The 144,179-nt window shown below is 32.9% G+C and overlaps 5 protein-coding genes across 7 annotated transcripts; 2 read left to right on the top strand and 3 right to left on the bottom strand.

Annotated features, from left to right (window-relative positions):
* Nucleotides 1–29,461: 29,461 nt before the first annotated feature.
* Nucleotides 29,462–30,004, bottom strand: LOC139492755 (achaete-scute homolog 5-like). Its single transcript, XM_071280907.1, has one exon. The coding sequence runs from the start codon at nt 30,002–30,004 to the stop codon at nt 29,462–29,464; it is 543 nt and encodes a 180-aa protein (XP_071137008.1).
* An 18,803-nt stretch (nt 30,005–48,807) lies between these two features.
* LOC139491117 (probable ATP-dependent RNA helicase DDX10) lies at nt 48,808–96,254 on the bottom strand. Of its 2 annotated transcripts, none has more exons than XM_071278490.1 (19): nt 96,079–96,254; nt 76,169–76,392; nt 74,093–74,153; nt 66,925–67,055; nt 66,555–66,713; nt 65,169–65,289; nt 64,736–64,850; nt 63,848–63,944; nt 62,478–62,582; nt 60,045–60,207; nt 59,397–59,481; nt 58,359–58,460; nt 57,042–57,129; nt 55,764–55,852; nt 54,480–54,972; nt 52,913–53,071; nt 51,229–51,300; nt 49,828–49,964; nt 48,808–48,994 (listed from the first exon to the last, which is right to left on the bottom strand). In XM_071278490.1, the coding sequence occupies exons 2-19, from the start codon at nt 76,340–76,342 to the stop codon at nt 48,817–48,819; spliced, it is 2,529 nt and encodes an 842-aa protein (XP_071134591.1). In that variant the 5' UTR covers nt 76,343–76,392; nt 96,079–96,254; the 3' UTR covers nt 48,808–48,816. The 2 variants fall into 2 exon arrangements, with proteins under 2 accessions (XP_071134591.1, XP_071134590.1); XM_071278489.1 differs by lacking the exon at nt 96,079–96,254 and adding an exon at nt 95,622–95,806.
* On the top strand, nt 80,704–92,293 carry LOC139491121 (N-acylethanolamine-hydrolyzing acid amidase-like). The gene is made up of 10 exons (XM_071278495.1): nt 80,704–80,922; nt 83,475–83,575; nt 83,954–84,023; nt 85,229–85,355; nt 86,786–86,876; nt 87,691–87,770; nt 88,088–88,260; nt 89,878–89,940; nt 91,307–91,402; nt 91,804–92,293. Exons 1-10 carry the CDS (start codon nt 80,732–80,734, stop codon nt 91,874–91,876), a joined length of 1,065 nt encoding a protein of 354 aa, XP_071134596.1. The 5' UTR covers nt 80,704–80,731; the 3' UTR covers nt 91,877–92,293.
* On the top strand, nt 95,255–115,492 carry LOC139491120 (quinone oxidoreductase PIG3-like). Of its 2 annotated transcripts, none has more exons than XM_071278494.1 (7): nt 95,255–95,593; nt 110,272–110,427; nt 110,904–111,171; nt 112,681–112,893; nt 113,317–113,421; nt 114,013–114,104; nt 114,949–115,492. In XM_071278494.1, exons 1-7 carry the CDS (start codon nt 95,540–95,542, stop codon nt 115,141–115,143), a joined length of 1,083 nt encoding a protein of 360 aa, XP_071134595.1. In that variant the 5' UTR covers nt 95,255–95,539; the 3' UTR covers nt 115,144–115,492. The 2 variants fall into 2 exon arrangements, with proteins under 2 accessions (XP_071134595.1, XP_071134594.1); XM_071278493.1 differs by lacking the exon at nt 95,255–95,593 and adding an exon at nt 109,466–109,561.
* Nucleotides 115,493–118,464: 2,972 nt separating this feature from the next.
* On the bottom strand, nt 118,465–140,136 carry LOC139491090 (balbiani ring protein 3-like). Its single transcript, XM_071278401.1, has 5 exons — nt 139,920–140,136; nt 136,296–136,347; nt 125,646–129,582; nt 121,463–122,063; nt 118,465–121,294 (listed from the first exon to the last, which is right to left on the bottom strand). Exons 1-5 carry the CDS (start codon nt 139,938–139,940, stop codon nt 119,210–119,212), a joined length of 6,696 nt encoding a protein of 2,231 aa, XP_071134502.1. The 5' UTR covers nt 139,941–140,136; the 3' UTR covers nt 118,465–119,209.
* Nucleotides 140,137–144,179: the final 4,043 nt, after the last annotated feature.

The raw sequence follows: 144,179 nt of genomic DNA, 5'->3' as shown, positions 1-144,179 counted from the left end.
ATTGTTCTAATTGTTCAATTGACTTTCTAGCTCTTCTTCTTCCCTACTGCGTTCTTTCTTTTTAAAAGATGAATAAGATATTGTTTTTCCTCGTATCATCAGTTTTAATGTTTCCCAAAACAGTTGGTCTGAAATGGAAAATTCTATTTCTTCCCTATTTTCAGAATCAACTATTTTATATTGATCAATACAATCAGCAATACAAGTTTTAGTATTAGCAATAAATTCTTTGTCGTATAATAAAGCATTGTTAAATTTCCACGTCCCTTTGCCTTTTTCATTTGTATTAAATTGAATGGACAGAGATACAGGTGAGTGATCAGACCTATATGCAACACCAATATCACACGAGGTTATCAGTGGTTGAAAATCAGATGAGACAAGGAAGTAGTCCAGTCTTGCCTGCTTCTTGTTAGGTCCTCTCCAGGAAAACCTCTTTTTCTCTGGGTATAATTCCCTATAAACATCAACCAAATCTATTTCTGACATCATTTCATTAACCTTTTTTTGGGCTTTAGGATTATTTTTGTGCAAATAGTTTAAAGTATCCATATCATAATTTTGTGGTAAATTCCAATCACCCCCCACTATTACTGAAGTATTACCAAAATTTTCAATATCTCTTTGGAGTATTTCATAAAAAACTGGTTTGTCCTCGTTGGGTCCATATACTACTGCTATTGTCATTCTATGATTGAAAATTTTTATATCTAGAATTGCATAGTTCCCGTCTTGATCCACTTTCTGTCCAAAGATTTCAAAAGAAAAAGTGCTTCTAAATAAGATAGCCACGCCCCTACTGCTCGTGGTATGCGACCCAAATATTATTTTATACCCCCATTCTGCTTGCCAATACTTTTCAAGTTCTTTTTTACAGTGAGTATCTACCAAGAAAACCATATCATAGTTTTCTCTACATTTACTAAATATATCTCTTCTTTTAATTTTATCAGAAGACAGGCCTCTACAATTTATGCAACCAATTTTCAAACTACCCATATTTTATATCACTTACAATTGTAACGGATGAATGATCTAAAATTATACAGTCAATAAACATATTCAGAGCAATACAAAAAAATGAAGTACAAATAAATAGAGAGAAATGAAAGTGACATAAAAATGCTTTTTTCCAACCATTTAAACAATAACTACCAAAAAGCTCCCGTTTCATGGTATTGCAGCAAATACAATTTCAATCAAATAAATTAAGTAACTAAGATACAGTGGGTTTCCTTCTTCCCCAGCCATTTATGTAAACAAAATATAGTGTTGTCTAAATCTTTTTTATTATTATTATTATTTTTTTTTTTTTTGGCTGTTTTCTTCATGCCTCTAAAAGAACAGTTTTTTAACCTTAAATATGGTGTAAAATCTATTTCCCAGTTAATTTTAATACATGTAGTGTTTGATTAAGGTTCGGAAGTTTGAATGAAGTATTTGTTATTTTTGACAGGGGTGCCCCCTTTTTTTGTGGAAAGCAGATAACTATTTGTTTGTAACTTGTCTCTCAGGTAGACATGTTTTTTTTAAAGATACTAGGGTTTTATAAATACTCTTTAGTGACATGTTACTTATATGTAGAGCTCTTTGAAATAGAGAAAAAGTGCAACATGTGGTGATATGTATCTTGACATGTGGATTTTATGATCTACCGCCGGTGACCACGCTTAAAACTTATAAAACTATTTTCACCAATAGGACAAGTTCAAACATGTTACGTAACTGGATTAACTTTTGCCTAATTACTCTCAAAAGGCACATATTGTGTATTTATTTAGTTTAGAGTAGGCAATATTACTGTAATGAATCTATTAGTGTTTATGTCTGATTAGCTTGCACGAGTCAAAACATCCGGTTTTGTTTGCGCATGTCTACCTGGGATACCTAATATGCAAATTAGCCATGTGCAGATTGACCGGGACACTCAATTAACAACATAGAAAAAAAAACCCGAATTTAGAGAGAGTTTCAAAATACACAATGGCAAAAAAAACACCAAAAAACAAAGTTATAACATACAATAATACTAAAAAGATATACTATGAGTGTTCAAATGAGTTTTTGTTACAATTCTTGGTTTAATTCAGTTAAAAGTTGTCATTGGTTTTTTTTTCACGAGTAGGTAAGCTAAAAAGTCTATGATGATCTCTTTTTTTTCAGCATAACAAACGGATAATCTTTAATGTACACTAGATGGACGTTCCTCTGTTCAGATGAGGACAGTGCACGTCTTTCATTCAGAAGGTTAAATCTAAGTTTTGCAACAGACGGCGGCACATCGGGAACGACACTGTAACCACTTCCACGTTTTAATTTCATTCCTGCAGCCAGAACATCATCTCGATCTATTAGGCTATTAAACCGTACAATGATCTTTCTCTTCTCCTTGTCGCTCTCTTTTCCTGGTAGCCTATGCACGGCCTGGAATAGCATTTTTTCTATGCGCTCCTTTGGTATCTCTAGAGTTTTTTCAAAGAAGGCCCGGACATAAACATCAGTCGCTTTAGGCATCTCGGTCAAGGGGGATCCCCTCACGCCACTTATAACCAGGTTCCATTTTCGGCCCCAATACTCCAGCTTTAGACGTTCCTTTTCTTCTGTTGATATTTTTTCCTCAATATCAGGGAGGAGTGTGTTATGGACATCTTTTATACTATCCTCCATGAGTTTAGCGTGAGATTCAAGGTTTTCTACATTGTCCCTTAGTACCTTGACCTCCGTTCTCAGAGTTTCAACATCCCCCTCTAATTTAAGGTGCAAACTTGCAAAACATTCGGACACAGACTTTGATTCGTACATTTGTTTTAATGTCTCATACCTTTCTTGTTCCCTGGGGTCCATTGTATCAGCTGTTTCAGTATAATACCGTCAAAATGTATTTCAGGTATTGTTTCTATTCCGACCAGTGGCCTCTGTTTACACGAGTACTGGAATTCGGTCCACTCGAATGATCTTATAACTGTAATGTTTGTGGCAATTAAAGAGTTTTTATCAGATAAATGTCATTAAAACAGACAGAGTTGTTTCTGGATCATCTATTGTTTTTATTTTAAGACCTAGCTCATAACTCACATAACTTATTAACTGTGTTTTCAATAAAAACGGCGGAGAGTAGAAAAACACCACTTCATGCAATCGCCATGTTACCGGAATGAATGATGCTACTTGTGTCTCATGAACACCTGAAACTATGTAACCTGTGTCTCATGAACATAAGAAGGATGTTTTTTGTGTCTCATAAACACCTGAAGGATGCTACTTATGTTTCATGAACACCCAGAGGACGCTTCGTGTGACTCATTAACACATAAAAGATGCTACCTCTGTCTCATGCACACACGAAGGATGCTATGTTTGTCTCATGAACACCTAAAGGATGAATATTATGTCTCATGAACACATGAATGATGGTACATGTGTCTCATGGCAACATGAATGATGCTACCTGTGTCTCATGAACACCCGAAGAATACTACTTGTGTTTCATGATTCAGGATGCTACTTTTGTCTTATGAACACCCGAAGGAAGGTACCTGTGTCTCATGAACACCTGATAAAAGCTGCTTGAGTCTGATGAACACCTGGAAGGTGTTACTTATGTCTCATGAACACCTGAATGATGCTACTTATGTCTAATGAACACCTGAATGATGCTACAAGTGTCTCAAGAACACCTGAAGGATGCTACTTGTGTCTCATTAACACCTAAAATATGCTACATCTGTCTCATGCAAACATGAAGGATGTTACTTATGTCTCATGAACACCTGAATGATGCTACTTGTGTCTCATGAACACCTGAAAGATGCTACGTGTGTCTCATTAACACATAAAAGATGCTACTAATGTCTTATGAACACATGAAGGATGCTACGAGTGTCTCATTAACATATGAAGGAGTCTACTTGTGTTTCATGAACACCTGAAGGATGCTACTTGTGTCTCATGAACACATTAAGGATGCAATGTGTTTCTCATGAAAACCTGAAGGAAGGATGCTACTTTTGTCTGATACACCTGAAGGATGGTACTTGTGTCTCATGAACACCTGATAAAAGCTACTTGTGTCTGATGAACACCTGGAGGATGTAACTAATGTCTCATGAACACATGAATGATGCTACTTGTGTCTCATGAACACCTGAAAGTGCTACTTGTATCTCTTGAACACCTGAAAGATGCTTCTTGCGACTAATAAACATATGAAGGATACTACCTGTGTCTCATGAACACCTGAAGGATGCTACTTGTTTCTCATGGACACCTGAAGGATACTATTTTTTTCATGAAAACCTGAGAGGAAGAATGCTACGTGTGTCTTATGAACACCTGAATGATGCTACATATTTTTATAAACACCTGAAGGATGCTATTGTGGATCATGAACCCCTGATGGAAAGATGCTACTGGTGTCTAATGAACACCTGAATGATGCTACTTATGTCTCATGAACACCTGAAAGATACTACTTGTGTCTCAAGAACACCTAAACGGTGCTACTTGTGTCTCATGAACTTATGAAGGAATCTACCTGGTTTTCATGAACACCTGAAAGATGCTACCTGTGTCTCGTGAACACGTGAATGATGCTATTATGTCTCATGAACACATGAAGGACGAATGCTACTTGTGTTTTATGATCACCTAACAGATCCTACATATGTTTATGAACACCTGAAGGAAGGATGCTACTGGTGACTTATGAACACCCGAATGATGCTACTTGTGTCTCATGGGCACTTGAAGGATGCTACCTGTGTCTCTTGAACAACTAAATGATGCTATTGTGTCTCATGAACACCTGAAGGAAGAATGCAACTTGTGTCTTATCAACACCTGAATGATACTTCTTATGTCTCCTGATCACTTGAAAGATGCTACTTGTGTCTTGTGAACACCTGAAAGATGTTAGTTATGTCTCATGAACACATGAAGGAAGGATGCTACTTATGTCTCATGAACACCTATTGGATGCTACGTGTGTCTTATGAACACATGAAGAATGCTTCTTGTTAGATTTTTATGTTTTTTATTCCCCACTTAGGGGCATTATGTTTTTCGGTATGTGCGTCCGTTCGTCCGTTCGTCTTTCTGTCCCGCTTTAGATTCAAGTTTTTGGTCAAGGTAGTTGTTGATAAATTTGAAGTCTATGCAATCGACTTGACACTTAGTACACATGTTTAAATCCAAATTTCATGGTCCGCTGAACATATAAAATTATAGTGCGGGAAGGGTATCCGTGTACTATGGACACATTCTTGTTAATTTTCAGATTCAAGAACCCGTAACGAAACGCCTTAATTTTTTTTTTAGCCTTGTGAGAGTCCACCTATACAGACCCTTATTTCAAGGATTGCATATAGTGTGGTACTCGCTCTACATGAACCATCGTATGTATACATCTTGAACAGCCAAACGAACGATTTCCTCAACAAAATCTCTTACAATGGAGAATGAGTACTGATTTATCAACATTAAAAAAAAACCTATATCAGATTATTAATTCGGTGAAAGCGTATGGAAGAGGATGTTTTTGGGGTTAGGGAACGGGATGGATGAGTATCATGACTTAGATTGAGAATGGAAATGGCGAAGGCTACCAATGGGTTATCAACACAGCGGATGCGAGCTTCAGCATGTCCCGAAACAAATATGTTTACTAGTTAAGTGAAAATGTACGTCATACTAAACTCCGAAATACACTGTATATAAATGAACTAAAATTAAAAATTATACAATACTTACAAAGGCCATGAACACGCGAAGGTTGCTACCTGTGTCTCATGAATACCTGAAGGATGCAAACTGTGTTTCATGAATGTCTCATGAACACGCAAATGATGCTACCTGTGTCTTATGAACATCTGAAGGATGCTACTTGTGCCTCATGAACACGCGAAGGATGCTATCTGTGTCTCATGAATACCTGAAAGATGCAACCTGTGTCTCACGAACACTTAAAAGAGGCTACATGTGCCTTATGAACACGTGAAAGATGCTACTTGTGTCGAATAAACACCTTAAGGATGCTTCTTGTGTCTCATGAACACATGAATGATGCTACCTGTATCTTATGAACACCTGAAGAATGCTACTTGTGTTTTATGAACACCCGAAAGATGATATTTGTGTCTCATGAACACCTGAAACTATGTTATCTGTGTCTCATGAACACCCACATGATGTTTCTAGTGTCTCATGAACACCTGAAGGATGTTACTTATGTCTCATGAACACCCAGAGGACGCTACGTGTGTCTCATTAACACTTAAAAGATGCTACCTGTGTCTCATGCACACATGACGGATGCTACGTGTGTCTCATGAACACCTAAAGGATGATTCTTGTGTCTCATGAACACATGAATGATGCTACATGTGTCTCATGACAACATGAATGATGCCTCTTGTGTCTTATGAACACCTGAAAAATGCTACTTGTGTCTCATGAACACACGAAGGATGCTATTTGTGTCTCATGAACACCCACAAGATGTTTCCTGTGTCTCATGAACACCTGAAGGATGTTACTTATGTCTCATGAACACCCAGAGGACGCTACGTGTGTCTCATTTACACCTAAAAGATGCTACATGTGTCTCGTGCACACACGAAGGATGCTACTTTTGTCTCATGAACACCTAAAGGATGATTCTTGTATCTCATGAACACGTAAATAATGCTACTTGTGTCTCATGACAACATGAATGATGCTGCCTGTGTCTTATGATCACCTGAAGAATGCTACTTGTGTCTCATGAACACCCGAAGGATGCTATTTGTGTCTCATGAACACCTGAAGGACGCTTCTTATGTCTCATGAACACCCGGATGGATGATGCTACGTGTGCCTGATGAACACATAAAAGATGCTACGTATATGTCTTAGGAACACATAAAGGATGCTACGTGTGACACATTAACATATGAAGGAGTCTACCTGTGTTTCATGAACACCTGAATGATACCATTTGTGTCTCATGAACACCTGAAGGATGCTACGTGTTTCTCATGAACACCTTAAGAATACTACTTATGTCTCATGAACACCTGAAGGATGTAACTATTTTCTCATGAACACATGAATGATGCTATGCAGCTCTAGGGCTGTAATGAACCTAGGGTTGATAATACATGCGATATGAAAAATGCTATGCAATAATCTAATAATACGTGGAACTTACATACACGAGCGAATCGAATAAGTTGATATATAAACACAATAAGATGGTGACAAGGGAATGTCACCATCTAAAAACGGATAATTAACAATAGGAAATGAAAAATCATATCTTTTATCATGACTACACTATTTCAAATTGAAACCTGAAAGAAGTGAACATTAGTCTATGAAAGTTTGTTAGAAATAAGAACAAAAATTATAAATTTTGCCCACGTCAACTCGTATATCATATACGTATTGTTTTCATTATATATGGTTCGTTGAATTAGATTTGAAAATGGTTTTCTCAGTTACATCCGCATTCTTGTAAATGTTCTTGCTATTATTAGATTCAAGTTCAGTATTAGTGCATATGGTTCAACGAGAAACATACTGTACATGTCTCTGGCTCAACAAAAAATCAATTTCTAATAACCGATTCGCCCTTTGAATTGTTTTACACAAGTATTTATGGAACTCTTTAGATCTTGCTGTTCGGTGTGAGCCAAGGCTCCGTGTTGAAGGCCGTACTTTGACCTATAATTGTTACTTTTTAAACATTGTGACTTTTATGGAGAGTTGTCTCATTGGCACTCATACCACATCTTCTTATTTCTATATAAGGAGAAATGATAATCATTTATACCTTGCACAATTCCACCTAACGACACTACTAAGAAAATTACATGTATTAGATACTTTAAAGAGGACTTAATTCCGATTGGTTGCATTTATATCTATATAGAGATATGAATGATACATTACAATCATTTAGGTGGGTGTCTTGTGGCAATTAAGTCATTATTTATGTCAGTGTGATTATAACTAGTCCCCACTATCCAGTTGTTTCAATCGCAAGCCGGGAGTGGGGGCTGGTTTCCATCAGACCAACCTCAGACCGAATTAATGGTAAAACATAATAATGCAGGAACCATAACTAAGTACATTCCCCATTTCCTTTCTCAATTTTCATTAAATGACGGTGTAAATAATAATAACTCCATCAGAGTCTTAAACTTGAATTAAAAATCTGGCTACTTTAATCAATAAAATTCATTACACAGTTGAAAGTCCGGTTAAGATTTATCGCAGATGTCAAAATATACAATAGTAACTATTTACAGACCCTTTTCAATATTAGGTTAAGACCACATTGACTCAAATGGGTCGAAATGACGTTTTATATATAGGGGTCAATAACATATAGGTGAGAACTTCTAGTATACTGACCTTGACTTAACAATCAATATATGTATACTGTATATATAAATATATACATTTACAATACAATACACATCTCGGGATGGCAGACGTCACTGCCCTCCTGGTACCTTAAGAAAATATGATAAGTCATCACTTCTGTTTGGATCTCCGGGATATCAATAGATTTATTTCTGTTCAATTCATGTAGTAGAATAAATTTGTGATGTAAATTCAATGACCTAGTATCTTAATAATGTATGATGAAACTAAAAGCGTCATAAGATATCACAATACGTAAATCAAAGTTGTAATTTTGCCCTAACATTTTCTACAGAATAGAACGTACGTGCATTTATTAAATGGTGTTTGATACTCGGTTTTATATTTCGGATGCAGGCATCGACCTGACGAGAAGGAATTGAAAAGGAACACTACATTATTTGAATTTCATTTTATATGAAAACGTAGACAATTACAAGGTTAAAATAAAGAAGAAGATGTGGTATGATTGCCAATGAGACAACTCTCCACAAGAGACTAAATGACAAAGAAAAAACAACTATAGGTCCCCGTACGGCCTTCAACAATGAGCAAAGCCCATACCGCATAGGCAGCTATAAAAGGCCCCGAAACGAGACTTTGTTTAGAATTTCAGAGCACAAAAATGATTTAGATACCAAGATACAATTAAGATCATAAATAAAAGAAAGGCAACATATCGTCAAAAAAAAAAGACGAAAGACCAACACAAGAAAATAAAACATTCCAATAAAACATACGGATAAAGGTATACAAATACCTATCGAAATTGGGAAAATATCCGGTTCTATGGAAAGGTAAAACAGTTCTACTCAACTATTTGCACCCGTCGTGCTGTTGCTGACTAGGAAGTACAATTAGTTAAAAGATTTACGCGGCAAAATAACATACTCGTATCCATAGTCTACAGTGTCACAAATGTTGCATGCAGGTCAACTAGTGAGGATATGTTATATTTATATATACTTTTGATGACATGCGACAAGGTATAACTCAAACTCACCGGACGGACGATATTTGTCTATTGTTGAAGACTGTTTGTTTATTTCTAAATGACCTTAGTTTTTGTGTTGTTGGGTTGCTATTTTGTTGACATATATACATCTCCTTCGATTCAAATCTTTCATACAAGAATCCAACTTTCGCAGTTATTCAAATTATACTTCCATTGATTAGTAAATTTGATTGAACCTTATCAAATATAGTATTTCACGGTAATAGTGTACTAAAAGCGCGGAAATCACTATGTGATCCGTGTAAACTCGTCGAACCTTTAAACAAACTTAATAGTAAGAGTTATCGTACCAATGTTGTAATTAGATCTTTGAATATAGTTTACATTGGCACTTATATTGATTTTGTCATCAGCAAATTAAAACATAACTAAATTTGTATTCTTTTCAAACGGGATGTATCGAGACAATGCAAACACGCGTTCATTTTTATCTATAAAGTAAACTCCTAACTATCCTACTCCTTGTCGATACTTTTATTTTTAACATTGTACAAGTCATGTCTTCTTTGACTGTCCATGACGTTTTATAAAAAATACTAAATCCCTGGGATCACTGGTGTTAAACTGATTATCGTAACTCGAATTACGACGACCCAATATGGCGACGGTAGAAAAAGGTAAAATCTCAAATGTAGCCTGTTGTTGTCAAGAGTAACTCAGCTGCAAAGATTCTCTATACTATTACCGTCATATTTGAATCGGAACGATGCACTATAATTGTCTAAGTGCTTACAAAATTGCCGTCGAAAAATTCGGGATGATAATCGTAATTCCAAAAAAGGATAATCGAAATCGTAAAAATGAAAAGATTGGAACTTGGAGCAACAAGAACTGTATTAAAATACAGAAAATTTCAGGAACTAGGAATGTCAGAAAATATAGGAACGAGTGAAGAGGCAACGCTATCTACGAGATATGGCAGTAATTGTCGGGCGAAACGCGCGTGTCAGATTAGATTAGATTAGCGATAAATTGTAAAACAGAAGATGTATGATTGCCAATCAGACAACTCTCTAAAAGAGACAAAGTGACACAGAAATCAACAGCTAAAGTTTACCGAACGGCCTTCAACAATGAGAAAAGTCCATCTCATATAGTCAGCTATAAAAGGCCCATAAATGACTTGTAAAACAATTTCAAGATTGCTGAAATGGAAAATTTTATTCATTTCGCGTAGAATTTTGGTATACACGTTCAGTTAATAGCAACCCTCCCCCCATTTCCTTTTCTCAAAATTGCTGGACCCAGTCTTGAATGTAAAGAAAAGTAGACTAAAACTTGACTGCGAAATTGTAATTAATGAGTCTTGTATAGGGCACGGGGGAGGGTTGCGGTCACTTCTGGTGTGCTGCTGGAATTAAAAAAAAACATCCCCGTTCATATATTGCCCAAAACCAAAAATCAGATCGATGTTATGACTTATATATCAATATAGGAAGTAACCAACAGCGACCCCCCATGGTATAGGGTATATTGGGATAGGGGAGGTTAATTTGCACTTTTTATTGGATATATGCGATTTTTGAGGCAAAACATATGGCATATTAAAATGTGGTATACGGGACTTTCATTAAGAGCAGTGAATTGAAAGGATTACAACTTTGGGATATGGGATATTGGTAATACCCCCACCACCCCAACTTAACCCTTAACGCGCACACAACATTAAAACTTTGAAAGAAATTAATATGTTTATTTTCCACAATAACTGACTCGACAGTTTTTTCATAACTTTAACATTTACATGTATATATTAAAAGGTGATGCATATTGTTGTCAGTTTAAATCGAGATCTTTTATAGGTAATTTTGTCCTGGATATTAACCTATAAATTGCCAAGCTGGAAGTAGGTACCCGGTATAAGAAGATGTGGTATGAGTGCAAATAAGACAACTCTCCATCCAAGTCCCAATTTAAAAAAAAAAACCATTATAGGTCAAGGTACGGTCTTCTTCAACACGAAGCATAGGCTCACACAGAACAGCAAGCTATAAAGGGCCCCGAAAACTACTGTGTAAAACCATTCAAACGGGAAAACCAACGGTCTAATCTATATAAAAAACGGGAAACGAGAAACACTTATGAACCACATAAACAGACGACAACCACTGAACCTCAGATTCATGACTTAGAAACGGTGCAAACAATTGCAGCGGGATTAAATGTTTAAATGGTACCAACCTTCTCGCATTCTGAAACAATAGTATAACATCACAACATAGAAAGACACACTACCAAATATCAATTGGAATGGCCTAACTCAATCAAAAATTGTAGTAACATAAATTAACACACAATGAAGGAATTAATTTGATCAGATAATGATAAATAAAGACCCAGAAATGAACCTTGAAAAACAATTTCAAGACTGTTGAAATGGAAAATTTTGTTCATTTCGCGCAGAGTTCAGTTAATAGCAACCCTCCCCCATTCCCCTTTTCAAAATTTCTGAACCCATCCTTGAATATAAAGAAAAGTTGATTCAAACCTGGCTGCGAACTTATAATAAATTAAGCTTGTATAGGGCACGGAAGGGGGTTGCGGTCACTTCTGGCGTGCTGCTTGAATTAAAAAAAACATCCCCATTCATATATTACCGAAAACCAAATTATCAGAATGATATTATGACTTATATATCAATATAGGAAGTAACCAACAGCGACCCCCATGGTATAGTGTATATTGGGATAGGGGAGGTTAATTAACCCTTTTTATTGATTATGTTGATTGATATATGCGATTTTTGAGGCAAAACATATGGCATATTAAATTGTGGTATACGGGACTTCATTAGGAGCAGTGATTTGAAAGGATTGCAACTATGGGATATGGGATATTGGTAATACCCCCCAACCCAACCCTTAACGCGCACACAACATTAAAACTTTGAAAGAAATTTAAAAAAAATTATTTACCACAATAACTGACTCGACAGCTGCTTCATTTTTCATATCTTAAACATTTACATGTACATGTATATATATTAAAAGACAGTTTAAGTCAATAATATAGGTAATTTTGTCCTGGATTTTAACCTGTAAATTGCCTTACTTATTTTTATTTTGCATTAATGTCATCGTTTAACAGGACCTTGTCGTTTTTACACGCACACAAAAATACCATTGAAAAGCTGGAAGCCTTCAAGTAGATACCCGGTATAAGAAGATGTGGTATTTGTCACAATTTATAAAATTAACCCATTATAGGTCAAAGTACGGTCTTCAATACGGAGCCTCAGCTGACACCGAACAGCAAGCTACAAAGGGCCCCAAAATATTACTTGTGTAAAACCATTCAAACGAGAAAACCAACGGTCTAATCTATATAAAAAACGAGAAACAAGAGAGACTTATAAACCGTATAAACAGACGACAACCACTGAACCTCAGATTCCTGTCATCTGATTGGTTGACAGTGTTTTGTCTATCAGCTTATAGACATAATTTTGCCATGTGACCATGTGACCGTGACATCATCAACGTATGTTAATGATTATAAATTTTCGTTCTTATTAAAATGGAATTTGAATTTTTAAGGAATGAAATTATGAATGCAATATTTTTTCTGTCTTTTCTAAATACGCAGGTCATTCAGTGTGCCACATGTTTGGTGTTATTTATTTATGGTCTAAAGAAAAAAATATTGCAGTCATAATGATTCCTTAAATATATGATTAGTACATGTGAATGGGCTAGTTTATATTTATTTTCATTTTGACATACGTAGTGAGTTGTTTTTTCTTCATGATGAAGTGGGTCTGGCAGTTCTTAACCCATCGATTTCTAGGGAAGACCTCAAGTAAAAGCAAACATTACTGTCTCTAACTTGTAAATCAAATTCAAAGTGATAAATGCGATCGGCTGTCGCACAATTATTCGGTGACGGCAAACCACCTATATTATAGTAGAAAGCGAATTAAGAAAATAATGCTTGCTTCTTTTCACTCTTCTGTAAGTTTCCCTTTGGTCTATGAAATACGCCTATATGAAAAGATAAGCATTGGTGTGAAGAGATGCACATTTGGTACCCATAAGTTTACCGACTCTCTTTACACCATCAAACATAATAAACACGTGTTCAATAATAATAAAAAAATTTAAAATGTTGGCTTTTAACATAATAATGATATCACAAAAAATAATCTTGGTGAGAACTATTATCTTTTTATTATTTTTTTCCAAATGAAAATATACCTCAACAAAAATCGTCTATATTTGTGTTATAATTAAGTAAAAGCTTTGTTTATGCTATGATATCTGTATAACAACAGATAAAGATTGTTTATTTGAAAGTCTACATTTTTTTGTTTAGAGGCAAGATGAAGCACGCCTCCGAGTGCGGGATTTTCTAGCTGTATTCGGTGGTCTTCGGTAGTTTTCTGCTATTTGGTCGGGTTGTTGTCTCTTTGACACATTCCTCATTTCCATTTTGTATTATAACTATATTGGAATCTGAGACATCTTTTACAAGCACGGGTATATTAAATCAACAAATAAATGCACAATCCATAGGAAAGACTCTACAAAACATCAATTTCATTGAAATTTTATGAAAAAAATATAATAGGAGTGGAAATGTCGTCATGTTCGTTAATCTTCATATATTGCTGAATGTGTTTTCAGTATTTATCTATTTATGTTTTTACAATAATAAGGTCTAACAAGGTCTAAAAAATTAGCACATTCTCTTTTATTTTTATAATGTTTGACTTAATAGACATATGTTCAGATCTAATAAACATAAGTGATAATGAATTAATATGTGGTTCATTTCTATGGAACGCCGTAGCTGCCTTATGTGTACTTGTTTTTAGATACGCTTATACTTTTCAATATATGCACATAGTTTTTCTATATATGCACATACTTTTTCTATATATGCACATAGTTTACTTTATATGCACATAGTTTACTTTATATGCACATAGTTTTTCTATATATGCACATAGTTTTTCTATATATGCACATAGTTTTACTATATATGCACATACTTTTTCTCTATACGCACATACTTGTTCTCTATATGCACATAGTTTACTTTATATGCACATAGTTTTTCTCTATATGCACATAGTTTTTCTATATATGCGCATAGTTTACTATGTATACACATCGTTCTCCGTGTGTATACTTTTCCCTTATTTTTTTGATAGTTCTTCAAGGATATACTTGTATTCAATATACTTTACTATTTCCTGATTGAAGGAATCCTGGGTACCGTAATGGTAAATAAAATGGCAGAGCCACTGATGCTGACTGTTTTAAGGAAAGTGGGATTGCAAGAAGTTTACGAAAGTTTTGAACGGGAAGCTATAACTCCTGATATAATAAGTCTGCTTTCAAAACAAAATTTGCAGTTTTTAGGTATTCCAAACGCAACCGACATGATGAGATTGCGGGCAGAATGTGTAAAATATGGAAAATCCAAACCACAGAAAATAGGAGGATACTCTGGAGCACCAAAATTTGATATTGATAAATTAACATTAGACAGTTTGTTAGATTGTGGATTCCAAATATCCGATATTGCAAAACTTTTATTAGTATCAGAGCGCACAATATATCGCCGAATGGCTCAGTTTGGATTGTCAAAACAAGGCTTTTCAGAAATAGACGATGGTGATCTGGAAAGAGTAGTTTCGGAAACCATTAAAGATTTCCCAATGTGTGGCGAGCAAATGCTTCGACAACTGTTAAGAACGAAGGGTTTAAAAGTACAACGATGGCGACTAAGGGACTGCATTCATGAAATAGATTCGTCTGGAGTTCGAGCAAGGAAAGCTGGTCGTCTCCATCGGAGAACTTATAACGTAATGGCCCCTAACCATTTGTGGCACAAAGACACCAACCATAAACTAATTCGATGGAGGTTTGTAATAATTGGTGGCATTGACGGGTTTAGTAGGATGATTATGTTTCTTTCGTGTAATGACAATAACACTTCTAAAACTGTTTTGGAAAGCTTCCTCACCGGTGTTGATAATTATGGCATACCATTAAAAGTAAGATCCGACAAGGGACGGGAAAATGTTTCTGTAACAGATTTTATGCTGACGGAACGAGGTGAAAGCGGCATGATCACAGGTCCCAGTACACATAATCAACGGACCGGAAGACTCTGGAGGGACATTTTTGAAGGCGTCTTGTGCTATTTTTATAATCTTTTCTACTACATGGAGGATCATGATATCCTTGACCCCTTAAATGATCTACATTTGGCAGCGCTGCACTATAATTTCAAGGATGAAATTAACAGAAGACTGAATGTGTGGTCTACAGCATGGGGTTGTCACAGAATAAGGACCGTTAAGGCTACTCCCCTGCAGCTTTGGGGCTCAGGGCAAGTTCAGAACCCAGTTGGCATGCAAATGAATGAGACGGAATTACCAGAATTAGGAGTTGGAGAACAGAACAATGAAGCTACCAGAGATGGAGAAAGGCCAATATTTCAACCCTTAAATCTTATAAATGAACAATGTAGGGAGATCCTAAATAATGAATTGAATCGAACAGGCGAGAACTTTGGTATTGATGACTATTTAAAGTCTTTGGAGATCATTTCGGCAAATAATTAACATTAACAAAATCATTAAAATTACATGTGATTTAAAGTAAAACATTGTTGTTGTTGTTGTTTTAGCATGATTAAAGACATAATATTGTTTTTGGTACTAGGAAGATTTTGTATTGATTCTGCACCTTTATCAACAGTTAAGATAACTTAGTACCTAAACTTTTCTCTATTATTCACCAGCAACCACAAAATATAGGCAATCTAGCATTACATAGCTCGTCTTAAACCAGGTTCTGATTACAGAACATATTGACATGTAGTAGTTATAAAAGTAAAACTAGAGGTATTTTATGCAATGCTCACACAGGGCTACCCCACGTACCCATCAACATAAATAGTAAATTATTCCGTATAAGGTATCCCCAGTTACAAGAGTTTGTGACCTTGACATACTTTATGTGCCTGTCCCAAGCCAGGCTCCAGTGTTCAGTGGCTGTCTTTTTTTATTTGTTGTTTTGTTTTCATGGGGTCATTTTGTCGCTGTGTCTTCCAGGTTGTTTATGTCTAGTTGCTTGCACTTTTTGTAAGGAGCCTGCTTGAACTCACTTGGTAGTGTAGGTGATGCAATTGTTGAAGACCACTACAGTGACCTTTGGCTGTTGTTTTGTGCATGTCCTTGTGCTGTTCTGTGGTGGGATGATATATCATGTGTTTTTTTTTATCCCCTATCAGTTCTTTTATATATAATGATGGACTAGTGTTGCAAAGTGTTCAAAAGCTGTTGTATTTGCAAAGATGCGGCATAAAAATGACATAAAATTTCATTCAAAAAGATTGCATTTTATGAACAAGTAGATGTAAATTGTAATGCATAAAGCATTTACACTTTGAGCTTAGCATAATAATACATGTACGGGTTAAGTCCTCTGTGAACTTAATAAATATGGAAATAAGACATATTTGGCACTTGCAATGTTTTATGAGGTCAAAGTCAAGTAGTATACAGTGGATTCCTTTTAATCACATAACCAATTTGTTATAGAACAAGAGGCTCAAGTGGTGAGCCTGTAACCTCACCTGGTATGCTTGGTATAGGACCTCCCATGGATGGTTCATACCAAGTTTCAGTTCATTTGGCTCTACTGCTACAGAGGAGAAGAAGTTTTAAATTTCAACCAATCAAAACATGTAAATCCTCATGGCAGCCATTTTATTTTTAACGGACTTGGATGATTTATGCAAATTTTGTAAAGGACCTCCCATGGATGCTTCATACCAAGTTTCAGTTCAATTGACCCAGGGGTTTCAGAGGAGAAGATCAGAATGTAAAAGTTTACGGACGGACGGACGACGGACGCCAAGTGATGACAAAAGCTCACATGGCCTTTGGCCAGGTGAGCTAAAAATGTGCAACTAACAGGAATATGCAATTATAATCAAAGCCCCAACGGTGCTAAAACTAATTGCAACTAGAAGTAGGGCTGTCGGAACGACATCAATACCCGCACCCCACATTGTTTTGAAATATTACTATTTTTAATTACTTATTGCACATCTACAGATGATGGACACTCATATGCAACAATGAAGAAGTAGTTCCAGGGACATGAGGCATGCCTGAAATATGACTTAGACACATTTGGGCCTCTTGTTTTGGCCCCTGGACCAAAATAAAAAATCCTAAACCTTATTGCACATCTGCGAACTATATACAACCATTCTGTAATAAAATTGAAACCCCAAAATGCAGAAGGAGTTCCAGGGACATACCTCAAATAGGACTTAGACCCAATTGGGCCTATTGTTTGGACTCCTCGACCAAAATCGAAATTCTGAAACCTTATTGCACATCTGCTGATGATGGGCAATCATATGCAATAAGAATTATCTTACTATGAAAAAGTATGTGCATATAGAGAAAAAGTATGTGCATATAGAGAAAAAGTATGTGCATATAGAGAAAAAGTATGTGCATATAGAGAAAAAGTATGTTCGTATAGAGAAAAAGTATGTGCATATAGAGAAAAAGTATGTTCGTATAGAGAAAAAGTATGTGCATATATAGAAAAAGTATGTGCATATAAAGTAAACTATGTGCATATATAGAAAAACTATGTGCATATAAAGTAAACTATGTGCATATATAGAAAAACTATGTGCATATAAAGTAAACTATGTGCATATAAAGTAAACTATGTGCATATAGAGTAAAACTATGTGCATATATAGAAAAACTATGTGCATATAAAGTAAACTATGTGCATATAGAGAAAAAGTATGTGCATATATAGAAAAGGTATGTGCATATATAGAAAAACTATGTGCATATAAAGTAAACTATGTGCATATAGAGAAAAAGTATGTGCATATATAGAAAAAGTATGTGCATATATAGAAAAACTATGTGCATATATTGAAAAGTATAAGCGTATCTAAAAACAAGTACACATAAGGCAGCTACGGCGTTCCATACATTTCGCCTATAAACATCATTCTCTTATGGTTGGGGCCTGTTATCTAACTCCCACATGAATAGATATTTTTCGTATCACACCGTACGGAGTGTGATATGAAAAAGTGATATCAAAATTACGTTAATTTGATGATCCCTAGACGATTTTGGTAAATTTTACTTTAAAAAATTATAAATATCTGTCATAAGTAAACAAGTACGCGTTGCAAAGAAAAACGGTCGTAGCAACACAACTCGCAACAAATAGGCCACGCACATACAACTTTTTTCCATAAGAGAAATAGGTTTAACAACTTGTGAGAATTAGATCGTTTGATATCAACTCTCGTTATTTAATTTTAATAATAATAAACTCGCCATAGGCTCGTTTGTTATTATTGAAATTAAATAACTCGAGTTGATATCAATCGATATCTAATTCTCACTCGTTATGAAACCTATAAGAATATATTGCTTCAAATGTCCATTATTTAGTTCAGTATTTCTCTATTTATGTATTTCTTCTTGGTTACTTTACTACTAATATATAATTCTTTATTCCAAAAGCAATACAGCTTATAGGTGTCAAGTACAATCACTATTGCATTAGATATAGTAAGCAACACATAGTACAATAAGGTAATTCACTAATATACAATTCATGCAGTTTAAAACAAATCTAGGAGCAAGATAATTTAACAATCTTGATATTGAAGTATGATATACACATACAACGATTACGATTATTTTTTTTCGGTAATACATTATAAAATACTTCACAAAATTATTAAGCTTTTTTATGTTACGAACAGACACCAATTGTATAAGTTTAAATACGGATGGATTTCTCCAATAATAAGGTTCAATATACTTCATACGAATAACTTTGTATTATTGACAATACATTCCAAAGTAAAATGATATTCGTCTTCAATAGAATTACAGTAGCACACATTGCATGTTCTAACGTTTCTGTTTATATCTAGAAACCTTCCAGTTTCAATGATCAAGTACTATGAATCTTAAGCACCGTTCACTGGTTTCTACGGCAGCTGAACATTCTATTTACCAAACTGTCTCCCGTTGCTTCACAAGTGCAGCAAACACCATTAGTTCGTACTGCCGCAAATATAATTATGGTTCGCACTGACGCATATCATCCTTTAATATGAGCATTGTATTTGTGATTATTTTTGCCCGAGTGATAGTGAGGGCTAAAATAACACGAAAATAATGCCTATCCATGCTAAAACTACAATAATTATTTCGATTCTGAATAGGACAATTAAGGTCATTTCTATGTCCGATGTGTATAAGTGTAGAGGGTTTGTGTAGTCTTTTCCATGAACTTTCCTTTTTTGTTTATAAACAAGCAAACGACAGGGATTTTTCAGAGGGAGGAGTTTTGAACAGCCAACATAAACAGTTGTATCTAGGTCAAATGTGTCCAATTTCGAATTGCAACACCTTACAGTCATAATAAATGAATTAGTAACCATAAGTGCATCATTTAAAAGTTTGTAAGTGTTTTAAGTTAATAAAAATTATTAAATGCATGTCAATTTGATAAAATTAATTATTCTACAGTAGTCAATATACGCATGTGCATACAAATTTTATTGGATTTAGAGCACGAATTTGTTCACAAAGCGTGGGAAGCACGTCATATTAGAATTTTGTGTTAATTATAACATTGTTTTCTTATTATGTATTGTTTGTATAACCGAAAGATGATTGTATCTTTGTCATTTATCGTTTGTATTGTTTTATTGTCCATACGGCGTCTTTTCATAGTTTACTTTCCGTATAGGTTTTACTTAATTTTGAAAGCCGTATACGGTGAAACTTTTATGATATTTGGTGCATGTCTGGTGGCGCGTTGTCTCGTCGGCAATCATACAACATCTTCTTTTTATTTTTTTTAACATTATTAATAAAATATCAAATGGCTTTAAGGATTGTTATGGGTACCTTTTATGTAGGTCAAATTTCAACATTTTAACATATGCCTTTCCCAAGCCAGGAGCCTGTTATTCAGTGATGTTCGTTTGTTGGTGTGGTACATATTTGTTGTTCGTTTATTTTTTGTACATAAATTAGTCCGTTAGTTTTTTCGTTTGCATTGTTTAACAGTTGTCATTTCGGGGCCTTTTATAGCTGACTATGCGGTATGGACTTTGCTCATTGTTGAAGGCCGTACGGTGACCTATAGTTGTTAATTTCTGTGTAATTTGGTGTCTTGTGGAGCGTTGTCTCATTGACAATTATACCACATCTTCATTTTTTGATATTTATATCAAAAACAGTTTTAAAAAATCGATCCCATTTTTGTTTAAGAATGACAATTTCTTTGATAATAAAACAGTTTTATGCCGTTATCCTTTATAAAGAGTATAAAAAATAAGTCATCAAATTCTACGAAATTAAGTAAGAACAAACGGCAACTTATTCAAAGTCTGCAAATATTTTTATAAAAATAAAAATAACTTAAAAAATACACAAAAGAAACCAACATTATACAAAATTTTCAATGGTTAAGGGTATGAACACATAAAAAAATATATACAAAAAGCGCGTATGTCGGTATTTAATTTGAAGAGTATAATATAGTTTTAAATCATTTATTTAGAACATAAATAATTAAGGCACATCTCTATGAAAATGTGACGCATTTATTCTTCTTTCTCTTTCTCACTGTCGTCAATTCATGTGTCTTGTTTCGGTTAATTACCAACATAGTCAATTTCATTACCGCTATATTTCAACAACCTATTTATTTAATTATATTAATCTCACGTTCTATATTAAACGTCAGATAACTCCGACAGTCTTCTGAATCTATTACCGGTAGAGTTATCTTTCTTACAATTGTAAACTGTACAAAGCCAAAGAACCAAAAATTTTGATCTGTAAAAATATAGCTATTATTGCACAACTTAGTATATTAAAAGTTATATGGTTTGCTACTGACCCCTTACGAATCCATAGAGGGTTAGTAAAATCCATAGGGGTGAGGCCGTAGGCCGAGTCCCCTATGAATTTTACTCACCCCCTATGGATTCGTAGGGGGTCAGTAGTTAACCGTATAACGAATTTATCGCACGCAGGATTTTTCCTGCTGCGTTTTGTAGAAAATTAAACAATGAAAGACAACAACATCAATAGAAGACTGGAATTTACTAGACTAATAGGGGGTCACCACGTGAAGTTTGCCAGTGGTGCGATAATACAAGTTATATGGTTAACTACTGACCCACTAAGGATCAATAGAAGGTTAGTAAATTCCATAGAGGGTGAAACCGGAGGCCGAATCCCCTATGGATTTTATTCACCCTCTATGGATCCGTAGGGGGTCAGTAGTTAACCGTATAACGAATTTATCGCACGCTCGACATTTTCTGCTGTGTTTTGTGGAAAAATAAACAATGAAACACAACTTCATTTAAGGAAAAACAGTACTGTAATTGAAGAGTAGCCACCGTCAATTGTATATTTGACGGTCGCAAATGCAGTTTTACTGGCGACGCGCAAAATTGACGGTGGCAACCCTTCAACTACAGTACTGTTATTCCGATTCTGATGCATTACTAAAAGAAAAAATACGATAAAACTTGAAAAATTGTCTAAATTTGACAAATAGAAAAAAATCCGTGAAACTGCCTTCATGAATGCTTTTAGCACAAAGACGTCATGGCTAAACGTGACGTCATACAAATGAAAACTTACAAACTGGAGGTTATGACGTTAACTGTACGCTTCAAATTCGGATAAAATTACATTAAAACGGCGAATTCGAGGTAGGTGTTGTTTTATTTTCGATTACGTAGTAGTAATCGAACATTTGTTGATTCAACCAATTCAAAATGGCGGGCCCCTATTTAGTTACGTCTGGTCAACTGTGGATTTGACGGCAACTTTTAGCCAATGAAAAAAATTGCTACATCCATATCACATTTATTGCATTAGAATAATAGATGACGTCATCATAAACGCGTCATGAACCCCCTATGAAATTTACTAACCCCCTACGGTCTCATAGGGGGTCACCACGTGATGGCGTTAAACCAATCACAACGTGAACATTTACCCACGGTGTTATAACAATATATCAGTTAGCCTGGCATCCGGCCCAATCTAGCTGTGCGTCGTCCCAGGCTATATATCAGTACCTCTAATATGAATATGTTAAAAAGCTTGAAACAATTTTTAGATAGGTGTTTTGCAAGGTTGGAAATGAACCAACATTGCTGTGTAAGTTCATTTTTTTTTTTTTTTATTTTAAACCTGTTGTCCGAATTTGCAGTATAAACACGAGACAACAATCAGCCAAGAGATTTCTTTCTACAAATAATAGTAAAATGTCAGATATGTGAAAAAGCGAGATTATTCCCCTATTTCAGCAGCACATTGCAGAACAAATTTCTTTAAAAATCAAGTGGAGAGTTCCCAAAAGAAGAATAATCAATACACAATTACCGTGATATCTGGTGTTGCCCCTGTTAATAACTGAAATTCCAAGCAGCAATTTAAGTGCTTTGGTATTGGCTGTATCTAAATTATAAACGTGTGCAATTTGGGCGTATATTTCAGTTTATAATTTTTTTAAAAGAGAGGCAGAAAGTGTGACTTGGATGGAGAATTTTCTTATTGGCACTCATACCACATCTTCCTTTATTTATGCCTATTGATATTATCTGAACGGGTAAATTTTGGTTATAAATCAGTTTCTGTAAACTACAATTGAAGCTGTATTAACTCAGATACAATAAAATTAAAATATCTTTCGTTGACACTTTCTCAAAGGAAATTTCAGCCCACATTAATACAATTGTGTCACCGTGCATGCTATAGTGGCTGTGCTAATTGGAAAGACAAATTAATAATCAGAATATGAAAATGTATGCATACGAATAACAATACTTTAAAAATTGTCTTACTATATATATACCATTGTGCACGAATTTTTCAGTAGTTGTTTTTGGCTTTGAACTAGCTGTCAGTAACTACGAGAACTCTCAGATCTGCGTGACTTGTTGACTTTTTTTGTTGTTATGGGTGAGGGATAGATATATGCCCTGCCATGACAGGTGTGTGTTTTGTTCTGCTTTGTTTCGATCTGATGAGTTTAGACTTCTTAAAAACTGATTTTTATAATTTGATCTTATGTTATGTTGTTCCACCACTGTCAAAAAGAAACTTGTTTAACCCCACCATATTCTTTATGTGCCTGTCCCAAGTCAGGAGCCTGAAGTTCAGTGGTTGCAATTGTTGTTGGTCCATGACAGTCATGTTTGTTTTATCGTTTATTGCTTTGTCATAAATTAGGCCAGTTAGTTTTCTCAATTGAATTGTTTCATATTTTTCATACTCTGGGTCTTTTATAACCGAATAAACAGTATGAGTTTTCCTCATTATCGAATTCCTTGTGGTTATTGCTTACATCCATTTGTTTGAACACTTCAATGCAACCTTATCAAACAAAAGTTTCCCTACTCAATTAAATGGTTATTTGAAAAATCTAATTGTCAATGAATCTGCTGCAACTCATACAAACCTTCTTTAGTAACAAATAAGTGAAATATACCAGATATACCGTGAGATGATAAAGGCTGAAGATGTTCTCCTTGACAACATTATGTTACGTTACAGATTTAATAAAGATCCGTTTAAATTCAATTTAATTAATAAATACGTCAACAGTTACCGTTATCTTTATGTAATTTTCCTTAAATAATCCAGAATTCTCTATATATACCGCCGAAAATAGTATCATACTTAAAATTAATCAAATATAAACAGAAATAGCTGATTTTCCTAGATTAAGATATTTCCGTTTAATTCGTGGAACGTTACATAAAAATATGCAACAAAAGGATTGATTTTTCGTTCCATATTGTTAATTTTCATTTTTTGACGGCAATGATCTTTTGGCACCATCCTACGTTGTTCATATATCACAGTTTGTTCTTTATATATGCTAGTGTTAATAGTTACGATTTAGATGTCAATGAACGCAATCTATGTATTACTGGTATATTATTGAGTTAAGGACTTCGTTACCACATATTACAACTGCTCAATTTTCAGAAATGTCAGACTGACGGCATTTGAATATGCTAAAAAAAAAATATAAAAAATATACATTTCAAAAATATTCTGCCATCTGAAGATGTCGAGTATCTGTTTCAGAGATAGCTCTTGTTGGTGTTAATGCTCTCAAGCTTCCTATATTCTGGTATTAGATTTTAATAACAATTCAGATTCTAGCCTAAGCACTGAACTAGGTTGTTTACATTTCTATAATAATGCATACGGAAACCTACATTTGATAAGCTGTTTAATTCACCTATTACCCCAGGAATTCTGATATCATGAGGTATTAATATTGTGTCAGTGATAGATCAGATTTATTCGATCAGTGAATGTTTACTTGCTTTTGTCAATATGTCTTTTGAATGAGTTAAGCCATTTCAATTGATATTTTATAGTGTGTCTTTCCATGTTGTAATGTAACACTATTGTTTAAGGTTGGTGCCTTTTAAAACGTTTAAATCCGCTGCATTTGTTTGCACTTATCCAGTCAGAAACCTGCTATTCGGTGGGTATCGTTTGTTGATGTGGTTCATAAGTGCTTCTCGTTCCTCGTTTTTTATAGAGATTATACCGTTGATTTTTTTTTCTGTTTGAACTGTTTTACACTAGTCATTTTGGGGCCTTGTATAGCTTGTTGTTCGGTGTGAGCCACGGCTTCTTATTGATAGCCGTATTTTGACCTTTAATTGTTATTTTTTACAAATTGTGACTTGGATGGAGAGTTGTCTCAGTGGTACTCGTACCACCTCTCGTTATTTCTATCAGATTTGTAGAAAACAACAACCATGGTAGGTAGTAAATCACATATAGTTTTTACCAATTTAGATATGATTTTAGCCACATTGACCGAAAGATATCACTTTAAACAACTAAAACTGACGAAAAGTGGAAAACAAACTCTTTTTTTATTTTCTTCGCCTCAAATAGTTTGACAAAACCTGTACTAGTAATAACGTTAGATTGAAAAAAAAATAAAGACTTATACTTATATTATAAGTTATTTATAAAACTATGTATCGCAATGCTTTTTTGAGATAAAAGAAAAGTTTACAAAAAAAAAAACAAAAAAAAAACCAACAAACAAACTTGTAAGACTTATAGAATATGATAACAACATGTATCCCGAACGTTGTTTCTCTTTACGAGCTTAATTGGATTTATCTCAATATTTAGAATGGACACTCTCACATCGGTTAAAAGTTGGATATACATTTCTAATGGAATAACTTTTATATCTGAATAAAAAGGGATGTGGGATAAACGTCATTGAGGCTTCAGTTGACATAATAATTGGATGTTGTAAGACTCTGGGGAGACCTCTCGATTATGATGATGGAAGTGTTTAACGACTTTGGCTATAAAGCCCTCGCATGGTCGGTCCTCTCGATATTTTTTTTTATGAATTTGTAATCTGTTTTTTGGTATCATGTGCCAATAAATAATTGAAAATTTTGTCATTCCTCGAGTTTCTTGTCTTTCTCTATCGATTCACAATTTTGATATACCGGGTGTCAACACATGATGAATAAGTGATGCATTGGCAATAAGTACCGATTATCAGGTTATCTGCATGTTGATATCGTTAAATATCAGCTGCGAGACATAATATGAAGCTTTTTGTCGAGTGAGCGTAGCGAACGAGATCAAAAAGCCTTCATATAATGTCAAGCAGCTGATATTTTACAATATCAATATGCAGATAATCTGATAATCGATTTATCGGGCTATATTTGCGTGTTTCAGAAGTGTTTTCTTTGTTTCACCAGCACACAAAAGATGACTTGATAAGTTCGGGTCAAAGTTATTAACGTCGGTTCAAACATTATGACGTCGCTGATATGTCCGGGTCAAAGTTATTAAGGCCGGGTCAACATATTTGACGTCACAAAGACATGATACGGAATAATATTAAGAGCTGAACAGAGTGATATAGTCAGTGGGACGACCGATAATACTACATCTCTCAAATTTTTGTGGCGACTTGAATACTTTGGAATTTGATAATAAAAAATTAGCAGTATTTGTAAAATTATATTATTAGTTGTTATCTGTATATAGCCAACTTTTTAGCTCACCTGTCCCGAAGGGACAAGTGAGCTTATGCCATCACTTGGCGTCCGTCGTCGTCTGTCGTCGTCTGTCGTCGTAAACTATTTCAAGAATCTTCTCCTCTGAAACTACTGGGCCAAATACTTTCAAACTTTAACTGAATGTTCCTTAGGGTATCTAATTTATAAATTGTATCCGAAGTTTTGATCTATCAACAAACATGGTCGCCATTGCTAAAAATAGAACATAGGGGTCAAATGCAGTTTTTGGCTTATAACTCAAAAACCAAAGCATTTAGAGCAAATCTGACATGGGGTAATATTGTTTATCAGGTCAAGATCTATCTGCCCTGAAATTTTAAGATGATTCAGACAACCCGTTGTTGGGTTACTGCCCCTGAATTGGTAATTTTAAGGAAATTTTGCTGTTTTTGGTTATTATCTTGAATATTATTATAGATAGAGATAAACTGTAAACAGCAATAATGTTCAGCAAAGTAAGATTTACAAATAAGTCAACATGACGGAAATGGTCAGTTGACCCCTTTAGGAGTTATTGCCCTTTATAGTCAATTTTTAACCATTTTTCGTAAATCTTAGTAATCTTTTACAAAAATCTTCTCCTCTGAAACTACTGGGCCAAATACTTCCAAACTTTAATTGAATGTTTCTTAGGGTATCTTGTTTGTAAATTGTATCCGAAGTTATGATCTATCAACAAACATGGTCGCCATTGCTAAAAATAGAACATAGGGGTCAAATGCAGTTTTTGGCTTATAACTCAAAAACCAAAGCATTTAGAGCAAATCTGACAGGGATAATATTGTTTATCAGGTCAAGATCTATCTGCCCTGAAATTTTCAGATGAATCAGACAACCTGTTGTTGGGTTGCTGCCCCTGAAGTGGTAATTTTAAGGAAATTTTGCTGTTTTTGGTTATTATCTTGAATATTATTATAGATAGAGATAAACTGTAAACAGGAATAATGTTCAGCAAAGTAAGATTTACAAATAAGTCAACATGACGGAAATGGTCAGTTGACCCCTTTAGGAGTTATTGCCCTTTATAGTCAATTTTTAACCATTTTTCGTAAATCTTAGTAATCTTTTACAAAAATCTTCTTCTCTGAAACTACTGGGCCAAATACTTCCAAACTTTGACTGAATGTTCCTTAGGGTATCTAGTTTGTAAATTGTATCCGAAGTTGTGATCTATCAACAAACATGGTCGCCATTGCTAAAAATAGAACATAGGGGTCAAATGCAGTTTTTGGCTTATAACTCAAAAACCAAAGCATTTAGAGCAATCTGACATGGGATAATATTGTTTATCAGGTCAAGATCTATCAGCCCTGAAATTTTCAGATGAATCAGACAACCTGTTGTTGGGTTACTGCCCCTGAATTGGTAATTTTAAAGAAATTTTGCTGTTTTTGGTTATTATCTTGAATATTATTATAGATAGAGATAAACTGTAAACAGCAATAATGTTCAGCAAAGTAAGATTTACAAATAAGTCAACATGACGGAGATGGTCAGTTGACCCCTTTAGGAGTTATTGCCCTTTATAGTCAATTTTTAACCATTTTTCGTAAATCTTAGTAATCTTTTACAAAAATCTTCTTCTCTGAAACTACTGGGCCAAATACTTCCAAACTTTAACTGAATGTTCCTTAGGGTATCTAGTTTGTAAATTGTATCCGAAGTTATGATCTATCAACAAACATGGTCGCCATTGCTAAAAATAGAACATAGGGGTCAAATGCAGTTTTTGGCTTATAACTCAAAAACCAAAGCATTTAGAGCAAATCTGACGTGGGTAATATTGTTTATCAGGTCAAGATCTATCTGCCCTGAAATTTTCAGATGAATCAGACAACCTGTTGTTGGGTTGCTGCCCCTGAATTGATAATTTTAAGGAAATTTTGCTGTTTTTGTTTATTATCTTGAATATAATTATAGATAGAAATAAACTGTAAACAGCAATAATGTTCAGCAAAGTAAGATCTTCAATTAAGTCAAATTGACCAAAATTGTCAATTGACCACTTAAGGAGTTATTGCCCTTTAAAGACTTTTTTCACAATTTGTTCATCATGTTGACTTACTTTTAAAAATCTTCTCCTTTGAAACTGCTGTATCAATTTCAGCCAAACTTAGGCTAAATGAGTTTCAGAGTATCTAGTATAAATTTTATATTTTATTTCCTTGTATGTCAAGAAACATAGGTCCTATGGCTAAAATAGAACATAGGAGAAAATGATTATTTTTTTTTGGCTTTTGAAGAAAATAAGACGATCCAAAAAACATTTAAATAAATTGAAAAGCCAAAATAATCATCGATGAGAGATTTAACCAAAAGAATTAAGGTGAGCGATTCAGGCTCTTGAGAGCCTCTTGTTTTTTATAATTGGCTCTCTTGTCTGGTGAAGAGTTGTCTCCGGCGTTGGCAATCATACCACATCTTGTTTTTATAAGCAATGATGATATATATAATCAATGATTTTTATACATATTTTATTAAAAATTAACAATAAACATTAACAACACTGCACACCAACACACATTTTATATACATTTTGCGTAAGTTGTGCACTTTCTGAAATTTTATATATTTACTGTACATATCGATATTTACAGGAATCGAAACTATCTATCAAGAGAAATGTTCCAAGACAAAAGCACATCCAAAATATAAAGTGTACAAGCTACACTGTAATTTAGTTTAGAAATGACTAGAATGTATATATAGCACTATAGAAATCACATAACTGATAATCACATGATATGATGATGATGGCGGCGACAATGACGACGACGATGATGATGACGACGAAGCCATGATGATGATGATGACGACGAAGCCATGATGATGATGATGACGACGACGACGATGATACATGAGAGAAGAACAGATTAACACAATATGTTTTTGTTATGCACTTCTCACGCATTTTCGTTTTGCTGGTGCAACTTTGTCCTTATCCTCATTCTCGTTTAAAACATCTGAAGACGCAATCTCGCTTTTATCGGTCTTTCCAATACAATCGTCTGAATCTTCCAAAATGTCTTTTAAATGAGAAATGTAATCTATGGCAAATCTTAAAATCTCCACTTTACTCACACGTTTATTCTTACGTTCTATTGGTAAATGTTCTTTTAACACAGAATACCCTTCATTAACACATTTCACTCTGTCTCTCTCTCGTTCGTTTCTTCTCCGAACGAAAGTTGGTTCCATGTGCTCTCTTCCGAACGGCACCGGAAGTGGTATCATACACATTGGACTGTAAGGGTCAATCTTTGTCGGATAACCTTTCAAGGTTGCTTCGTATCGGATGCCATCGATATGGAGCGATGGGTTCTTTATAATGCGGGATGTAAACAAGGGAACGCCCACTTCCTCGGTGTTTTTCGGTATCCCCAGGTCTTTACATGTCGGAGAGGATATTTTAACTGGTATAAGATCTCTACACATGTAGCTTTCTTGTAGTTGCATGACCTACCCTGTAAAAAATTATAAAAAATAAAAGGGGGATAACTTGTAAAATGTGACTTAAAGTAAATTTTGGTATTTTTGTATTCTGTATAATGATTTTTGGGGTAAATTCGTGCCTTTTTGTCACTAAGATTTTATGATTATCATAGCATGTTTATTTTGACTTTAAGTAAATTTTAATGTATTTGTATTTTTTATAATGATTTGGTATGACTCATGCTTTTTTGTCAGTTGGATTTTAAAAATGTGTTTGTCGCTGAGATTGATACGAATACAAGGAACCAATGTTGTCCTCTGCTTAATTATCGGTGAATAGTGCATGTGTGTATATAAATCCATACACCGATTTTAGCTTTCGATTTAGTTTAGACGAGAACACGATCGTTCATTTTTTTTTTGAAATTGCACATTGCAATATTTTTAAATGATGCTATTTGGCTTTTTTTTAATAAAAGATATTGCGCAATCTTCTAATATAATTCGGGTCCGGCAGTGATGTGTCCTGTGCTAGTCTGAAGTCATACGAAACATCGGGAGGGGCAACTCTCGCCATGTTTTCCCACCAGAAACAAGTTGGTTATATAATTATGTAAGAATAGTGAATATATACCAAATTTGTATTTTACACATTTAAACCAGAGCTATTCCATTTGCACAATAATGTATTGTTTCTCAATATTCCAGTCAGGATGTACGCGATCAGTGCGCTTTTTGTTTTAAAGAATATTCAAATCATGTTTTAAAAATAAAGTGTTGGAAAGATGTTATGTGATCTTTTCATAAATGAAATAATATTTGCCTCGTCAGTATACATACACACATATAAACAAGTAAGTCTAAAATGAAAACAACGTTTGAACCCAGTTGCGTTGGATAAAAACACTAAAATTGCGGAAAAGAAGGTATACCGCAAACACGAAGTGCAAACATTGGAACACAATATCCGTATATCGACCATTAACGGTATTTGGGTGGCCGTTAAATTACTTCAATTTTGGATAGACTCTTGAATTTTGAAGAGTCGAAAAAGGATGAACGGATAATATAAACCCGAAGGCAAACACAATACAAGCCAAAACTAAAAAATGTAAACCAATCTAATTAAAAAAAAAACCCGTTTAAACGTAGTATTGGATAAAAACCGCAATTTATATACGTGTGAATGCAAAACGTATTTCTTGGTAGAGGGATCTAAATACAGCACAAAAAACATTTTTCAAAAGATAAAATATCAAAGTGCAAAAGCATATGTTCAACAAAAAGCATTGACTAGCAAGACGAACCTATATACCAGTTTCGAAAGTTCCAATACACAAGAAAGAAACCCGAATAATTCCAAATTATCAAAATAAAAGTTAAATGTTCATTTATGAATGGATATTTTGGTTTAATAGTCTCTTTCTTGCATTTTCGAGTCGATTTTTATTTTTTTGTTGCGTTAGTCGCTTTCTTTTCGTTTTCATATATTTCGTAGTATATATTCCAATGTTTCGGCATTTTTGTAAAGCATGATAATAAAAATAATAACTATAGAAACCGTCGTGGGCCTGGTTTTCTAAAGTATCATAAGATATGTCATAAGATATACATCTTAGGGCATATTTTATGATCATCTTATGACTATCATATGATATGTCATAGGATGTAAATCAAAGCTGTCTTAAGAGAGTCATAGGCTATGATGCTTTTATGACTGTCATAAGTGAACATTATTTTCTATTATTTTGAATAATGATTAAAAAGTGATAAATATAAAAATGAAAATGAAAAGTATGATCATATTAATTATTACCATTTTAATATTTAAGAATATTTTATTTTTTTCATTATTAATGAACATGAAATTTTATACAAAAGGAATTGAAATATGGGTTAATAATTTGTTTAAATTTAGTTTGTAATATATAATAAATCTTGAACTTCGCTTTCGTGTATTATCGTACTACATGCATTGTTATTTAACTGTGAATACCTTTATCGAGTACCCGCTAAACGAAATGCCCGTGCACATACGTTAATATGGTTACTATTAAATATACTAGGAATGAAATAATATGTATATTTATTACACAAAGCCATGAGTTAGAACAGAATTCCAAATTGTAATGTCGCAGGTGATTCAAATTTTAATTCACGTAGTTGAGAAAAATAAAATCTTTACTATTTGGCTAACTCAGAAACACAACAAATATTATTATTGCAATTAGCATGAAATTATACATGAAAAGTAATTAGAATTTTTGTTGACAATCATAAGACCATCATAAGTCATGTCGCGATGGGTCTAAGTTTACGACAAAAGTTATGACAAATCGTAACTTGGGACACTTTCGAAAACATATCTTACGAATATGACATGTCCTAAGATCATCATAAGACATGTCTTAGTCATAAGATACTTTCGAAAACCAGGCCCCGTATATATAGTATCGATTCAACTTTTGAATGTAATATAAATTTTATTAAGATGTCTGAATAATTATAGTAGTTCCAGTTATAATATGTTCTGACATCATTTCTGTATCAATTTTATATTTTTATATTTTGGGCAAGCAAATTAATACAATATTTTTTTTGTAAATAAAGCAATTATATATCATGGACAAACACTTTTATCTAAATTTTATTTTTAAATATATTGCGATTCATACAATTATAACGATTGGACGTTAATGTTAGCAATGCACAAATTACAAAAACCAATATACCAGAAAAATACTTTTTTTTTAATAAATGTTCATTAAAAATATGGCGAAATATTGGCATTTTTGAAAAGCATGATAATAAAAATAATAACTATAGAAACCGTATATATAGTATCGGCTCAACTTTTGAATGTATTCAAATTATATTAATTTTATAATTAAGAGGTCTGAATAATTATCGTAGTTTCAGTTTAAGTTCTGACATCATTTCTGAATCAATTTTATTTTGATATTTTATCAAGCAAAGTAATAAAAATAAAAATTGCAAATAAAGCAACATATCACGAACAAAAACATATATCTATTATTTTTTTTAAAAATATATTTAGACTAATAATGCGATATCTTACTAGTTCTCTATAACGTTTGGACATAAATGTTAGCAATGTACAAATTACAAAAAGCAATATACAAGTTGAACAGGTTTTTTTTAATAGATATTCATTAAAACTCACATTATGTATGAGCACTTTTCGTCTAAATATTTCAAAACGCAAAATTGCTTACCTTGATCAGACAATTTTAAATGAATGCATTGGAAAAGCTGTTAGCACAACTTTATCTCTTTTTATAAACACCAATATGTAAATTATGAGAAAATCCTTCGGCGCGTGTCTCGTAACACAAAATGTATCAAGGGAGATTATCCAGTTCTAATCGCTTAAAATAATACAAAATTCAAATTAGACCAATGCGATATCAAATTAAAACTTTTATTTCTTTATTTTGCTTGAATATCCAACAATACAAATCTTACTTGGTTTTTTTATTTAATTTCTTTCTGTGAAAATGCTATTCTTCATTTGAATTAAGCATATATCGAAGAGTTGAAAAGTGCATTTAACTGTTGGAAATTGAACTGTTTTAAGTAAATATCTAGTAACAATTTGTGTATATATATATAAAAGTTTACATGAAATTTTAGCCGATCACCAAAACAGCCCCACAATAATGGATTCCTAGTATGTTTGCAACATTTGTTTTCCTCTTTTATGTGAAATATTTAGTACTTTTTTAATTGCACAACAAATAGGCGTTGTTTTGTACTTTTTTTCCAAAGCAGTTAAATGTTTGAAATTTTAGAAAAACAGAAATGGAATGCTAATTGTATATCTAACTGGAATTTGAATCTTAGATGAGGGCCTAAATGGGTTTTAAAAAATAGAGGGAAACAAAAATGAAGAATAAAGAAAAGGCAATATTAAAATTATCGAATATAGTCATAATAGGATGTTTCAATATCAAGAATAGTGACAAATATTAGCAAGATGAAATAAGACGATAAAGAAAACTTGCCTTAGAAGTAACAAGCACATAAATGAGATGCAGACTTCCCCCTCTTTTCTATTTGGTTGTTTTTGTCGTTGAGTTGCCTAGTCCATAGAGCAAAAGTCAACAAGAAGACATGTTACCCTATACAAAGCTCCACTTTTATTCTGACTTTGTGCCGCATAGTCTTTGCTCATACTCCTTTATAACGCATGCGTACCGGAGGAGCAGAATATACTGTTGTTTATAAAATGTTTGGTTAGACCCGTCTGTGGTTCGAACCTACGACCTCCAGCACTCGAAGCCAATACGCTATACCAGGGGACCACCAAAGTATTTGGTTCTATCATTGACGATACCCCAAATACCCTTTATTTATATTTGTGTAGCTAAATAAAACTGCCATAAATTGGAAAATGTAACACCTTTTAATCAGTAAAGCTGAAATTTCATACAATCAGTTCTTTCCAGAGACATATACAGTGGCGGATCCAGGGGGGGGGGGGGGGTTCCGGGGGTTAGAACCCCCCTTTTTTTTGGCCGATCAATGCATTTGAATGGGAGCATATAGTTGGAAACCCCCCCCCCCCCCCCTTTACTCTGGGTTGGGAACGCCCCCTTTTTAAAATGGCTGGATCCGCCACTGATATATATATATGTCTCTGGTTCTTTCAAAATGTGTAAAAGGAATTATAAAAGTACCGTCATTACATGTATAAAGTTGGGGTCAAGGCGTAGGAGTAAAGATGGCACCAGAACAACATTTGCTTTCATTTGTTTTCGTGCTTGGGAAGTGTTGAAACGTATGCATATATACAAACAATAGCAAAAAACTAGAATGTTGATACATTTGCGGACAATTCAAATTATTTCACTTAAAAAAAATTGTTCTGTTCCAAGATACAAATGATTATGGAATATATAAAAGTGTTTAGAATTTTATTTAGGCATATTATATAGACGATTTAATGTTAAAATGCCCGCCATTATACGCAAGCCAAAGGCAGAAAAGATTGATTTCGTTGATTGTAAATACAACAATTCAATTTGAAATATGTATTGTTCAGCAGTTTGTCTTTTGGTTGTTATAGTAAAATTACGAATTGCCAAAATAAAATCATGATTTGCCATAGTAAAATTATGAATTGCAAAACTAAAATGATGAATTGCCATAGTAAAATTTTAAATTGCCATATAGAAAAATTATGAATTGCTATAATAAAATTATGAATTGCAAAACTAAAATGATGAATTGCCATTGTAAAATTATGAATTGCTATAATAAATTTATGAATTGCTAGTATTAATATTATGAATTACCATATTAATATTATGAATTGCTATATTAATATTATGCGGAATTGCCATATTAATATTATGAATTGCCATATTAATATTATGAATTGCCATATTAATATTATGAATTGCCATATTAATATTATGAATTGCCAAATACAAAATATTTGACGTAACATTACTAATATCGAAGTGTAGCAGTTCCATTGGCAAGCAGCATTTGATTTTATGCGGCCTTTTGTACTTTGTACCAAGTATTCAAATAGAATTGTTGTTTACCAACTGACCTCAAATATTTTCTCATAAATTTCAAAAGTCAAGAAATGTGTAAACAGGGTGATTCATAAGTTTTAAAAATTGTTGTCGTATTTAATTTTTGACACTCATTCTTAAAATTATGCATACAATCAATATTATTTTAATACACAACAACATATTTATACAAGTTATAAAATTGAATTTTAATAAAATAAATACTTCTCCGAAAATGGCGCGGTCGGAACAAGTAAAAATTTATGGCGGATTAATTTATTAAAGGACTAAAATGAAAACAAAGAAGTAGACATATAAATCTTAATCTGTCAATTTATTTGAATAATATTTAGAAAAATTGTGATTTATTTAATTGCGGTCTGTTTGATGTTAAAAAGACCGAAAATCAGAAATTCGTATGTTTTCATAAAGATTTTTCATTTTGTTTTGTTTTAGGTGTTTTAATCTAATTTGAAAAGTCCTCGAATCAGCAAGTCCGTGCTTGTGATTTATTAAAAAGCATTCCAAAAATTATTTGCAAAATTAGAATAAAGGCATACTGATAATTTGTTAAATGTATTAACTCGAATTTTAATTTATTCATGAAATTGAGATGTTAACAGTACTTTTTTACGTAAATATTACAGGGAAATAATTTTGGTTACGTGTATGAAATCATACATGTAATGATTAAATGAATACTGAAATTGATATGAGATAAGGATATTTGAACATCTAAAAAAGAAACAACTACTACAAAAAGTAGTTCACCAGCTCTTGTCTTTGTGATAAAAATTAATATATGTTCTAATAAATCGAGTCACAACACATCATTTATATATTATAAGGAATAAAATGTGTGCAAAAAAACTAGCTTTATACGTAACTGTCGTAAAATTGTCACTGCCGTTCAGACGTACTTATATAACTGTAGGATTGACATGGCTGGATAAAAAAGGGGCATACACTAAAATCAGGAAAATATTATTATTTTACATAGCACACATCAGGAATGTTTCTAGTACTTTGATGGTTATGCCCCTACTCTCCATGAGTCTGCCTTGGTTAGGTGCTTCCGTTATTGAACAGTGAACTATGCATTCATGACATTACAATGATTTGAAATTGCTCTTTCTAAAAGTATCAATATTCAATTCTATCTGGAAAAAAAATCTGTGTGTAAAAATTTCTACTTATAAAACAGACAAAAGATAAAACTCAGATATTAAGAAATATTGCATGATGACAATCTTACAATTAGAAATAACTCTAAATGACTTTTAATCCTCTTTGTTTATTTATTCAGACTATAGTAATTATTTAAAGTAAACAAAACCAGCAATATAGAAGTACTTGAACATATCTGACCGATTATATAAAATGGCTTTGTTTTTCATCTGAATTGATTTTAAGGAAACTTGATTGACTGTATAGCCACTTGAAAAATATCACGAGTTTAACTGTTCAGTTTCCGAGTGCCTAGTTCATTTCAGTCGTGTGTTCAAAGGCATGCCAATATGATAAAGTGTTTCTGTATTTAAAAAAATGTTTGGTCAAAACAAACTTGAACCGTGTGTCAAATCTTAAATATCATAAAAAAAAATACGAAAATTAATTAAAGATTTGGTTTAAATTCTGCTTTGAAATATTTGAAAAAAAAATCGCTATGGAAAATCTATTTATTGTATCTTCCTATTCAGCATTTTCCGTTATTAACCACGGTTGACTTTTATCATGGTTAATTTGTTTATGACTAACTAAAGTATGAAGAACTGAAATTTACGTGCTAAAGAGTATATTTTAACCAGTTAATAAACTTTCAATCTTGTTTTTAAACTTGGTGTAAAACGGAAATTTAAACATTCATAAATATGTCATCAGATGGAAATAAGATATTAGCCTAAAACAAACTGAATCGTTCCTCGTATACTTTGGAGTATACCTCTTATATCCTTATTTCTTTTCGTGTACTTAAAAAACTTGTGTATTTCAGATAGAAGTTTGGTAATAAAACAACTTCTTTTGAAAAGTATAACCAACGGCAAACTTTCTCTACGCGTATTAATCTGACGATTAATGCCATGTACGTGTCAAGGGATTACCTAATTTTCTTAATTTACTGTGAACTACTTAACTTTTATTGGGGAGGATTATGGAAATTAATTTCTCACATATAATCTAAAAGTTTCTTTTTCTCGATTAAACATTGACAGTACAAAGTTTTTATTGGTTGATGGGGCAGAGAGATGTTTGTTTAAAGTTTTAATTTCGTTAATCTCAAGTATTAGCGTATTTCTACGATGATTTGAAAAAGAAAGATGCGCGCCAAATTATAGTCGATAACGGTCCGTGTGAAAAACTGTATAATAGTGGTCAAGGAAATGGGATCATAGACATTTTATATCTTCCTGTAGTGCGATACCGTCGTTAAAATCTCATAGAAAAATGTTAAATAAACAAAATAAAAATCCTATTTTTTATCTTTATATCGATTGTCAAAAATTTTCAAATGATAATACTAATCAAAGTACTGAAGTACTGAACATCGGATGACCGCAAGTTCTTGTGGATGGTCCGACAAGCACTTGTCCAGAAAAAAAACACATCTCTATACCTGAAAGTAAAGTTAATGTACAGATATAAATTTTGTCTGGGACAAGTTCGTGCGTGGATGATAGAGAAAAGACAGGGAATCCATCCTCACCGTAATGACTATTATATTGTAGTGATCCAAATCAGTATACTCTGGTTTATTGTTATATATTATATTAATACTTGTATATTACAGTTTACATGTATATATAATTTTCATGCATTTGTGTATCATTCTATTCTACTATATGAATAATAGTGCAGTGCAAGTGCATGGTGGACACGTCACTCTTCTGTAAAACTGAATTCGATGTTTCTAATAGAATGGACTTGAGTAGGCATTCGTATTTTCCCGCAATAAATGTTTAATCATCCATACAGAGTTATCGTTGCTTGAAATTGCAAACGTTCTTGAGATATTCTTCCGCATTCGTGTGCATAGATATTAATGATTTTTTTTACTTAATATATGTATATGCATATAATAATTTTTTTTAAATATAAATAATTTATTTTCTTTAAAAAGTATTTGATGAGTATTCATTGAAGAAATGAATTTAATCCTGGTACATTTGATAACTATTTACACCACTGGGTCGATGCCACTGCTGGTGGACGTTTCGTCCCCGAGGGTATCACCAGCCCAGTAGTCAGCACTTCGGTGTTGACATGAATATCATTTATGTGGTCATTTTTATACAAAACTTTGAATTTATCGTAAAACTAAGGATTTTCTTATCCCAGGAATAGATTACCTTAGCCGTATTTGGCACAACTTTTTGGAATTTTGGATCCTCAATGCTCTTTAACTTTGTACTTGTTTGACTTTATAACCATTTTGATATGAGCGTCACTGATGAGTCTTATATCTGGCGTACTAAATTATAATCCTGGTACCTTTGATAACTATTTATAACAAGCGATAAGGAATGTTAGTTTGCACTTGATGATGTCTACGTAAACATCATGTTTATAATGGAAATCTAGGCGATAGCAATACACCGGAATGTCCTCACGGTAATGCACCCGCTGTCAAAAGTAACCACATTAACAAGATGGCAATTTCGTCGATTTCTCATATACTAGTATAAACAATTTGATTTTTGTTAACAACAATTTTGTAGTTCTAGGTGGCATGATTTCAATATTCACGGATAGAATCACCAAAGTAATACCATGTAGTAAAAAAACCACATTGTATATATATGGTAAAAAAACCAATAACACCGAAATACTATCATAGCGAAAAGCACACAAACGTATAACCAGAAGTTATTAAAAAAAAACCTCTAAATGTCACGGTATAAAAACTAAAAAATATTGAACTTAATGTATAGTACAAAAAGAACTCATTTAACTGTTTCAAAAGCACATTCTGCTAATTTTGTGTATAAAAATCAAAATGGACATGCAGTATCATTAAATTATGTGTTACAGTTTCTTATTAGAAATATGTTGTTCGTATCTTTGAATATTCTAGGACTCTGATCAGCTGTATTTGATTTTCACAATAAATATTTTATATCATTAATAATTTAGTTAGTACAATTTAATTGATGAAAAGTGCTATGTTGACAATTTGCCAATACTTGAAATACATTTAAAAACGTTGATGTAATTTTTTAATTCGTTAAACAAATTACACATTTATTAGAATATAATACTCCTGATTATTGGTCCTAATTCCTAAATAACACTACATTCTTGAGAGAAAAGTCATAATTATTTATTCTATAAGTCAACAATTGCTTGTCCACGCGACCGATTGTCTCCCGAGGACAATGGACAGAATGACACATTCGGTTTTAAAAGATATTCTTCCATTTTAATGCTTCCATAGTGATAAAAAAAAAATGCAAGCATGTTCGCGTACTACATTTTCAATTCATTAGCGTGTTTTGTGAAAAATTAGTTAATTTTGCCAAAAAAAGCATACGAAGCCTACAGTACATAAAAGTAATTCAGTTTTTTGGAATCCATAGTCCTTTGTTGATAACACTGGTATAAATCCCCAGTGTATTTAAATCATTAAAGCTAGAGCGTTTGTCCTGCCTTGGATTCAGTTTTATAACGATATTTTGAAATAGAAAATTAATGATCTGGCAGTCATTTTTTTGTAGCAGGGCACATTTTTTTTTGGTTTTTAAAATTCTAAAAACAACCCCATTTTTGAACAATATTTTTGTAATCTATGTTAATGGTTTTCTGCTTAATTTCAATAGTAACTTACAATTGTATACTTCCTTTCTGGAACAAACTAACTTTTACATAATGCATTTATGACATTACCCCTCACTCCCAAACCCTTTTCGAAAAAAAAAAGAAAAAGGAAACATTTTTTTGTTTTTCCCACGACGGAAATCGAACGCATACTATTAAGATATAGACACAACACCGCCTGCACTTTTTCAAGCAATCTAGACCACTCTGCCACCAAGACGGAACTTTCGGTGGCTTAGTGTTACATTTCCTTGTCAGATTTGTAACACAGTTTATGATATATGAGGCATGAGATGTAATTAGTTTCAAATTAGCTATATTATCTATCGTAACAGTTCCATCCATTGAATCCTTATTATTTTTGTATATTTTTCATATAACATTTGCATGTTATCGTCCTGAATAAGCAATTTATATTTGCTTTTTTATGTTACTTAAGAAACAACAGTCATAATTATATATATATATGTAATATTTGCCGATGTACATTAATCAGTCATTGTACAACTGTGCATAACGTCAAATTTCATAGGTTTTTCCAATTCATTCTAAACTGAATACCAATATTCTAATTCTTTTTCCAATTTTGCAATTTATTTCATAAATATTTTAATTTGTTTTATATTTTAAACTCTAGTACTGATGCTAATAAAACCCAGAATTTTTTTCTTGAAAATTTTATACATTTAAATTGAAACTCACTTGCACACCCATGATGGAACTTTTGTTACTGCAATCCAGCTAAAACAAATTCAATAAAATGGGGAAAATTGTGAAGTCTGAAAGTTATATGTTTTAATTTGTGTACTATTTCTACAGCTGTTGTTTAATACTGGGTAGAACTTTATTAACAATTTACCGAGGAGAAAAACAGCTGTCCAGTTGACACAACAAACATGCCACCTGAATAGATACGAGTTTATTAAAGATTTTACCATGCAGAAGCCATTTTATTATAGATACGCGAATTAGACAATTTGTTGATATGTAATTAGATTTTTTGGTTTAAAATTCAAACGTATAAAATTTTGACTTGTATATAGAGATATAGGAAGATGTGGTGTGGGTGCCAATGAGACAACTCTCCATCCAAATAACAATTTATTAAAGTAAACCATTAAAGGTCAATGTACGGCCTTCAACACGGAGCCTTGCAATTGGCTCACACAACAAAAAGCTATAAAGGGTCTCAAAATTACTAGTGTAAAACCATTCAAACGGGAAAACCAACGGTCTAATCTCAAATCTATTTTTGAGTAATTTCCGTCCAACTCAATAAATTCAGGGTTGTTATAAAGTGATTATTTTCGTACCATTCATATGGTGAACATAATAAGTAGTATCATTTATTCAATATTTATTTTCATTTTCAGATATTGTCGATTTTCTTCTAAAATTTTAAATGCAGTTTTCTAAAAAATAAATAAACATGCATTCTCTTTTGACATTCGAATATCACAAGGAAATTAAATGTATACAAATGAAAGAAGATGCTTCCACAGGGTAAAATAAAATTAGACAGTTTGTTTTTTTTTGAGGGGGGGGGGGGGGGGGGGGGTTATAAATATATTTAACATTTTTATATACGGTAATGCGAAAAATGCAACAGGGTTATCATGAATCGCAATAATCTAAAATCGCATTTTAAAATATCTTATGTTAATTACACAGGAATTTTTCTCAATATCGGAAAATAAAAATTAGCTTTTAGTCTAAAATGAAAAATCGCGATAATAAATGCACGCAATATTTTCTAAATTTACAGTATATAATGTTTTTTCGTTTATTCTCGTTTGGATTTTTCAATTCATAAATAAAATAACCATGTGGCTAAAAGATAAACAGGTGTAAATTATTTGTATGAATTCTGATTTTTTTTCTGTATAAATTGTAAATGTTTTCTAATGCTCCAAATGCAAATTTAATATTTTACGCCAAAGACTTGTTTATCAATATTTATTAACATAATGTATTTAGATAAATAACGGATTAATGTCTGCTCATTGACCAGATTATCCTTTTAATTCTTATCTCATTAAGAACAATTAAAGTGGTCAACTGTTTTATCAGTTGAAAAAATAATTTGAAGATTATTGACAAGAAATTATATCTTTATAGCAAATTGAAAGAAAATTATTACAAACTATATTTAAATGTTACATACTAGGATCCCTATTTGACACTAAATAGATTTAGTAATTTTCAATTGTTTTCCAAGCTATGATAATGGAACACTATATCCAGATAAACTATGTCAATTTGGCAGAGCAAATGGACCAATAGAAAACTACCCATTCTATTCTTAAAACTTTCTCTGAGTAAACACTTTTTCTATAATTAAGTTTATTGTATCTGAATATTATTGCCAAGATGTTATATTTTTATACAAAAAACTAGAGGCTCTAAAGAGCCTGTGTCGCTCACCTTGGTCTATGTGAATATTAAACAAAGGAAGCAGATGGATTCATGACAAAAATGTGTTTTGGTGATGGTGATGTGTTTGTACATCTTACTTTACTAAACAGTCTTGCTGCTTACAATTATCTCTATCTATAATGAACTTGGCCCAGTAGTTTCAGTGGAAAATGTTAATAAAAATTTACAAATTTTATGAAAATTGTAAAAAATTGACTATAAAGGACAATAACTCCTTAGGGGGTCAATTGACCATTTCAGTCATTTTGACTTATTTGTAAATCTTACTTTGCTGAACATTATTGCTGTTTACAGTTTATCTCCATCTATAACAATATTCAAGATAATAACCAAAATAAGCAAAATTTCCTTAAAATTATGGTTCATGAGTAAATGCAACAACGTGAATGGAAACGCCATTTTACAATCTTTCAAGAACCATAACTCCTGAACGGTAAAAGTCAAAATCGTCATTATTGAACTTGACCTCTATTTTGTCATCAGTAACAACATATAAAAATTTCAAAAGCTTTGGTTGAATAGTTCATTAGAAAATGCACGGACACGACTGGAAACACCATTTTTCAATCTTTCAAGAACCATAACTCCTGAACGGCAAAAGTCAAAATCGTCATTATTGAACTTGACCTCTATTTTGTCATCAGTAACAAAATATAAAAATTTGGAAGCTTTGGTAGAACAGTTCATGCGTAAATGCACGGACACGACTGGAAACTCCATTTTTCAATCTTTCAAGAACCATAACTCCTGAACGGTAAAAGTCAAAATCGTCATTATTGAACTTGACCTCCATTTTTTCATCAGTAACAGCATATTAAAAATTGGGAAGCTTTGGCAGAACAGTTCATGCGTAAATGCACGGACACGACTGGAAACTCCATTTTTCAATCTTTCAAGAACCATACTCCTGAACGGTAAAAGTCAAAATCGTCATTATTGAACTTGACCTTCATTTAGTTGTCAGTAACAACATATTAAAATTTTAAAAGCTTTGGTTGAACGGTTCATGAGTTAATGCACGGCCAACATTTGATTGCCGCCCGCCCGCCGTACATCCCCAATTCAATAACCGACATTTTTGTCACAAAAATCCGGTTAATCAAAGAGCTGAATAGCTCTGAGGGGAAAGACGGCCCTTGTTTCTATTTCATTTTTTTTGCGGGGGGTATCTTTTGATAGTCTTCATATAAAGAATGAAAAAAAGGAACAGTTAGAACATGTGGAAGGTTGACACTATTGGAATCAATTGTTGTTTAATGTAATTTCGTTTCTTTAGTTTAGAGAAATGGAAGAGATCTGCATCTTCTAAATCTAAACATACAATTAAAGTTGATAGTTAATTATCTAAAATCAAACTAGTTGAATTCTGTCATTTAACAACAACTATAATTATTTTTGAAATCTTAATAGTGTACGACTGAACTGCAGGCTAGGGCCATTTTCCATTTTTTGTGACAGTACTCTTAAGATTTTAAATTTGATAAAGTTCCCAGTTACATATCTCATCACAGGGATACAGGTACTAATAAAAATAACAACATGATTGATGTAAACTGTGTGAAGCTTGTTTCCAAATCCTACATTTTGAAATATTTGTAAAATTTCATGAATAAAGAGGTTTAAACTACAAAATGCAACATTTATAATTTTTTTTGTAACTATTGCAATGATTATGTTGGTACAGAAAATTTAGTTTTAATGGAAGACTACTTATCATATACTAAATGTCACATTTTAAGTATTTATTTTAGTGGATAATTAGCTCATAAATTGAGGTGCTCCTGAATTGGAGGAAGATTCTCAAAACAGATTTACAGAAAAATATGGAAAAGATCGTTTCTCTCCCCCATGTCATGTAGCCCCTCGGACTTCCTGTTTACTTTGAAAGTTGTTGACCTACAAATTAAAGTTTTGCATGTTGATGTTTGAATCATCTACAGCAAACATCATTATGTTTAAATTTAACAAATACTATTTTTTAATAAGTGCACAATCTTTGAGAATGATTTAAATAACCAGTGAAGGATATCCCTGCTTATGTAACAAAAAATATGTTCCGGCGTGACATTTGTTCCGCTGGAACAAATTTCATAGGAAATATGTTCCGCCGGAACTTATATCACAGAAAATATGTTCCAGCACTGTAAAATTTGTTCCGGAACTAATTTTTTAGACCAAATATGAAATAAGTTCCTGAACAAATATTATAGCTCCATGAATTTTGTTCCAGTTAATATTAAACGTTTTAAATAAGTTCCTGTGATATTAGTTTAAGACCAATATGTACATATTTCAAAGAAATCAATGAATAAGTTCTTCTCAAACCTATTTTCACTGAAATAAGTACCTTTGCAACGTATTGCACAGCGAAACATTTTCTTGTTACACTTAAATTATAAAGCAAGCTAAATGCTGTACTGAGTGTGCTGGCATGGGATATATGTGCCGTGAATTGTAGGCATGACTGTAAAGTTCTACAGGATAAAGTGATGGTAATTTATCATAATTTGTATCTATGTTTTATGTAGTATTCCTCCTTGGTTCCTGTTAACTGTCATGGCCCTATTTCTAGTCATACATGTACTTGTCATGGAACAGTTTCAAAAGAGTGTGTCTTTTGTTTCTTCATGTCTTTTGGAATCATTAATCAGTTATTTTGTCCTTTTTAAATTAGTTCATATGTTCATGGTCATATTTGACTTTATTTTTTTCTGAAAGATTTTTCTTATCCTTATACTCTTTTCTGGCTCAAAGTGGGACTGTCATTTTGATATTTTTTACGTTTATAATTAAACATTTGCTATAGTCCACAAGATTCTTATTGGATGATTTACATTTTTCATTTATTATACATGTATTATCAATATATTATACTTATTTTTATAATGCACTTGAATGATAACTTTAAACTCATTGATGACAAATGTTCAGTATATAAGATAACCTGTTTAACCAGTGGAACATATTTCACAGACTAGGAACTTATTTTACCAGGTGAGGAACAAATTTCACAAACCCAGAACTTATTTCACCAGGTAAGGAACAAATCTCATAAACCTGGAACCTATTTCACTAGGTAAGGAACAAATTTCACCAACCCGGTACTTATTTCACCAGGTAAAGTGTGGAACTTATTTCATAGAGATGGAACAAATTATCTATGAAAAAAGTTCTCCCAGAACATATTTCCTGTGATATTAGTTCCACTGGAACTTTTTTCACAGGAACAAATTTTGGCTCACACTTATGCGTAGTGTGGCATTCCAACAATGACGTCACTATAAAATATAATGTAGGTTGGATATATTTAGAATATCTCGTCATACTGATTTTTCCGGATTGTAAAAGAAACGTAAATAGTGTAAAGGAGAGCTCAATATACGATAATTTCGAGACAAACAGAAGGGAAATGTGTAAAAAAGTGTTTAAAGTCAATTTATTCATTTGTGTCTCCCCATCTCATCATTCTCAGTAAGATTTGTTGGGGGATTTTCCACGCTATAAAAACAAAATGAATGATGTGAGGGAATGTCACTCTGGTCAACCCCATTGGGGATTGACGGCTTGAAGCCGTCTTCCCCAAAAACAGCAAAATTTCCTTAAAATTACCAATTCAGGGGCAGCAACCCAACAACGGATTGTCCGATGCAACTGAAAATTTCAGGGCAGATAGATCTTGACCTGATAAACAATTTTACCCCATGTCAGATTTGCTCTAAATGCTTTGGTTTTTGAGTTATATGCCAACCAGATGCTCCGCAGGGCGCAGCTTTATACGACCGCAGAGGTTGAACCCTGAACGGTTGGGGCAAGTATGGACAGGACACAACATTCAAGATGGATACAGCTCTAAATTTGGATTGTGATTAAATAGTTGACACAGCATAGGTTTCTGACACAGAATGAATGTGGTCTTAAAAACCAAAAATATTTGTTTTTGCCTTTGAGCAATTCACTTTGCTTTTAATATATTAATCCTCTCAAAAAATGTTTAAAGAAATTTTCTTTTTATTTATGAAATCTGAAATGAGAAAATTTAACCCCCATATTTTTTTTTCACATCCCCCTTTTCCTTTCAAAACTGATCTCAATTCAAATTTCTAATAGAGTATGCAACAATAACTACTCATTTAAATACATCATAAAATATTAAAATGTAACAAAAGGTGTTTGTTATCACTGAATGGTAAAGATTGTTTTAATTTATCAGTTGGTAGTAAAAGTGAATATACATTGTACATTGTATAAAACAATGATTTAAGTTGACTCAACTACTATTCTGGACAAAGAAAGATAACTCCAATCAATTTAAAATTTCTTGCTATTGCACAATATTGTGCAATTAGTTATTTCTGGCTATTGTGCAATACTGTGCAATTGAAAATATTTGCTATTGCACAATACTGTGCAATTGAAGATTTCTTGGTATTATGCAATACTGAGCAATTGAAAATTTCTTGCTATTGCACAATACTGTGCAATTGAAGATTTCTTGCTATTGCTGAATACTGTACAATTGAAAATTTCTTGCTATTGCACAATACTTAATATAATAATTTTGAATCCTGATTTGAACCAACTTGAAAACTGGGCCCATAAACAAAAATCTAAGTACATGTTTAGATTCAGCATATCAAAAAATCCCAAGAATTCAATTTTTGTTAAAATCAAATTATGTTTAATTTTGGACCCTTTGGACTTTAGACCAATTTGAAAACGGGACCAAAAATTAAGAATCTACATACACAGTTAGATTTGGCATATCAAAGAACCCAAATTATTCAATTTTTGATGAAATCAAACAAAGTTTAATTTTGGACCCCTATGTGGACCAACTTGAAAACTGGGCCAATAATCAAAAATCTAAGTACATTTTTAGATTCAACATATTAAAGAACTCCAAGGATTCAATTTTTGTTAAAATAAAACTAAGTTTAATTTTGGACCCTTTGGACCTTAATGTAGACCAATTTCAAAACGGGACCAAAAATTAAGAATCTACATACACAGTTAGATTCGGCATATCAAAGAACCCCAATTATTCAATTTTTGACGAAATCAAACTAAGTTCAATTTTGGACCCTTTGGGTCCCTTATTCCTAAACTGTTGGGACCAAAACTCCAAAAATCAAACCCAACCTTCCTTTAGTGGTCATAAACCTTGTGTTAAAATTTCATAGATTTCTATTTACTTAAACTAAAGTTATGGTGCAAAAAACCAAGAATAATGCTTACTTGGGCCCCTTTTTGGCCCCTAATTCCTAAACTGTTCTGACCTCAACTCCCAAAATCAATACCAACCTTCCTTTTGTGGTCATAAACCTTGTGTTTAAATTTCATTGATTTCTATTTACTTAAACTAAAGTTATTGTGCGAAAACCAAGAATAATGCTTATTTGGGCCCTTTTTTGGCCCCCAATTCCTAAACTGTTAGAACCAAAACTCCCAAAAACAATCCCAACCTTCCTTTTGTGGTCATAAACCTTGTGTCAAAATTTCATAGATTTCTATTTACTTAAACTTAAGTTATTGTGCGAAAGCCAAGAAAATGCTTATTTGGGCCCTTTTTGGCCCCTTATTCCTAAAATGTTGGGATAAAAACTCCCAAAATCAATCCCAACCTTCCTTTTGTGGTCATAAACCTTGTGTTAAAATTTCATAGATTTCTATTCACTTTTACTAAAGTTAGAGTGCAAAAACTAAAAGTATTCGGACGACGACGCAGACGACGACGAAGTGATAGCAATATACGACGAAAAATTAAAATTTTTGCGGTAGTATAAAAAGGTAAAAGTGACGCCACCCAAATTTGAACATGATCTGGCTTTGGTGGTAGTAATAAGCATTGTGTATAAGTTTCATATCATTTGGATGATGGAAACTAAAGTATTTTGACTAATTTTAGTGGCATACAGACAGATGTACAGACGCACAAAGGTTGAACTTAATACTCCCTCTGCTGCAGGGTGGGCATAAAATAATGATGTGAAAGGAAGAAATAAATACAAAAACTTTATTTTCTCAGCTGTTTAATAACTTTAATGCTAATTCTTCATCTCCCTCTATTGACAATCCAGTATCCATGGTGACAGAATCCTCATCTGAATCTTCTTCATTTTCATTGCTGTCTTTTTCACTATTATAGTCACTCTCTGAATCTTCATCAGAATTAATGTCAATCTTAGCCTTCTTCCTGGGACTGAAACAAATTAATACAAAAAGTTTATTTTTACAAAAACTGTATAATTTCATAATTAATACATGCCTGCTTACTACTGTTTAACTTTAAATTTAAAAAAAAAAATCAACATATATACTAAACTAAAGTTCATATATTTTGACATGGAATCTCAGTTCAACACCCCAAAATATGGTCTACAATAATTGAAGTATTGAACCTTGCATAAATTTAGATATAATTGCTTTCAAAAAATAATAAAATTAGAGAGAAAATGAAACAATCAATGCATCAACTAACTGCAGTAGGAATTTATCAGGTAAGTATGTTTTAGAAATACATATGAACCTATAAAGAGAACTAAATATTAGTGCATGCATTTATTTTAAATCCTTATGATTAATTCTATTCTGTTCATGTTTAAGTTACTATTAAAACTAAAAGCAAGTAAGCTCACATACTGAAACTTCTATTTAGAAGGGAATTGCTAGTCTGTAAAATAAAAAAGTCACCCTTCAGAAAAGAGACTTAAGGTGGTTGGGAACACCATGACTAAAATTAATTTGGATTGTTTAATTTTCATAAAATTTTGACAAAATATTAACTTTGACCTTTAGACAAAAATATAAAGATTTCATAAACTTAAACCACACACTTTATCGGAAAAAAATTATTGGACATATAGCAGTTTCACAAACACTAATTTTGATCATTGAGAAGCTTCATATTTCCTTAGCAGTAGAATGTTATTAAAACATTAAGCTGATTTTTAAAGTTATCTCCTGTAGTGTTATGTACAACCTTAACTGACGGGAATTATAAAAGAAAATTTAAAAGAAATTTTGAAAACCTACCCTTCCTCCTCACTTTCTTCCTCTTCGCTATCATCTTCCTCTCCACTTTCTCTTCCATAGATCTTGTCAGGGTCAGGTAACTCTGCTATAAGCTGATCTGTATCCTCTGTTCCTTCAAATGGCACACCTTCCTCATCCTATTAATGAGAATACCATATTAAAAGGAAATCTTTCAAAGAACAATTAACAAAACAGCTATCACAAATTCACTTTTGAAAAAGAAATTGTGGGAATATTAGTAATGCACAGTAAATAAACACTCTCAGTGTAAAAAGATTTGATTTTCTGTGTTTTCACATCTATCTGATTTAAACTTTGCAGGGGAGAAAGCTATCAATTATCAAACATGACCAAACTCTTTTAATCATATTGTTTTATTATCCAGGCATATCACATATAAAAAATTGTGTAAAAATCTTAATTTAAATATTGGTTAAATTGAATACTGTGTTAAGGCCTTTTTTTTTTAATTAGTTGGTTTACGGACAACTAGTGTCAAAGGTTAGGGTCGGAGGAGGTAAAAAAAATAAAAATAAAATAGCAATCTTAGATTTTTTTTTTGTTCACGTATAACTGTTCTGAAAAATTTGAGTTGGAGGAAAAAAAAAAAAAAATGCTGTTCATTCATGACATTACAGGGGTTGAGGAGGAGAAATAGTTTAGCTCTTATCTTGATATGCTTTGCATTTGATGGATGGATGGTCAATTGTTGTTTAATGTCTAGTGGCTAATCAGATGCATAATTAGGATGAGAATATGATAATGAGAAATGAAATGCTAAACTGACACACTGAGCCAGAATTTAAATGTGGTAGCTCACAAGGTAACAGTTCCCCCAAAGATATGTTACCTTACCCAAACACATTATTCTGACTCCTTTAATAATTGCAATTGCAGCGTGCTTGGCGAAGAAGCAGCAGATACCAATTTTTAAGTCTTTGATTTGACCGGGTCAAGGTTCAAACCCAAGATCTCTCACTCTCCAGGTGAACACAATACCATCACATTTAAGGTGCACGTGGTCTTCACGTATGAATATAAAGTGCTCTCAGTACGTTGACCATCAAAGTTAATATTCAACTGAAAGTAGATGAAGCCGTCAGACTCCATGGTCCTCCCTCGTTGGGTTTTTGAATTCGTCTGCGTCATTTCGAAGCTTTTCAAAATACGCCGTTCACTACAAACGCTTTATTGACACAGACAAAACGTTTTGGAACGCCTCGGATTTTTTTATTCACAGCACTCGAAAAATCGGGTCGGCGGAATAAAAAACAACACGAAATCAAAATTTTAATTTTATTTCACTTTTAAACAAAATCGGGTCGGCGGATCCGTAAACCAACTAATTAAAAAAAAAAGGCCTAAACAAGTTAATACAGTTAAACAAGGCAAATATCTTACGTCATCGTCACCATCATCATCATTCTTCTTTTTCTTTTCTCTATTTTTCTCTTTTTTTTTTATTCTCTCTTCCTGAAAAATATAAACAGGTGAAAGGCATTTGACAAGCTATATATGGCAAACACTGGATTAGCTCATTTGTAGGTAATTAGATATTTGTTCAAATAAAATCATGTGATGTAAACTGTTAGTTTAAGGAGGCTGACCTAGGTTATGGGAAATAACTCTTAATGATCAGTACGTTTGTGTCAACCATCTTCATAAATAAATTCTAAGCTACTAGTTTACATAGATTATTCTATATCTGTATCAGGTAAATGTTTAAAACACATTGATACAACTTGACTTTTACAAACACATAACTGATTTGAAGAGCTATATTCATGAACCAATTTCTACCTCATTAAGTCAAATGTATAATTGCTATTTTGTCAATTTCAATCTTCATTTTAACAGATTTCAAAAGTCAACATAACTTATAAACAGATATAAGAAGATGTGGTATGAGTGCCAATGAGACAACTCTCCTTCCAAGTTACAATTTATAAAAGTAAACCATTATTGGTTCCCAATATGCTGATTTAACCCAGCTGTCCTTAAACATATTTGCTGATCTTGAACTTGCAATGAATTGGAAGTTTTTGATCTTTGTTGAAGAACTATTGTGATCTTGATATGAGGAACAGGAATCAAGTGCTTTCTTTTGCATTATATTTTGTAAAGTATGTGCAGGGATTTTGTATTTTGAATTATTTACCTTTATACCTATTTATTTTCTGATAGTATTATAAGGCACATAACTACGGGAAATTCAGAAATCATTGCAAAAAATGCAACTGGGTTATAATCTCAATAATTTAAACTCGCATTTTGAAATTTTTTATATGAATTAACCCTTTCAACGCTATACACGGCATATGCTGCGATGACATACGCCGTCCGCCACTGCTATTCGCGGCATATGCGGCGATGACAACGGATTTTTCATAAGGACTCTTAAACCATTCGGTTTTCATTCGGGTCCTCTCTAATTTTTCCTTGTATGAATCGAGGATATGCAAGGTCTCATTTGCGCTTGAAATCCCGGCAATTTTTATTGTAAAATCATCAATAGAAGGAAAATTGAAGGAAAATAAAATATTTTGACAAATGCAAATGGCGGAAATCGGAAACGAAGCTGTAAATATGGAAAATATCAGCATTTCTATTGCGAAACTGACTACGAGGATTAGTTAAAAGGTTTCTTGTTATCTCAATGTGTTTATTACATTCAATTCGTGTGGGAAATATGATTTGATCGATCATTACGAGACGTAGAAAAAGGGGGGAAAACGAAGGTTGACTGAAAATTTTGAGGACGGAGCCACTGATTTGTGCCATGATTACATAATACGTTGTGTATGGTGCAATATGCTACGGAATCAAGCAATTGGTGTCTTCTTTATTATATGGCAGATAAAAAAACAAAATAGATGAAGACTAAAAGTAGTTTTTATTCAAAATTCAACACAAATGTAATAAATTACACCTTTTACCTGTTAATTACCTGAAAATGCAGGTAACCTGATAAAAAATCGCATTTTAATCCAAAATGACAAAATAGCAATAATAAATGCTGGCAATAATTTCTGAATTTACAGTAGTTGAAAGTGAACTGATGTAAAAATAATTGATGACCATTTACCTTATGTTTTTGTTTGATCCTCTCTCTGAACAGTTGCTTATCAAACTTATCTTCCTCCATCATGCGTTGCCTAGCAACTTGTATATTTATTCCACCCTCATCCTCGTCGTCCTCAAATGTTTTCTTTACAACTGGTTTCTTCAATTTATCCTCTATTTCCTTAAAAAAATCAAAAGCTTCTATTTATTACTTTTTAAACTTAATTTTGAAATAAAAATAAATGACAATGTAACATATATTGCACTTAAACAAATAAAAGGAGATGTGATATGATTGCCATTGAGATATATATTTACCAGAGATTAAAGGGTAGAGATGTAAACAAACTAAAGAATTGTTGGTCATCATACAACCTTTAACAATGAGAAAAACCTTCACTGTATAGTAAGCTATAAAAGGTCCAAAATTTAACAATTTGAACTTGAAAAAAAAAACCAATGGTCAGGCAAATGAAGAATGCGTAGGGCTAAACACCTTCGTGAGCACCCCCCCCCCCCCCCCAAAAAAAAAAAAACAGATCAAAAAGACAGATCTTAAAGTAATTGTTGCAGCTAATGAAAGCTGGGTCAAAGTCAATTTCATTAAAGTAATAAATACACTATGCTGATGTGATATCCTCTTGTTAATAAGGACATTTCAACAACCAAATTTCTAAACCAAATCTTTGTTTCTAAGAAAGACATTAGTAAAAGTCTTACGTTCTTTGTAAATGACCAGTTATACATAGATTTACCATTATGTTAATTGCAATCTGGAATGTCATTACATACAAAGTCAGAGTGAAGAGCTGTGATGTTTAAGATATACACACCATAGAATAAAAATAACATATCACTGACGAAAATAGGAAAATTAATAGACCATTTTCATATAACTGACTTGTGTGACTCTGGATTTATATTTTTAAGACTGGTTACCTTTTCTCTTGTTGGACATCCTGGTACTCTGTCAAGTAAGAGCAACATAAATAAGTAAATTTTAGATTTAAATTACAAATGTAATACAATTTTGAGAGAAAGTGTTTATAATGTTTTCTATATATGACCTAATCATCAGAGAGCAGTAAACTTTCCCCCCAAATTGCACCATTTATATGTTTGATTTTACATATTTTGGTTGCTGGTAATTGACTGAGTATTAAGATGTATTACCCCAAAGTGGGTAACCTGTCGAAAAAGTATAAATTCCAGAGTCAAAAGTCGGTAATATGAAAATAGACTATTGTATATCACTTGCATGCTATTTTGTTCAAAGAATTATTTACAATTATATTCTTTTTGAAAAGATAAAATGACAAGTAAATATCAAGAAGGCACAATCTGTTCCAAATCAGACAAGTAATTAATTTCATGTTGTTATATTTCATTAACCAGCTGTCAGAAAAACAATATTTTAAAATTCAAATTTTGGCTACAAGTTCTAGACAAACAAGCACTTTTAGTGTGTTTATAATATAGATCCATATGTAAGTTTTGACAATGGTTCACATCTCTAGAACTCCCAACTTTCTTTTCCAGAATGCTAACATTTATTCCCTAAAATAAAACTTGCTCTAAAATTCTCATACCTCTCCCTCCTCATCAAACTGAATCTTTGTATTCACTGTGATCTTCTGCTTTGTTAATTTTTTAGCTAGAGCTGCCTTTGATATTGTTTTTTCTTTCTTTTCACTTTTTTCCAACTCCTCTTCTGAATCGTCCTCTAACTCAACCCGTTTTACAGTGAACAGATCATCAACATCATCCTCATCAACATCAAAATTCATTTCTTGGTTGGATTTATTTTTAGTCACATGAGAATTTTCACTTTCACTTTCACTTTGTTCACTATGATCTGAATCGTTTTCAGGGTCAATGTCTCCATCTGATTCACTTTCTGATTCTGACCCTGATGCTATTTCAGGATGTAGTCTACTTTCACTTTCTGAAAGTTCATCACTTTCATGTTCTTCCACCTGAATGTCTTTTATTTTCTTTTTAATTTTAGCTGCTTTTTCTTCAAGTCTTTTCTGGTCTCTCTTTAAAAATCTAACCTTTGGTGCTATTGCTAATCCAAGAGACCTAGAGGATAGATGAAACAAAACAAATTAACTATGGATTCATAATTATTTGTTCGATACCAATTTTCATGGTTTTGTGGCCTAAGAATTAGATTGTTCAATGAATAACACATTTTCTATAGGCTTTGTATGCAGAGATTGGCAAACCACAAAATCAAATACTCTCAAAAACACAAGTTTTCCTTAATCCACTAAAATTGGTACCCATGAAAATAAATGAAACCACAGTATGTTAAACTTATATTAAAAGAGTTAAACCAAGATAATCAAGTTAAAAAATGTAAATATTAATATAAAATCATATAAACATGGAAAGCCAACTGGGTCAAAAATCTTTAATCCATAAATTGTTAATTTGTAACTTGTATCTTTGTAATTTCAAAATTCTTAATTTGTAAATTGTCAATTTGTAACTTGTATCTTTGTAATTTCAAAATTCTTAATTTGTAACTTGTATCTTTGTAATTTCAAAATACTTAATTTTTAAATTGTCAATTTGTAACTTGTATCTTTGTAACTTCAAAATTCTTAATTTGTAAATTGTCAATTTGTAACTTGTATCTTTGTAATTTCAAAATTCTTAATTTTTAAATTGTCAATTTGTAGTTGTGTGATTTCAAAATTCTTAATTGGTAAATTGTCAATTTGTGTATTGATGTTTTGTAATTTGTAACATGTCTTGTGTGAAGTGTTGGTGTGTCAAATGTCAATGTGTTAAATGTCATCGTTGCATTATGCTAACAATCATTATGACAACAGATTAATATGAAGTTACTACACTGATAATTGTACCTTGAATATTCATCTATATCAAGCTTGTGAACATTAAATACTTTTTTGTCACTCATCAGAAACACTGATCTTAAATATCCAAGGAAGGCCTGCAAAAAAAAAACCCCAAACATGTCAACACTATTTTATATATCTTTACAACATTAAGTGAAAATAGAGCAATTATAAAAGCAGATGATTGATATAACTCAATAAAACAACAACCCAATGACACAGACATTGTGAGACATGATTACTTTACCAGAATAAGAGTGGTTAATTAACTTAAATTTTTTACATACAAAAGTTAAATTGTTCAACTTTTGTCATAAGCCTCTAAAGTGCATTTCTTATATCTGAATACACTGTGTGGGTATTTCTTGCACATTGTAGAAGGTTGTACCATAATATATAAGGGTAATCATACCATATCTCTTTATCTTTATAACAATAAACAATGTGCAGAAAATTTTCTGATGGCATGTTTTTAGAAAAAAAGACACTTCGTCAATAAGGACCTTTTCTTGACAGTATTTAAAATATAATTTTTGCAATAATCTATCTACAGATAAGCAAGTAAAACATTTTTTGTAAAACATTTGGGCCTTTTAAAAAAAAAAATTTTTTGCGCTTACAAACATGTTTCACTGCAAATTCTGTATGTATGGATACCTATTCCAAACTAGGAGCCTGTAATTCAGAAGTTGTCATTGGTTGGTGTCTAATATATATTTATAGATTATCGGTGATCATCTCAACGAGATTGATTTTCTCGCTTGAGCCGGGATGGCGAAAGCGAGAAAGGCAATCGAGTTGAGATGAACAATGATAATCTTTTTATCGCTATTTTACCTATGACGACGTTGTCAATTTCATGTCAATTTCGTTAGCAACGCCACGTGCATGCTTAGTTTCTAGCGATAATTATCCATCTCAAGCGAGTAGAATGATATGAAAATTATCACAAAAAAAAGATGAAAGGAAAAATGCACAAAATAGCGATAATATTTTTAATTGATTGTTTTTGTCATAAATGAGACTGTTGTTTTTTCATTGGAGTTGTTTCACATTCTGTTATCTTTGGGCCTATTGTAGCTGTCTATTACAGTATGGACTTTGTTTCACATTCTGTTAACTTTGGGCCTATTGTAGCTGTCTATTACAGTATGGACTTTGCTCATTGTTAAAGGCTAAATGGTGGTTAAATCTATGTCATTTTGATAGTTATCTCATTGGCAATCATACCACAATTACCTTATCTTATAATATTTTGAAGACTGATAATTTGTTAATGATTACCCTCTGAGCCTTTTCTTTAAGACTGTGGTCGGCAGCACAATTAGATTCCAACTTATTCTGTATATTCCATATCTTCTTAGAATTAACCCTGATAAAAAATAAAACACATAAATGCAGAGTGATTAAATTAACTAATCTCAAAAACAAAATGGATAGTTTTCATTATAAAACTTATGTACATATCAGGATATGTTATAATCTAAATTCAATTAACTTTTTCAATAGTAATATTGCATAAACAACAAGGTCAGAATACCCTTAAATAAAATCAGGTTCCATTGTTCCACAAGTTGCACACATTTTATCTGTGGAAGGACAATAACAATAAAAAACTAGAGGCTCTTAAGAGCCTGTGTCGCTCACCTTGGTCTATGTGCATAATAAAAAAGGACACTAATGGATTCATGACAAAATTGTGTTTTGGTGATGGTGATGTGTTTGTAGATCTTACTTTACTGAACATTCTTGCTACTTACAATTTCCTCTATCTGTAATGAACTTGGCCCAATAGTTACAGACGAAAATATTTTGTAAAAACTTACCAAAATGTTTTAAATTAATGAAAATTGTTAAAAATTAATTATAAAGGGCAATAACTCTTTAAGGGGTCAACTGACCATTTTGGTCATGTTGACTTATTTGTAGATCTTACTTTGCTGAACATTATTGCTGTTTACAGTTTACCTCTATCTATAATAGTATTCAAGATAATATCGGAAAACGCTCACTTGGCCCTTTGGGCCAGGTGAGCTAAAAATTTGAGAGGGCGTTCATTTTTTTTTACATCTCCTATGCAGCCCATGAACATTTGGTACCTCAGAACAAACAAAAATTAATAGGGAATAAGTTAATGGGACACAGATGATGCCCCTGATTGCATATAAAGTTATAAAGGGACATAACTTAAGAACATTAAGAACATTTAAAGTCAGCAATTTATCAATCTGTAAAGGGGCATATCTCAATAACAGTAAAAGTGAGGCCACCAAAATTGAACTGTGTTTTGTGGTAATAAACATTGCACATAAGTTTCATAACATCTGCTTGAGGCAAGCTAAAATTAAAGAACCGAAACTAAAATTTCTGCAATTTTTCATGGATTGAAGAAAACTTGCATTTTCCTGGATATTAAATTTCGTTGTTTTGGCAAAGTCTGCAAACATTTCTTTTGAAAATTTGCAATTCGTTGAACTTTGAATTCATGGTTCCCCTGTTCAAACAAAATCCATAGAAAATTGGTATCCAACGATTATTAATGAATCCACAGTAACAAGCATTTTGTATAAGTTTCAAAACATTTGTTTGAGTCAAACTTACTTAATACATTCTATAGGTATCTTTTTATCTTTTAAATGTTGAACCATGGCTTCTTCCTCTGATGGTAACAATAGCAACATGGCCTCTCCTCCCTTCTCATACCTGTGGAAAATTATGCAAATATAATAGGGATTGATTTAGTATTCTTCATCCGATAAATATTTTAAAACCAATTGGCATGTAGGCAATTTTAGCAAATGAGTAATAATTATTAATATTTATGTAAAGAAATGCCTATCAATAATTTAAAAAAAACAAATATTTAAAACAAATTTGTTTCAAAAATAACAATCAGTTGTATATGTAGAAAAGAATGAATGAATGTAGAAATTTAAAACAGAAATCAGATTTTGTGTCTGTTCCAAGTCAGGAGATTGTAATTCAGTAGTTTACTGTTTGTTGCAGTATACCACATCTGTTTTAGTATATATTTTTTTTTAAATAATATAGGCAATAGGTTTTCTTGTTTGAATGGTCCTCTATAGTTTTCCAAGATTTAAGTTTTGTTCATTTTAAAGGCCTTAAAGTGACTTATAGTGGCTTACTCCTTATTATTTGGACTCAGGCCTTGTGGTCATTAAATATTTTAGTACTTTTATCGTTTACAGATGCAGAAATCAAATATTCAAAATACTGGATTTGGTGTTTCCAGTAATGAGAAAAGTTTTATGACCAAGGGCACTGATGGAAAGTTGTCTTTTTTGGATATCATACCACATCTTCTTATTATTATTATAAGTGTAACTTCTCGCAACAAGGTCAAGTTCAATATCTTTCATCAACAAAATATTGGATTATTTCCCTTATGAAAAGGTTTTAATCTGGTCTTCATATTATTTTGAAATCTGAAACCTCATGTTAGCAGGGTTTTATTATTTTATGACAAATGTGGAATAATTTTTTAAGACAAGTGCAGTAAAAATATGCATGTTTTTGTATAAAAGGTAGTAAGGGCAAAATTTCATCAATGATTAAAGATGAAAACTTTTTTTTAATGTGTACCAAATCTTTGAAAACTTTCTTTCCTATCCTAAATACCTTGCTGTTCTTCCAGCTCTGTGTATGTAAGTGTTAGCATCTTCAGGGCAGTCCATCTGTATAACCCAGTTTACAGCAGGAAAATCTACAATAATTAATTGACAAACATCTTAATATGCTTTTTTTTATCCAAAATTTTGGTCCTGATGATGTTTATTCCAGAAACATGTGTCATTTGGACTGACATTGCTATCATGCATTTGTATATCATAAACAGGTTAAGTATTAAATAAAGCTCTGAAATATAAACCTAAAATTGCTCTTCAAACTTATTGCCATATATATATATATAGGTAGCTACTAAGAAAAATGCAATATTTCAGGACAAACACTGAACTCCAATAAATATTAAATAATAACGGAAATAGATCGATTACCAAAACAATAAAAATAAGTATGTGAACCTGAGTCACACAACATTGCATTGGCTTTGTCCATTGACCCGGGATCGTCGATTAGGTTTTATCCATCATTTACTGGAAGTGTCATTTCTTAATATTTTGAATCGAGATTCAGATTGATAAATACTTAATTAAACACCAGGCAAGCAGACTGTGGCAAATAAAACCATTCAAGGGTCAAACAAACCCAATCATATAGTAGCCTGCAGCAAATAAAACAGTTCAAAGGTTCAAGGGTCAAACAAACCTAATCCTCTAGCAGCAATATCAGTGGCAAATAAAACAGCATGTTTCTTTCTACAGAATTCTCTATAAGCCGCCACTCTTTTTAACTGATTCATTCCACCATGTAAACAAAGTACAGTGACACCTGGTCGAAATCTTCTAAAACATTCAAAGATGAACTTCACCTACAAATGTTAATAAAATCATCTTTGAGTATGATTTAGTTTTCAAAATTAAAGAAAGAAATCTATGTATAATCACATAAATTTAATTTGTGAACTTACAAAACAGAAAATGTAACAAGAGTGGTTTGCTTTAAAAAAAAATGCAAATGGAACTCATTTTAAGCAATTTTCAACAATGCCCATGTGCTCTCAAATTTCAATATAAAAAAGCGGGTTAGTGGACTTGATTTATCGTTTAAATTCATCCAGATTAATGAAATTACAGTTATTCCATATGGGTTGTATTGGGGAAACCTAATGCATGAAGTTTAAAGGTTTGATTCCCTTGCTTCCTTTGTTAGTAAAAATGTTTGCTCAAGCATTTTTATTAAGATTGACATCTGCAATCCAGGGCTCACACTACTTCAGAATTATAGGGAGAAGTGACTTCTCTTTTTGAAACTGATAGGGAGAAGTGGTGAGATTTGAAAGAGAAGTGCTCATTCGCGCGGTGCGCTACAATGTTTGGATTTTACTATAGTATAAAGGGTCATATGTAACTAATGTTCTTTTTATATTATTCAATTCATATCTGAGTATACAATTAAAGTAACATTTCAAATTAAAAGTTGTTTAAGGGGGCTCGCGGGTCTAAATGAAATTTTTTATTTAATATAGGATTTCTCTATATTTTTCTATAAATGAACTTTATCTTATACTTAATAGAAAAATGAAATAAAAAAATGGGGTCACCGTTCATTTACGCTCACAATCTGCCTTTGAAAGGAGCATACATTTTTGTTAATGTCCTTTTTTTTTGTTGAACTAATAGGAGAAATAGCGGCAATATCGAAATAAAAAAAGAACTAAATTACAGAAATCGCTAAAATTTTACAATTATTTAGTCTATGTACAGCTTATTCGAAAACAACAATAAAAAATATAGGTCACCGATGAGTTAAAAAAGATATTTCAATTTTTATGCCAAAAAATGGCATTTTTGCACCAAAGGGAGATAATTTAAAGCTTTTTCAATGATATCTACATTTTAAAAGTCCGCTGGGGCCAACACGAATTGATTTTTTGGAATGATTTTTGTACCATATGATAAAGTAACAGCTTCTTAAGGTAATCAATAAAATTTGTAATGAAAAATTAATGTTTAATTTTTTTCTGAAAATCTTATACCCGCGAGCCTCCTTAAGTTTTACTAACATGACTAAGGTTCTTGTGAGAAACTACCAACTAAATATTTAATATATAGCACTAAAAAAATATTTTTTTATTATTTTAAAAAATGTAAAGAAATTTTAATATATCAATTACAATTTAATTCAAATCTATCTTGTGTATAAAATTCAGTGTTTCTCATAAAAAAAAATAAAGTTATTAAGCTGGGCCATAATATAATTAATAGTCTCAGAGTTAAGCAACTTTGAAACAATCCATAAAAAATATAGGGAATTATATATACACCAATCAATTAGATGTAACCAAAAGTCTCTTAATGCGTGTGGCATACGTAATTTTCCCCTTTGGGATCAATATTCTTCTGTCAGCTGTTCCATCCGTCCGTCCGTAGTAATTATTGTAAAAGTACGGATTTCGGTCATCGCTGGTCTGGTTTAGATCCGTAGTTTAGAAATCGGTCAATGGCCGACGAATGCAAGAAAATTTACAAAAATAAACGATGTTTGACAAGTTATTTGGAAAGGAACATGACGTTTTTAATGCAATAAAGGGATTATACATTTACTGGAGGCAACTTTTATCCGAAATTTAGGTTGATGTACGTTTTCGAGTAACAAGAACCGGGAACTTGCGGAAATGCACGAAGTGATGAAAAGTTGTATTTTTATCAAATAACCTGCTACACACTGCAAAGACAATGCTTCAACCTCTTTTCTTAAGATAATGAATCTTTTATGTCTAAATTTCTTTAATTATCAATAAAAAATTGATGTTTCACCAACTTGGTAAAAATTGAAAATGTCCGATGACGGAGGCGACTGAAAGGGAGTAACGTCAAGAACATGGCGACTTGTTTTCGCTTTTGGGGGTCGGGAAAGCGAAGTGACGGTCTGGAAAGCGACTTCTTCGCCCAAGTCGCCTGTAGCGTGAGCCCTGCAATCAATAGATAAGACAGGGCTTCTTCAGCTTGTATAACGTTATTAGATGCTTGAGCAAACATTTATATAAACAAAGCAAGCAAGACAACCAAACCAAACCACATGCATTAAGAAAATAGCTCTAAGGACTTTTTTAAATAGTATATAATGACAAAATCTTACTTGTTTGCAGCTTGACATGAAGATTAAGACTTTAGACTTCAGATGATTCTTCACAAATGACCATAAAATATTCATCTTGTCATGAAGCTCACATACAATATAACTCTGAAATGTAAAATATAAAATAGCCTCTACCAAAAGGAAATAATGTTTTACTTATCAATGTTATTTACAATTCTTATAAATTTAGATACCTTTTTCTTTATATGTGAAACTGTCAAAGGTATAGAATCTTTTCAATTTAATTTAAATGTAAACACTTTCAACAGTATAGAATCTACTAGATGATGCAGCCTGATAGAAGTAACTTCTTTACTTGTTAATTTGTTGAAATATTTAGAAAATTCAACAATAGAAAGTGAACAGATATAGTTATAGATATAGATATGTGATGATGTAATTTTTTAATTAGAAACAAATATTATTTATATTATTTTTATTTCTTAATTAACTAAAACTGTATTCTTTTTCAGGCAAGGGTGTGTTTAAGGTGGTACCCAACACCTTGACAAAAAATAATTTGGCTAGTATAATTTTCATAAAATTTTGACTCTTTGAAAAAAATATAAAAATTTCAAAAAATTAGAACCAATCACTTTCTCAGAAAAAATTGGTTGGATATATAGCAGTACGACAAACACTAACTTTGATCACTGAGACGCTTAATATTTCCTTAACAATATAACGTGATTAAAACGTTAAGCTGATTTTACAGCGTTATCTTCCTGCAGTGTTGGGTACCACCTTAACTGCTATATAAAGGAGTAGGTCCAGTAAGACCCCTTTTTGGCCTCAAAATATAGCAGTTTTACAAAATTGTTAAAATGTAAACTTTTAGATATTTATTGGACAATAGAATGTCTCTGCTACATAAATATGGGCTGTTTTTGACAATACAATGCACATATATTGGGTACTAGCACCATTAAGTCATGCTAAATTACTGAAATCTTCACAATTCTAGCATTTTTGTTAAATTTTAGACGGTTTTCGTGTAAAACAAAAGTGGACGCATTCGTCTTCATCCTTAATAGTGAAATGTAAGTTGCATTTGACGATAATACATGACATATATACAGGTTGAGGATGAACACGGATGTGGCAACCTTCATTTTTGACAAAAACCATCAGAAAAGTGACATTTTTCGGCATACTTGGTAGATTTTTCATATTTGAGCTTGAATCGGATCAATTTTAATGACTAAATCAGTTAAAATCTTTCACATAAACAATTGAATCAAATGAAATAGACACTTAAGTGTTTAAAAAGTGGTCAAAATCTTTCATCAGATGAACCTGAAATTTGAGGCCAAAATGGGTCCTTACCGGACCTACTCCTTTGTGTATATTGTCAGTTAAAAGTGACCTACCTGTTCAAGTTGTGTAGGTGTGCTATGAGCAGCATTTTCATGAACAGAAACATAAACAGGATTATTCAAACTTAGTCTTGCCAAGTCTTTAATAGATCTGAAAACATCAAACATTATTAGTTGTTCATATCATATCAAACATTAAATTCCAAATGATTTGAGTTAAGAATTTTGAGAAAAAAACATCATATTAGGACTATATGATAAGAAGGGATGTTATTCATTATTGGGTTATGTTGCAGTTCATTTATCATTGTATGTCCACTTGATGTACTATTATGGAAAATTTCTGAGAGAAAGTATGCAGGTTGTGGGGGATATTGTCTATTCTTACCAGCCCAAATTTGTTCTGGTTTTACATTAGTTTGATGTGTTTAAGCTTTAGATTTTGCCATTTGTTTTGGGACTTTCGGTTTTTAATTACTTATGTTTTGTGGTCAATATTGAATTCTTGCTAAGTATTTCAGAACTGTAGACGTTTTGAAGATAGAAATAAGCTTCTTCACATCTATAAAATTCAAATTCCTTGGTTTTAAGTGGGGTTTTTATTGCTCAGTCTGGTTTTCTGGATGTTTTAAAATGATGGGTTTTTTTTTACTTTTGGCAATGGTGTTGTCTCCTCTGTTCAGATTATAAATTTTTGTGACTCATTAAATATATGTGTTTTTTACAGAAGATTTTGAATATCATTTCAAGAGAGTTTTTTTTTACTTTAAATTCATAAGCTTCAGCAATTATATAAATGACACTTTAGATATGGAGAAGTTTTGAAAAATAACCTTTCTTTTATTCAAAAATTTTAACATCAACACAAAATGTACTATGCATTTAAGTATAATCACTATAAAAATACTTGAAAACATATAATGATATTACATATACATTTACTTAGTTTGTGTGGCACTGAATAACAGTGTTTGTCTTTCGGATGGTAGATTTTCTATAATGGCATTCATTGACTGGGCAAAACCCATATCTAAAATCCTGTCTGCTTCATCAAGAACTGAAATAAATAAATGGACGCTTTCAAATTGACAACATTTTTCTTTCTAAATTATTATTCAGAATAAATTCCCTTATAAATGTAATTTTCTGATTTTTTCGATTATATAACTAATGTGGCAGATGAACTTTATATTCAGTTATAATGATCATGTTTATAAATATAACACTTATACTTTTATATTAAAGGTGAGATATCATTGATTGTTCATTTTTGCAAATTTTTAGTTGCTTATAATTATAATTTTGTTATGCTGTACTAGCTTCACACTGTGAAGTTACCTCTATAAAAAAAAATGATTCAAGTGTAACTACTTACCAAGAATTTGCAATGAATCAGCTGTAAAGTTGAAAGTTTCATCCATGTGTTGTAAAAGTCTGCCTGGAGTACATATCACTATGTTTGTCCTGTTTAATCTCACTGTTTCCTCTCGTAAATGCTAAAAATATAAAAACACATTTCAATGAAAGGAAAGAAAAAAGATTTAATACTGTAAATCAGGACATTTCTGAAAACATTCCTTAAGGAGGCTCGAGGGTATAAAAATTTCAGAAAAAAATCAAACATTTGTTTTTCATTACAAATTTTATATATTTCCTTTTGTAGTTGTTACTTTATCATATGGTACAAAAATCATTCAGAACAATCAATTCGTGTTGGCCCCAGATGACTTTCAAAATGTATACATCATTGAAAAAGTTCCAAATTATCTCCCTTTGGTGGAAAAATGCCATTTTTTGGCTCTAAAATTGAAATATCTTTTTCAACTCATCGGTGACCTATCTTTTTTAATATAATTTCCATATAAGCTGTACTTAAACTAAATTATTGTAAAATTTTAGAGATTTCTGTAATAAATTTCTTTTTTTTATTTCGATATAACCTTTATTTCTCCTATTACTTCAACAGAAAAAAAACACCTTTACAACAATGTAAGCTTTTTTTGAAGGCAGATTGTGAGCGCAAATGAACGGTGACCCCAGTTTTTTATTTTATTTTTCTATTAACTATAAGATAAAGTTCATTTATAGAAAAATATAGAGATATCCTATATAAATGATTTAGACCCGCGAACCCCCTTAAATGTTAAAAACTCACAAACTGATGCTTACATGAAGAATGAACACTATCAACTTAGTTTTAACATAATTCATTTTAGTTTAGTTTATCCACAGTTTACTTAAATGACTGTGTCACAAATGAGCTTTGAATGTACTTTATTTTGATTGAGTTATGTCCATCATTTTTACTATACTGTGTAGGCTTTGTTCATTGTTGAAGGCTGTACCATGACCTACATTTGTCAAGTTTTGTGTCATGTTGGTCCCTTGTAGAGAGTTGTCTAAATGGCAATCATTCCACATCTTCTTTTTTATATCCAACCTTGTTATAGACATATTTGAATACCTGTATCATTTCCATATTATAATACCTTTTTTACATCTTGAAAAACACATTTCTAACAGCTAGATTTTTTTTAATTTTTCCTGCCTCCCTACCTTCCATAAGTTTTCATGCCTAACCTTACAAGTTCAGCCATTTTTATTCATATGATCTGTTGAAGTCAGCACAATGTTCCTATATAGTCAATGTAAAATGTTTTTTTATTTTTCATAAAATAAAATATCTGTACACTTCTTTGTGTGGTGACAGGGAACATGAGTGCATTTTTTTGCCATATATAACCATTTATGAATATTCTACCTTCCCACCAATAACAAGCCCAGCTGAGAAGTCATGCCTGTTTCCAACCCTCTTTAACACTTCAAATGTCTGGTAGGCTAACTCTCTAGTAGGGGAGATAATTAAAGCCCCTAAACCATCCATGTGACTCCATTTTTCTCTAAATAAACATTCTAACACCTGGAATAAATAATATATATTTTCAAAAAGAAACAGTTTAGTACAAGTTATTTAAACAGCATGTAACATTAATATATATAATTTTCCCTCTCTAAATGATTGATATAAATCTTTATTATCATCTGCTTTAAGCATATTTAGAACTTTATGGTTTTCCAAATACACCCATAGGATTTAAAACCTTCTGTCTATGTCATAAACACATATTTACCGGAATAAGAAATGCCAGAGTTTTTCCTGATCCTGTTTTAGCAGCTCCCAATACATCATTTCCTTTAAGTGCTAGTCCAATTGACTCTCTTTGTATATCTGTTGGTGAGGCAAATTTAGCTATTCTCAAACCTAAAAATAAATACCAGTACAAATAAGGTTAACCAATGAATTCTCTCCCACTAGAATCACATTTTGTGAAATAAAATTAATATGATCATGGTTGCCAAAGAACTGAAAAATTTGAAATTGGACATTTACCTATTATGGTTCAATATCCAAAATCTAAGTACATTGATAGAATCAAACATATCAAGGAATCCCAAGAAATCATTTTTTTATGAAATCAAACAAAAGTTTCAATTAAGACCCTTTGGATTTCAAAGAACCCTATAAATTAAATTTTGTTGAAATAAACCGGGCCCAAATGGATTTTAATACATGTTTAGATTCAGCATTTAAAAGAACCCTTTATATATTTAATTTAGGGTGGAATGAAACACAGTTTAATTTAATCCATATAATTTTCTGTTCAAAAGGAAATAACTCACACAGAACAAATTTTAAACACATACTTTAGAGAAATTATATATGGTAAATAGTTCTCTTAAAATTAGATATATATGTAGGGCTCTAAAGTGTGATGGGGACGCTAAAGTACAATGGTCATGCTAAAGTGCGATGGTCTACGCTAAAGTATGATGGTGTATCACGCTAAAGTGTGATGGTCCGCGAAAGTACAGACGTAATAAACGTACTATGGATTATGACGTGAACAGTCTTTTATACAAAAAAAAATGAACATGCCGAAAGATTATGTAGAATATTTGATTAACAACTTTAAAGCAAATGTCCATGACTTACTCAGTTTAAACATGATAACTGTGTTTTGTCGGCTGAAGCAAATGTGGGTTGTTTTCGGTGCTAGAAGAAGGACTTTTATCCTGCAGTCGACCATCTTACTATACAGATACGAAAGTATACGCATAAATATCCTTTATCCTGTTTCTATTTGAAGCTAACGGATACATTGGAATCATTGTTTATGTTGCAGTTTACTTTGCCGTCCCCGTTCAAATATTAATTTTAATGAAAAGTAAAGTCGGTAACAGGTACGTCATGTTTCCATGCGTAAATCATAAATTGTCTGCTGAAAAATTAGAACGAATTTTGTATTTGTAATTTACAATGACGACTTTAAGAGGAGATTTTCACATTAGTGATATACTGTGTGAACGGCAAGCTACACCAATTATCCAAATATGTGATACCGGCCTGAATTAAAAAAACCATATACAGGATACATGTATATAGATTTTTGTCACACCTAAATTACCATTTTAGCAATTATTACGTGGTCATTCTTCTTAATTTAAAACAATGATCACTTAAGACTACCGGTAATTATAAAACCTATCAAATATGTCATAAAACCTTGTACTAGCTTTCGCAAGAAGACTATTTTTTAAATCCGTGTTCTTTAATACTTTAAGCCCTTTTTTAACATTACACTTTTAGTCCATCGCTCTTTAGCGTGATTAACCATCGTATTTTAACGAACAAACAGCCATCGCACTTTAGCGTGATACACCATCGTACTTTAGCGTAGACTATCGCACTTTAGCGTGACCATCGCACTTTAGCGTGATACACCATCGTACTTTAGCGTAGACTATCGCACTTTAGCGTGACCATCGCACTTTAGAGACAAATAATTCTCTAAAATTAAATATGATGTTACCATGTTTATATATCTTATCAATAAAATGATATTAAAAATGTTGAAACATTGTTAGAATCAGTGTTTCAAAGAACCCCAAGAATTCATTTTCACTGATATTAAACCAAAATCAGAAATCTAAATATACTCTTGTTTATTTTGAAATATAATGTTTCAAAATATTAAAATATAATGCTTCAAAATATTAAAATCTTAAAGATTTCTTTTTATGGTATTGAAAGTTTTACAATAAAAAGAAAACTTTTATTTAAATATGCTTTTAGCGTAAACATGATTGAATTCTTCTCTAACATTATTGATAATATCAACAGGGCCACCATAGTTGCAGATCTCTTGTTATGTATATGTCCCTGATCATGATGTTACTGTGCAATAATTCTTATATGTTATGCATATCAGGGAATACGTTGATATGATTGGTCGACAGGACTTCCGGTAGTGGATCTAGATTTAGGTTATTTTTCGATAGATGGCGGCGATAATAACGCAGATGTTAACAAGATTTATTTTCACTGCACGTTACTTGTTAAATTAAATAATTCACTAAAACATTCGTTTAAATGATAAGGCCAAATAAAAATATATGTGTGGTTCCAGTAACCCGACCGACCCTAGTTAAAAAAAACCTGACCCTAGAACTTTTTTTTTCATTTAGGAAAAATAAATTTTCAAATGATCAAATTTTGAGGATTGTGAATTAAAATAATTAAATTCATAGATTTCTGTCATCTGAATTTCTATCACAAGTATCTGTTATGGCTAAAATGCAAGAATTCATAACAGAATGCAACAAAATTAACTAAAAACGTATCATGACTGTTTATTTTACAACCAAACACATGTAAAAATGGCGGAATTCCGGTTGGGGCGTGTATAATACCGGAAACAATTTCGATAAACACACAATTTTTTCCCTGATTTTGACATTCAAAAAAAAAATTGCCGACCTACCAACCCTATTTTTTAAAAGTATGTAACTGGAACCAATTATATATTTTTATTTGGCCTTATAAAAGTTTTTGCAGTTTATCTTTTATCATATACCAAATTTTATTGAGTACATGTACATATTTTTGCGTTAACCAGCATATATTCATACGCCAGGCCTATTCAATAAGATAAATATACAATCTAGGTGTGATAGAGGTTACCAGTGTGGAAAACTATATTTTTAAAGATATATAAGGATTAAACGCCTTTTTAAAGGTATATATTGGTGTATAAACTGGACCAAGTCACTCACAAACAAATATCAAAGAGCTGATAGCTCTGAAGTGGAAGAAGGTGAATAAAAGGTAACTTGAATTACAATAAAAGCAGCCCCACTTACCCAGGCTGCTTTGTTCCATTATCGTTAAAATGTATTTTTTTTCTTCAAACAAGAAAAGGTCATAAGTACATGGATTTCCCATCCGTACAATCATTTTCTATGTTCAGTTGACTATGAAAATTAGGTAAAATCTTTAATTTGGCAGTAATTAAGAAGATCATATCAAGAGAAACACATGTGTACTAAGTTTCAAGTTGATTGGATTTCAACTTCATCAAAAACTACCTGGACCATAAACTTTATAACCAGAAGCAGGACGGACGAACAGACTATAAAACATATTGCCCATAAATGGAGCATAAAAATAGTAAGACTTGTTACATACCCGCCAACTTTTGAAAGTTCCCATATGGGTTTTTACTCCACAACAACAATTTTAAAGGTTACAATTTTTAGCGACGTATTTTGCAAGATCTGGATTGTCTAGAAAAGTGTCATATTTGTATGATGAACTTACATGCCTTTTCCTTAACACTCTTGCTGCCGGAGGGACACATATGTCCAAACCGGCAGTGCCGGAGGGACACATATGTCCATGGATAAATTTATGCAAGCTTCTCATCAATGCTGTATCTTTTTCAATTAAGAGACCAAAGATTAAACAGGGTTATGTTTTTCTCCGATGGTCCCAAATGTTATGGTCATTATGTCATGACGTCATATATCGAATGACGTCGTTTTTTGGCTTGTTACGTCACAAACGTTGAGCTGTCGTATTTTCCGGCATATGAAATGCAACCTTGAAAAACGGTCGGCAGCAAGAGGGTTAAGTCTGTTTGCATGATTCTAGTTATATATTAAATCGGTAGAAAAAATATACATGAAGCTAGCAGACCAGGGTTTATTTTCCAGATTAAGAATATTAGATGCTTGTTGAAATTTCCAATTTTGAATTATGCACAAAGATGGACCTTTAACAGGTTGGGAACAACACTCCAAATGAGGGTAACCTAACTGGAAGATCATCACAACCCACTGTAAAAAATGAGCACAAAAAAAGTCATTTATATTCATATTATTTGATGAAACTTTTCCCCAAGAACTATGCATCTATTAAGTACTGAATGGTCAAAACATCATGTTTTTTTATCGACATAAATTTTGTCGTAAATGTAACCAAATGATGTAGAAATTGTGTTATTTCTTCAAATTTCCATCAAATTGTAATGTTTATAGTTCCCTTATTGCCTCTCTATTTGAATAAAATAAAATAATAAGAAGAATCTGTTTCTTGTTTTGTTTTGTTTTGTTTTTGACAAATGATTGTTCACTGCTTGCAAATGAATCATTATATTTATATATCTTATCTGTATATACATTTATTTTTGTTCATGTCTCCATCTCCTTATCATTTGTAAATGTATAGACAAATAAGAAAGAAATAAGCTCCACATGTATATTTGCAACATCGTAAATTAATTAAAAAAATAACACACACTAAGGCCAATTAAAATTAATTGCTAGATTTTCATCCCCGCCCGCCCCTCTGAAATTGTCCCGCCCCGATTTTTTTTATTTAACAAAAATAAGATTTCCGGATTTTATCATGTCCGTTACCAGGAACCATCGATAATTTCGTTTCTTTCAACACTTCCTGTTTCGTTTTTGTATTTCTCCCCGTAATCTAATAACGATATGATTGAGACGACATATTCTGCTGCTCTATTATGACGACATCTACTGAGAATAGAGATTGATAACGAGAAGGGCATGAAATATTCGAGTAACAAGTAAAACGCCTTGTCATTTAACGCAAATTGCGGTAGTCACAAGTGAATCGAAAACCGTGTTTTTTCTTTATTTATACGATGACTTTGTGTCAGGAAATTTGGACTGTAATTGATATCCAAAGCGCAAGAATCGTAGAACAAATTGGTACAAAAAACATGACTGGATTAAAGAAATTGACACAAGCACGAATTTGTTTGATTTATGACCGTATATTGAGAAAAAAAAGTCGACAAACACGCATTTCAATTCCCTTATATTTACCCATGTCTGTTGTTTTTGTTGACAAACAGCAAACACCCTCTGTAACTGTCCAAATACCCTCAATTTGGTCATTAAAAAACTACTTTTTGGTTAAGTTCATGTTTTACATCACATAATTACTTTCCACACTGAGTTTACATTTTATTTTGTACTCATAATACTTGTGTTGCATAAATACTTGTGTTGCATACAATTGTACCAATACATTTTATTGATTTTATGTGGACTACAAACCATTGCTTAAAAAGCAAAATAAATTTGGTGTAGGTCTAGTCCAACTGAAGAGAGCATTTCTCTTCCCTTTGATGTATACTATAAATAGGTTTCTAAAGCGGCAATTACATGTATAACAGTGGTTGCCAATCATGGATTTCTTTTAAGAGTTTAAAAAATAGTGTCAGATTCCTTATACAACATGTATATACATTATACAAGCTTGTTTTCCACTAGCATATACCCCGCGGTATGAAGAACTTGTGACAAGGGTTTCATATGAAATAAAATTTAAAAAATAAAATCCTCCCACCCGCCCCATGTTTTTCGAAAATTTGGATGAAAATCTACTAATTAATTTTAGTTGGCCTAACACTAGTACTGCATGGATTTTAAGCATTATGAAAGTCATATTTGTAGAAAGCTTAAAAAGACTTAAAAACAGTGTAAAATGTCTTGCTATTTCTTAGCTTACACAATAAAATCTAATATATACTAACAATTACAAATTTAAATTTCAAGATTTTACTAGGAATTAATCTAACTACTAGACCTTTAATTAGTCTAGTTGCACTTATTGTATGTTGACTTTTAATCAGTAATAAACAAATTTATGATATAAACTTCAATTTAATCCTTGAAAGGAGGTCTAGATTGCTAAAATAATTTATAAATTTTAATTTTTTTATTTGTCCAAAATCATTTAAGTTCATTTAATCAACATCCTTTTAAGATTATTTGATTAAAATATTAATCATTTATAGTCTTTTTACAATTTACATTTTTAAAAGCAAAATAACTGAAATCAGGATAAAACAAAGGGAAGTAACAAAAAAGTATTTCAATATTCCCACTACACATCGTTTTGATAACACAACGGCAGTTAGCCAGAGGTAAACATCGTTGATTACCAGTATGTTTGACACCCAAGCTGTCAAGTGAAGCCATATAATTATACATCTTCTTTGATGTTCAGGTAAAATTTAACACAGGTGTCAATTACACCCGTACAGTAGTAAGAAATGATCAAATATGGCGTCTGAAAATTTTCATTCATGAAATATTTCATACACAGAAGTTTTTTCTCCTAAACGGGAGGACGGGAGGAGACCCCTGAAAACGGGAGTTTGTACTCCCGTCGGGAGGTTCACATGTATGTTACGAAGGGCATCTAATTCACATGACAAAGGAAAACCATGAATAAAGACAACACTTTATATATCCTTTTTATATAAAAACAAAATCTTCTTGTCTGCAGGATTGCAAATTTGTAACTTCAAGGGCGAACTTGTAAACAGGGCGAGTTGTCCCGATACCAAATTCACGCATGCGTAATACAAATATCTACAGTTAAAACATCCTGTTACAAGTAAACAAATAACGTTCATGTGGATGAGATGAAATCTAATAATTTACATAAATAAAAGGGTCATATTTACGATAGTGATTGTTTTACAATCATAATTTACAAATTAAATGATTCAGATGCCTAATCATGTGTAAAAATCGGTGTCAGGAATCTTAAGTTGTTTTGAAATTGTAATACACAAAATGAATGCGGCATACGGAGACACATGCCAATGGTCAGCCCCTTCAGAAGACTTGACGTCTTCTTCCACTAAAAAGTCCATTTGTTGTATAAACTGGTCCAAGTCTAGTCCAAATAATTATGACGTCTTGAAAGGCTATTATAATTATTTTCTTTGACGCCTTACTTCGAAGTAAGGCGTCAAAGAAAAAAATTATAATAGCCTTTCAAGACGTCATAATTATTTGGACTAGTCCAAGTCACTCACAAACAAATAAAAGTCCATTTGTTTGTAAGTGACTTGGTCCAGTTTATACACCAATAAATTACTTTAAAAAGGCATATAATCCTATATTAAACATTACCTTCTAAAGTTCGTTTAGATAATGGAAAGTCTGTGAAACTGTTAATTTTACTTGGTTCAATCTGAAATATATAAAATTCTTTTATCAACATTGTATAACAAACAGGAATAATAAAAAATTATCTGCATGTAGTCATGTCCTATGCTCTACATGTAAAAAGTACACCTTTATATCGCTATTTGTCCGTCATTGCTGGAAATCACACAGGTTCCCGTAAAATTTTGACGTCATAACACAAAATATCTGACCCCACAATGGAAAAGTGATTGTTGTTGACGTCAAAAGTTCAAGCGGCCGCGTCAGGCGGGATTAGCCATAAGGTGTATAGACATTGGCATTTTATTCTGGTGTCATAAGTCATGGAGAGTATCTTATTTTCTGGTTAAATTATTAGGCAATTTAATTTAATTTTAGAAGGTGCATTAATTATATTTTCAAGATATGAAACTTTGTGTAATTTTGTTGTAATATTGAATAAAATTAGAAATACTTAATAATTTATAAAATATTTACTTAAGGAGGCTCGAGGGTATAAAAATTTCAGAAAAAATTAAACATTTGTTTTTCACCACAAATTTTATTTATTACCTTTTGTAGTTGTTACTTTATCATATGGTACAAAAATCATTCAAAACAATCAATTCGTGTTGGCCCCAGATGACATTTAAAATGTGTACATCATTGAAAAAGTTCCAAATTATCTCCCTTTGGTGGAAAAATGACCTTTTTTGGCTTTAAAATTGAAATATCTTTTTTAACTCATCGGTGACATATATTTTTTAATATAATTTCCATATAAGCTGTACTTAAACTAAATTATTGTAAAATTTGAGCGATTTCTGTAATAAATTTCTTTTTTTATTTCGATATTACCTATATTTCTCCTATTACTTCAACCACCTTTACAGAAATGTATGCTTCTTTCGAAGGCAGATTGTGAGCGCAAATGAACGGTGACCCCACTTTTTTATTTTAATTTTCTATTAACTATAACGTGACGGTACCCAAATTGCACCTATTTTGACAGTTTTTTCATCTACGTTTTTTTATGATAAAGACAAAAATGTTCATTCTGTGTTTATTTTGTAGCCGTATCCTTCTTTATTATAAAGGTACACCAATTTGATTTTTATTCCATATGGAATCATAGAAAAATTGGTCTAAACTGACCTCCAAACCATCAATGATTCTGAAATGAGGAGTACCCAAATTGCATCCATGCTTAAATTCACATCGTCAAAAGTCTAATAACAGAGCTTTTGTTTAATTTCTTCAAATATTTTGAACAATTGGACATTAGTCCATGCTTACTCTTCATTATTTTTTAAGGTGGTACCCAACACTTTCACTAAAATTAATTTGGCTCGTTTAATTTTCATTAAATTTTGTCAAAGTATTTACTTTGACCTTTTAACAAAAATATAAAAATTTCAAAAACTTTGAACCAACCGTTTAATCAGAAAAATTACACTGGTTATATAGCAGTTTGACAAACTACAATTTTGATCATTGAGAAGCTTAATATTCCCTTAAGAACACAACGTCATTAAAACGTTCTGCTGATTTTACAGAGTTATCTCCCTGTAGTGTTAGGTACCACCTTAAATGGATACTTGTAACATATTGTATTTGCTCATTTTAAAAAGATGACGTTTTGATGACGTCGCATGGCGATGTTTCAGTACATTTTGCCTTTTCAGTAAATACTTCATCTGTTGATAAATACTGTGAACGTTTTGTGCATATCTAAATAGTTTTATCTATGTTGTAAGCTGTGCTTAGTATCAAATCATAAAAATACAAATTGTTTAGTCTCTAGGAAATCTTGTAAGATTTTCGCTGCTAGTTTTGCTAAATAGGTGCAATTTGGGTACTTGGTGCAATTTGGGTACCGTTACGTTAACAGTATAAGATAAAGTTCATTTATAGAAAAATATAGAGAAATCCTATATAAATGATTTAGACCCGCGAACCCCCTTAAACGGACTTTGTCCCGTTTCATATAAGGGCAATTTGATTCTATATAAAAGCTGTACGAGTAAAACTATTTCTATGTGAAGAGAACATTTCCCGTACCTGTGCATATCTGCTTCTAATATCAGCGATTTCTTTATTAAGTGAGTCAACTTTACGTTCTTTTATGCTCAATAATTGCTTTTTTCTTTTTTCTCCGCTTCGTCCTTTAAAATTATCTTTTCTAGGACGATCTTGTCCACCAAACATAAACCGCGTGTTCGTGTTTTTCTTCATCTTCTTATTTATCCGGAAGTGTATGATAAATACGCCTCTTTTGTAGAAATCTAGAAAAAAAATTGTTATTCTATGTATATCAAAATCATAACGTTTTTTTGAAATGGGATATAATGATTAGAATGTTTTAAAAATAAGAGAATAACATGACAAAATGTTTCAAAAATGAATATGAAACACATTGATAACTCTATTTACCATATGGAATATGACAGTACTTGTCCATTCGTTTTTGATGTGTTTTGTCATTTGATTTTGCCATGTGATTATGGACTTTCCGATTAGATTTTTTGTGATTTAAATTTTTAACATACTATACAATCTATAATACTAAAATTACGAGGTCCAATTTGTTAGCCGTCATCACGTAAAAACGACGAATCAAAGAATTCAACTTTATATATAACTAATATAGTACTAAGGTGTAGATTAAAAATTACACCACTCCAGGCCCTTTTGTTTTCCACGTAAATAATATTGCCAATAATTAAGAAGTTCCGGGTCGAGTCCGATACCGATACCAATAGTATATTCACCTGTTACCTATTACCTTATCAGCACGTTCTGCATCTGACAGGCGCACCAACAAACGGTGTATTCGGGATTAATATGCTATATACACGGGTCATAATCACAGGGTTGACACTACTAAATTGTTGAATTGTTACCTATTGTAGTATTTTAATCAGTAAGACTTTCTAAGATAACAATACGAATACTAAAAATCTGGACCAAAAATAAGGCGTTTAGGTACAGTTTTTAATTTGTTAGCGGGCATGACGTAAAACAGCGAATCAAAGAAATCAACTTTACTTATAACTAATATAGGACAATGCTGTTGATTAAAAAATACTCCATTCCAGGACCTTTTGTTTTCCAAATAATTAATATTACCAATAATTGATAAGTTCCAGTTCGACGGGTTCAAACAGAAAGATTTGAAAGCAGAGAAAACTATGTATCTTATAATCGGCATGACTTTATGAGATGACAATACTAATACAAAAATAATGCTAGCGCATAGTTATATACTTTAATTCAGTCACGGACCCGCGATATCACGGGTGTAATATACAATGATTGTATTTGTTGGGAAAGGTGACCGAATCATGACATTTCGAATTACACCAAATATTCTGCTTTTTGCAATTACACTTGGAATTGCTACAACCCACTTGACATTTGCAAGAGAGGCAACCATGTCCACCAGTTTTAAAGGTTTTTCTTCACAGCATCCCTCAGTGAAAGTTGTAAATCAGGAATTTGTGACACAGAAGAGTCGTTAATTGATTTAAGTTGATTACTCCCGGTAAATTACCAGCTATTGTCCCTTCACGATATCCAAACTTTCCTTCTTCCACCACAACACCTTGCATACACTCCTTGGATCGGTCGGTGCCCGGTCGTACTGTGGTTTTGAATGATAACATTGTCTCAAACAGATAACTCGCTCAGTTTCTGTATTATATTTTTTGTTAGGAATACTGATTGTACTTGTTGGCCAGACAATGCACGTTTTCTTGCACGAATGATTGAGGTTTCGACTTTCTCTGATACAACTTCAATAGTTGTACTAGTTGAGTAGAGTTTCACTTTCAGTTACATAATCGTTAGGTTCTCTTTCTGATTCTACCGATTCAGTTTCAGAATTTTCATCCGTGACATCAATTTCAATGTCGTCACTGTTCTCTTGTGAAACCCCTTTGAAAACTTTCTCCAAATCTAGTTTCAAGATTTGGCAAAAGTTTCTCGGGGAAAGAAGATGAAGACAACCCTATCTCTAGGTTAGAATCAAACAGAGTATGATAAGGCGATTGATCAATTACCCTTTGATATAATTGATTTTTCTGAAATTGCACAAAGCTCAAACTTTAAGACCACTTCTATTATAAGTTATATGGTTTGTCACAGACCCCCTACGGATCCATAGAGGGTTAGTAAAATCCATAGGGGATGAGGCCGGAGGACCAAGGAGAAGAAAAATGCCAAGTCAATGATAAGATACTTCGGCAGCTCTCTTAGATTTCAAAGCGCTAAGAACCTTTTATGTTAAAAAAAAATGCATTGAAAGGTTTTTTTTATAGTGTAGCAATGCTTTTTTATCACAAAAACCATACAATAAATATTGTACAAGTTATAAGTGAATTTTAGTCAAATTTTGTACACATTGTAATTTGTACAAGCACTTTTGTACAAAGTCAAAATACAAATTACAATTTTACATTTTTTTTGTACAAATTATAATTTGTACAAAATGATAAATTGTACACAACATATATATATCTATGGAAAGCCAACGGGGTCAAAATTCTTAATTCGTATCTTGTCAATTCGTAACTTGTAACTGTGTAATTTCTAAATTGTTTATTCGTAAATTGTTAATTTGTAACTTGTTACTGTGAAATTCATAATGCTTAATTCGTAAATTGTCAATTTGTAACTTGCACCTTAAAGTTTGTAGTTTCAACATTCTTAATCGGTAAATTGTCAGTTTGTTACTTGTAACTGTGCAATTTCATAAAGTTGCATTCGTAAATTGTCGATTTGTAACTTGTATCTTTGTATCAAAATTCAACATTCTTCATTTGTTTATTGTCAATTTGTTATTTGTAGATTTCAAAATTCTTTATTGGTAAATTGTCTTTTTGTATATTGATGTTTTGTAACTTGTAACATGTGACTTGTCGATTCGTGAATTGTCGATGTGTGAAATGTCGAAGTGTTAATGTCATCGTTGTATTATGCTAACGATCATTATGACGACAGATGGCGCTCGGCTTCTTCTTCTGTGTATAATCCTGTAAGTAGGAGCACCGCCATATTGAATACATACCAAAGGAGTATGTACAGCGCATACATATTAAAGATAACAAATAGATAATAGATATATATATATATATAGTACTTCAAAGCTAGTTGGTCTAGCGAAATATTGCGTTTATTTTCATCATTTTGTAAATATTTTAAACATTCTTATATTTACATACTAAATAGTGTGTTAAAATTACATTGTTAGGCAATCTATAATTTTATTTGTGTAATTGAATTAATCTCTGTACTGATTAATCCACACTCCCATAGATTTGTATGTCATGTGCTGCTATTTATAGGCACTTATATAGTACTTCATGCATGTACTTTTATGATTGCTCTATCGAATGTGATTAAAGGCGCTAAATGTTAATTGCCAATGGAAAAGTAGGATGTTGGTAAATCAGTATAACTTGCAATAGGCCCGACACGGACCTCACTCTTAGAGATAGCAGTGTAGGTTTTAATCACTACGCCTGTTCTCTGCACCGTTTCTTTTTGTATATAACTTTATATTAAACTTGTTTTAAGTAAATAAACTACGCATGCACTAGTTATAAACCAGTCATCTTCATTTAGATGGAATTAAGACTTGAAAACACGGGGGGGGGGGGGGGGGGGGGGGGGTAACTTCGATATTTTCTTGGTAGGGGTGTGCCATTTTTGCCTCAAAAAACGTACCCATTTTAATATAACATTCACTGAAATTCAGTACCTATAGTTATATAAATATTTAAGAAAGAATGACATATACTTATATACAATATTTAAAATATGACCCATGCTTATATAAGCACTGCTTATATAAGCACTAACTCACTGGGGTTCATTTGGGAACTTATTTGAAAGCACTTTGTTTGAAAGGTGAACTTTCAAATGAATTGATTTAATTTAATATAATAATTGACCATTAATAATCTTTCGTCCCTCTTTTAATAATGTATGATTCTCAATAGCATATTTATATATGATATGTAGATCATACCCCGAATCAATATATAGTTATCAAACGTAAATGCATTTTAATATAGGATGTCATTAAAAAGGAGGGTCATTTTTATATAAAATCTCGCAAAATTATGACCCATATTTTTGGCACATCCCCGTATACCCAATAATAGGAAGTTGACCCCCCGTGCTTGAAAACTAAAAGAAGCTAAGCCGAGTTGCATTGGTTTTAAATTCAATTTCCTTTATTAACTTATCACAGGACCACAAAGCAGGCATACGATTCATAACAAAAATCCTTTATACAAGGATTTGTATAGTGCCCCCTAATAGTGAGAGTCTAACAGTCCTTGCTTTATCATACAATATAACTTCTTTTTTCAATCTTTCCACATAATTATCGTAATGATTATATTGTATTTAGTGCAACAGTTCATTATTATTTATTGTCATTTTCCTTTTGGTTATAATAATGTTGTATGTTCTCATTTGATTCGTGCTTTTTTTTTTATAACACCACAATAATTTTCTGTTTTTTTCAAAGGTACTATAATATCACATACTTTAACGTGAATAATTTTTGTACGATTAAAATCATATGACATAACTGACTTGTCACATGATAAAAACATGGCAACCTCCATAACAATGTTTTCTGCTTTCTTGATTTTGTTGTCAATTGCATGTGTTAATGGATTTTCTGGTGACCCTGTCAATCCACCTGCGTTTGTTGTTAATCTTGATCTACCTGAAGAACAAAGATGGACAGAGGTGGCTCTGAAATACAAACAACTTGTACCAGATATTTACGCTATAATGAAGTAAGTCATACTCACCAGTTATATAATTTGCTCGGTTTCAGCTCTTATACTTTCTTCTCATTTAAACAAATAATGTTTAAATAAAAGGATGTCACTTATACCCTATTCACGTCACAAAATTTATTGAAAATCTTATGTATGTAGTAAATGAATATAGTGACATGTAATTTGATTTTATCCTGTAACATTTTATTTGTTTACACCTCATAATTGATCATAGTTTACTGTCAGAGCGCACACACACATACTTGTGCATCTGGAAACATTTTAGGGCTTATGTGTCATAGAATTTTAATGCAGGGAATTAAAATTGTAATTGTATTTTGCTCTGCACGTTTTCTACAGTCCTCAAGTTCAAAAGACGATGATCTAAACAAACACTTGACTATCATTTGTTAAAATAATGGGAAAAAAGTGGTGATCAAAATCAAGTTAATTTTTTAGTTTTCAATAACAAAAAATGCTTTTGATTTTTTTTTATAAATCTATGACATGCATGCTACATACAAGCTTATTTATAGGTTTGTCTGCACTCCTGAGTAAATTTTGTTGTGTTAACACAACCATATTAGTCAAAGATTCCACATGAACCTTAATCAAATAATGTCTTCCTAGAAAAATTCTGTGCATGAAATTGAGAATGTCTGATATCTTTGAGATATTTTTTATGAAGAGAAAAAAAACTAGTTTTCTGTTAATAAATTTAATGCATCTCTTTATTGAGTTTAGATGTAATCAGATGTGTTATTTTTTTCAATCAAATAAACCATTTTAATAATATCATAATTGTATTTTGATTAAACATTCATCAGTGGGAATAATTGCATAATATTGAAGTGTGAGTTTTGTCTCTTGCTTGTTATAAGTGTCAAAAGTGTTGGCTGTTATGTTTTATTGTTGTTTTGTTTTGTATATATATTTTTATATGTGTTCATGTGTTTCAGCGATGATCCTTTTGTACTGGATTTTATACTGAATAAAATTAGTTAGTTAGTTAGTTAGTTAGTTAATCAATATCCAAAATATTGTATGTTGATAACCTCAGACGAGTCCCTTTCATGAGACAAAATTTCTTGACAATCTGTCTATGAAGCATTGTCTCTATTTCTTAAAATATAACGTTAACCTCTCTTTAACAAGACAAAATGTAATACTACTTATTTATGAAATATTGTGTACATACAGATAAAATTTCATTTGGTAATGTGTTCTTATCTGGACATTTTTCATGGATGGGGAGAATATTTCTTGATGCATTAGTCATGAAATTGGTCTAGGGGACAATATTTCGAAGGAAAATATCTGCTTTACACACGTTAGTCACGTTCCATCATGTCCATAGTGATTTTTCTCTGTACACTTTGTGATGCCTTGATGTGGAGCTGCTCATATTGGTTTTTCTTATAGACCAAGGCATATTATATTACATGTCACGATATTCCGGACGATAGAATGCGCTAATGAATTATGAATTTACCCCTCTTTGTACTAGACGACACTTCAAGGAAGATGTTAACGTAATAAAGGTACAATTCCAAAGGAAAACAAACAATCTACCTCTGATGTCGAGCCGACTAGTATTTGCTAGCTTCACAAATAGATCAAGGTACTTGGGGTAGGGGAAAGTAGTAAAACCCAATAATTTGGTATAAGTTTCGCGAATGAGGAATCTTTCCACGACCTTCAGCATTCAAATTGAGTGCACTGCCACAAGATCACCGAGATTATCATAAATATATAATATATCTTTGAGGTTACTGCCGTCTTACATGCCATGGGTTTATAGATGATGTGCATTGTCCTAGGTTCCCTGTATCAAAACAAGTTTTCTTTTTGTGTTTTTGGTTAAGATGCTGTCTCTCGTTCGAATCCAGCATGTCATAGAAAGTACGGAGCAGTCCGGTGTATCCGCAGCGCAACTAAGAGATTTAGATACGTTTTAGTAAACTCATCTAAATCCAATAATTGGAAAAAATTTATAACATTCTCTTAATTATCAAATGTGCTTTAGGTTTGACTCCCCTCTTCAAATTGTTTGTAACATGAAAGGCGGAAGGACCTTTTTTGCGGGACGTTGGGACTGGGCCTTTATTATTACGGGAATTTATACTGATCTGGACTCGGAAAATGAAAACTGATTTTCGGGATCTGGGAAAAAATGCTTTATTATTTTCCCTGAATTCAGGATGACACCCCTCTCACAACCCTTAATGCGAGACCAACATGCAGGAAATGTGATTACTAGTTTTCTTTTTGAGATGCCGAATCGGATTGGTTACAATCGAGAGCCAAACATTAGAATGCATGCAAATACGTAACGGAATTTCATCTGACCTGGAGTAACCTCGTGGAAGTTGAGTTCTTTCATAAACTTTGTAATTTCCTTACACACTTATTAAAAATGATTGATATTTACATCATGAAATAATTTACAAAATCATTTGAGTGGTTTTGTCTGTTTTCATGAATCGAGACTATAAATAAAGCTTTGAATTGAATTAACTTGGCCAAGGTCTAAGCTTGAACTTTCTTCTGGCTTTGATGTTTTTCAGACAATTTCTACCGGATCCAAAAATCAGTTTACCACTCATCAGAAAAATAGCTGCGGATGTCGACAGTTATCTAGCAAAACCGTATGCTGGTGAAATGAGAGGTATGATTATCTTGCTTAACGGATGAATTTTGAGGTATCTCTCTAAAATGAAAAATAAAAAATAGAAAGAGATATTCTTACTTATTTTGAGCACAGTATATTTATTTTTTAATATACTTTTACAGATAAACTTATTGTATTCATTTAAACGAAAAATACTGCTATACAAGTCAAATACAATAAGTATAACTTGAAAGTATACGTAATTTGGATGACAGACCATAAAGTGTAACTTTTCGTATGTCATTTATATATAATATCTTACTTTATTCACTGTTAAAAACTTAAAATGCTTCTAATCAATTATATTTTATTTTATAATTGCTTGATATTGCTGGTATGATATATAAAAAGACGTGTTTTTTCTTTCTCCTCCAGGTATTGCCAAAACACTGAACATGAGCCTTGGAGATGTGGTGACGTGCAATTTGTTGTATGATATTTCTGCGTAAGTCGTTTTGCATGTTTTGTAACGAATCAATAACGTCAATGGAGGAATACTTATGAGCCTTCTATGCTTTCAACGAGATACCAGCTTACACTTCGGACGAGCAACCATCGTTTGAATTATTCCCTCAAATATCTTACACGACAATAAATGATGATTGATCGACGTCAAGTAATCAAGAAGATCATTGTTCTTAAAAAAAAACCTGCTTGTCAAGTAGTATCGAAATCACAATTTGCCTAAAAAATTCCGACTGTTTCTTTGGAATTATTGATAAACATTGTTTCTCTATGATACACAACAGTTCAAATTGTCAGGTTGTTCATCAGCAGTTGAACAAGAAATTTAATAAGACGTTTGGATAAAGGCAGCAGTATTTTACATCCCGTCATAGTGTTTTTTGTACTATATATGGTAAATTTGTGTATTTTGTCTTAATTTTTTCTGATGTGCTTGGTCAATATGCCATTTTTTGCTTTTTTGTTACCTTTTATTTAGTGATTGGGAGTGTAACACAATGTTGACTGCTGTGTTATTGACATTTTTACCTTTTATGTCTGTTTTTTTTTGTTAACGCATCGTTGTCAATATAATGGATTTTGATGCGACTGTCATACAAGTGAGAAGTTAAGCTAGCCTTAAATCGGCTTCAATTCACCGTTTCTTCATCAGAAAATGTCTGTACCAAGTCAGGAATATGACAGTTGTTATCCATTCGTTTGATGTGTTTGAGCTTTTGATTTTGCCATTTGATTAGGGACTTTCCGTTTTGAATTTTGCTCAGAGTTCAGTATTATTTTGATTTTACTTCGTACTGATGTTCAAATCTCATACATTCAATAAGAAGATACAAACAACACACACAATCTGTTTCAATCGCATGAACTCCGGAAGGAGCAAGACCAGGTACCTCGATCTTGGAGGCGTTTTTCTAGCTGCTGTGCATGCATCACATACCCAGAAAATTCACACTAAATAGAAATATCCCAATATGAAAATAACACTCGTCGTACCGGTAAACCTATATGTGATTGTGATTGCAAATTACAACAAAATTAAATAGATTCACAAGAAGCTGCATATAATTTTGGAACGATGTCATACAATAGTTACGCGATATTATATTAGGCTTATATATTTTTTATGTCTTGTTGGAATGACAGGAGTTCCGATCCGAATGATTTTTTATTATATTTTATGGTTAGGTTTTGTACTAGTATAGTCATGCAGGATGCTAATGGTACTATATGGCACGCAAGAAACCTAGACTACAGTTTCACTGAGATACTGAGAAATATTTCAATTAGAGTAGATTACCAGAAAGGAGGAAAGGTACTTTACACCAACTTATTTTCGCGGATACTTTATGTTGCGTTTATCCCTTTCTATCCCAATTTGCAGCAATTTAATATCGCTATTTTCATGTTTACTTGAATTAGTTAGACTAGGAAAAATCCTGGTTTTTAATTTTCGTGACAATTTATATTTGGGTTATTTGTCTTCTCGCGAACGTCGCGAAAATAAATAGCTCGCGAAAATTAGTTGGTTTTCATTTAGAAAGATAAGGTGAACCATTGATCATATAAGTGATTCTATAATCCTTTCTAGTTTGAATGATTAATTTGTTATGAGTGGTGAAATTCAGAATCACATCTGTGATATTGAAAAATCCGAAAGTAGATGTGCAAGATTGAAATATTCGAAAACATACTTAAGGGGGCTCCTGGGTATAAATCAATTTTTTTTTCTAATATAGGATTTCGCTATATTTTTTTATAAATGAACTTTATCATATACTTAAAAGAAAAAGAAAATAAAAAAATGGGGTCACCGTTCATTTAACTCACAATCTGCCTCCGGAAGAAGCAGACATTTTTGTTAATGTCCTTTTTTTCTGTTGAGCTAATAGGAGAAACAGAGGTAATATCAAAATAAAAAAATAACCTAATTACAGAAATCACTTTAATTTTACAATTATTTAGTTTATGTACAGCTTATTTGAAAACAATAATAAAAAATATAGGTCACCGATGAGTTAAAAAAGAAATTTCGAATTTCATGCCAAAAAATGGCATTTTTGCACCAAAGGGAGATAATTTGGAGCTTTTTCAATGATATAAACATTTTAAAAGTCATCTTGGGCCAAACCGAATCGTTTTCTTGGGTTGATTTTTGTACCATATCATAAAGTTATAACTTATAGTGTAATAAATAAAATTTGTAATGAAAAAACAAAGGTTTAATTTTTTTGCTGAAATTTTTGTACCCACGAGCCACCTTAAGTACAAAGTAATCGAAAACACATGCTAGATGGGAGTAAACGAAAAACACATCAACTCCACAAAAATAACAGAAAAAAACTCAAAATTTTCTTGACTTCAATAAAATCAGTCATATAGACGTCTGAGATTGGATCACCATAATTGGTGAAACGAATGTTGAAGGTAATTGATACAGTATTTATATAGTATCCTCCTTCTTCAACCAGAAATTTTCGAACAAATTCGACATATTGATCACCTCTTAGTTATTGATACGGGTAAAATTCCCCACTTATATAACCAAATACTACTATAATGTAATAGATAACATCTAGATGGTTGACGCCTTTATTCTTATAAAATTTTAAGATTCTTTATTAATTGGTGACAGGGAGCACTTGATTACATTTGATGTGTGCAGGTATTTTACTTTGTCATTTTTCATTTATTTTTGTAGTTTTTGTGGGTATTATAATGAAAATTCCCATTTTTTGATTTCAGACAGTCTATACAGGGATTACTTATGCTGGCTATGTTGGACTTGTAACTGGCCAAAGACCAAATGCATTTACCATGACAATGGATGAAAGAGGTGAACATGAGTTTTCAAGAGAGTTGTAGATTTATTTGTTTAAACTGATGGAGAAAATGATCAATAACGACTTTTTTTTACAGTACTCTGGTAACCTGCATAAATTTACCGTTCTAATCGATGATTTATAAGATCTGACATAATAATCAGATGTTGGTTGATACACTGAAAAAATCCCCAAACTCGTTAAAGTACACACAAATCAAAATTCCTTTGTTTGAGATAAGTACTTGACCATGTGAATTATTTTTTCGTCGTTACATAAGTATTTCTAATTCAATAGTTAACAAAAGTACCAGGCTTATGATTTGTTACGCCAGACGCGCGTTTCGTCTACATAAGACTCATCAATGACTCTCAGCTCAAAAAATTTAGAAAGCCAAACACGTATAAAGTTGAAGAGCATTGAGGACCCAAAATTCCAAAAAAACTATGTGCCACATACGGCTTAGGTAATCTATGCCTGGGATAAGAAAATACTTAGTATTTTGAATAATTTATAGTTTTGCCAACAGCAAATTTATAAATATGACCATATAATTGTTATTCATGTCAACACCGAAGTGCTAACTATTGGGCTGGTGATACCCTCAGGGGCGAAACGTCCATTTAAGATTTAAATATGTGTGCTTGGTTTCGATTAACGTTTTTAGTCATACACATATTAAAGAACTTACACATCATTGACTTTCATTTCTTTTGGTTCTCAATGGAGTTGAATGACGATGATGTGTTCGAACACACCAACTTTTTAAAGTGTTATTTTTATACTATACAAGAGTACTTAGTTATTATTGTCAATTTCAATTTTCAGACCAGGGAGCATGGTGGATGAATATCTTAATCGCAATTTTAGACAGAAATGCTAGCCCTGTCAGTTTTCTTCTGAGAGATGTAAGTTCTTTACTTCCTTGTCCACCATTGAGAACTCTAAAAGCTATAACATTCAAAGAATTTAGTGTCCTCTTTTTGGGCGAAAGGTCACTGAGCTATTTATTGATATTGTAAAAATGGCAAAAGTGGTATGAGAACTATATGCAAATGAGACAACGAATCAATTAGAGATCATGAAAAGAACTTGCTTAAATGAATAAAGTTCAATAACTTATATTTCTGGAAAATTGAGACAACTTTACATATATCAAGGTCAAATATCGTATATATTTTATTGTTTTCCATACTACAATGTACTAAAATTTCTACTTTTGTAGACATTAGCAATGTCTGAAAATTTCACAGCCGCACTTGAAAAAGTTGCCTACACAACAACAGCTGCTTCGTTTTACACCATTATGGGAGGCGTTCGCGTAGGAGAAGGGGCAGTCATAACCAAAGGGAGGGTCGGTCCAATAGATATATGGAAACTGGACGCCAAGTCAGGAAGGTTTGTGGACTTAAATATTATCGTATTGACTTTTAATGATTTGATTCGATTGTAACTGCCTAAAGCAATGATAACCTTATATAATTTTGACTACTAGTATATAATTCTTTTTAAGCGTTTTTTCATGCATAACCTATATAGTCATTCCTTATGTCTGCTTCAATAGTTATCAAAGGTACCAGGATTATAATTTAGCACGCCAGACGCGCGTTTCGTCTACATAAGACTCATCAGTGACGCTCGTATTAAAATATTTATAAAGCCAAACAAGTACAAAGGTGAAGAGCATTAATGTCTGAGGATTCCCGATGAAGGTTTACTTCAGAAATAAAATAAATGCAATGGAAAATAAAAACAAAAAATATATGTTTGATCTCGATTGTGCTACTTAGCCCAAAAGTCATGACCTTTGGATTGGCTAACATCATGTCTTTTAATAAATAAATAAAATACCATATTTTGACAAACAATGTACATAAGGAGCGAAATACTCATACAAGATACCAGAATTTTAGTTTGTATAAAAATGTACAATAATAGTTGAATTTTACATGAAGTATTGAAATGATATAACTTAAATTCTTGATAAATAAACTCATCATAGATAGCAGGATTGAATTTCATATTTACGCCAGACGCGTTTCGTTGACAAGAGACTCATCAGTGACGCTCAATAAAAAAATGTTAAAAAGGCCAAATAAAGTACCAAGTTGAAGAGCATTGAGGACCAAAAGTTTTGCAAAATTCAGCTAAGGTAATCTATTCCTGAGGTAAAAAGCCTTAGTATTTCAAAAATTCAAAGTTTTTTTAACAGTTAATTTATGATTTTTAACATATCAATGATAACTCAAGTCAACACAGAAGTGCTGACTACTGGGATGGTGATACACTCGGGAAATTAAAACTCAACCAGCAGTGACATCGACCCAGTGGTTGTAAATCAACTCATTATAAAAGATTTAATGTATGTCAATACGAGTGTTTTATCAACTGAAATTTCTTTTAAAGAGCGAAAAAACAGCCCCAAACAACTACACTTCGTATGTCACACATTTTTTTCTACCAAAACATGTTCAACAATTAGTATAGCAATATATAATTATATTCTTCACAATTCATTGATCATCATATATTGTTAAGTGTTTAAGACTTTAAAGGTTATTTTCATCATCATGCTAAGTCTTAACGTGTTTTCACATATTGGTTTGTTTAGTTACTTTTTCTTACCCAAATGATAGAGTTATATTATTTCGCTCATATACGATCATTTCGCTCTTGGCAACATGAATCCAAACAGGGTGGGGCAGATTGTACTCGTTTTATCGCTTTTCAGACATTGGAGTATTTTTGTGTTGAGAACTAGTGACTTACTTCTGCTGAACAGCACCTTATCCAATTTAGCATATACAAAAAGCCTGACAGATATAATTAGATTGACAGAAAACTACTGTTGGAAAGATATTGAATTTACCTCATTGAAAATATATGAAAACTAAATGAGTGGCTGGTCCTAATCCTGATAAATTCTTATATTATTGGTTCAGACCTAAAGTACCATTTCAGCTAGTTTAAAACGTATTCACTGTTGTATTGTTCTTTCACCTTTTGCTTATTTAGATGGTATGAAGTTGAAACAAATTATGACCACTGGGCACCACCTCCAGCTGATGATGACAGAAGGTATGTGATATGTTTGTTTACCCTAATTTTTTTTAATGTCTTTTACTAAGTCAGGAATATGGCAGTTGTCATCAAATAGTTCATTTCTGTGTATGTTGGTGTTTGTTTTTGTTGCACTCAGTGTTTCTGTTCTTCCTTTGTTTTCCTCTTATAGTTGATGCGTTTCCCTCTGTTAAAGTTTGAAAAGCGGATTTGTTTGCGCTCAATCGATTTATGACTAGTCTTTTGAACATCAGTATACTACTGTTGCCTTTATTTCTCGCACTTGCTTTCAATACATGTTTCAATTTGATTAGTCATATGAAAAGAGTAACAAAATACATGTAGGTCCAACATGGCGACAAAGGATATAACTCAAACTAACACTCGGTCCATTAAAAAAACTTCTGTTCTAGTTTCAAGCAAGTTTACTTATAAATTTACTTGCCAGAAACATATATATTAAAAAAGAAAGGCGAAAAATACCAAAGGAACATTCAAACCCATAAGTCGAAAATAAGATAATGCCACTGTCAAAAAAGAAAAGACCAACACAATACGAAACAAAACATAGAAAACTATAGCCTGAGAATCACTAACCTCATTAGAACTTACGTTGATCTCAAGTGCTCTGGAAGGGTAAGCAGATTCTGTTTCACATGTGGCACTCGGTTGTAGAATTTATATTTATATCAAAGGAGTAGGGGCAATAAGGCCCTTATTTGGCCCAAAAATTACTGCAAATTTAAAAGTAATCATACATATTCTTAGATTACTGAAAACTTGACTAAGGTATTAGGTACTAAGAAAAACAAAACAAATTTGAATTCGAACAAGTTACCATGGCAAAAAATCATGACTTAATTTGCATATTTTGTTAAATTTCGTGATTTTCCTTGTTTTTTTCATCAAATTTTAAGTATATTTTAGATTGAAAAGGTACGTGCGCACCCAAGAAACAACTTTATATTTGGTGAGATTATGCCAATAGTTATAATAAAGCTTCTTTTAAATTGTTTTGTTGTTTCTCGGCTGCGCAGGATGTTGCCACAACTGAAATAAAGATAGAAAACTGCATAAATTCTGTATTTTTTTTTTTAAAAAAGCACATATTATGACGTCGTCAGATAAAAATCTTTATGTTTTTCATTTATATTCCTTGATCCTATGCATTTCTAAATGTTATGTGCCAATTTGAAATAGTTATCAAACAATTTATTTTCCTGGGCCAAAACTAGGCCTAAAAGAGTTAGACAGATACTGGTTTCAGGTAACAGTAGGTAGAATTATTGTGGAAAAATCAATTTATGTTAAAAAGAAATTGAAATGATGCTTTGATTTTGTTACATAACTTAATTTCAGCAATGGATTTTATTTTTTGTTTCAGAGATCCTGCAATAAAAGCAATGAATTCCATGGGTCAGAAAAGTATATCAAAGAAGTCACTGTTCAACGTGATGTCAACACCTCCTGTTATGAATAAGTAAATGATATAGAAAAAAAAAGATTCTAAGCACATTTCCATACACTTCTCATTTCACCATTGAATCACTTGCTTACAAACACTTTGGTTACACATATATAATATGTGAAGTTTTCAGGGCTTTTTCATACAAACCATTCCACTAACATAAAAACACATGGAAAATCATGGCATCAACGTTCTTAAAAGAAACACCCAGCAAGTTTAACAAAAACATGGCCATAATTTGTTAACACAGACATATTTTGTCGTTAATTTTCCTACACTCCTTCAAAGACTTTGCTATGTAGATAAGAATTAAATTGTATAAATAGATGTAAGAAGGTGTGGCATGAGTGCCAATGAGACAACTCTAAATCCAAATAACAAAGACTGCTTTAAAAAATGTTTTATACTTTCAGCAAAACTACATATACGGTTGTTATGTCAGCAGCACAGCCAGAAATGATGGAAGCCTGGATCCGAAATCCGTAGAGATGTCACCGCCAAATATGTTTGATGAACAGTCTGTGATAGAAATATATAGTCATTGGTTGTGTTAATAATAATCAGTATTAAATCACATAATATGGTGATTCATGGGGGTCTGGATAGGGTAAACAGAATATAGAATAAAGGACAAAATAAGAATAAATAATTTAAAACCAACAAACAAAAAAAGAATAGAGAAAAACAAATGCTTAGAAAAAATATAAATTAAGACCCAATCCAGACCCTCAATCATGTGTACAATTGAATAAAAATCAGTTTCGATTTTTTTTGACAATTTCAAAACGAAATCGATTCTACATGCATGTTTTCTAGTTGTGTGTTAATATCATTAACCATGGTTTTCATTGATGCAGAAATTTGTGTACTTTTATTTATAATAAAACAGCAATATCATGTAAACTTATGTCATGTTTTGGAAGGTTGAATAATTATTACCCACTTTAAATAGCGGGGTTGTTTATAATTTGTAATCTAATCTTAGGCCGTGTTCACATGGACCTAAACTCGGTGTTGTGTTAGTGTAACTCACACATAAACAAAACACAATTACGTTCCCATTGATAAAACTCAATGTTTACAAGTAGTTTAAATCATGTTTTGTCTACATGCAAAAAAATATTTATTTTACAATGTGTATTTATATAAGAAACGATTTTTGACAATTATTTTTAACAATTATTTTTAAAGTTCTTTACAGAAATATTTGGCTAAACTTGATATATTTATTTGTTATAAGAACACTTTACATGTACGTAGCTTTATTAATCCCTTATCAAGACATAAACATCATCATTGCCGAACAAATAACGCATTTGAAAAGGTCTTCCCGAATCGATTGGACGTACACAGAAATATTTGCCACTTGTCTTTACTGAAACAACGATTCACTGATATATGCATTGCTGAAAAAAGTGAGGTAATTTGTTTTGTCTGTCTTTTATCTCAGATCCGTTGAAATACACTTAGAAATAATAATAAAAAAGCATTACCCCCTCTCTTTGCCAAATACTCCTTTAAAAAAAACATTTGAAACAAAAACAGATAATAGAAATGTATGATCATCGACTGGATGTACACAGAAATATTTGCCACTGGTATTTACTCAAACAACGATTCACTTATAAATGCATGACTGAAAAAGGTGAGGTAAATTGTTTTGTTTGTCTAGCATCTCAGATCCGTTGAAATACGCTTAGAAGTAATAATAAAACAACATTACCTCAGCCTTTGCCGAATACTCCTTGGAGAAATAAAAAATACCATTTGAAACAAAAATACAAAAGATAGAAATGTAGTGATCTTTAACATCTCAATTCTTTTTCTTCCTGTACGCACGCTGATGCAGCTTACGTTTTTAATGTGTAATCGAGACATCTTTGGTATCTTTAAACTACTGTAAATCATCAAAATTGATTTTATAAAAGAGCCAAAACAAAAAGGGCAGGGTGGGTCTGAGTCAGATTTTTTTTCGCGCGAACATTTTATTCATTTTTTTTTCGATGCTAGCAATCAAATTGGAAAAAATCCAAACGCCCCCCCCCCTTTTTTTTAGGTGAAATGGTCGTTACCTAACTGCTAAAACAGTTGTGCGAAAATATGCATTCGGTTCTACGTAATGAACATTTAAATGACATATAATTTACAAGTGTGAACAAATCTTATGTACAGGTAATTAAACAAGGTTTATAGATGTGAACAAATTTAATGTGAAACCAGTGTACATTACATTAAACTAATTGTAAACATGTTTACTGTAATTAACGTTTGGTGTGAACACGGCCTTAATCCGTATATGTTACATGCACGGGAATTACCGTGCAATTTACACGTAGAACATGTAATAATATTTTCACCATAGTTCATTTGAGTGGACAACAGAGGCGGATTTAGGGGGGGCAGGGCCCCCCCCCCCTTTTTGGGAAAAAATTTGGTTGCTTATACATGTATAGTGAATCACTGAAGCGTGACTGGAGCGGGCCCCCTCTTAGGTTAGTCAGTGGGCCCCCACTTATGAAAATTTCTGGATCCGCCACTGGACAACACATTATAACAAAATACTACTATTAGAATTTTTACAGGTAACACTATCTTCTATCAAAGACTATATGATACAATTGTATCTGTTTCTTTGGACAATTGAGTTATAGTCGAAACCCACAGTACGGTATTTGACTCTTTGCTAAAAAAAATCTAATATTTTTCTTTTATGTAATAAACATTAAGAAAGTAAAGCTCCACTTCTCGGCAATAATGACCTTATTTTAATTTGGCTATATTTTAAGTTCTGTATTGGTCATACAGTCCATAACGTAGCTTCTAAAACCCCATGCTTTAAAATGATTAGGGTGAGCGTTCACGAACTTTAATGAATTTGTAAACTTTTGTTTTTAGACTTTTAAGTAAAATAACATAGTATTTTGGCTTTAAAATCATAAAGAAGAAAAGGGAATGATTGGTCTTAAATCTCCCTAATTCGTATATTATTTTTGGTAGGAATGAGTATGAAATCTATGTTAAAGTCAAAATATCTTGTACTCATACCATTGTTTTGATCAAATGCGCTTATTTTTAAGCAATAAACTAAAAAATCTAAAGATATTAAAACATATTATAAGTATATTTTTGTTTCGTTTTCTACATGTATTTGTTTCTGTGAATAACAAGATATACTAAATCGGTGTTTGTATATGAAATAATATCACCACTTAAATAAGTATGTGTTTATTTCGTTTTCTATTTGTTTCTGCGAAAAACTAAATTTACAAAATCACTGTTTGTTGTGTGTACAATGTCGACGGAAACGTGTACTTCTACACAATCGGTATCGATAAAGCTATTAGCATGAATACAGAATGGTATATCATAAAAAAAAACAACGAATGAAAATAATGAGAAATTGTGAAACTTAAACCCTCTAAAATAGGCAAATATCCAGACAACTTGCAAATAAGAATTCCACTTTCATTTTCACCTGTTTGTGGAGTTGTAAATTAGAATACAAATCCTATAATAAAAGGCTATATAACAATAAATGTTTTTGTGACCTACGATGGACAGATATGCAGTCTAAATCGCATAGGAAGGAAAAGAATGCCGACAATAATAAAATGATAACCCCCTTAACAAATACCTACAATTTAAGATCGAACTAAAAAAGACATTGCTCACGTGTACGACCTTTATAGTGGAAACGAAATCTGAATGGAAAACTACTGACAAACACAACCTGTATCAATAACAACAATTGTACTGTCATATTGATATGACCAAATTTTTAAACAAAATTTTTAAAAACTTTATTGGATTATTATGACTAAAAATCATCAACTTTGAAAATATATTTCAATTATATATAATATAATAATTTGTGCATGAGAAATAAATGTTATTATTTGACCGTCAATATACTGGCTTAACGTTAAAAGATTCGGCGATGTTAATTAACAAAAAACCACACCAGCACAAAAACATTTTTTTTTACTAATTCAATAAATGTCAACATAATAAATAAACGTGGATAAAAACTAATTTATGACTGACGTATACTCCGGATGTTTCCTTTCGGAAAATTATCACGATGATAAACACAAATACAATAAAATATAGGTTCTACGAAAACCGATACAATATACATCTGCCTAAAGAATGGTGTTTAGACTAAACGTTCCTTGCAAAACCATTTGTCGGTATAGGAGAATGGTAAGTATTTTCATCATTTTTAGCTCACCACACATTGTTGCAATCACTTGACATTTCTCGTCGTCGTTTCCGAATTTAAAAATCTCTGAACCTACTGGACAAATTGTTTCCAAACATTACTTGCTTTTTCTAATGGCACACTATTCACAAAATTGTATTTGATCCGTCATCTAGCATATTTAACTGACGATATCGGGATATCGGTATTTAGTCGGAGCTTAACATGTACTTGGGATTTGTAACAAACCGGTATTTTTAAAAATAAACAAACAAATGTCGCAATGTTCAGGACTTAATTAAATCTGTATTTGGGTAAAATTATGCAAGCTTACGATTTTTATTGCGTCTTACACTTTAAGAAGCAAATACTCTTTTACTAGTTTATTAACATATTGTGTGAAAACGTTAATTATGAGCTATGAAAGTCAAGTGGCTCGAGCATTTTTCTGAGGAAGTTTTAAAATATTTCAAAGAAATATTTTTACAGTGGGTTAGCTTTCATTAGTCTTCTCTATCCTATAGATTAACAAGTTTTGGTGATATATATAATTTAGAATCTTCATTGAAGGTGGAGCACGAATGCACAGTTAATTAATTATATTGATGTGTCATTTGTATGCAAGAGTGCCATTCCTTTGTATTATATGGCGATTCGAAAAAAAAGTTATGCGAGTATTGTCTCCCTTTAACAGGTTCATTATTTTATAATTATAGGTTTCTGATATAATTTTGAATAATTACAAAATGTATCAATTCAATATATTTCAGTTTTTGTTATTGGTGTATCAAAAACATTGATGTTCGAATATAATTTCATTAATTTGAAACGTTTAAAATGATTACATACCAATATAAAGAACCGTTCATCATTTTTGAAAAAAAAACTATAAATAAGAGTGAAATTATTTATCTCCCCTTCATGATAGATTGATTGTGAAATTAAACAGAGTTATCTAATATTATTCACGAGAGACTAGCAAGCAATTTTAATAGTAGCTTATTTAACGTTAAAACAATTTCCACTAGAAACGAATGTTACTTTATTCAAATATATGGTGTTTGTGAGCTAAATCTACAAATTTTATTAGATATAATGAATTTTTATTACAATAGATTAATATGCTACGTCATCATACATGGTCGTTATTACTACAAATGGAAACATAGTGGTTAAATTCAGTTTTTGGTCTCAAAAATATGACATGGTTAAACTAGGTCGGTTGCTGAAGGGAGATCTTTTAGGAAAATCTTGTCGATAGAGATAATCTTTCGATAATACAAAAGCTCGACAAAATATGACCAACAAGTAGGTCGATAGGGATGAATCCTCATTTGACCCCTTATAGGATTTGTTGACCTTAAAAGACTAATATGCTTTATTTGTTCATATTTTTTTTTACTGAACTCTAATTGAGAGAAATTGTAAAAGGAAAAAAAGTGTTTAAAAAAGGATGATCTACAAATAAGTCGATATGGCCGATTGACCGATAGTAATTATTAACATTGAAAGTTTGTTTTTGTTCATATTTTCATTTTTCGCAGAAACAATTATAGATGTATAGTTATAAATGGAAATAAGTAAGATTTTTACCATAATACGATTTACAACTGACTGAACACTATCGAAATTGTCAGCTATGTCCTTCATGATTCAAATTATCAACCGACACTTTATAAATGTTGTTAGCCTTGAATTATGATTTTTATCCATTTTTGCATTTTATGAAAAGCTGAACAAGTCGGATAAAGACTTATGAAAGGATCAGCGAAATAAGTTATACATGTAAATCAACATGACCATGTTATCACACTAATTACAGGATTTGTTTTTGGTATCCCAAACCAAAGGTACATCAGAAACCACACTGAATTGACATGATATAAATATTCAAAACCCAAGTAACAATATGCTGTAAAGTAATGAATGTTCAACAGATAATTTCATTTGAGATAATGTGTCATTATTATTCATTATCACAGTTTTCAATAAGTAGTTATTATAATGATAGTTTATATAAGTTTAACGATGTGTTAATATAATTATTTGATAGCCGTTAAAAAATAATGAGAAGTTTATAAAAACAAACTTTTATTTATTTCATATGTAACAAGCACATGAATCCTACTCGAATTCTCCCCGGCTAAACGTATTTTGTGGCCTTTTGTTGGCCTCCAAATCAGCATATTTCTTTGTTTTATTGATATTTTTGGAACTACCTAAGTTAGTATGCGACATTTCACGTGCATTCTTGAAAAAGTTCTAAATTCTCAAGAAGTCATTTGTGACGTTTGAAATTGCATGAATTCAAGTCAGGGATATGCAGTTCAGTATTTCTTTTGTTCCGTTATTTTCCTCTTAAAGTTGATTTGTTTCTCTCGGTTTTGGTTTGTGACCCGGATTTATTTTCACTTAATTGATATGAGTAGATGACTACTGCACATAACAGCGGTATAAAGTAAATAAAAAACGAACTCTGAGGAAAATTTAATACGGGAAGGCCTTGATCAAAACGGCCCATTTAAAAGCTCAAACACATCAAACGCATGGATAACAACTGTCATATTTTTGATTTGGTGCAGGCAATTTGTTATGTAGAAATGTGTCTTATAAAAGTGAGAATGGATCCTACTGCTGCCTTCATTCGCAATTATATGAAAATTAATAATATTTTCATATTTTGACTTAAACTTAAATTGATATTCGTGATCTAACAATCGCTTTACAATATGCTAATGTTGGTTTGGTTTTCATTAATTGTTATAGAGATTTGTTTTGTCATATCAGTTTTTAATTATCTCTGTTAAAACAGAACTTATTTCAGCATAATTAGATTTCAAGAAAATCCACAATTTATGGAGCTTAATGCTAGATAGTTAATAGCTTTCCAACTGATATCAAAGCCTTTTTTGTGGTTGTGCTTTTACACCACTGTATCATAAATCATAATTTACTGTAACTTGATTTTAAATTGGATTTTCTCTAATAAGTATTACCATTATCTCTGATAAAGAGGAATTGTTTAAGCAAATTTGCACGGGAGGAAAGCCGTTTTTTCTCTTAATACAAGATAGTGATATAATCCGAGATTATGAAAGTACTCTTAGATCGAAAGTTTATGAATTTGTCTTCCCTGATACTAGAAGTAAAATGAAATTGTATTTTGCTATGTACTGATCTGAAAGGCAAAGACGTTCAAAACTGATATCAAAGTTTGTTCCTAGGTGGTGATGTTACATTACTGTATCGGCTAGAGGAGGGATACATCTTAGAACATGATGATCCTAGCTAAATTCTTTATATTAAAACCTGTACAAATTACTAGCATGTAATCCAGTGGTTTTCTTCGATTGCCTTCTGGTATTATTGTTTTTCATTCATTGTTTTAGAAGTTATCAGATTGTTGGCTCTTTCATTTAAAATTATTTACATTTTAACATCAACATAATAGCTTAGTATATGGTATGAATTTCGCTTATTATTAAAGGTCGTGCTTTGACCTGCTATTTTCACATCCACGTTTTTTAAACTACCTCACATTTTTTATTAGGAGTCAAATGAAGCCTGCCTTCGCGTGCAGGATTTTCACGCTGTGTTGAAGATGCATTGGTGGCCTTCGTTAGTTTTCTGTTTAGTTCGGGTTGTTCTAACTTTTTATTATTTGATCGTCACTGATGAGTCTTTTGTAGACGAAACGCGCGTCTGGCGTAAATATACAATTTAATCCTGATATTTATGATGAGTTTTAATTGACACATTCCGAATTTCCATTCTCAACTTTATCTTTGGTTGAAAGTTATCTCACTTGCAATCTTATCAGAACTCATTAGTATCATGCTGAAATTGTGATCTATTGTCCCTTTTCTCTGCTATACATGTTTATCTCTGTATTCTTTTTTAAAACTGAAAACAAATAGAAAAGAAAAACGATTTTTTTGTAATGTCTCTTTTTTATCCTTACAGTTAAGGGTACATTATCATGGTTTAATTTATTTTATTACCATTCAAAGATATGAAGTTATAAAAATCTCATTCCCTTCTTTTTTGTTCTAAGATACTGTATCTAAATGTCCAGTTAACCTGACCTGTCTTCAAGTTTTCTACTTCATTTTTTTAAATTTTATGTTCCCAGCCTGACTACCTGACTTCTTTTATAGATATTATATATAAATATATTTTGTTTCTACATATTTCTTGTCATCTTCTTTTTTTCTACTCCTGATTTCTTTTGTTCCCTCATATATCAATATTAATATTTTGATTTAATACACTATCTAAATAAAGTGGTATACCAATGTTCGAAAGTCTCAACTCGATCGAAAGAAAACAAACCCGGTTACCAAACTAAAACCGACGGAAACACATCAACTATAAGAGGAAAACAACGAAACAACAGAAACACTGAGTGCAACACAAAACAAAAGAAAATGCAACATACACAGAAACGAGCTATAAGATTACAGCGACCAGCGCTCCTATGGCAATGTTAAATACAACACCAAAAGGACAACATTACATGACAGGACTACAACACAAACAAATGCAAGAACACCCTGCATGACAAGGAATAGTTATCAAAGGAACCAGGCTTATAATTTAATACGCCAAACGCGCGTTTCGTCTACATAAGACACATCAGTGACACTCAGATCAAAATAGGGAAAAAGTTAAACAAGTACAAAGATGAAGAACATTGATGATCCATAATCCAAAAAAATGATCTATGCCTGGGATAAGAAAATACTTAATATTTAGAATAATTCATACTTTTGCAAACAGTAAATTAATAAAAATTACCACATAATTGATATCCATTTCAACACCAAACTGCTGACTAACCACAGAATAAAAACGAACACGTAAAACAACATAGGACAGCACAACAGAAACACACATCGTCTGTCACACGACTGGATCGACGCCACAACAGGGACGTCACAGGCAAACCTTTAAAAAAAATGACGTAGATTTGTAATTAAGGTATTAGATATATACTATAACAACTACAGGAACATCAATATAGGACTGTGATAGTAATTAGATAATCAATTGTATTATCCAGCTACGTCGACATCTCCTCCAAATCAAACCGCAAAACAAACAAATCGTGTATATTTAGTCGTTCTAAACTAGAATTGACTGGGTGACCCACCATCTCCACCCTTACACAGGAACAGAAAAAAATGCAACTACAAATGATAAGACATTCAACAACATCCGATCAGAACTACAAGTACAACATCATAACCAAATACATGAATTCTGTATAAACAAACACCATGACACGTCCTATAGCAATGCTAATTCACACTCAGTAAAACAGTCGTATTCAGGAATAGGTTATATTCGGTACTTTAAAGACAAGACGACGTAAATTTAATATAAGATGTGGTAAAAATGTTCTCAGTTAGTATAGACAAAGACACATCGTTTGGATCGACCAATTCGTGATCCAGTGTGGTTTGTTTAGTATTATACTCATAATGTACTGTAATCTGTGATGCATTACCACGGCTTTTAAAAGCATTCTCATATAATATAAAAAAAATTATTATTCGGACGCCACAGATGAGGCTTTTATAGATGAAACGCACGTCCGGCGTTAAAATTTTAAAATCTAGAATTTATGATGAGTTTACTTATCAAATACTTTTTCTGAACGATTGTATATATTTTTCCCATTACAAGCCTTTCGCATTCCACGAGGTCATGCATTGCATACTGTTAATGGCGTCCTTACACTTAACTCGTTGAATGTGTACTGACTGCTCCTGGTGAGGTTTGTTCGACTTTAATTGTAATTTACAACGATTGGACGGTTTCCTTTCGAAATCAGCTGTTCTCTCCGGGTAATCAGGCTTTCTCTCCCAATAAAATTTGGGGCATTGACAAAGCCAAGAATGCAAAAAGGGGGATACTAAAACAAGAGTACCTTGAACAAAATATTCAATTGACTCAACAGAAATATAGTTCCGGGATATATACAAGAATTTGTGGTAAATTCTATATTTAGTAAGTTACATTAAAAAAAAAAGACTGACCACAAAAGCAATCTGACATATTCACGCATTGAAGATTTGGCAAAATGTTAAGAAAACATATGGAAAAAATTAGGGTTCCAAACTCAAGTCAAACTTGTAATGCGAATAACCATGCTCACGCAGAAAATAAAATAAGTATTCAACAATTGAAAAGAGGGCGAAATAGTTATTCTATGACTTAAAGTAAAAGAGGGGAGATATATACCAGAGGGACAGTCAAACTCATAAATCGGGAATAAACTGACAACGCCATGGCTAAAAAATAAAAAGACAAACAGACAAATAATAGTACAAAAGACACAACATAGAAAACTAAAGACTAAGCAACACGATCCCCACCAAAACCTGGGGGATCTCAGTTGCTCCAGAAGGGTAAGCAGATTCTGCTTCACATGTGGCACCCGTCGTGTTGCTCATGTTATTACAAACCCGGTAAATAGTCTAATTCGGTAGGTCTCGTTCGGGTTGAAATGGGAAGTGAATTGTTGTTACGACATAAGGAACATATCCGATATCATCTTTGAAACGGATATTCCATAAAGGTCAACCAACTCGTGATGGTGTCCGTAAAATTCACGAAGGAAAGATTTCAAGTTCACCATTTGGAACTCTTGGTTAAAAAGCTTCCTTGAGAGCTGCAACCCTCTATCGAGAAAATCATGAAAGGAAATACAAGCCCGTGAATTTATTTTATTAGATAAAACATCCTACAAATTTCTTTAGATAAATATCCTCCAAATGAAGGACAGTTATAAAATCCTACAAATGCAATACAAACATATAAATAGTGATTATACATGCAGCAAATATGTTCCATCTATATATATTATAAGTTCGACTCCCGCCGATGGAAGAACAAAAATTTGCTACGGCAAATTTACAGTTTTAACATTGATATTTAGAGGAATACTATATATTGAACTGGTTAAGACGTATTTATAGTATAAATATTTCTGTGCCTGCATTAAATTGTAAGATCCTCTACGATAGATAATTCAGCTGATCTGTATAAATTCCATCTTTATACCTTATATATCATGAACAGTCTTACAACACTAGATTAAAACTAACGAGAAAAGGTAACACCCAGCTAGTCACCGAAAGCTTTATTTTTGTAGAATTTATATGGTTGAGTGGTCTAGCACGTCAGGCGTAGTTAATGGCTATTTGATGCCACGATATTACAGTAGCATGAGTTCGAATTCCGGAAAGATAAGAACAAAATATATGCTTCCGCAAATACACAAATCTAACAATGGTAAATCTGCTTTGCGGGATTCGAACTCATGCTATTGGGATACAGAGAAAACACTGCCGGCAATGTGTCTATCGCTCTTGACTACTCGGCAATCTAACCTGAACTAATTCAGCTTTCGATAGCCTGGTGTTACCTTTTTTCGTCAGTATCTAGAGTTGAAACACAACACCTTATATATTAGTTATAATATGGATTCCGATTGCAGATTTAGATAAACATCTATCGTAAAGGATCGTAAGATATAGTCACAGATAAAATTATTTTGATAAGTAGGTCTAAACAAAAGACAATTCTACGACAGATCAATCCTTTGGATCATGAGTGAAGGCGATACACAACTGAAAACACATTTTATATTTGTAACTACTCTCAATATCAGCACAACAATGTTAAGCTCTTCTCTCGCCAGAATTCAAACTCAAGTTATTGGGTTATCGAGGCAACACCGCCTGCACTGTGTCCATCGCTCTATACCACTCGACTACCTAGACTGACCTAGTAATTCAGCTTTCGGTGGCCTTGTGTTACTTTTTCTCGTCAGTAGAATAGAGTTGAAACAAAGTACATAATCAGAATGGAGATGACACCGCCGGCACTGTGTCAATCGCTATTAACCTCTCGGTCATTAAGACTTAACTAATAATTTAGCTTTCGGTAGCCTGGTGTTAAAAAGGTAAAGATGATACACGGATGAAAACACATTTTATATTCATAACTACTCAGTTAATATAGGCACAACAATGTTAATCTCTTCTCTCGTCAAGATTCGAACTCAAGTTATTGGGATATCGAGGCAACACCGCCTGCACTTTGTCTCTCAGTCTATACCACTCGACCACATAGAATGACCTAATCATTCAGTTAACTTTCGGTGGCCTTGTGTTACTTTTCCTTGTAAGCAGAATCTATAGTTCCAACAAAGTACATTATCAGAACAATGTTAAATCTGCTTTGTGGAAGCAAATGTTTGTTCTTCCCTCGCCGGCATTCCAACTTTTGCTATTTAGATATGGAGACAACACCGCCGGCACTGTGTCCATCGCTCTTAACCTCACACTCATGTTACAAAGACGTCATCATCCAAAGCATTTCTAGAATCAGAAGAACATTTGTTGCAACATATTTGTTTGATCTTCTTTCGAAACTCAGTGAACCGTAGAAAGTAAATGATTGGATTTCCAAGTGGTGAGAAAATGAAAAAAATGTTTCCTATGGTATTTGCCGCCGCTGGCATTGCGAATACTATTATATATTTCGGAACTATACTCATTGTAAGCACTGATATAAGAAGTCCGAGAGTAAAAATGTTCAGTTTCAGTCTTTTCAATCGATGCAAGTGCTGCGTTTCAGACATGGTCTGATCTCCAATGGCAACCTTTGAAAGCATCCTTCGAAGATGAACAATGGTGACAGTATATAAATAAATAATCACAATAAAAATAAGTAAAATTGGAAGTTGATTTGCCATTACGTATGTAATATTCTGATGGTCCGTGCAACTTTCTGAAAAATAAATTGAATTAATGGCTGCTTTATAGGCAAGGCTTATTATTAAAAATATAGGCAATATTTTTTTCTGAGTAAGTTTTTTCCTCATCGATTGGTTGGTCGATTGTATTACTGCCATATATCTTTCTATGCATATCAATAGCGTCTGAAATAGAGAAAACAATATGAAACAGTATACAGATGACGAGATTATTTTGCACAGGTACGGCACATGCCATCTAAAAACTTCTAGAGATGCATTAATGAGCATTGCAACGAGTAAAATCATCGATAGAAAATCTCCTATACTTCTACACAGAGTAAGATAATGAAACCGGCTTTTCTGCAACTGCGGTGTTTTTACCAATACAATTATACAAACAACATTAAGAAGCGCGATAAGAAATACCACTGTTGCTATCCATATGTACTGAGATAGTTTGGTCTCCTCGCTAGAAACGGAACTGTTGGTGAAAATTGTCGAATAGTTCATATTCCTGTCTTGTATTTGCAACGCAAACTATTAAGCTGTATTCAAAGATACGGCTATTATGTCAACTTAGTTTTTTTCAGCTTCTTTTATTATTCTTTCAAGTATTATTAATCCATTTGTGAAATTATATATTTAATCCAAACGAATGTTTTCATCTTTTCTTTTCTTTTGGTAGTTTATTTTGATTTTCCGTAAGTTTTTCTAAACTTTTCGTTCGCAGCGAAGTATAAGTTCAAGTGGTCATTATTTCATCAGTGCTGTGCCAACTATTCTAGCCCTACCTAATGCAGGCCGATTTATATAACAGAAGTTCGTGTTACATGTCTCTAAATTTTATGCAGCACCTTAGTACGAAAACGCTCTTTTCGACAAAATTATCCCCACTTTTTAAAACCTGATTCACTTATGGTCTAGTATCTAGTAAATGATTCAGTTATATAGAAAGTATCATGCTTTTATTGATTTTGTCTTTATGTTAGTGATAATTTTGTCGATGAAAACAATCTTATTATTACGGTAAACACCATCATTAGATGTAATTGCAAAAAGCCTCATGATATGTATATCACCTTTGCTAAATCAATTATCTATACAATAGATTAAAAAGTACACAATTACTAGCAACTATGCTCGCTTATAACATGTATAAATGGTCGCTATTAATTACTTTGTTCGCACGTAATCTGCTACTCATAGTGTGATATGTCCAATATCAAAGCTTTATTTTTCTCTATTTTTAGTTGCTGCCATTTGTTTTGTTAATACAACTATCGGTAGATTATTGACATAACGTCGCTGGGCTTCTAAAATGTCGTATATAACTTTTTTGGCTAAAAACACTTTTTGACACCAATGGTCTGGGCGGGAGGAAATCTTTGGTTTTACAAAACAGCATACTGTTAGACCAATCAAAATGTGTAAAATAAGACATATTACAAAATTGCCAATGTCAATTGTTTGTAAAGTTTGCTTCCAAAATGTTGTATGAAAACTTGAAAACCGTTGTAGAATGCTTTTGGGAAAAAAAATAATTGTACATTTCTTTATTTCTGTGAAAATAATTTAAGTTCTTGGATAATCCAGAAATGTCAACGTTTTTATTTCACTACTATTTACAAAAATGTTCAAGTTCACATACGACATTTTGGAAGCATGCATTTTGCCAAAATTTTCAAAGCCTGTTTGTGAGAAATTTTTTTCTTGAAAAATTTGTAATTTACAACATTTTAGAAGCCCAGCGACGATAAGATTCAACGCAAATCCTTTCAAACATAAAATAAGCAGGGTTATCGCTATTTTACGAAATTTTCCTTGATCTTGCAGACTGATAATTTCCTTTCTCAGCGGAGTCGAGTGATATGAAATTATCGCTAGAAACTAAGGGGCATATGGCGTTGCTAATGAAATTGACATGAAATTGACAACGTCGTCATAGGTAAAACAGCGATAAACATATTATCATTGGTCATCTCAACACGATTTCTTTTCTCACTGTCGCCATACCGGCTCAAGCGAGAAAATCAATCTCGTTGAGATGATCAACGATAATCTACAATTAAACACTGAAATAATTCAAGAACATAAACACATAAATGCCGGTGTGGTGTCAACTCTCCTCAGTGCCAATATAGAATAAAATGTTGTATAATCAGAATATTTCTTATTCCAATTAAGGTCCCTTTGTAGGCAAAATGAAAATTATACACACAGATCAATACATTGTGATTTGTAATAGATTTTTTTTAACATTGAAATGAAATCTTAAGTGTTCAGATATATGTTATCATGATAGAGCTACATGTATTTCTTCGTTTTATTTAAGTCATGTACATTTAATACCAGGCTCGATCAGAACCATAAAATCATTACAAAAAGCAATATCATTACGTTTATTGATTAACATCAGACATTTGTATAAATATAAAAAAAAGGTATGAGCAACACACAACAACCACTAAATAATAGGCTCCTGACTTTGGATAGACAAATTCAGAGATTGGCAGGGTTAAACATGTTTGCTGGCGCCTCCCCTTCCAACCTGGGACAGTGTTGTAACAGTACAACAAAGTTTATACGCACTATGCAAATCAGTTGAAAACTGCTTAACTCATCGGCTCGATCCAAAGCACACAAAATTTAAAAAAAACATAATGCCATAAACATACAAAAGAAACAAAGTACAAATCTAAGAATACTCATAATAACTGAAAGCTAGTTTAAAGCCAATGACAACTCATAAGAAAAATCATGTATCAAAGACTAAAGTATCAATCAAAACATATCTATATCCAATATACTTTGTTTCAATAAATGTCATTTATCTTCTCTTTTATAACTCATATAAAACCTCGTAAAAGCTTTACACTCATGTGATCTGACGTAAAACTTGCACATTCGCTTAAAAAATAAGCAGACCTGCGTATAATCAAATTACTTGAGACCATTGCCAAACAGATTGGTCCCATTTACACAACCATAATAATCTGTTGCGACGTCTACATGAAATGCTAAACTAGCTGTTTATGATGTTGACATCATATTTAGAGGGTGATAATAGGATTATTACCCAAACTCTGACTGAACTGAGGCGACGCTGACTTATCTGTATGTTTAACGTATCGACATCAACATTATTTCTGCGTTTCGTTATTACCCTCTATAAGCCATATATATTTAAAGTGCATTAATAGGGTTTTTCCCTTAAGTTTTCTAAGTTTTTTTTTGTAAAAACATCATACTTTATGTTTCATTATAATAATTTCCATCCTGTCTTGGGCATACTATGATCATTTGTTTTCCATTAAATTACCAGGCCAGGATATTCACTTTCAAAATCTTCCTGCCCCTCTCTGAAAAATCTTATGTTTAGTTTCGTGTAGATTATAGGCATAAGATCCCAAACACTGAGTGCAGTCATATATATGCCAACCATTTTTAATATAAGCAAATATAAAATAATGTTTACATTATATATATATACATAATATGTACAATCTAACTTATAGTCCAATCAATCTAGCATACATTTGACCCTAACCTTGAAGTAATTGCAACAGAAGATTTTTAAGTTTTTAAAATCTTTAACAGTATACCCCTTATATACACAGAAAAAAGTCCAACAAAATCTAACTCGAAGAACACTAACAATATCGATTTTAAAATTCCTATGGAGATTTGCATTGAAATGGGAGATAACTCTGCAAAAAAGGCAGAAATATCAATAAAAGTTGATACAAAATTATAGCTTTACCGCTTCTATTCAACAGAATGTATTGATTCTTGATATTGTAGCCGTCTTAAGAGTATGAAAAACAACTCTAACGGTGTTTTCATATCTTTTATCAAGCTACAACCTAGATTTCATGATTCATTAGTTGACCATTTATTAGATTTTTCAGCATGTCAAGGTAAAGAATCTTAAATTTAATAAAACTGATCATTAAGCATATATTCCTTTTTTTTGTGGTTTAAATTTTCTTTAAACAAGGTAGATGCTGAAAAAATATAATTTACAGATATAAACAATACCAAAATTTTAATATTCACATTATTTTTTCCAAAATGGTTACAAAGCCATAAATTTGCAATTTCTTTAATGAAAAATGTGTAAAACAAATTAAAATACCCATAACATTTCGGTTTTGTACATTTCATGAGCAGAAGATTATATAATATAGTCAAATACGAACTTATAAACCCCGACATAGTATCATACTTTACATGAATTTTAAGAAAATCAACCTAAAACTGACCCCAAAAAAAAGAGACTTATTTTTGCGGAGTTATCTTCCTATCAATGTTAATTTCCGTAAGAATATTAAAAGTGCGGATTTTTTATGTTTTCCTCAACGGGACATTTTTCTTTGTATATTTGGGGCTTAATGCTATAGGTTAGAACTAAAACATTTTCTGGTGCAAATAGTTTGAGTAAGAACTATGATAGATGATAATTTAGGGAGCTACCATTTGATTTTTATGGGCGGGGTAGGATGAAATTTGAAAAAAAATAGGCAGGACAGGAGTTTTGAATAAAAAAAAAGGCAGGATGAGACTCTTGCAAAAAAAAAGTCAGGACGACAATTTAGGTAAAAAAAAGTCAGGATAAACTAAAAAAAAAAAAAAAAAAGGCAGGACCGAACAGAGTGAAAAATAAAAAGGCAGGACAGAGATTACAGCTAAAAAAAAATGCAGGACAAAATTTTTCATCCTAGCCCCCCCCATAAAAATCAAATGGTAGCTCCCTTAACCCCTCATGAATAACTATTTGATTCTGAAGAGAGGACTGGTACTGAGACTGGTACGTGTTTTTATGTCATTTTTGGATGACACAAAATATATTTTCTGACTTTGGTCTTAGTGAAATAAAATAAATAAACTCATCGCTGTGTAGTTGGAAATCACAGCGTCAATATTCTGTACTCCTCCTATTTTCCAGACCCCCCCCCCCTTGGTTAAATGCTCATCCTATAATACACGTTCCTAAATATTTTTTCTGGTATAAATTGGTAAATTAACCATTTAATTTTAATTTTTAAATATAAATCAATTTATATTTTTAACACATTTTAATATATGGGTCAGACTTACTTCCCTTAGTTATTGTTTACGTGTCATGAATTAGGACAAGTGTTATCTCATGTCGAAAATTCTAACGATCTTGAAATTTTGCATAGTCATTAGAACAGCGCATGTAAGTTTTTTGTTATTTGTGTCATTCTAGATGATATATACTGGAACAGTACTGCTTTATTTATTTGATGTTACTATATTTGTACCACAGGCACTTGTTTCGATCCATGGGAAGGTCGACTATTAAAATAGCATCTTCGCTTGCCACGGTTTAGATCCACTCCCCTCCTCTCCAGAGGATGCAGAGGAAGGGAGTGGATCGTCACCCTTAGCTAGCGAATATGTATATATAGAAACTTCTATATACATAGAATCTTCTGGCTTCCAATGGATAGTCAGAAACAATTAAGTGCCTTTAGAAGATTGAAGTGTTGAATTTTAAGATATATTTGACCTCGGGGTCCACGACTGGGATAAAAGCACTTGTAAAAATGTAAATGTGAGGGACAGGGAAAATACTCTTGACTACTAACATATGCACTTGTTTCTTTCCATAGGAAGGTTGACTATCCATATATATATATATGTTATAGAATACAAATGGATAGTCGACTTTCTCCATGGATAGAAACACTTGAAGTGCATGTGAACATATTCCATGAACTTCCAATATATATCTAGTACAAATAGTAAACTTATTTAAATCAAAATGAGAATTTTCATATTTTTAAAATCAGTAATAATAATTGCATTTTCTACCTTTTTAAAAACGGAAATTTAAATTTTGGTTAATTACGACTGAATTACTTCAACAAAGCAATTATATTTCAGCTTTCTCAGATGGCAGGGACTATGAGAGCAGTACAGTTTCAAACTGGTGGTCCAGAAAAGATGAAGATCGGTGAGGTGCCAATTCCAGTTCTTAGGAAAAAGGAGATTTTAATAAAAGTTTACGCTTCTGCAATTAACAGGGCCGACACTTTACAGGTTAGTAAATATTACCCACACAATAATTAATTTCTGTGTCATTTTGGTCTTTTGTGGATAGTTGTCTCATTGGCAATCATACCACATCTTCTTTTTTTTTTTTTTTTACATCATCCTTATAATTCAGTCGAAAGCTTCTACTTTCACCAATAAAATAAAAAAATACAAGAAAATTGGAACTTCTAATAATGATATGACTATTTTCACTCAGTGGTGCTAACTTAAACAAATATAAGTTCATCAACATTTTATTTTAAGAACTTGTAATTTGTTCTTGGTGGCTTTAGAATGAGTAATCCCAGCACTGGGACTTAACCAAGTTAGCTTATCGTACACCATTGATGTCTGGTAAATTGAATTATACTCAAAATTTCAAATTAAGCATACCCCTAATAAACTTGAATGTAAAAAAAAAAAAAAAAACATGTTCACCTTCAAAAGCGATCAAATCAGTATAAATTAGTAAATTATTTCAGCGAAAAGGAGCTTATCCTCCACCAGCTGGAGAAAGCGACATCCTTGGTCTAGAGGCTGTAGGGACTGTTGATAAACTTGGACCAGACTGTTCACAGAAATGGAAGATAGGAGATCGTGTCATGGCCCTATTAGCAGGTGGTGGTAATGCTGAATTTGTGGCTTGTCGAGAAGAGTGTTTAATACCCATTCCAAAGAAGATGTCTTTCACCACTGCAGCTGCAATACCAGAAGTCTGGTTGACGGCTTACCAATTACTTCATACAGTGGGTAGGTTTGTGTATAATTTTTCATGTTTTAAAATAAGCAAAATCGGACGAACAGACAAATGCGATAATATGTTATTTGTGTCCCATTGACGGCCTTCAGCTGTTTCCTGCTATTTGGTCGGGTTGTTGTCTCTTTGACACATTTCCCACTTCTATTTTCAATTTGATGCATATACGTCTTTCTTTGTACTAAATTGATCCAAAGACACCCACTCTCAAGGCGAGCGCCATTTATGAGCCCAGGAAATATATACGAAAAGTAATAATAAGCATTCAAAATAAGTCAAGACATACATGAACAAATAAATCAACAATAGGTTATTTCTATGTAGCAACATTCCAGCCGCGCCTGCATACGGAGTATATATCTCCCAATATTGATACGATATTCTCGCGCTTGTATTTCCCATCATGATTTCCTTGATAGATGGTTGCTGCTCACAAGGAAGCTATTAAACCAAGAATTCCAAATGGTGAAGTTGAATTAATCCTTTCGTAAATTTTACGGACGCCATCACAAGTTGGTTCACCGTAATGGAATAACCGTTTCACAGATGTCAGATATCGGATATGTTTCTTATGTGGTAACTACAATCCCTTCCGTTTTCATGAATGTGACGTTCCGAAATTAGACTATTTACCGGGTTTGTTATAACACGAGCAACTCGACTGGTGCCACATGTGAAGCAGGTTTTGCTTACCCTTCCGGAGCACCTGATATCACCCCAGTTTTTGGTGGGGTTCGTCTTTTTCATTTTTAGCCATGGAGTTGTCAGTTTATTTTCGATTTAATAATTTGACTGTTCCTCTGGTATCTTTCGCCCCTTTTTTATGGACTTATCAGAATCGGGACGAATTAACAACTTACAAACAAAGCAACTCTTTTTCATAAGAGAGGATGGAAATTGATTAGTTGTGTATATGTCGAATGAAGCTTTTAATTTTACAATAAAAATGTATAAAAAACAAAAAATGTAAAATATCATTTTGTATTCCTCGGTTTCAACAAGAGTATATTTCCCGGATGATACGATATTCCATAGACTGTATTTGTTTCCTTTCGTGATTTTCTTAAAAAGAGAGTTGTTGTTTTGATATACAAGAAATCTAATGGTTAAGTTGAAGTAATTCCTTCAAAAACTAAACGCCCACAGGGTTTGGTTGATCTCAGTATAAATTCAATATCTATTTCACAGATGACACTACGGATATGTTCAAATTGTCATGACCACAGCCACTTTTTTCCATGATTGTAACATCGTCGAATGCAACTTTTATTTTTCATGAGTTTTACGACTGGTGCCGCTATTGTGACAGGTATTGTTTACTCGTTCAGAACATCCACGTTTGCCCTCGGATTTCGATGGTGTTCAATCTTTGATTTTAGTTATATTGTTATGTTGACTTGCTTGTCTTTTTCGTTATTTTTTTTTTTGTCGTTGTGTTTTCTGGTTTTTCTTCTACGTAGGGGTTTCGATTGATACCTGTTATCTTTTTTTCTTATCTGTAGGTGGGGTTAAATCTGGTGATTCCGTGTTAATACACGCTGGAGGAAGTGGTGTTGGTACTGCAGCGACACAGTTATCTATTCTGGCTAATGCCAAACCAATAGTAACAGCAGGTTCAACGGAGAAAATAAATATGGCAAAGTCCCTAGGAGCAGTTGCAGGGTTCAATTACAAAGAAGGAGACTTCAGTGTAGGCGTAAAACAACACACAAAAGGTACCATACGTTTAAAAATAAGTACAATTGTAAAGCCTCAAGGCTAATTAAACAAGTGAAATTGTCTTTTCAAACCACAATTAGCATGTTAAATAAGTCTGACAGGTCAAATGTATGACTGGCTATATAGTGAAATTATTAATTAATTTTGTGGACTTTAAGTTAATATTTTTGAATAAGAGTTTAAGCAAATAATATTATTGTCCCATTCACCTATACTACTTTAATTTAATTTAACATTTTCTTTTTTATGTACTGTGAAATGTAGAAAAACTGGAAACTATGTTAAGCGAAGTTTGTTAACAATTAAACTGGAGAAATGTTGCACAGTGCATAAAAAAACCCAGTAAATTTGGTACACCATTAATTGAAAAATTATGTACGAGTAGACAGTATGACTGTACTTTGATATGTATTTTTAAGATGCTGGAGTAAACCTGATATTAGACTGTATTGGTGAATCTTTCTATAACCAAAACATCGAGTCCATAGCAAATGATGGTACCTGGGTTGTGTATGGGTTGTTGGGTGAGTACACTTTAAGTGAAAATGTTACAAACGACTAAATACACTTCATTGTTGATGTCAAAGCTCTAAAAACCACCCGCACTTCATAACCAGATGTCGAAGCATCAAAACCAACCACACATTACAATCAATGCACATGCTAGATTATTCTATAGTTCCTAAAAAACTGCACTTGGATTTATTTAATTTGCAACATGATACAGTAGATTTTATTTGTCATTATTCGCGGTTGATTTTATTCGTACAAATATATCTCTATTTCCTTCTTAATTACTTAGTGTCTTCTAGCGTTGTCGGTACTTTTCTTGTCCAGCAGTAACAAACCTTGGATGGACTGTCGCCAGAGATAAATTCTGCTTCCTCAGTGGCAAGTCACGTCGACTTGCTTTGAAAACTACCCACTGGATCTATTGTTGGTTTGTTTTCGTCCTAAATATGCATGAAACATTTGCCCACTGTAAAGAACAAATACTACAACCCTAGATCATTTTAAAGACTTTACTTGTAATATTTAGTAACCATATATTATTTGCTGGTGTCGTATCAAACTTGCTCATGATTATTATTTATAAACAATTTTGATTTTAAAAGGTGGCGGGAAAATAAATGCTGATCTATTGAGTAAATTGTTGAGGAAACGAATAACTATAACTGGTACAACCTTACGTGTACGTCCAATAGAGGTGAGTACCAGACTAGTTTTTCATAATCTACCAATGAAGGCTCGGGACCTTTTTTAGATGACTATGTGGTATGGGCTTTGCTCCTTTTGAGGGCCTATAGTTGTTAATTTCTGTATCATTTGCTCTCTTATGGAGAGTTGTCTCATTGGTAATTATACCAAATCTTTTTTTTTATATCTAAATGTATATGCGTTTCTAATTGACAGATATCGTTTGTGATAATCCTTTTATAGAGTGATTTTTTTTTATTTTTTTTTATGAAAATGGTCAAACATGTTACATAACCTTGTTACCAGGCTAGAGATGAAGTCAAAGTGTTCTAACATATATGCAAAAAGTTAAAAAAAAAAATAACAGCCTAGATTTATGAAAGACGTTGTTATATTCATTCACAATTTTTGTTAGACTTTGGCCGATTCGTAAACACCACATCTCGTTTTATTCTAGATAATTTACAAAAGTTGAATTAACATTGCATTGAAATTATGTGAAAAGTAAAATAGCAAAAATACCGAACTCCAATGAAAATTCAAAACGACAAGGCTTCACTCTAATGACAAAAAGCTCAAAAGAACGAAAAACAACTGTCATATTCCTGATGTAGAAAAATGGTACTATTTATACTTGAGTTTTTTTGTAACTGCGTTGGCCGGATGCTGGATGCGATGACCGAAGCACATTTTGTATGAAGCGCTGAAAACTTTAAGTGAACGTATGCATCAGTGTCAAAAAAGTTGTTTCCGTATCTGAAGGGAGGGATATATAAAGCATATTTTCAATCATAGAAAAAATTGTAACTTTTTTTGGTGTAAACAATTTTCTTCAATATGTTTTGCCATTTCAGTACAAAGAATCTTTGGTTCAAAACTTCACACAGAATGCACTGCCGTATTTTGAATCTGGAAAACTGAAACCAATCATTGATAAAATATTTCCGCTCGAACAGATTGGAAATGCTCACCAGTTAATGGAGGAAAACAAAAACACGGGGAAAATTGTCCTGAAAGTTCGCGAGGAAGCTGGCAAAGATGAACTTTAGATTTAAATAAATCGCAGCTATCTATAGTCAGACTGCGATACCCGTGTGATGTCAAAAGAAAAGTAACTTGCTCTTTCTTAACACTTCATCATTTAAAGTAAATGTGTGTTCTGATTTTGGTGTGAAGTGACTGAAAGATGAAATGTTTTTAAGTTTGACGAATCATTTTGGTCAGAATTTCAAGACGTTTTTATAGATTTAAAGTAGAGTAGCGCTGACACATCTAATCAAGAAGAAGCATGTTTTGGTTCTTTAAAAATACTACGACGAACATACAAAATAAACTTATAGAGCTAGTCAGATTTGCAGAACTGTAATGAGTGACTTGAATAAATTTATTTTTTGATTATGTTTTGTATTTCATTGTTACTTGATGACATTGAGAATGGAAATGGGGAATTTGTCAAAGACCCGGAGGTGCGCTTCAGCTGGTCGCTTAACAAAAATGTGTTCTATTTCAGTGAAAATGGCCGTCGAACTAAACCCCAAATCATCATATAAATGAACTACTAGTAAGTTGTTAGTGGCTTTGAACTAGCTGTCAGTAACTATGAGTACTTTCAGATCAGTATACTTAGTGTCTTTTTATTGTTGGGATATACAAGTAGCCGGTCACGTCCACTCTGTGTTTTTGTTAGATGTATTTCTATTTGTATCATTCTAATGAGTTAAGCCTTTTTCAACTGATTTTTATAGTCCGTTCTTAAGTTATACTGTTACTCCAGTCGTCCAGGTTAGTGGTAGGGTTGGGATCCCGCTAACACGTTAAACCCTGCCACATTCTATACGTATATGCCTGTCCCAAGTCAGCAGCCGGTAATAAAGTGGTTGACGTTTGTTAATGTTTTAAATATTTGTTTTTCGTTCATTTTTTGAACATAAATATGGCAGTTAGTTTTCTCGTTTGAATTGTTTTATATTTGTCATTTCCGGGCCTTTTATAACTGACACTGTGGTATGGGCTTTGCTCATTGTTGAAGGCCGTAAGGTGACCTATAGGTGTGGATATCTATACGTGTCATTTGGTGTTTTGTGGAGAGTTGTCTCATTGGCAATCATACCACATCTTCTTTTTTTTATAACATACATGATTAACAAAGACCAGATGTTCCTGACTTGGGATATACGCGAAAAAATCGGCGGAGTTAAACTAATATATTCAATCTATGCATATTTGACTTGGTCGGTAATATTTCACTCGAGACAGTTAAACGGGTAAAATGTACACAAACTACTAATGAAGTTAATCGCTTAAATAGGCATTACTGGGTCTCGGGCGGCTATCTGTCTTATTTGCTTTTACATATATATAGTTATCAAAAGTACCAGGATTATAATCCTGATTGTTATTTTAAGTAAAAATACAATCTAAAGGCATACAGGAAATTGGAAACAAGCTATAGGTGCTGCGGCAAAGCTCTCAAAATTATATCGGGTCGCTGTTGTTCTTCTTAATACATAAGGTACGGAAGAAGACATTATATTATATTCATGACCATGACTTTCCAAATGTTTGCCGAACACACGTGTGGTGAGCAAATAACTTAGTATAACAAGATAAAGACATAAAGTAATATAAAAAACTAACAGTTAATGATAACTACTTCGATTCAAAGTCGAATTTACTAAAAAATTTGGAGCAGGATCTGCTTACCCTTCCGGTGCACCTGATATCACACTCAGGTTTTGGTGGGGTTCGTGCTGCTTAGTCTGGTTTGCTATATTTGTCTTGTGTACTATAATGTTTTGTCTTGTTCTTTTTAAGCTATGGCGTTGTCAGTTTATTTTAGATCTACGAGTTTACTGTCCCTCTGGTATCTTTCGTGTCTCTTTGTGTTATTTCGCGCCAGTCACTTTTTATTGGTGGAGAACACCTGACAAACTAACTAGTCAAGCCATTTCCAACTGATCTTCAAAGTTTTAACTAATTATTTTGTGCTACTACACAATTTCTATTTTTAGAGGGAGGTAGGGCGCTCAAAAGATGTTAAACCCCACTGCATAATGTGTCGTGCAAATAATGAAATATATGAAGATGTGGTGTGAGTGCCAATGTGACAACTCTCCATCCAAATAACAATTTATAAAAGTAAATCATTATAGGTCAATGTACGGCTATCAACTCTGAGTCTGGGCTAATCCAATGGTTGTCGCTAATTACAGTTTCATAGGCGGATCCGGGGACCTCCTTTTGTGGGAAAACTTGGTTGATTATATGAGGAATCACTGAAGCATGACTGGAGTGGATCCTCCTCTTAGGGTAGTCAGTGTCCCTCCCCCTTATGCCCTTAAAAATAACTGAATACCCCAATGACACACTGAGTCTGTCATTTTTATTTTGTTGTATTAATAACCAAAAGGGCAGTAAATCATCATCGCTACTGAGTTTTACACATTTTCCTATGTTCAGGGGAGGAGTGTTTATAGCTTTCTATACTGTACGGATTTCGCCCGTCTTTTAAATCTTTGCCATTTGATGTTTTGAATAGCTATTTATTGAAACTCGGGCCAAAACCCAATTATTGGTTTGATTTGTGCTGCTGTATTTCGGTCTCATAGACGTATACCTTCCTATGGTCTCATAGACGTATACCTTCCTTGGTCTCATAGACGTATACCTTCCTATGGTCTCATAGACGTATACCTTCTTATGGTCTCATAAACGTATACCTTCCTATGGTCTCATAGACGTATACCTCCTACGGTCTCATAGACGTATACCTTCTTATGGTCTCATAGACGTATACCTTCCTATGGTCTCATAGACGTAAATCTTCCTATGGTCTCATAGACGTATACCTTCCCTTTTATGAACAAAATGTAGTTCCATTGAAAACAGCTCAATGCAGTGTTTAGACTCGATGTCAATTTTTATGCCATCTTTCATCTTTTTGATATTGATGCCTTTTTTCATTTTCTATCATGAGATCTCCTTGATGGAGGGTTTCAGTTTACAAGGTCGAAAATTTTACGGACGCCATCACGAGTTGGAATACTGTTTCACAGAGGATGACGACAGTCACAATCCTATCTTTCTGTTCTCAAATGTTACCCACCGATTTAGGCCGATTGCATAATTTGTACTTACACGAATAGCCAAAATATTTCAACCAAACTACAAATTTACCACATTGTATTACAGATACCCTATGGTATGATTTCTGTCTTGTGTTTTATGTGGTATTTTTTTTTTTATCGTTTTTTTTTTTTTTTTTTTTTTTCGACTCATGAGTTATCCCTTTGGTAATTTCTTTCCTCTTGTGAAGGAATGGCTATACTTCAATTATCATTTTATCATTTTAACTAAGTATAACCTGAAAATTGATACAAAATAAACTGAATTTATTATTTTTGACATACATCAAAGTTTTTTTCCGTTTCATTCATTATTGTCTTAAGAAAATAATTTCTACACCATAGTACAAATATAAAAGATCTCTAATGTTATAGATCATACACTAGATGATATGAGAATGTTACTACATAGTAAACCAATTTCTTGATCTTATCAGATTATAGAAAATATCATCTTGTCGTAACTATTTTTATTAACTTTTATTCATTTTGTTCGTTTAAATTTAATTTTAAAATGGATACATCTAAAGTTTAGATATATTTCAATATAATTTTGAACTTTTATTTATTGTTTCTCTGAATATTAACAAAATCACCACCTTAGAATCCTCAGTGATGATAAAACATTGCATCACTGACTTTTATCATCTACCGAGAATCTATTTAACAGATAAATATAAAAAGATACGTACAGAGAATCTATTTAACAGAAAAATATCAAAAATAGCTTATGTCATATGTTGATGTGTTATACGTGAAATTTATGATATATCAGTATACTCGATAAGTGAACGGAATGCAAAATTCTTTAAAAAAAGTTAATGTTATTTTGTTTAGATTGTCAGTCTCAATGAAAGCAAGTGATGAAAAAGTATATTTACAAAATTTGTTTACTTAAGCAACATTCCTCGATTTCAAAACAGTTTGATATATTCTATCATCATTTATAAAAAATAAGTACATGCTATTGCCAAACGTAATAATCAAGAGCTTAACATACACGAGCAGATTCTTTCGAACAATCCCAGTGGCCATCACAATGACATCGGCACTGGAATTGTCTACAGTTATCTTCAATGACAAACACACTATTTCCAGCATATTCATTTCCCCTGGCTCGACATTTCTGACATTGGCCGGAAGTACACAAATTCTCGGTGCGTTCGGCTGGGCAGTTCCATGACCCGTCACAATTACAGTCACAATTAAATCGATCACATCGTTCAGTATATGTGAATGGTTTGTTTGGTAAGTATCTGTTGCCCTTGACCAGACAGTCGCGGCAAATCTGGCCATTGGATTTACAAATGTCAGTAACAGATGGACAACTATGGACTCCATCGCAACTACATGAACATTTATTTAGATTACAGCCATCAATGTAGGAAAATGTTTTATTTGGTGGATATCGTTTCCCTTTGACAGAGCATTCTCTACACGTTTGCGAACCAAGACCACCGCAAATATTTATTGTTCTTTCAGCTGGACATCTCCATGATCCGTCACAATTGCAGTCACAGTCGAAGCGATTGCAGCCTTTGTCGTATTGGAATTTCCTATTTGGGGGATAGTCTCTTCCTTCTACTGCACAATTTCTACATTTATCAGGTCTACCACTGCAGATGTCCTTCGTTCTCTCCGCTGGACAATTATAGGAACCATCACAGGCACAGTCACAATTAAACCGGAAACAACTAGATTCGTACTCGAATATGGTATTTGCTGGATACGCCTTTCCATCTACTCTACATTCTCTGCACGACTGTGGACATATGTTGACAGTACGCTCTGCAGGACAGCTCCAGGAACCATCACACTTACAACGACAGCTAAACCGGAAACAGTTGTCTTCAAACGTAAATGCAGAATTACTACTGTATTCAACCTTATTTACAATGCAAGCCCGGCAACCACGACTGTCAACAGCTGATCCTGATGTATATCCACTGCGTGATCTGAGTTCGGTGATTGTTTGCGACTCGCCTAGTGTCGAAGTACTCGATACCTTCTCTGTTCCAGTACTTGTTCGTGTTTCGGTAATAGATTTTGAATCGACTATTGATCCTGAACCAGTTCTTCGTGATTCACTGCTTGAATGTCCAGTTTCCGAACTACTTCTACTACCAGCGCCTGTAATTTGTCTTGAACCTGAGCCAGTTTGTCGTGAAGAACCTGATTCAATAATTCGTGTTGATCCTGTTCCAGCAACACGTTCAGAACCTGTCCCGATAGAACTAGTTCTCAAGCCTGAAGTTTGTTGAGAACTGCGGAGTCTTTCTGTGCGAGATGCAGGACAGTTCCATGAGCCATCACAGTTACAGTCACAATTATACCGAAATTCCCCTTCATCATAACTGAACCTCGAATTACCGCGGTATTTACGGCCTTTCACCTCGCATTCTGTACACTGTCCTGTTTGGGAATTACTGTTGATTCTTTCGGTACGAGATGCAGGGCAGCTATACGAACCATCACAGTTACAATCACAATTATATCGGAAATTACCTTCATCATACGAAAATCTAGAATTCCCCCTATATCTACGACCTTTGACCACGCATTCTGTGCACTGTGTAGGTTGTGGATTAGCGTTTATTCTTTCTGTACGAGATGCAGGACAGTTCCATGAGCCATCGCAATTACAGTCACAATTAAACCTGAATTCACCTTCATCATAACTGAACCTCGAATTTCCGCGATATTTACGGCCTTTGACCTCGCATTCTCTACATTGACCTGATTGGGGTCTTGTTTGGGGTCGGGGAGTACTGTTTATTATTTCTGTACGAGATGCAGGACAGTTCCATGAGCCATCGCAATTACAGTCACAATTATACCGGAAATTACCATCATCATAACTGAACCTCGAATTACCGCGGTATTTACGGCCGTTAACTTCGCATTCTGTACACTGACCTGATTGGGGTCTTGTTTGGGGTCGGGGAGTACTGTTTATTATTTCTGTACGAGATGCGGGACAGTTCCATGAGCCATCGCAATTACAGTCACAATTAAATCGGAATTCACCCTCATCATAACTGAATCTTGAATTACCGCGGTATTTACGGCCTTTGACCTCGCATTCTGTACACTGTCCTGTTTGGGAACGGAGAGAACTGCCGATTCTTTCTGTACGAGATGCAGGACATTTCCAAGAGCCATCACATTTACAATCGCAATTATACCGGAAACTACCTTCATCATAGCTAAATCTCGAATTTCCACGATATTTACGGCCATTGACCTCGCATTCTGTGCACTGTCCTGTTTGTTGAGAACCGCTGAGTCTTTCTGTGCGAGATGAAGGGCAGTTCCATGAGCCATCGCAGTTACAGTCACAATTATACCGGAAATTACCCTCTTCATAACTAAACCTCGAATTACCACGATATTTACGGCCTTTGACTTCGCATTCTGTACACTGTCCTGTTTGAGGTTGGGGAGTACTGCCGATTCGTTCGGTACGAGATGCAGGACAATTCCAAGAGCCATCACATTTACAATCACAATTATACCGGAAGCTACCTTCCTCATACGTGAATCTTGAATTTCCTCGATATTTCTGACCTTTGACCTCACACTCCTTGCAGGTACTTCGGCAAGTATTCACAGTTTTTGAAGCCGGACAGTTCCATGAGCCATCGCACTTACAATCGCAACTGAATCTATTGCAACCCTCTTCGTATGTGAACGGTGCATTCGCTTGGTATCGGTTTCCCTTGACAACACATTCCTTACATTGTTGTTCACATGTGTTCACGATGTTCTCTGGTGGACAGCTGTAGACACCGCTACATGGACAAGTGCACTCGTACTTACGACATCTATCAATGTCTATTCTAAAGCTGAAATAGATTTGAAGGTTGATAATTATTTTGAAATAATTTAGCAAAATAAACAGGTTTTTTTACATGAAAAAGATTCCTTCTGCAATGGCATTATAACAATTCGCTCCCTTTTATCTAACTAAGCGTAGTCTGAAATTGCTCTGACGTATGATGACCTTTTTCTATATGCCCAGCGACTGCAAAATTTCCACGTTTAAGACATTGTATGTGATATGTTTTGTTTGTTGCAAATCATTACTTTACTTTCATATATATTTTTTCGTAGAATCGAGAATCCCTGGCTTGTTTTTGGCTGTTTTCAAGTTATGACTTTCTTTCTTTCGAACAACTATATATATAGGTTTGAACGTAGTTTTCAATTTAGACTCGTTTATATATATATATATTTACATTTTGTAAATTATTTTGTAAATATTTTAAACATTCTTATATTTACATACTAAATAGTGTGTTAAAATTACATTGTTAGGCAATCTATATATATATATATATATATTATATATATATATATTTATATAAGTCTGAAAATTACACCAATATACACGGACAAAAATTTGTCAGTATAAAATCTAACTCTAACACTGTTTGGTGTAATTTTCAGACTTATATAAATATTTGCATTAACCTTGTATCTATATCACTCTTAGATCCAGTGGACATGTATATTGTATGGTTTGTCACTTGCTTAGACTTGTTTGTAAAATATACTTATTTCTAGTGACTGTATAATGAAATGAATCATTATCCTATATGATATATAAAAATTGTTGAGTTAGATTGCTGACAAATAATAAATACATTGTGTATGAAAATAATAATATGACATCTACACACGCTTAAAAAACACGTGTCTCATGTCTATCTCTAGATTCACCTTCCGTGACAAGGTAACACTACGACTATTGAAGTTATATTTTTATATAGCGGATGTGGTCGAGTGGTCTAGAGCGCTGGACATGAGGCTAAGCGATTGGTGCTGTAGTGTATCAAAGGTGTGAGTTCGAATCCCGCTGAGGGACGGACAAAAATTTGTCAGTATAAAATCTAACTCTAACACTGTTTGGTGTAATTTTCAGACTTATATATATATATATATATATATATATATATATATATCTCAGAATCATTTTTAGTTGAATTTTAAAAGTCATCTATTTCGAGAACCCTCGATTCTGATTTGATATGTTTTCACGTTTTTGGCTGTTTTCAAGTTATGACTTTCTTTCTCTCGGACAACTATATATATAGGTTTGAACGTAGTTTTCAATTTAGACTCGTATATATATATATATATATATATATATATATATATATATATATATATATATATATATATATATATATATATTATATAACTCGTCTAAACATCAACCCAACAATGTTAGATCTGTAAATTTGCTTTCGCAAATTTTTTGTTCTTCCCTCGCCGGGATTCGAACCCATGCTACTGAGATATCGTGACACCAAATCGCCTGCACTGTAGCCGTCCCGCTAGACCACACAACCACCTGGGCTTCCTAAAAATGAAGCGTTCGGTGGCCGAGTGTTACCTTTCCACGTCAGTTTAAATCTAGCGTCGTACTACAGTACATGATATATAAGGCATGGAGATGTATATATATATAAGTCTGAAAATTACACCAAATATATATATATATATATATATATATATATATATATATATATATATATATATATATATATCTCAGAATCATTTTTAGTTGAATTTTAGTTGACAAAGTCATCTATTTCGAGAACCCTCGATTCTGATTTGATATGTTTTCACGTTTATCAAAATTAGCAAATGATTGTAAAGGTACACACTGCCTTTTTTAAAACATACTGTAATTTAACTTTTACAATTTTGTGCTATATTATTTTAAAAAAGTTGTAACAACGTCAATCTAATAAATTAAGCCCTAATTGTTTGTTCTTAACCGCCCATAAACATGTTTAACCCCGTCATATATATTTTCTTTTATGGGCCAGTTTAAAGTCCGAGGACTCTAAATCGATCAGTGGTTGCGGTCTGTCAAATATTTGTTTTTTCATTAATAATATTAGCCTTATACGTCTGTTACGTGATTCTTTCTCATGTTGTTAATCAAGGGCCTTTTGTAGCCTACTATGAAGTATATAAAATTGAGAATGGAAATGGGGAATGTGTCAAAGAGACAACTACCCGACCATAGAGCAGACAACAGCCGAAGGCCACCAACAAGTCTTCTATGTTTGCTTATTTTTAAATGCCGTATGGTGATCTATAGTTGTTAACATGTTCGTTCTTTTGAATCATGACGAATATAAAAGAAACCATGACCTCACGTAACTAAATCATTGCACTGATTTGCTTTTAACTTTAATTATGTGGAAAAGAAGTAGCTGACTTTTAAAGTTAATAGTTAGCAAAAGATTTTATGAGTCATATTATTTGACTGAATAATTGCTGCTGACAAGGCGAATTTGATCTTTACTTCAGAAATCCATTTCGAAATGAAGTTTAAATGCTTATAAGAATAAAGATGTGTATGGTATACGTCAAAGTAAGACAGTGAACCGACGATACAAATAACAAATAGACAGACATAAATAAGGCCGTTAGTTTTCTCGTTTGAATTGTTTTACATTTTCATTTCGGGGCCTTTTAAAGCTGACTATGCGGTATGGGCTTTGCTCATTGTTAAAGGCCATACGGTGACATATAGTTGTTAATTTCTGTGTCATTTTGGTCTTTTGTGGAGAGGTGTCTTATTTGCAATCACTACACATCTTTTTTTTAATATAAAGATATGATCATGAGGATAAAGGGAAACATACGATTACATTTGCTATAGTTTTTTATTCATATTCCCTTAATTCCAAATACTTATGAATAAAAATCAAAAAGATGTTGAATGTACTGATTGATATTTCAATCATAGTCTAGATGATTTTGTATTACTTATTGTTAGTTTTGAATTACTAGTGGCTCTCCGTAACTGCGAGAAATCTCTGATCTGTACTTCGTGTCTTTAGTGTTTTGCTGTTTTATTTAGCTTTGTATCAATATGATGAGGTAAGCCCTTTTCATATTTGTAGCTAGTACTAATGTTGTGCTGTTACACTAAAGTACTAGAATAGGGAGAGGGTTAGGCGCCGGGACACATGTAAAACCCTGCAATATTCTTTATGTGCCTGTTTCAAATCAGGATCTTGTTATTCAGTGGTTTTCAGTTGTTTTTCATTTTGTTTTTTGGTTCATTGTTTGTATATAAATCAGGCCGTGACTTTTTCGTTTGAATTGTTTTACATTTTTTATTTCGGGGCCTTTTATAAATTGCTATGCAGTTTGGGTTTTGCTCATTGTTGAAGGTCGTACGGTGACATACAGTTGTTGACTTCTACGTTATTTGGTCTCTAAGAGATGTTTCATAGGTAATCATACCACATACTCCTATTTTTATACATAATATTATCGAACTCGGCATTTCTGTCATCACAGTCTACATGATTTAGACGAATAAACACATGATCTAATAGAAATTCGTTTTCTATAACCCAAACAAGTGATGATTCAAATATTAAGTAGACAATACTCACCTTGAGTTTGGTGGATATTCCTTGTCACGGAGTCTGCAATTACGACATGTTTCTTTTTTGCAGATATTTTCTGGTCTCTGCCTTGGACATTCCCACGATGCATCGCAATTACACAAACATCTGAACCGTTTACAGCCAAGTTCCAAATGAAATTCAGAGTTTCCTTCGTAAAATTGTTCGGCGATATTACATTGCATGCAGCGTCCTCTCCTATCTGCATCTGAAACAGCCACTCCTCCATTTCTTTCTTCATAATCAAAAACTGTAGTTTGCGATAAATCATTTGTTTCGGTGGTACTGGTTTCAGTGACACGAGTTGTAGTAGTTGTTGTTCTTGATCCACCTCCGGCTGTCTGCCGAGTTTCTGTGGTTGTTCGAGAGCTTCCGCTAGTGATCTCTTGACTAACCGCTGCTGCAGCACATGGTGTGGCAGTCACTTTACCCGCAGAGTCACAAATATTTTCTGGTTTATCGGTCTGACAAGCATAACGCCCGGTACAGTAACATTTACATTTATATCTTTTACAACCACGGTCTAGACAGAACGTTACTCCGATCTGTCTTTCTATTCTATCCGCAATACATGGTTTGCAGTCTTTTTTCTCTGTTTCTGTTGAAGTAACTGAACCGGAACCAGTGCCTGTTTGAGTTGGCCTAGTTCTAGAAGTGTCTGTTTGAGTTGGCCTAGTTCTAGAAGTGTCTGTTTGCGTCGACGTCGTTCTACTGGTGTCTGTTTGCGTTGATGTGGTTCTAGTATTGTCTGTTTTACATATGTTTACTCCAGTACTTAAACAATCAAACTTGCCGTTGCAATGGCAATGACATCGTTGTCTTAAACATCCACTTTCCCGTTCGAATTTTGAATTTGGGGCATACCGTTCACCGTCAAGTACGCAAGCTTTGCATCGTTCCCCTCTATCATTTTCACAAATATCAACAGTTTTACTTTGATCGCATTTTAATCGGTCTCTACATGAACAAGAACAACTCATCCGGTAACAACCACGATCAATTGTAAATGCAGTACCTGCTTGGTGTGATTGTCCATCTACTTCACATGGTGCACACGTGTCTAGCTGACTACGATCCTCATTAGAACACGTATTCTGAGCTTCTGAACAGCGATATGTTCCATCACAGTCACACTGGCAGCGTTGTTTTCTGCATCGAGTAACCAAATCAAACAGAGTGTTCGGTTGGTATTGTTGACCTCCTATAACACATTGAGTACATCTAGGTTTATCTCGTTCACAATTAAAAGCAACAGTTTGGACACACCTTGGACTACCGTCGCACATACATCGGCACTGATGAGAGATACAGTCTTTTTCATAACTGAACATTCTATTGCTTCGGTATGTTCTTCCTTCGACAACACAGTCACGGCATTGTGGCTCTACGAGACAGGCACTTAGATCATGTGGTCGACATATTGCTCTACCAAAACAATTACATTGACACTTCCAAACAGCACAACCTCTTCTAAACGTAAAATCGGAATTTCCTGGATATTTCTTTCCATCTAAACCAACACAGTGGTAACATATAGACCCATCGGGACCAATGACGCTAGTACTACCTCCACCTGATAAAACAGTCCGTGAACTAGAGCTACCACCACCACCTCCTGTTACAACTACGCGTGTTTCACTCGTTACCTCTCGGGTTCCACCACCACCACCTCCACCACCTCTAACGACAACAGTTCTTGATTCCGATGAACTACCGCCTCCTGTTAAACCAGCATTACCACCTCCGCTAACGACAACAGTCCTTCTCTCGGTTTCTCTACCACCTCCTAGAACCACTGAAGCAGATCCTGTTTTCCCCGATTCCCGACCACTGACAACAACTGTTCGGCTTCCTCCGCCTCCACCACCAGAGACAATAGTTCCGGTTTGTCCTCCACCTTCAACAACAACCGTTCCGCCTTGTGTTCTAGTGACTGATCCAGTAAGATAATCAGACTCTACAATTGTTATTACAGAGCCACATACATTCTCTACAACGGACTGGCATTGTGGACGTCCATTACATTCACATTTACATCTATATCGCTTACACTGGGATGATATCTCAAATTCTGAATTCGCTGCAAATACCGCATTGTTGAACTTACAGTCGATGCAATTACCTTTAGAAACTGATAGTTCTACGTTCCCACTGCAGCCAGTTATAATAGAAGAATCAAATCGGTATCCACCATTACAGTAACATCGAGCATATTGTCTCGTACATTTTTCTTGGTACTCAAATTGTGAGAATCCGGGGTAGACACTGCCACCAATTGTGCATTCACTGCACCAGGAATTCGGCAAATTCGTAACACTGCTTATCAAAAATTTCTGAAAGTGACTATTTGAACATGAGTTTATAGCCAAACGTGAAGGACAAATCCACGAACCATCGCAATTACACGAACAGTCATAGGTGACACATCCCCATGTTATCTTAAATGAACTTTGGCTGGCATACCGAGTTCCTCCAGCTAAACAAGCTTTGCATCCACTAGTTTCTAATAGTTGACTTCCGCAAATGTACCGTGCTCCAGTTTCAGAACATCTCCAGTTTCCATTACAGTCACATTCACAGTCAAATCTCCAACAATCTTGTTGTATTTCAAATCGACTGTTTCCTTGCTCTCGTTGGCCATAGACGTCGCAAAAGTCACAACCGGTAGTGTCATTTCGACGACAGGTATTGATAGCCTTTTCTCCTGGGCATTCCCAAGATCCGTCGCAATTACATGCGCAATGCTCATATCTCATACAGTTCTCTTCATACGTAAAGGATGTACTTCCTTCGAACCTATTACCGTTGACAGTACAGAAATAACATCCAGTTTGCATGTTAAGTCTACACATATCTCTAGTCCGATTAGCGGGACAGGACCATCCTCCATCACACTGACAATTGCAATTATATTCGTAGCATCCATCAACATATTGAAATTGTGTATTTCCGGGATATTTCTGTCCTTTTACGTCACAATCAAGACATTTATCTGTGCACACCCATTTTGCATTATCACGTGGACAATTCCATGATCCATCACAATTGCATGTGCATGGATTCCATTCCCAACAATCCTCCCGTAACCTAAATTCTGACCTTCCTTTGTATTCCCGACCGTTTATTTCACAGTTTAAGCACTGATCGGTACAGATCCATTTTCCATTCTTGGCAGGGCAATCCCATGACCCATCGCAATTACAAACACACGGATCATATATGATACATTCAGTTTGGTGACGAAACTGAGATTTACCTTGTATTTTTCTACCATCAACTTCACATTCATTGCATACATTATCGCATATCCATTTGCCACTATTAGATGCACATCGCCAAGAGCCATCACAGCGACATCTACAGTCAGTCCACTCAATACAGTTGTTTCGATAAGTAAAATCTGAGTTTCCTGTATATCTTGCTCCATCAATAACGCAACTTCTACACCCCTGTTCGTCACTTTCTACAAGCTGTCCACCTCCGGCTCCGGTACAAGTGTTTTTTGCATTTGAAGCAGGACACTGCCATTTGCCATCACAACCACAGTAGCAAGAGGAATAAGATATGCATTGGTTTTTATGGCTGAAATACGTACCTCCGTCAATTTCAGCTCCATCTACAATACATTTTCTGTCACAAGCACTGTTCCTAACGTTTTCTATGACAGCACCGCTACCTTGACCTGATTCAAATCCCGACCTTGAGGAACTTGAACTCTGATACGAGGTCCTTCGACTGCTGCTATAAAAGTCTCTGCCGCTTTCTACAGTTCTGTCACAAATATTGCGTTCCTTTCTACAGAAAAATTTACCATCGCACGAGCAATAACATCCTGTCATTTCAAGGCAATTTCCATTTTTGTATTCAAATTCAGTGTTTCCTTCTTTGAATTGTCCAAGAACCCAACAACCTTTGCATACTGCAGCTGCAAAACAAATGAAAAAAAAAACCAATTATATTTGGGCATACCGGTTTTCAGCATGTTCAAATTAGAATCTGAGAAAGATTGTAGAACTAGAATATAGGTACTTAGAGACAGGATAGTTGTTTTTGTCCCCTTCCCTTTTTCAAAAATTTGTTTCTATTGTTTGTCTATAATTTCAACTATGTTCGTGTTTTTCTGCTTTTTACTTACATAGATATACAGGAAAGAACATTATATTTATCAGTGACCGCTGTGGAAAGTCAACTAGTAACTGATAGTAATTGATAGTAAATTTTTAAGTACAGCACAGAAAATAAATATTGTAATGAAATGAAAATAAACGGATTTTAAAAAAAGGGAGAGGGGGAAAGGGTACTGTCCCCAAGTACTTATCTACTAGTACTTTAGTATACTATTGCTAAACTGTTTTATACCTATGAGTGTAGTTGCTGCTTTTTGACCGTTTTGTACGAATTATTAAACAAGAACGTAAGCTGTCAAATTCATGATAAGCTATTTGACTTAAATTCCTGTATTTGATATATAGCATACTAAAACGTATATCCAAGTTACAGTAAGTCTGAAATAAACAATTAACAATGCATGGAATCGAAAATATAAATCAGTATTTCGCCGGTGTGTACTTTATAAGTCTAGCGCCATCTTTTAACCGTCGAGATGACATCAGAAGAATACAGACCGTCACTTAACCCGTATAAATATACAAATATAAAAAGATAGCAACCTCGTGGATTAAGACTTTTCTATGTCCGTATGATTTCATGTTATAGGTTTAAAAAAAATGTTAATCATCGTCTTTACAAGAATGATTTTTTTTGTAGATCGAATGAGTCAACGATATGGTTCACCTTTATTTCGATTTTAATGTTGCCATTATTTTCCTTTGAATGGCTGAACATGACTAAACCATGCCTAACCAATCTCTAACTAATGGGTTAAATTGATGAATACGGACTCAATGAGGTCGAATTACTCAATAGCAGCAAGTGAATCAATTATCGTCGCTATTTCTTTAGTGTTTATGACAAAATTGAAATAAACTAGCTGCTAAAAGCGAATAATTATTTCACTATTTCACTTTCATTAATGATTGACAAAAACAAAAATCATATGTATCATGTTTTATCTCGTAGCCAATGACCGGGCCCCCTTTAAGTGATTTTTTACGTGCAGTCGTTAAATTATCATCAAATATATAAACAAATCATAGCTTGAATGAAAAACTTAGCTTAATTATTAAAAAAGTCTCAAATAATTGAGAATGAACATTAAAATAGATAAAATGCATGTCATTAAAAGAATCAAACTTTAAAAAAAAATAATAAGTTAATATGAAGCATATTTGAGTCTTGGCAAGATAAAGACAAATTCCATAGCTTTGGACAATTAAAGTCTCGCAACTCTGAAATGGCTGATTTGAAAAGGATCAATATTTCAAGCCTCGGTCACACCTTAACGGATAGCTCGAACAGATGCCTAACGGATAACTTTTTTTTTCAATTCGTTCATGTCCGTTAGACGTCCGTTCTTATTCGTAAGACGTCCGTCCATATCCGTTGCATGTCCGTTTAGCGTACGTTTTATGCGTTGACGTCCGTTTTGTCCAGTGAAAAAATTTGAGCATATTCAAAACTTTAAACGGACGTCCAACGGATGAAATGTCCGTTGAACATCCGGTAGGCGTCCGTTTTCTACGGTACTCATCCGTTTCGTTTCCGTTTTGTATCCGTTACGTGTCCATTGTACATCCGTTGGAGGTCTGACAGATAAATTCACCATTCTAATGCAACAACGTTTTAACGTTCATGTTGATTGGATAACGTCACTTTTTTACATGGCATCAATTGACATTTGATGCTATGGGACGTACGCGCAAGCAGACGGCATATGACAGATTTTCATTACATGTTTTAACGTTGTTTTCTGTCAGTTTCATTAGAATGGAGATAACAATACTGTATTTTAAGCTCCGACGGCATCAATTGGGGATTTGATGGTCGCAAATACCCGTTTACTGTCTCCGCTAACGCGTCGCCAGTAAACTTAATTTGCGACCATCAAATCCCCAATTGATGCCGTCGGAGCTTAAAATACAATACAGTTATCTCCTAAATGGACTTCTAACGGACGTCTAACGGATAAAACGCATGTTGAACGAATGTGAAACGGACTTCTACCAGACGTATAAGTTAAAGGATAAAACGGATGATGAACGGATCTGAAACGGATAAATGCCAATAAAAAAAATTCGCGTCAGAAATGCCAATTAGATTTTTAAGGTTCATGAATTCTTATTATATATAATCGATCTTAGAGTAGGGGCACGTCTTCACAATCAAGCAGCTTTTATTCAGGCCAGATACTGCCCTTCGGCGGCATTTTGAAGAACAAACCAAAACCAGTTACACAGAAACATTTTGAATATTTTTGCGATTTACATGTATTTTTATTGTCGCCTTTATTTTTTCCGTATATCTTGTTCATCCGTTTTATCCGGTACGCTTCCATTAGGTGTCCGTTTTATGCGGTACTCTTCCGTTGGATGTACGTTTGACATCCGTTCTGTCCGGTACGTTTCCGTTTCGCGTACGTTGCATATCCGGTGTGTATCCGTGATGCATTCGTTACACGTCCGTTTTATTCGGTCAGTACACCAACGGACTGCCAACGGATAACAATTTTGTCAACGGACAACTTTTATTTTCATCCGTTAGGTGTCCGTTCGTGCTATCCGGTAAGGTGAGACCGAGGCTTCAACAACAAAAAAGGCAGCTTTTTTTATTAGTTATATTGCCTTCGAATTTCATGAGATTCGACAACAGAAGACAGTTACGGTTTATTTTATTGAAGATTTAAGTGTTACAACTCTGGAATAACTTATCCGAAAAGCATCAAAATCGAAAGCTACTTAGCTTTTATAAAACCTTGAATTGTATAAAAAAAAAAGTATAAGAATTCGTGAAATTTTATTAGAGATATCATCAGAAAGTTGTCTTCTTTTATGTCTTTCAACGATTCTGAAAGAATCATAACTCAGAACATCGTTTAATTAAATATCTAAACGGAGGTTAAGTTTGTTAGCTGTGAAAGTGCCAAAGAGTTGCAGGTATATTCGGTGTAATTTAGCAAATATGAGATAACACCAGAGATACGAAATTGGCAAAGATTTTGATGTTTTAAGTCTCAAAACATTTTGAAGGACTAATCTGAAAATTAAGAAAGTCGAAAGGTTACAGTGCCATTGAAATACAATTTTATAAACACTCGTGAAAGCTTATACATGAGCTTATGTGAGATGTATGTAAAGAATTTTCAAATACCATTGTAATTACTAATATCACCACACGAAAAGTTGTACTACAATACTTTGTTGTTCACTTAGTGTCAATTAACAAAAAAGCAGTCAAGTATTTAACACTTAACAGTTGTCTTTATTTTCTAGTATATGCATAGGTGTTTTTAGCTTATGGGGCTCTTGAACTGAGCAAATAGATCCCACCTTGTTTTGTATTTTTATGATCTAACAAAATATTGTTGGGGCGGTTACTCGTGACTCCCAAAGGGTGGGTTACAGAATGCATTTGTGGGTCCTTTCTAAGTGAATGTCGAGAATTTAAAGATTTTACCTTTGATCTATAACTGATCTCAAGTACGTTAGGGATAAAAAGTACATGTAGTAGGTTTTTCATACTAAGCAGATCTTACACATAGACCAAAAACGAGAAGAAGTCTACATTTTGTTATACAATTCTTACAGCTTTATCGGTAAAAAGGACACACCCTTTGCCTGCACATTCATAAATAAAAAACACAGGCACTTGTCTCAGAATTTTTCCCCCTATATACCTTAATATAACACGTGTTATATTAAGGTATATAGGGGGAAAAATTCTGAGACAAGTCCCTGTGATAAAAAAGGTGAATTTTTATCCAACTGCTTTAGAAAAACAACAATGTTTACGTAATGCACACGATCTGCATTTCCAGGCAGACCAAACACCCACTCTTCATTTCCTCCTCCCCCCCCCCCCCCCCCCCGGGTGAACATATTGTAGTTTGACATGTGAATCATATGTATTTTTCATTTCGAGATCATAGATCACAAATCTATGCCGGAAATTATTAATTTATTAGTTGAGACGTTAATCGTCAGCTTGAAGATTATAACAGTAAGATTATGTAATAGCGATGTATGATAAAACCCATGTGTTACATTGTTGAGGTAGGCTGTTTACCAAAATTTCTACGCAAATTACGTTTCGAAAATATACTAGAATCGAAGAAAATGAATGATTTTATAAAGGCCTTGAACTTAGTTGTTTTGTATATGTCTTTTTTGGTTTTGACTAGATTTTTAAGACCTTAACACATTACACCGACAACAGAGGGAATCCTCTGGTGGATGTTTTGTAGAAAATAACTTTCGGATGTAATTTGTATTTAAAACTTCCATAATAAATCAAAAGATCAAAGTCAAAATAAATACGTAATGCTGAGACTACACTGTCCAAACCCTTCTCAAAGGTAGAGACAATGGGTAGTAAGATAGGTTCTTCTTTTTGTTTTGGCAAAGAGAACAGATGTTTTTCTAGTTTTCATGCCTATCTGATTAAGAAAAACTTGTTTACATTAGAACAAATAAAGATTTTGAGTAAGCAATTATTTTCTTGGTAAGAAGTGTTTAGGCAAACAAACATAAATTCTTTTTTTGACCTGATATAGAAAGAGGAAATGACATTTTCATTTCAAATTATTTCATCAGCTGATCCCAGTTCAAAGCAAAACTTTACAATGGGAAAACCTTGAATGTGTTGTTTATATTATCATGAAAAAAAAATAATACAGAAGAAAAATATTCAACTTGCTCAAAACTTGAATTCAGAAAACTGATAACAAAATTTAGATTAAATGACCATAATTTATTAATAGAAAAGGGAAGATACCTTAAAATACCAAGAGAAGAAAGATTATGCAAAAACTGTAAACAAATTGAAGATGAAGTTCATTTCTTTTTATATTGTAATAGAAACCATAATAATAGAAAAGATTATTTTGATTTTTTGATAAATGAGAATATCCACTTTATAAATTAAAATGACATAGATAAAATAACATATATACTCAACTCAATTTCAAACATTCAGGTAAATAAGCTAGGATCCTTTTTAAAACAGTCTATTGAACTGAGGACAGGGGACTCTTAAAATATTAACTTTTATTGTGTATATTAATGATCTTGTTGTTATTTTTTATTTTCATTTTGTTATGTTGTGTCACATACTATAAATATGTAGTTTTATGACAATAAAGATTTGAATTGAATATTATCATTTAATACATAAGCAACAAATACCAAACAACTAAACCATAAAATAAACATACAGTGACATCCGATAAATAAATTTATAATGTTAAAACGAATAGAATACGAATAGTCAAATACATATGTCAAACAATGCAGCATAACATCTCCAATACCAAGCTTGATACAAGTATACTCCTTATTTTGTTCCTGAACCCTTTTAGAATACAAGTCGATGCAATTTAATGCAGGGAACATCGGTGGTCTAGTGTGCTTGCCTCGATTGGTTCTGAGGGAGGTGTAGAGTTCAATCCAATATAAATTAGAGTCAGAATAAAATGTCTGGGTAGGGTGCACATTTCGTGCTGAATAGTTATTTTGTATAGTAGAAAACGCCAGCGTGTCGGTCTAGCACAAAGCAGGGAATAAACTTCCATATCAGATCAATCATAGTATCGTTTTATATAAAATTTAGAATGATATGCATTTATCTTATTTGCCACTGGACGTAAATAACCAATGCATCTATCCTATTGACGAAATTATATTTAGATAGATATAAGTAAACTTTATGCTGTTCACCCACGCAAACATGCATTGTATATGGATTAACTTTTCAAGCTTTATCAAAATGTTCCAGCATGAGACTGAGATTTTGTTCATGATATATATGATTTTACCACAACTATCCATCGTTTTATTCTGCAATTAGCCATCTATTTTATAAATAACAGAGTCTACATTATGTATGCAACTACTAGTATTTCAAGTCAAGAGCCAGCAATTCAGTGGTTGTCATTTGTTGGTATATATATTTATTTGTTTTGTTCATAAATTGAGCCGTTAGTTTTCTAGTTTGTTTTTATTAACATTAGTAATTCTATGGTATATATTTCATGTATTTTGTTATGTAGTATGGGTGCTGCACAGTGTTGAGGCACGTACGGCAGTGACAGACAGTTGCTAATGTGTACGTCATTTGGTCTCTGGTGGAGAGTTGTCTCAGTGGCAATCATACCACATCTTCTGATTTTTAAACATAGACAATAACTGTTTAGTATCTGTCCATATCATCCAATAAAGCTTTGTTAACCACTTGCACTACCCCGAATTCCACCCCCCCCCCCCCCCGCATTTCCATTTATGAACCTCATTTAGAAGAAATTTGTGCTTATACGACATATATAACATGGAAAAAGTGTCAAATACGGTTTTGCTACCACTTAAAATACTAACATGTAGTAACTCCCTTTTTGAACCTCAAAGAAATTTGTGTTTTTAAGGCAATACGTATTATTCATGTTATAGCAAAAGATATTCGCTTCCCATGACAAAGAAGATGCTGTTGTATCTTTGGTGATGTTCCAGAACGATGAAAATAAACACTCACCTGCTGAGAGATCGACCGATACCACTAAACTACAGACACACACCGCAATCAACTGCAAAATACATTATGTAAAAAATTAATATACCGAATTATGAGATTGCACTCTTACTTATATACATTCTACCTCGTTACTGTCAACCTGCTGAGATCATAATGTATTACTGAACCTTAGTGGAAAAACCTAGAGTGTCAGGAAGCTTGATTTATACACAGCGACAAACGTATCTAACGAAGCAAAATATAAAATCTTATTTTAAGCAGATTGAATCAGGTAGCCAAAAATTTAAACATAATCACAAACATATCTAGCAACGCAAAATGAAATATCTTATTTTCTTAGCAGATTGAATTAGGTATCCAAATATGACAGACATTAATAAATTTCTGAACATGTTTTAATTCATTGAAAAATGTTTTAAAGTAATAAAAAAACCTAACAAAATGAACAAATTAGTTATATGAAATAATTAATTGTACCGAATAGTAGTAAAAAATACGATAATATTAAAAGTCGGAAAGAACCGAATAGTAAGATCACACGTGAAAGTATTTGAAACAAGAATGTGTCCATAGTACACGGATGTTCCACTCGCACTATGATTTTCTATGTTCAGTTGACAGTGAAATTGGCATCAAAACTATAATTTGGCATATCATAGGGAACATGTGTACTAAGTTTCAAGTTGATTGGACTTCAACTTCATCAAAAACTACATTAACCAAAAATTTAACCAAAAACTTCAACCTGAAACTTGCACTATCGTTTTCTATGTTCAGGGGACCGTGAAATCGAGATCAAAAATCTAATTTGGCATTAAAGTTAGAAAGATCATATGAAAGAGAACATGTGTACTAAGTTTCAAGCTAATTTGACTTTAACTGCATCAAAAACTCCCTCGATTCTACGGTAAATGGTTTGCTCATGGTTAAAAGCCGTACGGCGAACTACAAATTGCAAACAAATCTATTAGATATATAGCTGTCTCATTGGCAATCACACTCATGGTACTACATCTCCTTGTTTTAGTTTGTCTTTGTGATCTAATTTGTATTCATGTTGGTTTATCATTACTGGTAAAATAATCAGATTTAACATATTTATAGAATTACTTCAAATACTCAAGAATGATTTAAACATATACAGATACCTATGTTTTGTACTTCGAGCTGAACGAGAAAATGTAATACGATAAATGTTGCACTTGTGGCAGTCTAATGTAGAAAACAGATTACTCATTCAAAATACATATGTTGTTTGAATGATATAAGTAAATAGTAATTATTAGATTAACGTTGTTGTTATTCTTCAGAAGTGCCACTCAGACTAAGTGAGAATTTGTCCTCTCAGGTCAACATCCAGTACAGCATGTTGCTGTGCGTTCAGGGAGTACAAATGTATTGCAATTTAACCGTTACATAGATAAGCACAGAAAAGAACAAAAGAAAGAAAGAAAAGAAAGAACGAACGAAAGAAAGAAAGGACACACGGAAGAAAGGAAAGAGTTTAAACCAAATACCTGGAAAGAAAGTCAGAGAAAGAAAGAAAGAAACACAGAGAAAAAACACAGAAAGAAAGAAAGAAAGAAAGAAAGAAAGAAAGAAAGAAAGGTAGCCAGCCAGCCAGCCAGACGGACAGACAGACAGAGAAAGAAAGACAAACAGACAGAAAGAATGAAATAAAGAAAGAAAAAGAAACACAGAAAGAAACACAGAAAGAAAGAAAGAAAGGCAGACAGACAGACAGGCAGACAGACAGAGAAAGAAAGACAAACAGACAGAAATAATAAAAGAAAGAAAGAAAAAGAAAGAAAGAAAGGTAACAAGGAAGAAAGGAAAGAGTTTAAAGAGTAGAGTTGTCTTGTTGGCACTCATACTGCATCTTCCCATATCAATAGGAAACGAATTTTATAGCAATTTTTAGATAGTTTTGTTATTGTCAGAAAACCTCACTTTTATAAATAGTTGAGATATCACTTACTGTTGGCATCAAAAAACGTATAACCAATGTAAAAATCGACAGAAGATGTTGTTGACTGGGTATACAAAGCTTAAGAATTTTAAAAAGAAAATGGCATAGAAACGAAGGTTATTAATGAAGTAGATAGAGAGTGCTTAGTAAACGAATAAATGTGTATTGTGGATGAAATCTTAGACTGAATCTCTTGTAATAAGCAATGCCTGTCAGTTTAAATATATTTGTCGTTGTGGTGTATGTGTACGAGTGCGATTACTCATCAGATTTTGGTACCATGTAAACAATGTTTGAAAATAAACACGAACTGCTTTTTTTTATTGCTAATTCATGCATGATTAATCATATTCATATGCGTTAAATCCTTGATAATCGCTTTACATGGATGTGCAGTATTACTAATACACACTCACACCACAGCTGTCATTGGACAGTAAGCTTGTCCGATTTTATCAGACAAAACAAAAAAGTATGTTCATATATATGTCTGGTGAGTGTTAACGCGCATCTCTACAAAAAAACTCGCTAGTGATGCTGATTTGTATAGGAGAAACACATTGAAGTTGTTGGGGTTTTTTTGTAAAAAATATATATTTAGTCTTACAGATACATGTAAAGTGCCTCGTATTCCAAACTATGTTAAAAAGAAGAAGGCGTAACATTACATTTCAATATCTGCTTTAATTTCATTTTAATAATAATGTATTTACTTTCACAAATATTGAGATGCTGATCACACCAGTTCGCTTTATATTCTTATCAATTATCCAACTACAGAGATAAGAAAATATGGTATGATTGGCACTATAGCAAACTTTTGTTATACAAGACTATCGTGGCCTACAATTTCCGTAATTTTTTCCCTAAAATCCTCCCCCCCCCCCAAAAAAAAGAGAAAAAACCCAACCCCCCAAAAACGGTAACATATACATAAATAGTACCGTTGGCCAACATTGTATTCTTTTTCTATATTTATCGGATGCAAATTATTAGGATGTTTGGTACCAGAAACATGTTTGGTACCAACAATTACAAAATAACTAAGTTTAAAAAAAAAATGTTCCAAAGACATATATTATTTCAGACTCAGTGATTATTCAGCAGCTCAAATCTATTATAACAGATTTAAAAATTATTAACAAATTATTAAATGCACACAAATATAACAGACAATCTGGCTGTTATTGATATACCCTATTGTCCATCAGTATTTTTTGCAATGCTAATCATTTGGCCTAAATCATGTGTAAGGGAATCACAAATTTTTATTCCTTTCGATTTTTAGTCCTGTTTTCTACATACAGATAAATTATTGCAGTAGATCAAAGAACAAACTAAGCCTACAGAGATCAGATAATGATATAATCAGATAGATTACTATGATTTAATCCCCCAAAAAATTATGAAATCATATTGATAAGGTTCAAAACGGTTTAGTTAGCTTTATTTAAAATATTAAGTTTTTGCAGTCTTGTTCAAAGAACTAACTATGCCTGCAGTGATCAAATAAATGATAATATATCAGAAATATTTTATCTCAAAGAAAAATATGATAATATCAGATTGAAAGGTGCAAAACGCTTCAGCTGTATTTAAAATCTTAAAGAGATAAATAAAAGAAAGATTTAATGAAATGCAATTAGCAATCTTACCTTTATCCAGATGTAATCCATGCTCTCCGTTTAATACATGTTACATACAGTGAATAAGAGAGGGGAAATAATGAACTGCCTATAACAGTAGGGAGTCTGACAATAGGAAGTGACATGCATGGCTAGATAACCGGGCTTGCTTTCACCTTACATCACATCGTACATCATTCCGGTAGAGTCATACTACGCAAACATCATTTATATGCTAATCTATTATCCTGTGGTGATGATTCTGCGATGCCAATATGAACCTTTCACATGATCATTTCGTTATGGAGGATAAATATTCAGCTTTTTTATTAATTGTCAATATAAAAAGTTACAACCTGAAAAGTCTGTGTACTACTACATGTACATGTATATTTAATGTATTGTTTTTCTTCATAATAGAGAATTAAGTCAACGTGTATAGGGTTTATACAACTGAATATTAATGTACATCATACAAAGTTACACTTCTAACATTTTTTAAAACAAATTATTTGTCCGATTCAGACCCCCCTTTTCAAAAATAAATAGGTTTTATATTAGATATTACCAATTAGTTTCCCTTTAGTTAATAACAGATTTTAAACTTCAAAAGATATAATATATAAATAGAGTAAAAATAGAAAAACGGGGGGTGGAGTGGGGGGGGGGGGGGGGGTCATGTCCCAATTAAGCGCATGTGATTCTGTAGAAATTTTGAGTGGGGGCCTATACTGACATTATCCTCAGATTTTTCATTATAAAACTAAAATCTACGTTTTTATGTTGTAACTTGTATCATTATTTACGCCAAGATACATTTGATCCATTAAATGTAATGAAAATTATTTCATTTAAATATAATGGCTTAGTACCGATTTGCATTGACCATAATATTATGGATTATGGTGTTAATTATAGAATACATCCAAACGGGAAAACGCTCTTATGAGTACATACATTATACACATGTAGTGGCGACGGGAGCCAGATTCTCTTGATTTGGGAAGTGGGAAAAAAGTTAAGGATTTTTTGTCACCGTGCCATTAACTTCTTTGACAAGAAAAACAGGAAGAGTTATGTAACGATACACATTTGTGGATTTTTATATGTAAAAAAAAAGTTTCATTGAATACGTGTACACAGTTACTGACAAAAGTTGTTGTTGGCATCAAACACGAATTTCGCCACCTCTTTTTGAGAGTAAAGGGGCAATTAGATCTATTACACTTATATTCCTTTCACCATTTCTGCAGTCAATCTATATTTGAAATTTCTGACATCGAAATTGACTTTCGCCTATGGATACACATTTATTACTTTCTGAAACCTGCTAAAGCATACACTAACAATAAAAAAAATAAGAATAAAATAGCACTTCGCTGAGCGCAGCAGTATGTATGCACCATATTAAAAGTTCGGACGTTACAGAGCTACAATTTTTTGTATTAGTTAAAATAAATCCCTAAAACCTTGCTTATTATAAGTAAAAAAAAACATTGAAACATTTGAATAACACCTTGATTTATTACTTGTATGTATCTGTCAAAGTCTGTTGAATCTGCATGAAACAAATACATAGCATTTCACATGTATCATATCACCACAATATATATCATTGACAACATATACATTAACTCTCATTTAATATAATTGGATCTGCTGCAATAATCATGTTTTCCTTAAGATAAGGTCGAATTTACGAAAGACCTCCTCCTTAATTTTAAGGGAGTTTACCAGTTAGATTTTAAAACACATGTGCTTGGCATGTTTAATTTCACAAACAAACAAAAAGCACTAGGCATGTAGGTGTACAAATTGCAATAATTCCTCCCAAAAGTTGAAATCGTTTAAACATGTTGACACGGTATTACATTTGATTTCGGTACTTATAGCCTGTCAAATGACAGAAAATGAAAAAAAAAAAGAAAAAAAGAAAAAAAGAGGCACACAGACATAATTCTGTAAAATTGGAGAAACAAACAACTGAATTGTATTGTTATGAATTAGGCCGTTGGTTGGCTCGTTTGAATGATTTCAAATTTTTCGTGTCGGGTGCTGACATTATATGGTATTAATGTTTGTCCCATTGTTAAAGACTGTGACGTGACCATTAATTGCTTACCGTAGATATATTTTTTTTCGTGGGTACCAATTTTCGTGGATAAGAGAGAATCGGACGTATTATCGTGGATTTTTAATTTCGCAGTTTTACAAAAGTCTCGTGGATTTAATTATCATATACTTATAATTGGCAATCATACCATATGCATTATTTTAAAACCGAGCATAGCTAGACTATAAAAACTTAAAGTAGAAACTATTTGTGTTGACTCGTATAGAATAGCGTTGGCCGCATGATCATAGATATATATATAGGAGCTGTGTTACTGGTATTGAAGACTCGACACAGTCGATTGAAAACTAAGTCGTGCAGTTTCGGCACCGACCACTCATCTAGCCTATGGGTATGTAGAGGGAGGTGAGGAAGGTTTAATTTAAGCAACATATCGGATTCGAAATCTATTAGATAAAATATTGATTCATGAAAAAAATATAGTTTGTTTCCATTAAAAATGCATGAGGATAAAGTTTTACCATTCTAAAACCGTATACGAATTGCTACCCAGCATCAAGTTTGCTTCAGTTTTGTCTTTGGTGTTATTTTTTAGGTGGAGAAATTGGGTACATTCGTCTGGATTTTAAAAAAAACTACCCCTAATTCATATTTCGATTTATTCGAAAAATCCCTACCCATAAATGTATTTCATTTTATTTGGTGTACCTAGGACCTCAAACAAGATACCCTATCGGTCTATTTCACTTGCGGCTCATGTGACACAAAAACAACATTTATCTTAAATAAAGTGTCTTCGCATCACATCCGTCAAGATTCATCAGAATATCCTGAGGATATAAAACGATCGATTTATTTGAACATTAAAGAGGAAATGCGCCCACAAAAAAAAAAAAACCCAGTGCTTGGAGAGATATTAACTCTTACAAATATTTTTTTACGGGTAAACAGTGTGAGTTTCAAAAACAGTTGCAGATTTAGGGGCAAGGGTTTCCTGACCCGCCTTATGGTCCTACTGGAGCTACATTTATGGTTAATTCAATTTTTTTACTTGTTACACTCAAATAGTGTGGGGCCCTTTCGGGACACTTTTTCAAAATCTTCGGTTCGCGTAACTGTTGTGTTCATTATAATACGATATTGACATCTTTTAAAACCACAGTACAGCGCAAGAAAAAAAAACTTAATCTAAACAAAATCAAAAGATCTTTCCATGGAAATGTTTCAGCTTTTTTGGCCGCGTGCACGGTGTCTGATATATTTTTTTTTATTGCTTTTTATATGTTTAACCATACAAATTTGTGATAAGAAACACACCTATTGTAGTTTCATAAGCATTGCCATTCAACTGACGCGAATTTGTGTACGCTAAAAAGGGAAAGGGACACCAACCATAAATCAATAGACAACTTCATCGCAAAAGTACGAACAAAATGTATAAAACGAGCTGTAAACGTGGTATAATTTTTGTTTAGTCTTTAATTTTATATGTTAACTGTGTCTTGTGTACTATTGTTTGTCTGTTTGTCTTTTTTTCTTTTTTAGCCATGGCGTTGTCAGTTTACATTGTTTTCGATCTACTGTGAGTTTGGCTTTCCCTCTGGTATCTTTCGCCCCTCATTTACAATTTACGACATAACATGACAATCTTCTTTAAGTTCATGCGAACTTAAACAAATTATTACTACTACCAAAACTGAAGGCTTTTGTAAATACAAGTGTTCACATCAGAAAATATTTCAGTTATTTTAGAAAACATGCATCTACAGACAGAGTTCCCTAGATATTGACCAACAGACGAGACATGTGAATAACCTCAAGTAAATATGATACCACAACGGTACTTCAAACAATTAGAAATAGTTAATTAAGTGCTAAGTACTTATTCCCTCTGTGATTGTATTCCGGATACTATGAAGGAAATAAGTGAGTACTTAGTTATTCGTTTCAATTGTGCATTCTTTAAAAGTGCACTTCATGACAATTTTTGTGAAGAGTTTTATATGACTGATAAAGAAGTCTCTAGTTGGCGGGTCCTTCATTTCTGTATTCTTTAAATTTTTAGACAATTTTTTCTCTATTCTTTAAACTTATGCCCATTATTCTCTATTATTTATATTTTAGCACCTCTTTATTTATTATTCTTTATTTTTGTGTTCCATTTTTCTCTTTTCTTTATTCTTTGTGCCAATTATTCTCTATTCTGTAACCCGCAC

This window comes from Mytilus edulis, chromosome 10 (assembly GCF_963676685.1).
Source record: "Mytilus edulis chromosome 10, xbMytEdul2.2, whole genome shotgun sequence".
NCBI lineage: Eukaryota > Metazoa > Mollusca > Bivalvia > Mytilida > Mytilidae > Mytilus > Mytilus edulis.
Note: the sequence above shows the minus strand (reverse complement) of the source record. Positions and strands in the feature narration are given on the sequence as shown.

What these genes read in the sequence shown, in the direction of transcription:
- LOC139491120 (XM_071278494.1), top strand. Translation starts at nt 95,540, where the DNA reads ATGGTGTTTAGACTAAACGTTCCTTGCAAAACCATTTGTCGGTATAGG. An exon ending in ACAGGGCCGACACTTTACAG is followed by an intron (nt 110,428 to 110,903) that starts GTTAGTAAATAT and finishes AAATTATTTCAG; the next exon opens with CGAAAAGGAGCTTATCCTCC. An exon ending in GGTTGTGTATGGGTTGTTGG is followed by an intron (nt 113,422 to 114,012) that starts GTGAGTACACTT and finishes TGATTTTAAAAG; the next exon opens with GTGGCGGGAAAATAAATGCT.
- LOC139492755 (XM_071280907.1), bottom strand. Translation starts at nt 30,004, where the DNA reads ATGTGTAGAGATCTTATACCAGTTAAAATATCCTCTCCGACATGTAAA.
- LOC139491117 (XM_071278489.1), bottom strand. An exon ending in ATCTAAACGAACTTTAGAAG is followed by an intron (nt 67,056 to 74,092) that starts GTAATGTTTAAT and finishes ATTTATTTTTAG; the next exon opens with GTTTGAGAATAGCTAAATTT. An exon ending in AGAGCTGGAAGAACAGCAAG is followed by an intron (nt 58,461 to 59,396) that starts GTATTTAGGATA and finishes AATTTTCCACAG; the next exon opens with GTATGAGAAGGGAGGAGAGG.
- LOC139491121 (XM_071278495.1), top strand. Translation starts at nt 80,732, where the DNA reads ATGGCAACCTCCATAACAATGTTTTCTGCTTTCTTGATTTTGTTGTCA. An exon ending in TTGTTGTATGATATTTCTGC is followed by an intron (nt 84,024 to 85,228) that starts GTAAGTCGTTTT and finishes TTTTATGGTTAG; the next exon opens with GTTTTGTACTAGTATAGTCA. An exon ending in ACACCTCCTGTTATGAATAA is followed by an intron (nt 91,403 to 91,803) that starts GTAAATGATATA and finishes TTATACTTTCAG; the next exon opens with CAAAACTACATATACGGTTG.
- LOC139491090 (XM_071278401.1), bottom strand. Translation starts at nt 139,940, where the DNA reads ATGGATTACATCTGGATAAAG. An exon ending in TGGATTACATCTGGATAAAG is followed by an intron (nt 136,348 to 139,919) that starts GTAAGATTGCTA and finishes TGTATTTTGCAG; the next exon opens with TTGATTGCGGTGTGTGTCTG. An exon ending in GAATATCCACCAAACTCAAG is followed by an intron (nt 122,064 to 125,645) that starts GTGAGTATTGTC and finishes AATCTATTTCAG; the next exon opens with CTTTAGAATAGACATTGATA.